The 144,179-nt window shown below is 52.7% G+C and overlaps 1 protein-coding gene across 1 annotated transcript; it reads left to right on the top strand.

Moving 5' to 3' along the window:
• Positions 1-58,104: 58,104 nt before the first annotated feature.
• On the top strand, positions 58,105-140,642 carry PKD1L1 (polycystin 1 like 1, transient receptor potential channel interacting). Its single transcript, XM_078597864.1, has 68 exons — positions 58,105-58,399; positions 61,606-61,753; positions 67,364-67,459; positions 68,006-68,190; positions 68,738-68,896; positions 69,336-69,688; positions 70,370-70,456; positions 70,815-72,001; positions 72,174-72,295; positions 72,551-72,891; positions 73,162-73,247; positions 73,412-73,561; positions 74,437-74,551; positions 75,045-75,637; positions 82,876-83,058; positions 83,781-83,977; positions 84,104-84,328; positions 92,673-92,792; positions 93,512-93,683; positions 93,923-94,177; positions 94,673-94,805; positions 95,241-95,450; positions 95,958-96,139; positions 96,886-97,116; positions 102,546-102,703; positions 102,899-103,411; positions 103,804-103,953; positions 104,170-104,349; positions 104,474-104,515; positions 104,719-104,844; positions 105,009-105,098; positions 105,460-105,605; positions 105,753-105,885; positions 105,974-106,088; positions 106,496-106,697; positions 106,820-106,876; positions 107,058-107,264; positions 108,497-108,739; positions 111,006-111,116; positions 111,611-111,759; positions 112,664-112,764; positions 113,405-113,600; positions 114,097-114,180; positions 115,589-115,796; positions 116,273-116,379; positions 116,953-117,169; positions 117,911-118,084; positions 120,145-120,264; positions 121,057-121,126; positions 122,064-122,170; positions 122,353-122,710; positions 122,848-122,986; positions 123,242-123,326; positions 123,441-123,611; positions 124,196-124,314; positions 125,213-125,323; positions 126,374-126,512; positions 127,899-127,979; positions 128,178-128,227; positions 128,406-128,643; positions 128,849-128,953; positions 129,473-129,613; positions 130,236-130,370; positions 130,854-131,078; positions 131,571-131,735; positions 132,882-133,049; positions 137,636-137,769; positions 138,291-140,642. Exons 1-68 carry the CDS (start codon positions 58,273-58,275, stop codon positions 139,261-139,263), a joined length of 13,200 nt encoding a protein of 4,399 aa, XP_078453990.1. The 5' UTR covers positions 58,105-58,272; the 3' UTR covers positions 139,264-140,642.
• The last annotated feature ends 3,537 nt before the right edge of the window (positions 140,643-144,179 follow it).

Here is a 144,179-nt window from a genome sequence, read left to right as displayed (position 1 = left end):
AGTGCAACGTGAATCAAATACACACAAATACAGTGCAATGTGAATCAAATACACACAATTACAGTGCGATGTGAATCAAATACACACAATTACATTGCAACGTGAATCAAATACACACAATTACAGTGCAATGTGAATCAAATACACACAATTACAGTGCAACGTGAATCAAATACACACAATTACAGTGCAATGTGAATCAAATACACACAATTACAGTGCAATGTGAATAAAATACACACAATTACAGTGCAATGTGAATCAATACACACAATTACAGCGCAATGTGAATACAATACACACAAATACAGTGCAACGTGAATCAAATACACACAATTACAGTGCAACGTGAATCAAATACACACAATTACAGTGCAACGTGAATCAAATACACAATTACAGTGCAATGTGAATCAATTACACACAATTACAGTGCAATGTGAATCAAATACACACAATTACAGTGCAATGTGAATCAAATGCACACAATTACAGTGCAACGTGAATCAAATACACACAATTACAGTGCAATGTAAATCAAATACACACAATTACAGTGCAATATGAATCAAATACACACAATTACAGTGCAATGTGAATCAATTACACACAATTACAGTGCAATGTGAATCAAATACACACAATTACAGTGCAATGTGAATCAAATACACACAATTACAGTGCAATGTGAATCGAATACACACAATTTCAGTGCAATTTGAATCAATTACACACAATTACAGTGCAACGTGAATCAAATACACACAATTACAGTGTGATGTGAATCAAATACACACAATTACAGTGCGATGTGAATCAAATACACACAATTACAGTGCAATGTGAATCAAATACACACAATTACAGTGCAACGTGAATCAAATACACGCAATTACAATGCAATGTGAATCAAATACACACAATAAGTGCGATGTGAATCAAATACACACAATTACAGTGCAAAGTGAATCAAATACACACAATTACAGTGCAATGTGAATCAAATACACAAAATTACAGTGCGATGTGAATCAAATACACACAATTACAGTGCAACGTGAATCAAATACACACAATTACAGTGCGATGTGAATCAAATACACTCAATTACAGTGCAATGTGAATCAATTACACACAATTACAGTGCAATGTGAATCAAATACACACAATTACAGTGCGATGTGAATCAAATACACACAATTACAGTGCGATGTGAATCAAATACACGTAATTACAGTGCAACGTGAATCAAATACATACAATTACAGTGCAATGTGAATCAATTACACACAATTACAGTGCAACGTGAATCAAATACACACAATTACAGTGCAATGTGAATCAATTACACACAATTACAGTGCAACGTGAATCAAATACACACAATTACAGTGCGATGTGAATCAAATACACACAATTACAGTGCAATGTGAATCTAATACACACAATTACAGTGCAATGTGAATAAAATACACACAATTACAGTGCGATGTGAATCAAATACACACAATTACAGTGCGATGTGAATCAAATACACACAATTACAGTGCAACGTGAATCAAATACATACAATTACAGTGCAATGTGAATCAAATACACACAATTACAGTGCAATTTGAATCAATTACACACAATTACAGTGCAACGTGAATCAAATACACATAATTACAGTGTGATGTGAATCAAATACACACAATTACAGTGCGATGTGAATCAAATACACACAATTACAGTGCAAAGTGAATCAAATACACACAATTACAGTGCAATGTGAATCAAATACACACAATTACAGTGCGATGTGAATCAAATACACGTAATTACAGTGCAACGTGAATCAAATACATACAATTACAGTGCAATGTGAATCAATTACACACAATTACAGTGCAACGTGAATCAAATACATACAATTACAGTGCAATGTGAATCAAATACACACAATTACAGTGCAATTTGAATCAATTACACACAATTACAGTGCAACGTGAATCAAATACACATAATTACAGTGTGATGTGAATCAAATACACACAATTACAGTGCGATGTGAATCAAATACACACAATTACAGTGCAATGTGAATCAAATACACACAATTACAGTGCAACGTGAATCAAATACACACAATAACAGTGCGATGTGAATCAAATACACACAATTACAGTGCAAAGTGAATCAAATACACACAATTACAGATAAATGTGAATCAAATACACAAAATTACAGTGCAACGTGAATCAAATACACACAATTACAGTGCGATGTGAATCAAATACACTCAATTACAGTGCAATGTGAATCAAATACACACAAATACAGTGCGATGTGAATCAAATACACACAGTGCAATGTGAATCAAATACACTCAATTACAGTGCGATGTGAATCAAATACACACAATTACAGTGCAATGTGAATCAAATACACACAATTACAGTGCAACGTGAATCAAATACACACAATTACAGTGCGATGTGAATCAAATACACTCAATTACAGTGCAATGTGAATCAATTACACACAATTACAGTGCAATGTGAATCAAATACTCACAATTACAGTGCGATGTGAATCAAATACACACAATTACAGTGCAATGTGAATCAAATACACACAATTACAGTGCAATGTGAATCAAATACACACAATTACAGTGCAATGTGAATCAAATACACACAATTAGAGTGTGATGTGAATCAAATACACACAATTACAGTGCGATGTGAATCAAATACACGTAATTACAGTGCAACGTGAATCAAATACATACAATTACAGTGCAATGTGAATCAATTACACACAATTACAGTGCAATGTGAATCAAATACACTCAATTACAGTGCGATGTGAATCAAATACACGTAATTACAGTGCAACGTGAATCAAATACATACAATTACAGTGCAACGTGAATCAAATACACTCAATTACAGTGCAATGTGAATCAAATACACTCAATTACAGTGCGATGTGAATCAAATACACACAATTACAGTGCAATGTGAATCAAATACACACAATTACAGTGCAACGTGAATCAAATACACACAATTACAGTGCGATGTGAATCAAATACACTCAATTACAGTGCAATGTGAATCAATTACACACAATTACAGTGCAATGTGAATCAAATACTCACAATTACCGTGCGATGTGAATCAAATACACACAATTACAGTGCAATGTGAATCAAATACACACAATTACAGTGCAATGTGAATCAAATATACACAATTACAGTGCAATGTGAATCAAATACACACAATTAGAGTGTGATGTGAATCAAATACACACAATTACAGTGCGATGTGAATCAAATACACGTAATTACAGTGCAACGTGAATCAAATACATACAATTACAGTGCAATGTGAATCAATTACACACAATTACAGTGCAACGTGAATCAAATACACACAATTACAGTGCAATGTGAATCAATTACACACAATTACAGTGCAACGTGAATCAAATACACACAATTACAGTGCGATGTGAATCAAATACACACAATTACAGTGCAATGTGAATCTAATACACACAATTACAGTGCAATGTGAATAAAATACACACAATTACAGTGCGATGTGAATCAAATACACACAATTACAGTGCGATGTGAATCAAATACACACAATTACAGTGCAACGTGAATCAAATACATACAATTACAGTGCAATGTGAATCAATTACACACAATTACAGTGCAACGTGAATCAAATACACACAATTACAGTGCAATGTGAATCAATTACACACAATTACAGTGCAACGTGAATCAAATACACACAATTACAGTGCGATGTGAATCAAATACACACAATTACAGTGCGATGTTAATCAATTACACACAATTACAGTGCAACGTGAATCAAATACACACAATTACAGTGCGATGTGAATCAAATACACACAATTACAGTGCGATGTGAATCAAATACACACAATTACAGTGCAATGTGAATCAAATACACACAATTACAGTGCAACGTGAATCAAATACACACAATTACAGTGCAATGTGAATCAAATACACACAATAACAGTGCGATGTGATTCAAATACACACAATTACAGTGCAAAGTGAATCAAATACACACAATTACAGTGCAATGTGAATCAAATACACACAATTACAGTGCGATGTGAATCAAATACACACAATTACAGTGCAATGTGAATCAAATACACACAATTAGAGTGCGATGTGAATCAAATACACACAATTACAGTGCAATGTGAATCAATTACACACAATTACAGTGCAACGTGAATCAAATACACACAATTACAGTGCAATGTGAATCAATTACACACAATTACAATGCAACGTGAATCAAATACACACAATTACAGTGCGATGTGAATCAAATACACACAATTACAGTGCAATGTGAATCTAATACACACAATTACAGTGCGATGTGAATCAAATACACACAATTACAGTGCGATGTGAATCAAATACACACAATTACAGTGCAACGTGAATCAAATACATACAATTACAGTGCAATGTGAATCAATTACACACAATTACAGTGCAACGTGAATCAAATACACACAATTACAGTGCAATGTGAATCAATTACACACAATTACAGTGCAACGTGAATCAAATACACACAATTACAGTGCGATGTGAATCAAATACACACAATTACAGTGCGATGTGAATCAAATACACACAATTACAGTGCAATGTGAATCAAATACACACAATTACAGTGCAACGTGAATCAAATACACACAATTACAGTGCAATGTGAATCAAAACTCCCTGAACCCCAACATTCAACCACGCAACTCGCTCAACCCCAACATCAACCACGCAACTCCCGCAACCCCAACACTCAACCACGCAACTCGCTCAACCCCAACATCAACCACGCAACTCCCTCAACCCCAACATCAACCACGCAACTCGCTCAACCCCAACATCAACCACGCAACTCCCTCAACCCCAACACTCTACCACGCAACTCCCTCAACCCCAACACTCAACCACGCAACTCGCTCAACCCCAAAACTCAACCACGCAACTCGCTCAACCCCAACATCAACCACGCAACTCGCTCAACCCCAACACTCAACCACGCAACTCCCTCAACCCCAACATCAACCACGCAACTCCCTCAACCCCAACACTCAACCACGCAACTCGCTCAACCCCAAAACTCAACCACGCAACTCGCTCAACCCCAACATCAACCACGCAACTCGCTCAACCCCAACATCAACCACGCAACTCGCTCAACCCCAACACTCAACCACGCAACTCCTTCAACCCCAACATCAACCACGCAACTCGCTCAACCCCAACATCAACCACGCAACTCCCTCAACCCCAACACTCTACCATGCAACTCCCTCAACCCCAACACTCAATCACGCAACTCGCTCAACCCCAACACTCAACCACGAAACTCGCTCAACCCCAACATCAACCACGCAACTCGCTCAACCCCAACACTCAACCACTCAACGTCCTCAACCCCAACATCAACCACGCAACTCACTCAACCCCAACACTCAACCACGCAACTCCCTCAACCCCAACACTCAACCACGCAACTCCCTCAACCCCAACATCAACCACGCAACTCACTCAACCCCAACATCTACCACACAACTCCCTCAACCCCAACACTCTACCATGCAACTCTCTCAACCGCAACATCAACCACGCAACTCGCTCAACCCCAACACTCAACTTCCTCAACCCCAACATCAACCACGCAACTCCCTCAACCCCAACACTCAACCACGCAACTCCCTCAACCCCAACACTCAACCACGCAACTCCCTCAACCCCAACATCAACCACGCAACTCACTCAACCCCAACATCTACCACACAACTCCCTCAACCCCAACACTCTACCATGCAACTCTCTCAACCGCAACATCAACCACGCAACTCGCTCAACCCCAACATCAACCACGCAACTCCCGCAACCCCAACATCAACCACGCAACTCGCTCAACCCCAACAATCAACCACGCAACTCGCTCAACCCCAACATCAACCACGCAACTCCCGCAACCCCAACATCAACCACGCAACTCGCTCAACCCCAACACTCAACCACGCAACTCCCTCAACCCCAACATCAACCACGCAACTCGCTCAACCCCAACACTCAACCACGCAACTCGCTCAACCCCAAAACTCAACCACGCAACTCGCTCAACCCCAACATCAACCACGCAACTCGCTCAACCCCAACACTCAACCTCGCAACTCCCTCAACCCCAACATCAACCACGCAACTCCCGCAACCCCAACATCAACCACGCAACTCGCTCAACCCCAACACTCAACCACGCAACTCCCTCAAACCCAAAATCAACCACGCAACTCGCTCAACCCCAACACTCAACCACGCAACTCGCTCAACCCCAAAACTCAACCACGCAACTCGCTCAACCCGAACATCAACCACGCAACTCGCTCAACCCCAACACTCAACCACGCAACTCCCTCAACCCCAACATCAACCACGCAACTCCTTCAACCCCAACATCAACCACGCAACTCGCTCAACCCCAACATCAACCACGCAACTCCCTCAACCCCAACACTCTACCATGCAACTCCCTCAACCCCAACACTCAATCACGCAATTCGCTCAACCCCAACACTCAACCACGCAACTCGCTCAACCCCAACATCAACCACGCAACTCGTTCAACCCCAACACTCAACCACGCAACTCCCTCAACCCCAACATCAACCACGCAATTCCCTCAACCCCAACACTCAACCACGCAACTCCCTCAACCCCAACATCAACCACGCAACTCCTTCAACCCCAACATCAACCACGCAACTCGCTCAACCCCAACATCAACCACGCAACTCCCTCAACCCCAACACTCTACCATGCAACTCCCTCAACCCCAACACTCAATCACGCAACTCGCTCAACCCCAACACTCAACCACGAAACTCGCTCAACCCCAACATCAACCACGCAACTCGCTCAACCCCAACACTCAACCACTCAACGTCCTCAACCCCAACATCAACCACGCAACTCACTCAACCCCAACACTCAACCACGCAACTCCCTCAACCCCAACACTCAACCACGCAACTCCCTCAACCCCAACATCAACCACGCAACTCACTCAACCCCAACATCTACCACACAACTCCCTCAACCCCAACACTCTACCATGCAACTCTCTCAACCGCAACATCAACCACGCAACTCGCTCAACCCCAACACTCAACTTCCTCAACCCCAACATCAACCACGCAACTCCCTCAACCCCAACACTCAACCACGCAACTCCCTCAACCCCAACACTCAACCACGCAACTCCCTCAACCCCAACATCAACCACGCAACTCACTCAACCCCAACATCTACCACACAACTCCCTCAACCCCAACACTCTACCATGCAACTCTCTCAACCGCAACATCAACCACGCAACTCGCTCAACCCCAACATCAACCACGCAACTCCCGCAACCCCAACATCAACCACGCAACTCGCTCAACCCCAACAATCAACCACGCAACTCGCTCAACCCCAACATCAACCACGCAACTCCCGCAACCCCAACATCAACCACGCAACTCGCTCAACCCCAACACTCAACCACGCAACTCCCTCAACCCCAACATCAACCACGCAACTCGCTCAACCCCAACACTCAACCACGCAACTCGCTCAACCCCAAAACTCAACCACGCAACTCGCTCAACCCCAACATCAACCACGCAACTCGCTCAACCCCAACACTCAACCTCGCAACTCCCTCAACCCCAACATCAACCACGCAACTCCCGCAACCCCAACATCAACCACGCAACTCGCTCAACCCCAACACTCAACCACGCAACTCCCTCAACCCCAAAATCAACCACGCAACTCGCTCAACCCCAACACTCAACCACGCAACTCGCTCAACCCCAAAACTCAACCACGCAACTCGCTCAACCCGAACATCAACCACGCAACTCGCTCAACCCCAACACTCAACCACGCAACTCCCTCAACCCCAACATCAACCACGCAACTCCTTCAACCCCAACATCAACCACGCAACTCGCTCAACCCCAACATCAACCACGCAACTCCCTCAACCCCAACACTCTACCATGCAACTCCCTCAACCCCAACACTCAATCACGCAATTCGCTCAACCCCAACACTCAACCACGCAACTCGCTCAACCCCAACATCAACCACGCAACTCGTTCAACCCCAACACTCAACCACGCAACTCCCTCAACCCCAACATCAACCACGCAATTCCCTCAACCCCAACACTCAACCACGCAACTCCCTCAACCCCAACATCAACCACGCAACTCCCTCAACCCCAACATCAACCACGCAACTCGCTCAACCCCAACACTCAACCATGCAACTCGCTCAACCCCAAAACTCAACCACGCAACTCGCTCAACCCCAACATCAACCACGCAACTCGCTCAACCCCAACACTCAACCTCGCAACTCCCTCAACCCCAACATCAACCACGCAACTCGCTCAACCCCAACAATCAACCACGCAACTCGCTCAACCCCAACATCAACCACGCAACTCCCGCAACCCCAACATCAACCACGCAACTCGCTCAACCCCAACACTCAACCACGCAACTCCCTCAACCCCAACATCAACCACGCAACTCGCTCAACCCCAACACTCAACCACGCAACTCGCTCAACCCCAAAACTCAACCACGCAACTCGCTCAACCCCAACATCAACCACGCAACTCGCTCAACCCCAACACTCAACCTCGCAACTCCCTCAACCCCAACATCAACCACGCAACTCCCGCAACCCCAACATCAACCACGCAACTCGCTCAACCCCAACACTCAACCACGCAACTCCCTCAACCCCAAAATCAACCACGCAACTCGCTCAACCCCAACACTCAACCACGCAACTCGCTCAACCCCAAAACTCAACCACGCAACTCGCTCAACCCGAACATCAACCACGCAACTCGCTCAACCCCAACACTCAACCACGCAACTCCCTCAACCCCAACATCAACCACGCAACTCCTTCAACCCCAACATCAACCACGCAACTCGCTCAACCCCAACATCAACCACGCAACTCCCTCAACCCCAACACTCTACCATGCAACTCCCTCAACCCCAACACTCAATCACGCAATTCGCTCAACCCCAACACTCAACCACGCAACTCGCTCAACCCCAACATCAACCACGCAACTCGTTCAACCCCAACACTCAACCACGCAACTCCCTCAACCCCAACATCAACCACGCAATTCCCTCAACCCCAACACTCAACCACGCAACTCCCTCAACCCCAACATCAACCACGCAACTCCCTCAACCCCAACATCAACCACGCAACTCGCTCAACCCCAACACTCAACCATGCAACTCGCTCAACCCCAAAACTCAACCACGCAACTCGCTCAACCCCAACATCAACCACGCAACTCGCTCAACCCCAACACTCAACCTCGCAACTCCCTCAACCCCAACATCAACCACGCAACTCCCGCAACCCCAACATCAACCACGCAACTCGCTCAACCCCAACACTCAACCACGCAACTCCCTCAACCCCAAAATCAACCACGCAACTCGCTCAACCCCAACACTCAACCACGCAACTCGCTCAACCCCAAAACTCAACCACGCAACTCGCTCAACCCCAACATCAACCACGCAACTCGCTCAACCCCAACACTCAACCACGCAACTCCCTCAACCCCAACATCAACCACGCAACTCCTTCAACCCCAACATCAACCACGCAACTCGCTCAACCCCAACATCAACCACGCAACTCCCTCAACCCCAACACTCTACCATGCAACTCCCTCAACCCCAACACTCAATCACGCAACTCGCTCAACCCCAACACTCAACCACGCAACTCGCTCAACCCCAACATCAACCACGCAACTCGTTCAACCCCAACACTCAACCACGCAACTCCCTCAACCCCAACATCAACCACGCAACTCCCTCAACCCCAACACTCAACCACGCAACTCCCTCAACCCCAACATCAACCACGCAACTCACTCAACCCCAACATCAACCACGCAACTCCCTCAACCCCAACATCAACCACGCAACTCCATCAACCCCAACATCAACCACGCAACTCCCTCAACCCCAACACTCTACCACGCAACTCCCTCAACCCCAACATCAACCACGCAACTCCCTCAACCCCAACATCAACCACGCAACTCCCTCAACCCCAACACTCTACCACGCAACTCGCTCAACCCCAAAACTCAACCACGCAACTCGCTCAACCCCAACACTCAACCACGAAACTCGCTCAACCCCAACATCAACCACGCAACTCGCTCAACCCCAACACTCAACCACTCAACTTCCTCAACCCCAACATCAACGACGCAACTCCCTCAACCCCAACACTCAACCACGCAACTCCCTCAACCCCAACACTCAACCACGCAACTCCCTCAACCCCAACATCAACCACGCAACTCACTCAACCCCAACATCTACCACGCAACTCCCTCAACCCCAACACTCTACCACGCAACTCTCTCAACCGCAACATCAACCACGCAACTCGCTCAACCCCAACATCAACCACGCAACTCCCGCAACCCCAACATCAACCACGCAACTCGCTCAACCCCAACAATCAACCACGCAACTCGCTCAACCCCAACATCAACCACGCATCTCCCGCAACCCCAACATCAACCACGCAACTCGCTCAACCCCAACACTCAACCACGCAACTCCCTCAACCCCAACATCAACCACGCAACTCGCTCAACCCCAACACTCAACCACGCAACTCGCTCAACCCCAAAACTCAACCACGCAACTCGCTCAACCCTAACATCAACCACGCAACTCGCTCAACCCCAACACTCAACCTCGCAACTCCCTCAACCCCAACATCAACCACGCAACTCCCGCAACCCCAACATCAACCACGCAACTCGCTCAACCCCAACACTCAACCACACAACTCCCTCAACCCCAACATCAACCACGCAACTCGCTCAACCCCAACACTCAACCACGCAACTCGCTCAACCCCAAAACTCAACCACGCAACTCGCTCAACCCCAACATCAACCACGCAACTCGCTCAACCCCAACACTCAACCACGCAACTCCCTCAACCCCAACATCAACCACGCAACTCCTTCAACCCCAACATCAACCACGCAACTCGCTCAACCCCAACATCAACCACGCAACTCCCTCAACCCCAACACTCTACCATGCAACTCCCTCAACCCCAACACTCAATCACGCAACTCGCTCAACCCCAACACTCAACCACGCAACTCGCTCAACCCCAACATCAACCACGCAACTCGTTCAACCCCAACACTCAACCACGCAACTCCCTCAACCCCAACATCAACCACGCAACTCCCTCAACCCCAACACTCAACCACGCAACTCCCTCAACCCCAACATCAACCACGCAACTCACTCAACCCCAACATCAACCACGCAACTCCCTCAACCCCAACATCAACCACGCAACTCGCTCAACCCCAACACTCTACCACGCAACTCGCTCAACCCCAACATCAACCACGCAACTCCCTCAACCCCAACATCAACCACGCAACTCCCTCAACCCCAACACTCTACCACGCAACTCCCTCAACCCCAACATCAACCACGCAACTCCCTCAACCCCAACATCAACCACGCAACTCCCTCAACCCCAACAATCTACCACGCAACTCCCTCAACCCCAACATCAACCACGCAACTCCCTCAACCCCAACATCAACCACGCAACTCCCTCAACCCCAACACTCTACCACGCAACTCGCTCAACCCCAACATCAACCACGCAACTCGCTCAACCCCAACATCAACCACGCAACTCCCGCAACCCCAACATCAACCACGCAACTCCCTCAATCCCAACATCAACCATGCAACTCGCTCAACCCCAACACTCAACCACGCAACTCGCTCAACCCCAACATCAACCACGCAACTCGCTCAACCCCAACATCAACCACGCAACTCCCGCAACCCCAACATCAACCACGCAACTCGATCAACCCCAACAATCAACCACGCTACTCGCTCAACCCCAACATCAACCACGCAACTCCCGCAACCCCAACATCAATCACACAACTCGCTCAACCCCAACACTCAACCACGCAACTCGCTCAACCCCAACATCAACCACGCAACTCGCTCAACCCCAACATCAACCACGCAACTACCGCAACCCCAACATCAACCACGCAACTCGCTCAACCCCAACATCAACCACGCAACTCGCTCAACCCCAACATCAACCACGCAACTCGCTCAACCCCAACACTCAACCACGCAACTCCCTCAACCCCAACATCAACCACGCAACTCCCTCAACCCCAACACTCAACCACGCAACTCGCTCAACCTCAACACTCAACCACGCAACTCGCTCAACCCCAACACTCAACCACGCAACTCGCTCAACCTCAACACTCAACCACGCAACTCGCTCAACCCCAAAACTCAACCACGCAACTCGCTCAACCCCAACATCAACCACGCAACTCGCTCAACCTCAACACACATCCACGCAACTCGCTCAAACCCAAAACTCAACCACGCAACTCGCTCAACCCCAACACTCAACCACGCAACTCGCTCAACCCCAACACTCAACCACGCAACTCGCTCAACCCCAACATCAACCACGCAACTCGCTCAACCCCAACACTCAACCACGCAACTCCCTCAACCCCAACACTCAACCACGCAACTCGCTCAATCCCCAACATCAACCACGCAACTCGCTCAACATCAACCACGCAACTCACTCAACCCCAACATCAACATCGCAACTCCCTCAACCTCAACACTCAACTACGAAACTCCCTCAACCCCAACACTCAACCACACAACTCGCTCAACCCCAACATCAACCACGCAACTCCCGCAACCCCAACATCAACCACGCAACTCGCTCAACCCCAACACTCAACCACGCAACTCGCTCAACCCCAACATCAACCACGCAACTCCCTCAACCCCAACATCAACCATGCAACTCCCTCAACCCCAAAACTCAACCACGCAACTCCCTCAACCCCAACACTCAACCACGCAACTCCCTCAACCCCAACATCAACCACGCAACTCCAGCAACCCCAACACTCAACCACGCAACTCGCTCATCCCCAACACTCAACCACGCAACTCGCTCAACGCCAACATCAACCACGCAACTCCCTCAACCCCAACACTCAACCACGCAACTCCCTAAACCCCCACACTCAACCACGCAACTCGCTCAACCCCAACATCAACCACGCAACTCCCGCAACCCCAACACTCAACCACGCAACTCCCTCAACCCCAACACTCAATCAGGCAACTCGCTCAACCCCAAAATCAACCACGCAACTCCCTCAACCCCAACACTCAACCACGCAACTCGCTCAACCCCAACACTCAACCACGCAACTCGCTCAACCCCAACATCAACCACGCAACTCCCTCAACCCGAACACTCAACCACGCAACTCCCTCAACCCCAACATTCAACCACGCAACTCCCTCAACCCCAACATCAACCACGCAACTCCCGCAACCCCAACACTCAACCACGCAACTCGCTCAACCCCAACATCAACCACGCAACTCCCTCAACCCCAACATCAACCACGCAACTCCCTCAACCCCAACACTCAACCACGCAACTCCCTCAACCCCAACATCAACCACACAACTCCCTCAACCCCAACACTCAACCACGCAACTCCCTCAACCCCAACACTCAACCACGCAACTACCTCAACCCCAACATCAACCACGCAACTCCCTCAACCCCAACATCAACCACGCAACTCGCTCAACCCCAACACTCAACCACGCAACTCGCTCAACCCCAACATCAACCACGCAACTCGCTCAACCCCAACATCAACCACGCAACTCCCGCAACCCCAACATCAACCACGCAACTCGATCAACCCCAACAATCAAGCACGCAACTCGCTCAACCCCAACATCAACCACGCAACTCCCTCAACCCCAACATCAACCACACAACTCGCTCAACCCCAATACTCAACCACGCAACTCGCTCAACCCCAACATCAACCACGCAACTCGCTCAACCCCAACATCAACCACGCAACTACCGCAACCCCAACATCAACCACGCAACTCGCTCAACCCCAACATCAACCACGCAACTCGCTCAACCCCAACATCAACCACGCAACTCGCTCAACCCCAACACTCAACCACGCAACTCCCTCAACCCCAACATCAACCACGCAACTCCCTCAACCCCAACACTCAACCACGCAACTCGCTCAACCTCAACACTCAACCACGCAACTCGCTCAACCCCAACACTCAACCACGAAACTCCCTCAACCCCAACACTCAACCACACAACTCGCTCAACCCCAACACTCAACCACGCAACTCGCTCAACCCCAACATCAACCACGCAACTCCCTCAACCCCAACATCAACCATGCAACTCCCTCAACCCCAACACTCAACCACGCAACTCCCTCAACCCCAACATCAACCACGCAACTCCCTCAACCTCAACACTCAACCACGAAACTCCCTCAACCCCAACACTCAACCACACAACTCGCTCAACCCCAACACTCAACCATGCAACTCCCTCAACCCCAACATCAACCACGCAACTCCAGCAACCCCAAGACTCAACCACGCAACTCGCTCAACCCCAACACTCAACCACGCAACTCGCTCAACCCCAACATCAACCACGCAACTCGCTCAACCCCAACATCAACCACGCAACTACCGCAACCCCAACATCAACCACGCAACTCGCTCAACCCCAACATCAACCACGCAACTCGCTCAACCCCAACATCAACCACGCAACTCGCTCAACCCCAACACTCAACCACGCAACTCCCTCAACCCCAACATCAACCACGCAACTCCCTCAACCCCAACACTCAACCACGCAACTCGCTCAACCTCAACACTCAACCACGCAACTCGCTCAACCCCAACATCAACCACGCAACTCCCTCAAACCCAACACTCAACCACGCAACTCCCTCAACCCCAACACTCAACCACGCAACTCCCTCAACCCCAACATCAACCACGCAACTCCCTCAACCCCAACACTCAACCACGCAACTCGCTCAACCTCAACACTCAACCACGCAACTCGCTCAACCCCAACACTCAACCACGAAACTCCCTCAACCCCAACACTCAACCACACAACTCGCTCAACCCCAACACTCAACCACGCAACTCGCTCAACCCCAACAACAACCACGCAACTCCCTCAACCCCAACATCAACCATGCAACTCCCTCAACCCCAACACTCAACCACGCAACTCCCTCAACCCCAACATCAACCACGCAACTCCCTCAACCTCAACACTCAACCACGAAACTCCCTCAACCCCAACACTCAACCACACAACTCGCTCAACCCCAACACTCAACCATGCAACTCCCTCAACCCCAACATCAACCACGCAACTCCAGCAACCCCAACACTCAACCACGCAACTCGCTCAACCCCAACACTCAACCACGCAACTCGCTCAACCCCAACATCAACCACGCAACTCCCTCAAACCCAACACTCAACCACGCAACTCCCTCAACCCCAACACTCAACCACGCAACTCCCTCAACCCCAACATCAACCACGCAACTCCCTCAACCCCAACACTCAACCACGCAACTCGCTCAACCTCAACACTCAACCACGCAACTCGCTCAACCCCAACACTCAACCACGAAACTCCCTCAACCCCAACACTCAACCACACAACTCGCTCAACCCCAACACTCAACCACGCAACTCGCTCAACCCCAACATCAACCACGCAACTCCCTCAATCCCAACATCAACCATGCAACTCCCTCAACCACAACACTCAACCACGCAACTCCCTCAACCCCAACATCAACCACGCAACTCCCTCAACCTCAACACTCAACCACAAAACTCCCTCAACCCCAACACTCAACCACACAACTCGCTCAACCCCAACACTCAACCATGCAACTCCCTCAACCCCAACATCAACCACGCAACTCCAGCAACCCCAACACTCAACCACGCAACTCGCTCAACCCCAACACTCAACCACGCAACTCGCTCAACCCCAACATCAACCACGCAACTCCCTCAAACCCAACACTCAACCACACAACTCCGTCAATCCCCAACACTCAACCACGCAACTCGCTCAACCCCAACATCAACCACGCAACTCCCGCAACCCCAACACTCAACCACGCAACTCCCTCAACCCCAACACTCAACCACGCAACTCGCTCAACCCCAACATCAACCACGCAACTCCCTCAACCCCAACACTCAACCACGCAACTCGCTCAACCCCAACACTCAACCACGCAACTCCCTCAACCCCAACATCAACCATGCAACTCCCTCAACCCCAACACTCAACCACGCAACTCCCTCAACCCCAACACTCAACCACGCAATTCCCTCAACCCCAACATCAACCACGCAACTCCCGCAACCCCAACACTCAACCACGCAACTCGCTCAACCCCAACATCAACCACGCAACTCCCTCAACCCCAACATCAACCACGCAACTCCCTCAACCCCTACACTCAACCACGCAACTCCCTCAACCCCAACATCAACCACACAACTCCCTCAACCCCAACACTCAACCACGCAACTCCCTCAACCCCAACACTCAACCACGCAACTCACTCAACCCCAACACTCAACCACGCAACTCCCTCAACCCCAACATCAACCACGCAACTCCCTCAACCCCAACACTCAACCACGCAACTCGCTCAACCTCAACACTCAACCACGCAACTCGCTCAACCCCAACACTCAACCACGCAACTCGCTCAACCTCAACACTCAACCACGCAACTCGCTCAACCCCAAAACTCAACCACGCAACTCGCTCAACCCCAACATCAACCACGCAACTCCCTCAACCCCAACACTCAACCACGCAACTCGCTCAACCTCAACACTCAACCACGCAACTCGCTCAACCCCAACACTCAACCACGCAACTCGCTCAACCCCAACATCACCCACGCAACTCGCTCAACCCCAACACTCAACCACGCAACTCCCTCAACCCCAACACTCAACCACGCAACTCGCTCAACCCCAACATCAACCACGCAACTCGCTCAACCCCAACATCAACCACGCAACTCGCTCAACCCCAACATCAACCACGCAACTCCCTCAACCTCAACACTCAACCACGAAACTCCCTCAACCCCAACACTCAACCACACAACTCGCTCAACCCCAACATCAACCACGCAACTCGCTCAACCCCAACATCAACCACGCAACTCGCTCAACCCCAACATCAACCACGCAACTCCCTCAACCCCAACATCAACCATGCAACTCCCTCAACCCCAACACTCAACCACGCAACTCCCTCAACCCCAACACTCAACCACGCAACTCCCTCAACCCCAACATCAAACACGCAACTCCAGCAACCCCAACACTCAACCACGCAACTCGCTCAACCCCAACACTCAACCACGCAACTCGCTCAACCCCAACATCAACCACGCAACTCCCTCAACCCCAACACTCAACCACGCAACTCCCTCAACCCCAACACTCAACCACGCAACTCGCTCAACCCCAACATCAACCACGCAACTCCCGCAACCCCAACACTCAACCACGCAACTCCCTCAACCCCAACACTCAACCACGCAACTCGCTCAACCCCAATATCAACCACGCAACTCCCTCAACCCCAACACTCAACCACACAACTCGCTCAACCCCAACACTCAACCACGCAACTCCCTCAACCCCAACATCAACCACGCAACTCCCTCAACCCCAACACTCAACCACGCAACTCCCTCAACCCCAACACTCAACCACACAACTCCCTCAACCCCAACATCAACCACGCAACTCCCGCAACCCCAATACTCAACGACGCAACTCGCTCAACCCCAACATCAACCACGCAACTCCCAAAACCCCAACATCAACCACGCAACTCCCTCAACCCCAACACTCAACCACGCAACTCCCTCAACCCCAACATCAACCACACAACTCCCTCAACCCCAACACTCAACCATGCAACTCCCTCAACCCCAACACTCAACCACGCAACTCCCTCAACCCCAACATCAACCACGCAACTCCCTCAACCCCAACATCACCCACGCAACTCGCTCAACCCCAACACTCAACCACGCAACTCGCTCAACCCCAACATCAACCACGCAACTCGCTCAACCCCAACATCAACCACGCAACTCCCGCAACCCCAACATCAACCACGCAACTCCCGCAACCCCAACATCAACCACACAACTCGCTCAACCCCAACACTCAACCACGCAACTCGCTCAACCCCAACATCAACCACGCTACTCGCTCAACCCCAACATCAACCACGCAACTACCGCAACCCCAACATCAACCATGCAACTCGCTCAACCCCAACATCAACCACGCAACTCGCTCAACCCCAACATCAACCACGCAACTCGCTCAACCCCAACACTCAACCACGCAACTCCCTCAACCCCAACATCAACCACGCAACTCCCTCAACCCCAACACTCAACCACGCAACTCGCTCAACCTCAACACTCAACCACGCAACTCGCTCAACCCCAACACTCAACCACGCAACTCGCTCAACCTCAACACTCAACCACGCAACTCGCTCAACCCCAAAACTCAACCACACAACTCGCTCAACCCCAACATCAACCACGCAACTCCCTCAACCCCAACACTCAACCACGCAACTCGTTCAACCTCAACACTCAACCACGCAACTCGCTCAACACCAACACTCAACCACGCAACTCGCTCAACCCCAACATCAACCACGCAACTCGCTCAACCCCAACACTCAACCACGCAACTCCCTCAACCCCAATACTCAACCACGCAACTCGCTCAACCCCAACATCAACCACGCAACTCGCTCAACCCCAACATCAACCACGCAACTCGCTCAACCCCAACATCAACCACGCAACTCCCTCAACCTCAACACTCAACCATGAAACTCCCTCAACCCCAACACTCAACCACACAACTCGCTCAACCCCAACACTCAACCACGCAACTCGCTCAACCCCAACATCAACCACGCAACTCCCTCAACCCCAACATCAACCATGCAACTCCCTCAACCCCAACACTCAACCACGCAACTCCCTCAACCCCAACATCAACCACGCAACTCCCTCAACCTCAACACTCAACCACGAAACTCCCTCAACCCCAACACTCAACCACACAACTCGCTCAACCCCAACACTCAACCATGCAACTCCCTCAACCCCAACATCAACCACGCAACCCCAACACTCAACCACGCAACTCGCTCAACCCCAACACTCAACCACGCAACTCGCTCAACCCCAACATCAACCACGCAACTCCCTCAAACTCAACACTCAACCACGCATCTCCCTCAACCCCAACACTCAACCACGCAACTCGCTCAACCCCAACATCAACCACGCAACTCCCGCAACCCCAACACTCAACCACGCAACTCCCTCAACCCCAACATCAACCACGCAACTCGCTCAACCCCAACACTCAACCACGCAACTCCCTCAACCCCAACATCAACCACGCAACTCCCTCAACCCCAACACTCAACCACGCAACTCGCTCAACCTCAACACTCAACCACGCAACTCGCTCAACCCCAACACTCAACCACGCAACTCGCTCAACCTCAACACTCAACCACGCAACTCGCTCAACCCCAAAACTCAACCACACAACTCGCTCAACCCAAACACTCAACCACGCAACTCGCTCAACCCCAACATCAACCACGCAACTCGCTCAACCCCAACACTCAACCACGCAACTCCCTCAACCCCAATACTCAACCACGCAACTCGCTCAACCCCAACATCAACCACGCAACTCGCTCAACCCCAACATCAACCACGCAACTCGCTCAACCCCAACATCAACCACGCAACTCCCTCAACCTCAACACTCAACCATGAAACTCCCTCAACCCCAACACTCAACCACACAACTCGCTCAACCCCAACACTCAACCACGCAACTCGCTCAACCCCAACATCAACCACGCAACTCCCTCAACCCCAACATCAACCATGCAACTCCCTCAACCCCAACACTCAACCAGGCAACTCCCTCAACCCCAACATCAACCACGCAACTCCCTCAACCTCAACACTCAACCACGAAACTCCCTCAACCCCAACACTCAACCACACAACTCGCTCAACCCCAACACTCAACCATGCAACTCCCTCAACCCCAACATCAACCACGCAACTCCAGCAACCCCAACACTCAACCACGCAACTCGCTCAACCCCAACACTCAACCACGCAACTCGCTCAACCCCAACATCAACCACGCAACTCCCTCAAACCCAACACTCAACCACGCAACTCCCTCAACCCCAACACTCAACCACGCAACTCGCTCAACCCCAACATCAACCACGCAACTCCCGCAACCCCAACACTCAACCACGCAACTCCCTCAACCCCAACACTCAACCACGCAACTCGCTCAACCCCAACATCAACCACGCAACTCCTGCAACCCCAACACTCAACCACGCAACTCCCTCAACCCCAACACTCAACCACGCAACTCGCTCAACCCCAACATCAACCACGCAACTCCCTCAACCCCAACACTCAACCACGCAACTCCCTCAACCCCAACATCAACCACGCAACTCCCTCAACCCCAACATCAACCACGCAACTCGCTCAACCCCAACACTCAACCACGCAACTCGCTCAACCCCAACATCAACCACGCAACTCGCTCAACCCCAACATCAACCACGCAACTCCCGCAACCCCAACATCAACCACGCAACTCCCGCAACCCCAACATCAACCACACAACTCGCTCAACCCCAACACTCAACCACGCAACTCGCTCAACCCCAACATCAACCACGCAACTCGCTCAACCCCAACATCAACCACGCAACTCGCTCAACCCCAACATCAACCACGCAACTCGCTCAACCCCAACACTCAACCACGCAACTCCCTCAACCCCAACATCAACCACGCAACTCCCTCAACCCCAACACTCAACCACGCAATTCCCTCAACCCCAACATCAACCACGCAACTCCCGCAACCCCAACACTCAACCACGCAATTCCCTCAACCCCAACATCAACCACGCAACTCCCTCAACCCCAACACTCAACCACGCAATTCCCTCAACCCCAACATCAACCACGCAACTCCCGCAACCCCAACACTCAACCACGCAACTCGCTCAACCCCAACATCAACCACGCAACTCCCTCAACCCCAACATCAACCACGCAACTCCCTCAACCCCAACACTCAACCACACAACTCCCGCAACCCCAACATCAACCACGCAACTCCCTCAACCCCAACATCAACCACGCAACTCCCTCAACCCCAATATCAACCATGCAACTCCCTCAACCCCAACATCTACCACACAACTCCCTCAACCCCAACACTCAACCACGCAACTCCCTCAACCCCAACACTCAACCACGCAACTCCCTCAACCCCAACACTCAACCACGCAACTCGCTCAACCCCAACATCAACCACGCAACTCGCTCAACCCCAACATCAACCACGCAACTCGCTCAACCCCAACATCAACCACGCAACTCCCTCAACCTCAATACTCAACCACGAAACTCCCTCAACCCCAACACTCTACCACACAACTCGCTCAACCCCAACACTCAACCACGCAACTCGCTCAACCCCAACATCAACCACGCAACTCCCTCAACCCCAACATCAACCATGCAACTCCCTCAACCCCAACACTCAACCACGCAACTCCCTCAACCCCAACATCAACCACGCAACTCCCTCAACCTCAACACTCAACCACGAAACTCCCTCAACCCCAACACTCAACCACACAACTTGCTCAACCCCTACACTCAACCATGCAACTCCCTCAACCCCAACATCAACCACGCAACTCCAGCAACCCCAACACTCAACCACGCAACTCGCTCAACCCCAACACTCAACCACGCAACTCGCTCAACCCCAACATCAACCACGCAACTCCCTCAACCTCAATACTCAACCACGAAACTCCCTCAACCCCAACACTCTACCACACAACTCGCTCAACCCCAACACTCAACCACGCAACTCGCTCAACCCCAACATCAACCACGCAACTCCCTCAACCCCAACATCAACCATGCAACTCCCTCAACCCCAACACTCAACCACGCAACTCCCTCAACCCCAACATCAACCACGCAACTCCCTCAACCTCAACACTCAACCACGAAACACCCTCAACCCCAAAACTCAACCACACAACTCGCTCAACCCCAACACTCAACCATGCAACTCCCTCAACCCCAACATCAACCACGCAACTCCAGCAACCCCAACACTCAACCACGCAACTCGCTCAACCCCAACACTCAACCACGCAACTCGCTCAACCCCAACATCAACCACGCAACTCCCTCAAACCCAACACTCAACCACGCAACTCCCTCAACCCCAACACTCAACCACGCAACTCGCTCAACCCCAACATCAACCACGCAACTCCCGCAACCCCAACACTCAACCAAGCAACTCCCTCAACCCCAACACTCAACCACGCAACTCGCTCAACCCCAACATCAACCACGCAACTCCCTCAACCCCAACACTCAACCACGCAACTCGCTCAACCCCAACACTCAACCACGCAACTCCCTCAACCCCAACATCAACCACGCAACTCCCTCAACCCCAACACTCAACCACGCAACTCCCTCAACCCCAACACTCAACCACGCAATTCCCTCAACCCCAACATCAACCACGCAACTCCCGCAACCCCAACACTCAACCACGCAACTCGCTCAACCCCAACATCAACCACGCAACTCCCTCAACCCCAACATCAACAACGCAACTCCCTCAACCCCAACACTCAACCACACAACTCCCGCAACCCCAACATCAACCACGCAACTCCCTCAACCCCAACATCAACCACGCAACTCCCTCAACCCCAACATCAACCACGCAACTCCCTCAACCCCAACATCAACCACACAACTCCCTCAACCCCAACACTCAACCACGCAACTCCCTCAACCCCAACACTCAACCACGCAACTCCCTCAACCCCAACATCAACCACGCAACTCCCGCAACCCCAACACTCAACCACGCAACTCGCTCAACCCCAACATCAACCACGCAACTCACTCAACCCCAACATCAACCACGCAACTCGCTCAACCCCAACATCAACCACGCAACTCTCTCAACCTCAACACTCAACCACGCAACTCCCTCAACCCCAACACTCAACCACGCAACTCCCGCAACCCCAACACTCAACCACGCAACTCGCTCAACCCCAACACTCAACCACGCAACTCGCTCAACCACAACATCAACCACGCAACTCCCTCAACCCCAACACTCAACCACGCAACTCCCTCAACCCCAACACTCAACTACGCAACTCGCTCAACCCCAACATCAACCATGCAACTCCCGCAACCCCAACACTCAACCACACAACTCCCTCAACCCCAACTCTCAACCACGAAACTCGCTCAACCTCAACATCAACCACGCAACTCCCTCAACCCCAACATCAACCACGCAACTCCCTCAACCCCAACACTCAACCACGCAACTCGCTCAACCCCAACACTCAACCATTCAACTCCCTCAACCCCAACATCAACCAAGCAACTCCCTCAACCCCAACACTCAACCACGCAACTCCCTCAACCCCAACACTCAACCACGCAACTCCCTCAACCCCAACATCAACCACGCAACTCCCGCAACCCCAACACTCAATCACGCAACTCGCTCAACCCCAACATCAACCACGCAACTCCCTCAACCCCAACATCAACCACGCAACTCCCTCAACCCCAACACTCAACCACGCAACTCCCTCAACCCCAACATCAACCACGCAACTCCCTCAACCCCAACACTCAACCACGCAACTCCCTCAACCCCAACACTCAACCACGCAACTCCCTCAACCCCAACATCAACCACGCAACTCGCTCAACCCCAACATCAACCACGCAACTCCCTCAACCCCAACATCAACCACGCAACTCCCTCAACCCCAACATTCAACCACGCAACTCGCTCAACCCCAACATCAACCACGCAACTCCCGCAACCCCAACACTCAACCACGCAACTCGCTCAACCCCAACATCAACCACGCAACTCCCTCAACCCCAACACTCAACCACGCAACTCCCTCAACCCCAACACTCAACCACACAACTCGCTCAACCCCAACACTCAACCATGCAACTCCCTCAACCCCAACATCAACCACGCAACTCCAGCAACCCCAACACTCAACCACGCAACTCGCTCAACCCCAACACTCAACCACGCAACTCGCTCAACCCCAACATCAACCACGCAACTCCCTCAAACCCAACACTCAACCACGCAACTCTCTCAACCCCAAAACTCAACCACGCAACTCGCTCAACCCCAACATCAACCACGCAACTCCCGCAACCCCAACACTCAACCACGCAACTCCCTCAACCCCAACACTCAACCACGAAACTCGCTCAACCCCAACATCAACCACGCAACTCCCTCAACCCCAACACTCAACCACGCAACTCGCTCAACCCCAACACTCAACCACGCAACTCCCTCAACCCCAACATCAACCACGCAACTCCCTCAACCCCAACACTCAACCACGCAACTCCCTCAACCCCAACACTCAACCACGCAATTCCCTCAACCCCAACATCAACCACGCAACTCCCTCAACCCTAACATCAACCACGCAACTCCCTCAACCCCAACACTCAACCACACAACTCCCGCAACCCCAACATCAACCACGCAACTCCCTCAACCCCAACATCAACCACGCAACTCCCTCAACCCCAACATCAACCACGCAACTCCCTCAACCCCAACATCAACAATACAACTCCCTCAACCCCAACACTCAACCACGCAACTCCCTCAACCCCAACACTCAACCACTCAACTCCCTCAACCCCAACATCAACCACGCAACTCCCGCAACCCCAACACTCAACCACGCAACTCGCTCAACCCCAACATCAACCACGCAACTCACTCAACCCCAACATCAACCACGCAACTCGCTCAACCCCAACATCAACCACGCAACTCCCTCAACCTCAACACTCAACCACGCAACTCCCTCAACCCCAACACTCAACCACGCAACTCGCTCAACCCCAACACTCAACCACGCAACTCCCGCAACCCCAACACTCAACCACGCAACTCGCTCCACCCCCACACTCAACCACGCAACTCGCACAACCACAACATCAACCACGCAACTCCCTCAACCCCAACACTCAACCACGCAACTCCCTCAACCCCAACACTCAACTACGCAACTCGCTCAACCCCAACATCAACCACGCAACTCCCGCAACCCCAACACTCAACCACACAACTCCCTCAACCCCAACACTCAACCACGAAACTCGCTCAACCTCAACATCAACCACGCAACTCCCTCAACCCCAACATCAACCACGCAACTCCCTCAACCCCAACACTCAACCACGCAACTCGCTCAACCCCAACACTCAACCATTCAACTCCCTCAACCCCAACATCAACCAAGCAACTCCCTCAACCCCAACACTCAACCACGCAACTCCCTCAACCCCAACACTCAACCACGCAACTCCCTCAACCCCAACATCAACCACGCAACTCCCGCAACCCCAACACTCAACCACGCAACTCGCTCAACCCCAACATCAACCACGCAACGCCCACAACCCCAACATCAACCACGCAACTCCCTCAACCCCAACACTCAACCACGCAACTCCCTCAACCCCAACATCAACCACGCAACTCCCTCAACCCCAACATCAACCACACAACTCCCTCAACCCCAACACTCAACCACGCAACTCGCTCAACCCCAACACTCAACCACGCAACTCCCTCAACCCCAACATCAACCACGCAACTCCCGCAACCCCAACACTCAACCACGCAACTCGCTCAACCCCAACATCAACCACGCAACTCACTCAACCCCAACATCAACCACGCAACTCGCTCAACCCCAACATCAACCACGCAACTCCCTCAACCTCAACACTCAACCACGCAACTCCCTCAACCCCAACACTCAACCACGCAACTCGCTCAACCCCAACACTCAACCACGCAACTCCCGCAACCCCAACACTCAACCACGCAACTCGCTCAACCCCAACACTCAACCACGCAACTCGCTCAACCACAACATCAACCACGCAACTCCCTCAACCCCAACACTCAACCACGCAACTCCCTCAACCCCAACTCTCAACCACGAAACTCGCTCAACCTCAACATCAACCACGCAACTCCCTCAACCCCAACATCAACCACGCAACTCCCTCAACCCCAACACTCAACCACGCAACTCGCTCAACCCCAACACTCAACCATTCAACTCCCTCAACCCCAACATCAACCAAGCAACTCCCTCAACCCCAACACTCAACCACGCAACTCCCTCAACCCCAACACTCAACCACGCAACTCCCTCAACCCCAACATCAACCACGCAACTCCCGCAACCCCAACACTCAACCACGCAACTCGCTCAACCCCAACATCAACCACGCAACTCCCTCAACCCCAACATCAACCACGCAACTCCCTCAACCCCGACACTCAACCACGCAACTCCCTCAACCCCAACATCAACCACGCAACTCCCTCAACCCCAACACTCAACCACGCAACTCCCTCAACCCCAACACTCAACCACGCAACTCCCTCAACCCCAACATCAACCACGCAACTCGCTCAACCCCAACATCAACCACGCAACTCCCTCAACCCCAACATCAACCACGCAACTCCCTCAACCCCAACATTCAACCACGCAACTCGCTCAACCCCAACACTCAACCACGCAACTCCCTCAACCCCAACACTCAACCACACAACTCGCTCAACCCCAACACTCAACCATGCAACTCCCTCAACCCCAACATCAACCACGCAACTCCAGCAACCCCAACACTCAACCACACAACTCGCTCAACCCCAACACTCAACCACGCAACTCGCTCAACCCCAACATCAACCACGCAACTCCCTCAAACCCAACACTCAACCACGCAACTCCCTCAACCCCAACACTCAACCACGCAACTCGCTCAACCCCAACATCAACCACGCAACTCCCGCAACCCCAACACTCAACCACGCAACTCCCTCAACCCCAACACTCAACCACGCAACTCGCTCAACCCCAACATCAACCACGCAACTCCCTCAACCCCAACACTCAACCACGCAACTCGCTCAACCCCAACACTCAACCATGCAACTCCCTCAACCCCAACATCAACCACGCAACTCCCTCAACCCCAACACTCAACCACGCAACTCCCTCAACCCCAACACTCAACCACGCAATTCCCTCAACCCCAACATCAACCACGCAACTCCCGCAACCCCAACACTCAACCACGCAACTCGCTCAACCCCAACATCAACCACGCAACTCCCTCAACCCCAACATCAACCACGCAACTCCCTCAACCCCAACACTCAACCACACAACTCCCGCAACCCCAACATCAACCACGCAACTCCCTCAACCCCAACATCAACCACGCAACTCCCTCAACCCCAACATCAACCACGCAACTCCCTCAACCCCAACATCAACAAAACAACTCCCTCAACCCCAACACTCAACCACGCAACTCCCTCAACCCCAACACTCAACCACGCAACTCCCTCAACCCCAACATCAACCACGCAACTCCCGCAACCCCAACACTCAACCACGCAACTCGCTCAACCCCAACATCAACCACGCAACTCACTCAACCCCAACATCAACCACGCAACTCCCTCAACCTCAACACTCAACCACGCAACTCCCTCAACCCCAACACTCAACCACGCAACTCGCTCAACCCCAACACTCAACCACGCAACTCCCGCAACCCCAACACTCAACCACGCAACTCGCTCAACCCCCACACTCAACCACGCAACTCGCTCAACCACAACATCAACCACGCAACTCCCTCAACCCCAACACTCAACCACGCAACTCCCTCAACCCCAACACTCAACTACGCAACTCGCTCAACCCCAACATCAACCACGCAACTCCCGCAACCCCAACACTCAACCACACAACTCCCTCAACCCCAACACTCAACCACGAAACTCGCTCAACCTCAACATCAACCACGCAACTCCCTCAACCCCAACATCAACCACGCAACTCCCTCAACCCCAACACTCAACCACGCAACTCGCTCAACCCCAACACTCAACCATTCAACTCCCTCAACCCCAACATCAACCAAGCAACTCCCTCAACCCCAACACTCAACCACGCAACTCCCTCAACCCCAACACTCAACCACGCAACTCGCTCAACCCCAACATCAACCACGCAACTCCCTCAACCCCAACATCAACCACGCAACTCCCTCAACCCCAACACTCAACCACGCAACTCCCTCAACCCCAACATCAACCACGCAACTCCCTCAACCCCAACACTCAACCACGCAACTCCCTCAACCCCAACACTCAACCACGCAACTCCCTCAACCCCAACATCAACCACGCAACTCCCGCAACCCCAACACTCAACCACGCAACTCGCTCAACCCTAACATCAACCACGCAACTCCCTCAACCCCAACATCAACCACGCAACTCCCTCAACCCCAACATCAACCACGCAACTCCCTCAACCCCAACATCAACAAAACAACTCCCTCAACCCCAACACTCAACCACGCAACTCCCTCAACCCCAACACTCAACCACGCAACTCCCTCAACCCCAACATCAACCACGCAACTCCCGCAACCCCAACACTCAACCACGCAACTCGCTCAACCCCAACATCAACCACGCAACTCACTCAACCCCAACATCAACCACGCAACTCGCTCAACCCCAACATCAACCACGCAACTCCCTCAACCTCAACACTCAACCACGCAACTCCCTCAACCCCAACACTCAACCACGCAACTCGCTCAACCCCAACACTCAACCACGCAACTCCCGCAACCCCAACACTCAACCACGCAACTCGCTCAACCCCCACACTCAACCACGCAACTCGCTCAACCACAACATCAACCACGCAACTCCCTCAACCCCAACACTCAACTACGCAACTCGCTCAACCCCAACATCAACCACGCAACTCCCGCAACCCCAACACTCAACCACACAACTCCCTCAACCCCAACACTCAACCACGAAACTCGCTCAACCTCAACATCAACCACGCAACTCCCTCAACCCCAACATCAACCACGCAACTCCCTCAACCCCAACACTCAACCACGCAACTCGCTCAACCCCAACACTCAACCATTCAACTCCCTCAACCCCAACATCAACCAAGCAACTCCCTCAACCCCAACACTCAACCACGCAACTCCCTCAACCCCAACACTCAACCACGCAACTCCCTCAACCCCAACATCAACCACGCAACTCCCGCAACCCCAACACCCAACCACGCAACTCGCTCAACCCCAACATCAACCACGCAACTCCCTCAACCCCAACATCAACCACGCAACTCCCTCAACCCCAACACTCAACCACGCAACTCCCTCAACCCCAACATCAACCACGCAACTCCCTCAACCCCAACACTCAACCACGCAACTCCCTCAACCCCAACATCAACCAAGCAACTCCCGCAACCCCAACACTCAACCACGCAACTCGCTCAACCTCAACATCAACCACGCAACTCCCTCAACCCCAACACTCAACCACGCAACTCCCTCAACCCCAACACTCAACCACGCAACTCCCTCAACCCCAACATCAACCACGCAACTCCCGCAACCCCAACACTCAACCACGCAACTCGCTCAATCCCAACATCAACCACGCAACTCCCTCAACCTCAACACTCAACCACGCAACTCCCTCAACCCCAACATCAACCACGCAACTCCCTCAACCTCAACACTCAACCACGAAACTCCCTCAACCCCAACACTCAACCACACAACTCGCTCAACCCCAACACTCAACCATGCAACTCCCTCAACCCCAACATCAACCACGCAACTCCAGCAACCCCAACACTCAACCACGCAACTCGCTCAACCCCAACACTCAACCACGCAACTAGCTCAACCCCAACATCAACCACGCAACTCCCTCAAACCCAACACTCAACCACGCAACTCCCTCAACCCCAACACTCAACCACGCAACTCCCTCAACCCCAACACTCAACCACGCAACTCGCACAACCCCAACATCAACCACGCAACTCCCTCAACCCCAACACTCAACCACGCAACTCGCTCAACCCCAACACTCAACCACGCAACTCCCTCAACCCCAACATCAACCACGCAACTCCCTCAACCCCAACACTCAACCACGCAACTCCCTCAACCCCAACACTCAATCACGCAATTCCCTCAACCCCAACATCAACCACGCAACTCCCGCAACCCCAACACTCAACCACGCAACTCGCTCAACCCCAACATCAACCACGCAACTCCCTCAACCCCAACATCAACCACGCAACTCCCTCAACCCCAACACTCAACCACACAACTCCCGCAACCCCAACATCAACCACGCAACTCCCTCAACCCCAACACTCAACCACGCAACTCCCTCAACCCCAACACTCAACCACGCAACTCCCTCAACCCCAACATCAACCACGCAACTCCCGCAACCCCAACACTCAACCACGCAACTCGCTCAACCCCAACATCAACCACGCATCTCACTCAACCCCAACATCAACCACGCAACTCCCTCAACCTCAACACTCAACCACGCAACTCCCTCAACCCCAACACTCAACCACGCAACTCGCTCAACCCCAACACTCAACCACGCAACTCCCATAACCCCAACACTCAACCACGCAACTCGCTCAACCCCAACACTCAACCACGCAACTCGCTCAACCACAACATCAACCACGCAACTCCCTCAACCCCAACACTCAACCACGCAACTCCCTCAACCCCAACACTCAACTACGCAACTCGCTCAACCCCAACATCAACCACGCAACTCCCGCAACCCCAACACTCAACCACACAACTCCCTCAACCCCAACACTCAACCACGCAACTCGCTCAACCTCAACATCAACCACGCAACTCCCTCAACCCCAACATCAACCACGCAACTCCCTCAACCCCAACACTCAACCACGCAACTCGCTCAACCCCAACAATCAACCATTCAACTCCCTCAACCCCAACATCAACCAAGCAACTCCCTCAACCCCAACACTCAACCACGCAACTCCCTCAACCCCAACACTCAACCACGCAACTCCCTCAACCCCAACATCAACCACGCAACTCCCGCAACCCCAACACTCAACCACGCAACTCGCTCAACCCCAACATCAACCACGCAACTCCCTCAACCCCAACATCAACCACGCAACTCCCTCAACCCCAACACTCAACCACGCAACTCCCTCAACCCCAACATCAACCACGCAACTCCCTCAACCCCAACACTCAACCACGCAACTCCCTCAACCCCAACACTCAACCACGCAACTCCCTCAACCCCAACATCAACCACGCAACTCCCGCAACCCCAACACTCAACCACGCAACTCGCTCAACCCCAACATCAACCACGCAACTCCCTCAACCCCAACATCAACCACGCAACTCCCTCAACCTGTTGTATTCTAGCCTTCTTCCATCATTGATATATAATGAATGAAAACACACCAAAGCGCAGCAAACTGCAAAACACCAGGTGTTGTAGTAATGAACGGGAGGAGGGCTAGGATGGCAGAATTACAACCTTGCTTCGAGGAGAGATAAGGGCAGTGTCGACTCGAAGCAGAGGCGCCTTTGTCTGGATCACGGCCACAGAAGGCCGGGGGGGTCATCACTGATTGTGTGTCAGGGATTTCGAGCTAATTGGAACACGTGCACACAGAGAGGAGAAACACGCCTTGTTCTCTGCAGCTGAAAGAGCCAAGATAAACTCAGCTCAAGGTTGTGTACACAGGAGAGGGGGCTGATTAACAACCACTGCACGTCTGAACGTGAGGGGGCCTTGTCCTGGAATTAATCACCCTCCCAGGACAGAAGGTTGGATGACCACAGTGAGACGAGAATAAGGGTGTTGCGTCACTCTCAAGGTTGCAGGCTCAGCTGAACAGCGAGGCTGCGGGGGCCGCCGGGAGTTCGTGTTCGCTTAGTTTAGTAAAAAAGCTCAATTATTTGGTATTGCTATTAAAGTCACGTTAAAGTCGGAATTTAACAACAGGGTAGGCTAAAGTTATTGATACAACTCGACCCGAAGCATAACGGGATGAATCACCACCAGGTCGAATATAAATACATAATAAAAGAGCGATGTTAAACCCAGGGTCGGAGAGAAGGGAGATCCCGGCCGTCTTTGTATCCCCGCAGCGCGGGATATGAGTGTGTATACGCTCGGGGAAACACCTCCACTTGAGTCAAGCACCACGATGGGAAATGACAGACGGTAGGTTAAATACAGAATCATAACTGGGAAATGGTAAGGGACAAATGTTAAAACTTTTAATCATTTCTTCGTGTGTCAGCGAGGGTCGGAGGGAGAGTGCCCCTCCCTCCAGGTGGTGCAACACGGACAAAAGACGCCTATGAGACGATTTGTAACGTCCGTGTTTTGGTTCATGAAGAAGGCCAAACAAGAGATAATATCGCACCCAGAGAGACGACCTCGAGGCAATTTGTAACACTTGACTGTTTGCTCGTGGATTTTATGGAGGGAATATGACAACGGAATATACCGTGGGTGATGCACACAAGGACACACGGACGTACGGACACACACATGAACACACCTACACACGGACAGATCCTGACACAGTAAATCAAAAGAAACCCCGCCTTGTGGCATAAAAGGAAGGACTCTGAGCATTGGAAACCAGTTCGACCAGGAGAGTCAACTCATCACGAGTTCGACCAACAGGGTCGGCTCAGGAGCGAGCTCGACCGGGAGGGTCGGCTCGACTCATCTTGAGTTCGACCGAGCGGGTCGACTCAAGGGCGAGCTGCGACCAACGGGTCGGCTCGACTCTTCAGCTTCTGGGACTCAGCCGAGTTCAGCCGGCTCTCGGGGCTCGACTCAAGCGGCTCCCCGTCTCCTCTGCAGGCGGGCAAGACCCGCTTGACAGCTCAACCTCTGCCGAGTCGGAGGTCCCTGCTGCAGCTGACAATCGCGGTTTGGCGACGAGGCGACGACCCAGCACTGCGCGCTGCGAGCGAGCTGTGGGCGCCACCTACCGACCGGGTTCCGAACTACGACAGCGTACCGACCGAGCATCCAAACCAAATTCCCCACGGCGACAGAGGAGCGACTAATACGTATGACGCGCACCGCCCCCTCACCACACGACCACCAGGCGTCTGTTTGACATAAAGAACCGACTCCGAACACTGACTATTGAAGACAACTCTTACCACTCAAACCCACTCGAACCCATAAGCCGTCCGTGGCTGTGAAGGCATCCCAACGACCGAGTGATGGCCATCCGTCGTTTATAAGAGTATTCGTAATTTTATCTTTAATATTTAGTGGGCTGTACTCTTAATCGCATAAATTCCCAACAGATCCATCAATACGAATTGATTCTTGGCACCTCCTTCCGCCGAGCAACGTTCACGTGGGGAGTGGTGGCCCACCAGATCCTTAACAGGTGATCTGGTCCCCAATTAGTAAACTTGATAAGATAACGATCTTCGGAAAAGGAGAACCGTCGCAGGCCCTTACTCCGAGCCATTCTGTTGTCAGATAACCTGCCGATGTATCTGTTGAGATTGGTGCCTTTAAGAATAATAACTGTCTTGATTGTGTTTTTATCGCCGTATAATCTTTCAAGTATAATCATTCATTAACGTTAAGGTTTTCTTAGCATAGTATTTGCATGTTTTAACGACTCTCTCTCTCACTAACAACCATCGCGTTATGCGGGATCCATGTGCCGTTGTCAAAGTGAAATCAGACAATCATTGATGATACTGTATTGATGCCGTGTTGACGTTCCGGGATTGAGAGTTCGCATACTATATCATAGTTGAGGTTGAATTAGTAATAAATTGATTAATACAGAAGTGGTTGTGTGATTCTTTCCTGAAGTCTATGCATAAGATCTGCTTCTGCGTTGAGATCTGAACTTGGTGACCTTAATAAACACACTAACACATACTCAGTAAATGTTAAAGCGATAACGGGGTGAACCGGGGACCTAAAGATAAGCGAGAATGAGACGAACCTAGACAACGATGCCGAGTTAATCTAAGTTAATCTTGCATACTTACACCACACCTGCATAACTGCATACGATTAATTGCCTTATTCCGATCGATAACCCACCCTCGTCACCGAGGCGGGGTCTGGTTATCATAACGACTTGCATCATCATAATTACACCCACTCGCATAATTACTACAATTACCTCTCGAATTGGCATAATTAAATGTGCATAATTACATAAAATTAACATATTTCCGGATAATTACACATTTGGCCAAATTTCATTTGATTACTATTATTTTCACTGAATATTCATAACCCACACATACAACATAATAATTTCACCCACGCACGCATACAACATATCAAAATTTTCATACCCAACATATACAACAAACCCCAACATTCAACCACGCAACTCGCTCAACCCCAACATCAACCACGCAACTCCCGCAACCCCAACACTCAACCACGCAACTCGCTCAACCCCAACATCAACCACGCAACTTCCTCAACCCCAACACTCAACCACTCAACTCCCTCAACCCCAACACTCAACCACGCAACTCCCTCAACCCCAACATCAACCACGCAACTCCCGCAACCCCAACACTCAACCACGCAACTCGCTCAATCCCAACATCAACCACGCAACTCCCTCAACCTCAACACTCAACCACAAAACTCCCTCAACCCAACACTCAACCACACAACTCGCTCAACCCCAACACTCAACCACGCAACTCCCTCAACCCCAACATCAACCACGCAACTCCAGCAACCCCAACACTCAACCACACAACTCGCTCAACCCCAACACTCAACCACGCAACTCGCTCAACCCCAACATCAACCACGCAACTCCCTCAACCCCAACACTCAACCACGCAACTCCCTCAACCCCAACACTCAACCACGCAACTTGCTCAACCCCAACATCAACCAAGCAACTCCCGCAACCCCAACACTCAACCACGCAACTCCCTCAACCCCAACACTCAACTACGCAACTCGCTCAACCCCAACATCAACCACGCAACTCCCTCAACCCCAACATCAACCACGCAACTCACTCAACCCCAACACTCAACCAAGCAACTCCCTCAACCCCAACACTCAACCACGCAACTCCCTCAACCCCAACACTCAACCACGCAACTCCCTCAACCCCAACATCAACCACGCAACTCCCGCAACCCCAACACTCAACCACGCAACTCGCTCAACCCCAACATCAACCACGCAACTCCCTCAACCCCAACATCAACCACGCAACTCCCTCAACCCCAACACTCAACCACGCAACTCCCTCAACCCCAACACTCAACTACGCAACTCCCTCAACCCCAACACTCAACCACGCAACTCCCTCAACCCCAACATCAACCACGCAACTCCCGCAACCCCAACACTCAACCACGCAACTCGCTCAACCCCAACATCAACCACACAACTCCCTCAACCCCAACATCAACCACGCAACTCCCTCAACCCCAACATTCAACCACGCAACTCGCTCAACCCCAACATCAACCACGCAACTCCCGCAACCCCAACACTCAACCACGCAACTCGCTCAACCCCAACATCAACCACGCAACTCCCTCAACCCCAACACTCAACCACGCAACTCCCTCAACCCCAACACTCAACCACGCAACTCCCTCAACCCCAACATCAACCATGCAACTCCCGCAACCCCAACACTCAACCACGCAACTCGCTCAATCCCAACATCAACCACGCAACTCCCTCAACCTCAACACTCAACCACAAAACTCCCTCAACCCAACACTCAACCACACAACTCGCTCAACCCCAACAATCAACCACGCAACTCCCTCAACCCCAACATCAACCACGCAACTCCAGCAACCCCAACACTCAACCACACAACTCGCTCAACCCCAACACTCAACCACGCAACTCGCTCAACCCCAACATCAACCACGCAACTCCCTCAACCCCAACACTCAACCACGCAACTCCCTCAACCCCAACACTCAACCACGCAACTTGCTCAACCCCAACATCAACCACGCAACTCCCGCAACCCCAACACTCAACCACGCAACTCCCTCAACCCCAACACTCAACTACGCAACTCGCTCAACCCCAACATCAACCACGCAACTCCCTCAACCCCAACACTCAACCACGCAACTCGCTCAACCCCAACACTCAACCACGCAACTCCCTCAACCCCAACACTCAACCACGCAATTCCCTCAACCCCAACATCAACCACGCAACTCCCGCAACCCCAACACTCAACCACGCAACTCGCTCAACCCCAACATCAACCAAGCAACTCCTTCAACCCCAACATCAACCACGCAACTCCCTCAACCCCAACACTCAACCACGCAACTCCCTCAACCCCAACATCAACCACACAACTCCCTCAACCCCAACACTCAACCACGCAACTCGCTCAACCCCAACAATCAACCATTCAACTCCCTCAACCCCAACATCAACCAAGCAACTCCCTCAACCCCAACACTCAACCATGCAACTCCCTCAACCCCAACACTCAACCACGCAACTCCCTCAACCCCAACATCAACCACGCAACTCCCGCAACCCCAACACTCAACCACGCAACTCGCTCAACCCCAACATCAACCACGCAACTCCCTCAACCCCAACATCAACCACGCAACTCCCTCAACCCCAACACTCAACCACGCAACTCCCTCAACCCCAACATCAACCACGCAACTGCCTCAACCCCAACACTCAACTACGCAACTCCCTCAACCCCAACACTCAACCACGCAACTCCCTCAACCCCAACATCAACCACGCAACTCCCGCAACCCCAACACTCAACCACGCAACTCGCTCAACCCCAACATCAACCAAGCAACTCCCTCAACCCCAACATCAACCACGCAACTCCCTCAACCCCAACATTCAACCACGCAACTCGCTCAACCCCAACATCAACCACGCAACTCCCGCAACCCCAACACAACCACGCAACTCGCTCAACCCCAACATCAACCACGCAACTCCCTCAACCCCAACACTCAACCACGCAACTCCCTCAACCCCAACACTCAACCACGCAACTCCCTCAACCCCAACATCAACCATGCAACTCCCGCAACCCCAACACTCAACCACGCAACTCGCTCAATCCCAACATCAACCACGCAACTCCCGCAACCCCAACACTCAACCACGCAACTCGCTCAACCCCAACATCAACCACGCAACTCGCTCAACCCCAACATCAACCACGCAACTCGCTCAACCCCAACATCAACCACGCAACTCCCTCAACCTCAACACTCAACCACGCAACTCCCTCAACCCCAACACTCAACCACGCAACTCGCTCAACCCCAACACTCAACCACGCAACTCCCGCAACCCCAACACTCAACCACGCAACTCGCTCAACCACAACACTCAACCACGCAACTCCCTCAACCCCAACACTTAACCACGCAATTCCCTCAACCCCAACATCAACCACGCAACTCCCGCAACCCCAACACTCAACCACGCAACTCGCTCAACCCCAACATCAACCACGCAACTCCCTCAACCCCAACATCAACCACGCAACTCCCTCAACCCCAACACTCAACCACGCAACTCCCTCAACCCCAACACTCAACCACGCAACTCCCTCAACCCCAACATCAACCACACAACTCCCTCAACCCCAACACTCAACCACGCAATTCCCTCAACCCCAACATCAACCACGCAACTCCCGCAACCCCAACACTCAACCACGCAACTCGCTCAACCCCAACATCAACCACGCAACTCCCTCAACCCCAACATCAACCACGCAACTCCCTCAACCCCAACACTCAACCACGCAACTCCCTCAACCCCAACATCAACCACGCAACTCCCTCAACCCCAACACTCAACCACGCAACTCCCTCAACCCCAACACTCAACCACGCAACTCCCTCAACCCCAACATCAACCACGCAACTCCCGCAACCCCAACACTCAACCACGCAACTCGCTCAACCCCAACATCAACCATGCAACTCGCTCAACCCCAACATCAACCACGCAACTCGCTCAACCCCAACATCAACCACGCAACTCCCTCAACCTCAACACTCAACCACGCAACTCCCTCAACCCCAACACTCAACCACGCAACTCGCTCAACCCGAACACTCAACCACGCAACTCCCGCAACCCCAACACTCAACCACACAACTCGCTCAACCCCAACACTCAACCACGCAACTCCCTCAACCCCAACATCAACCACGCAACTCCAGCAACCCCAACACTCAACCACACAACTCGCTCAACCCCAACACTCAACCACGCAACTCGCTCAACCCCAACATCAACCACGCAACTCCCTCAACCCCAACACTCAACCACGCAACTCCCTCAACCCCAACACTCAACCACGCAACTTGCTCAACCCCAACATCAACCACGCAACTCCCGCAACCCCAACACTCAACCACGCAACTCCCTCAACCCCAACACTCAACTACGCAACTCGCTCAACCCCAACATCAACCACGCAACTCCCTCAACCCCAACACTCAACCACGCAACTCGCTCAACCCCAACACTCAACCACGCAACTCCCTCAACCCCAACACTCAACCACGCAATTCCCTCAACCCCAACATCAACCACGCAACTCCCGCAACCCCAACACTCAACCACGCAACTCGCTCAACCCCAACATCAACCACGCAACTCCCTCAACCCCAACATCAACCACGCAACTCCCTCAACCCCAACACTCAACCACGCAACTCCCTCAACCCCAACATCAACCACGCAACTCCCTCAACCCCAACACTCAACCACGCAACTCCCTCAACCCCAACACTCAACCACGCAACTCCCTCAACCCCAACATCAACCACGCAACTCCCGCAACCCCAACACTCAACCACGTAACTCGCTCAACCCCAACATCAACCACGCAACTCCCTCAACCCCAACATCAACCACGCAACTCCCTCAACCCCAACATTCAACCACGCAACTCGCTCAACCCCAACATCAACCACGCAACTCCCGCAACCCCAACACTCAACCACGCAACTCCCTCAACCCCAAAACTCAACCACGCAACTCGCTCAACCCCAACATCAACCACGCAACTCGCTCAACCCCAACATCAACCACGCAACTCCCTCAACCCCAACACTCAACCACGCAACTCCCTCAACCCCAACACTCAACCACGCAACTCCCTCAACCCCAACATCAACCACGCAACTCCCGCAACCCCAACACTCAACCACGCAACACGCTCAACCCCAACATCAACCACGCAACTCGCTCAACCCCAATATCAACCACGCAACTCGCTCAACCCCAACATCAACCACGCAACTCCCTCAACCTCAACACTCAACCACGCAACTCCCTCAACCCCAACACTCAACCACACAACTCGCTCAACCCCAACACTCAACCACGCAACTCCCGCAACCCCAACACTCAACCACGCAACTCGCTCAACCACAACACTCAACCACGCAACTCCCTCAACCCCAACACTTAACCACGCAATTCCCTCAACCCCAACATCAACCACGCAACTCCCGCAACCCCAACACTCAACCACGCAACTCGCTCAACCCCAAGATCAACCACGCAACTCCCTCAACCCCAACATCAACCACGCAACTCCCTCAACCCCAACACTCAACCACGCAACTCCCTCAACCCCAACATCAACCACACAACTCCCTCAACCCCAACACTCAACCACGCAATTCCCTCAACCCCAACATCAACCACGCAACTCCCGCAACCCCAACACTCAACCACGCAACTCGCTCAACCCCAACATCAACCACGCAACTCCCTCAACCCCAACATCAACCACGCAACTCCCTCAACCCCAACACTCAACCACGCAACTCCCTCAACCCCAACATCAACCACACAACTCCCTCAACCCCAACACTCAACCACGCAACTCCCTCAACCCCAACACTCAACCACGCAACTCCCTCAACCCCAACATCAACCACGCAACTCCCGCAACCCCAACACTCAACCACGCAACTCGCTCAACCCCAACATCAACCACGCAACTCGCTCAACCCCAACATCAACCACGCAACTCGCTCAACCCCAACATCAACCACGCAACTCCCTCAACCTCAACACTCAACCACGCAACTCCCTCAACCCCAACACTCAACCACGCAACTCGCTCAACCCGAACACTCAACCACGCAACTCCCGCAACCCCAACACTCAACCACGCAACTCGCTCAACCCCAACACTCAACCACGCAACTCGCTCAACCACAACATCAACCACGCAACTCCCTCAACCCCAACACTCAACCACGCAACTCCCTCAACCCCAACACTCAACTACGCAACTCGCTCAACCCCAACATCAACCACGCTACTCCCGCAACCCCAACACTCAACCACACAACTCCCTCAACCCCAACACTCAACCACGCAACTCGCTCAACCTCAACATCAACCACGCAACTCCCTCAACCCCAACATCAACCACGCAACTCCCTCAACCCCAACACTCAACCACGCAACTCGCTCAACCCCAACACTCAACCATTCAACTCCCTCAACCCCAACATCAACCACGCAACTCCCTCAACCCCAACACTCAACCACGCAACTCCCTCAACCCCAACACTCAACCACGCAACTCCCTCAACCCCAACATCAACCACGCAACTCCCGCAACCCCAACACTCAACCACGCACCTCGCTCAACCCCAACATCAACCACGCAACTCCCTCAACCCCAACATCAACCACGCAACTCCCTCAACCCCAACACTCAACCACGCAACTCCCTCAACCCCAACATCAACCACGCAACTCCCTCAACCCCAACACTCAACCACGCAACTCCCTCAACCCCAACACTCAACCACGCAACTCCCTCAACCCCAACAGCAACCACGCAACTCCCGCAACCCCAACACTCAACCACGCAACTCGCTCAACCCCAACATCAACCACGCAACTCCCTCAACCCCAACATCAACCACGCAACTCCCTCAACCCCAACATTCAACCACGCAACTCGCTCAACCCCAACATCAACCACGCAACTGCCGCAACCCCAACACTCAACCACGCAACTCGCTCAACCCCAACATCAACCACGCAACTCCCTCAACCCCAACACTCAACCACGCAACTGCCTCAACCCCAACACTCAACCACGCAACTCCCTCAACCCCAACATCAACCACGCAACTCCCGCAACCCCAACACTCAACCACGCAACTCGCTCAACCCCAACATCAACCACGCAACTCCCTCAACCTCAACACTCAACCACAAAACTCCCTCAACCCCAACACTCAACCACACAACTCGCTCAACCCCAACACTCAACCACGCAACTCCCTCAACCCCAACATCAACCACGCAACTCCAGCAACCCCAACATCAACCACGCAACTCGCTCAACCCCAACATCAACCACGCAACTCCCTCAACCTCAACACTCAACCACGCAACTCCCTCAACCCCAACACTCAACCACGCAACTCGCTCAACCCGAACACTCAACCACGCAACTCCCGCAACCCCAACACTCAACCACGCAACTCGCTCAACCCCAACACTCAACCACGCAACTCGCTCAACCACAACATCAACCACGCAACTCCCTCAACCCCAACACTCAACCACGCAACTCCCTCAACCCCAACACTCAACTACGCAACTCGCTCAACCCCAACATCAACCACGCAACTCCCGCAACCCCAACACTCAACCACACAACTCCCTCAACCCCAACACTCAACCACGCAACTCGCTCAACCTCAACATCAACCACGCAACTCCCTCAACCGCAACATCAACCACGCAACTCCCTCAACCCCAACACTCAACCACGCAACTCGCTCAACCCCAACACTCAACCATTCAACTCCCTCAACCCCAACATCAACCACGCAACTCCCTCAACCCCAACACTCAACCACGCAACTCCCTCAACCCCAACACTCAACCACGCAACTCCCTCAACCCCAACATCAACCACGCAACTCCCGCAACCCCAACACTCAACCACGCACCTCGCTCAACCCCAACATCAACCACGCAACTCCCTCAACCCCAACATCAACCACGCAACTCCCTCAACCCCAACACTCAACCACGCAACTCCCTCAACCCCAACATCAACCACGCAACTCCCTCAACCCCAACACTCAACCACGCAACTCCCTCAACCCCAACACTCAACCACGCAACTCCGTCAACCCAAACAGCAACCACGCAACTCCCGCAACCCCAACACTCAACCACGCAACTCGCTCAACCCCAACATCAACCACGCAACTCCCTCAACCCCAACATCAACCACGCAACTCCCTCAACCCCAACATTCAACCACGCAACTCGCTCAACCACAACATCAACCACGCAACTGCCGCAACCCCAACACTCAACCACGCAACTCGCTCAACCCCAACATCAACCACGCAACTCCCTCAACCCCAACACTCAACCACGCAACTGCCTCAACCCCAACACTCAACCACGCAACTCCCTCATCCCCAACATCAACCACGCAACTCCCGCAACCCCAACACTCAACCACGCAACTCGCTCAACCCCAACATCAACCACGCAACTCCCTCAACCTCAACACTCAACCACAAAACTCCCTCAACCCCAACACTCAACCACACAACTCGCTCAACCCCAACACTCAACCACGCAACTCCCTCAACCCCAACATCAACCAGGCAACTCCAGCAACCCCAACACTCAACCACACAACTCGCTCAACCCCAACACTCAATCACGCAACTCGCTCAACCCCAACATCAACCACGCAACTCCCTCAACCCCAACACTCAACCAAGCAACTCCCTCAACCCCAACACTCAACCACGCAACTCGCTCAACCCCAACATCAACCACGCAACTCCCGCAACCCCAACACTCAACCACGCAACTCCCTCAACCCCAACACTCAACCACGCAACTCGCTCAACCCCAACATCAACCACGCAACTCCCTCAACCCCAACACTCAACCACGCAACTCGCTCAACCCCAACACTCAACCACGCAACTCCCTCAACCTCAACACTCAACCACGCAACTCGCTCAACCCCAACACTCAACTACGCAACTCGCTCAACCCGAACACTCAACCACGCAACTCCCGCAACCCCAACACTCAACCACGCAACTCGCTCAACCCCAACACTCAACCACGCAACTCGCTCAACCACAACATCAACCACGCAACTCCCTCAACCCCAACACTCAACCACCCAACTCCCTCAACCCCAACACTCAACTACGCAACTCGCTCAACCCCAACATCAACCACGCAACTCCCGCAACCCCAACACTCAACCACACAACTCCCTCAACCCCAACACTCAACCACGCAACTCGCTCAACCTCAACATCAACCACGCAACTCCCTCAACCCCAACACTCAACCACGCAATTCCCTCAACCCCAACATCAACCACGCAACTCCCGCAACCCCAACACTCAACCACGCAACTCGCTCAACCCCAACATCAACCACGCAACTCCCTCAACCCCAACATCAACCACGCAACTCCCTCAACCCCAACACTCAACCACGCAACTCCCTCAACCCCAACATCAACCACACAACTCCCTCAACCCCAACACTCAACCACGCAACTCCCTCAACCCCAACACTCAACCACGCAACTCCCTCAACCCCAACATCAACCACGCAACTCCCGCAACCCCAACACTCAACCACGCAACTCGCTCAACCCCAACATCAACCACGCAACTCGCTCAACCCCAACATCAACCACGCAACTCGCTCAACCCCAACATCAACCACGCAACTCCCTCAACCTCAACACTCAACCACGCAACTCCCTCAACCCCAACACTCAACCACGCAACTCGCTCAACCCGAACACTCAACCACGCAACTCCCGCAACCCCAACACTCAACCACGCAACTCGCTCAACCCCAACACTCAACCACGCAACTCGCTCAACCACAACATCAACCACGCAACTCCCTCAACCCCAACACTCAACCACGCAACTCCCTCAACCCCAACACTCAACTACGCAACTCGCTCAACCCCAACATCAACCACGCAACTCCCGCAACCCCAACACTCAACCACACAACTCCCTCAACCCCAACACTCAACCACGCAACTCCCTCAACCCCAACATCAACCACGCAACTCCCGCAACCCCAACACTCAACCACGCACCTCGCTCAACCCCAACATCAACCACGCAACTCCCTCAACCCCAACATCAACCACGCAACTCCCTCAACCCCAACACTCAACCACGCAACTCCCTCAACCCCAACACTCAACCACGCAACTCCCTCAACCCCAACAGCAACCACGCAACTCCCGCAACCCCAACACTCAACCACGCAACTCGCTCAACCCCAACATCAACCACGCAACTCCCTCAACCCCAACATCAACCACGCAACTCCCTCAACCCCAACATTCAACCACGCAACTCGCTCAACCCCAACATCAACCACGCAACTGCCGCAACCCCAACACTCAACCACGCAACTCGCTCAACCCCAACATCAACCACGCAACTCCCTCAACCCCAACACTCAACCACGCAACTGCCTCAACCCCAACACTCAACCACGCAACTCCCTCAACCCCAACATCAACCACGCAACTCCCGCAACCCCAACACTCAACCACGCAACTCGCTCAACCCCAACATCAACCACGCAACTCCCTCAACCTCAACACTCAACCACAAAACTCCCTCAACCCCAACACTCAACCACACAACTCGCTCAACCCCAACACTCAACCACGCAACTCCCTCAACCCCAACATCAACCACGCAACTCCAGCAACCCCAACATCAACCACGCAACTCGCTCAACCCCAACATCAACCACGCAACTCCCTCAACCTCAACACTCAACCACGCAACTCCCTCAACCCCAACACTCAACCACGCAACTCGCTCAACCCGAACACTCAACCACGCAACTCCCGCAACCCCAACACTCAACCACGCAACTCGCTCAACCCCAACACTCAACCACGCAACTCGCTCAACCACAACATCAACCACGCAACTCCCTCAACCCCAACACTCAACCACGCAACTCCCTCAACCCCAACACTCAACTACGCAACTCGCTCAACCCCAACATCAACCACGCAACTCCCGCAACCCCAACACTCAACCACACAACTCCCTCAACCCCAACACTCAACCACGCAACTCGCTCAACCTCAACATCAACCACGCAACTCCCTCAACCCCAACATCAACCACGCAACTCCCTCAACCCCAACACTCAACCACGCAACTCGCTCAACCCCAACACTCAACCATTCAACTCCCTCAACCCCAACATCAACCACGCAACTCCCTCAACCCCAACACTCAACCACGCAACTCCCTCAACCCCAACACTCAACCACGCAACTCCCTCAACCCCAACATCAACCACGCAACTCCCGCAACCCCAACACTCAACCACGCACCTCGCTCAACCCCAACATCAACCACGCAACTCCCTCAACCCCAACATCAACCACGCAACTCCCTCAACCCCAACACTCAACCACGCAACTCCCTCAACCCCAACATCAACCACGCAACTCCCTCAACCCCAACACTCAACCACGCAACTCCCGCAACCCCAACACTCAACCACACAACTCCCTCAACCCCAACACTCAACCACGCAACTCGCTCAAACTCAACATCAACCACGCAACTCCCTCAACCCCAACATCAACCACGCAACTCCCTCAACCCCAACACTCAACCACGCAACTCGCTCAACCCCAACACTCAACCATTCAACTCCCTCAACCCCAACATCAACCACGCAACTCCCTCAACCCCAACACTCAACCACGCAACTCCCTCAACCCCAACACTCAACCACGCAACTCCCTCAACCCCAACATCAACCACGCAACTCCCGCAACCCCAACACTCAACCACGCACCTCGCTCAACCCCAACATCAACCACGCAACTCCCTCAACCCCAACATCAACCACGCAACTCCCTCAACCCCAACACTCAACCACGCAACTCCCTCAACCCCAACATCAACCACGCAACTCCCTCAACCCCAACACTCAACCACGCAACTCCCTCAACCCCAACACTCAACCACGCAACTCCGTCAACCCCAACAGCAACCACGCAACTCCCGCAACCCCAACACTCAACCACGCAACTCGCTCAACCCCAACATCAACCACGCAACTCCCTCAACCCCAACATCAACCACGCAACTCCCTCAACCCCAACATTCAACCACGCAACTCGCTCAACCCCAACATCAACCACGCAACTGCCGCAACCCCAACACTCAACCACGCAACTCGCTCAACCCCAACATCAACCACGCAACTCCCTCAACCCCAACACTCAACCACGCAACTGCCTCAACCCCAACACTCAACCACGCAACTCCCTCAACCCCAACATCAACCACGCAACTCCCGCAACCCCAACACTCAACCACGCAACTCGCTCAACCCCAACATCAACCACGCAACTCCCTCAACCTCAACACTCAACCACAAAACTCCCTCAACCCCAACACTCAACCACACAACTCGCTCAACCCCAACACTCAACCACGCAACTCCCTCAACCCCAACATCAACCAGGCAACTCCAGCAACCCCAACACTCAACCACACAACTCGCTCAACCCCAACACTCAATCACGCAACTCGCTCAACCCCAACATCAACCACGCAACTCCCTCAACCCCAACACTCAACCACGCAACTCCCTCAACCCCAACACTCAACCACGCAACTCGCTCAACCCCAACATCAACCACGCAACTCCCGCAACCCCAACACTCAACCACGCAACTCCCTCAACCCCAACACTCAACCACGCAACTCGCTCAACCCCAACATCAACCACGCAACTCCCTCAACCCCAACACTCAACCACGCAACTCGCTCAACCCCAACACTCAACCACGCAACTCCCTCAACCTCAACACTCAACCACGCAACTCGCTCAACCCCAACACTCAACTACGCAACTCGCTCAACCCGAACACTCAACCACGCAACTCCCGCAACCCCAACACTCAACCACGCAACTCGCTCAACCCCAACACTCAACCACGCAACTCGCTCAACCACAACATCAACCACGCAACTCCCTCAACCCCAACACTCAACCACGCAACTCCCTCAACCCCAACACTCAACTACGCAACTCGCTCAACCCCAACATCAACCACGCAACTCCCGCAACCCCAACACTCAACCACACAACTCCCTCAACCCCAACACTCAACCACGCAACTCGCTCAACCTCAACATCAACCACGCAACTCCCTCAACCCCAACACTCAACCACGCAATTCCCTCAACCCCAACATCAACCACGCAACTCCCGCAACCCCAACACTCAACCACGCAACTCGCTCAACCCCAACATCAACCACGCAACTCCCTCAACCCCAACATCAACCACGCAACTCCCTCAACCCCAACACTCAACCACGCAACTCCCTCAACCCCAACATCAACCACACAACTCCCTCAACCCCAACACTCAACCACGCAACTCCCTCAACCCCAACACTCAACCACGCAACTCCCTCAACCCCAACATCAACCACGCAACTCCCGCAACCCCAACACTCAACCACGCAACTCGCTCAACCCCAACATCAACCACGCAACTCGCTCAACCCCAACATCAACCACGCAACTCGCTCAACCCCAACATCAACCACGCAACTCCCTCAACCTCAACACTCAACCACGCAACTCCCTCAACCCCAACACTCAACCACGCAACTCGCTCAACCCGAACACTCAACCACGCAACTCCCGCAACCCCAACACTCAACCACGCAACTCGCTCAACCCCAACACTCAACCACGCAACTCGCTCAACCACAACATCAACCAAGCAACTCCCTCAACCCCAACACTCAACCACGCAACTCCCTCAACCCCAACACTCAACTACGCAACTCGCTCAACCCCAACATCAACCACGCAACTCCCGCAACCCCAACACTCAACCACACAACTCCCTCAACCCCAACACTCAACCACGCAACTCCCTCAACCCCAACATCAACCACGCAACTCCCGCAACCCCAACACTCAACCACGCACCTCGCTCAACCCCAACATCAACCACGCAACTCCCTCAACCCCAACATCAACCACGCAACTCCCTCAACCCCAACACTCAACCACGCAACTCCCTCAACCCCAACATCAACCACGCAACTCCCTCAACCCCAACACTCAACCACGCAACTCCCTCAACCCCAACACTCAACCACGCAACTCCCTCAACCCCAACAGCAACCACGCAACTCCCGCAACCCCAACACTCAACCACGCAACTCGCTCAACCCCAACATCAACCACGCAACTCCCTCAACCCCAACATCAACCACGCAACTCCCTCAACCCCAACATTCAACCACGCAACTCGCTCAACCCCAACATCAACCACGCAACTGCCGCAACCCCAACACTCAACCACGCAACTCGCTCAACCCCAACATCAACCACGCAACTCCCTCAACCCCAACACTCAACCACGCAACTGCCTCAACCCCAACACTCAACCACGCAACTCCCTCAACCCCAACATCAACCACGCAACTCCCGCAACCCCAACACTCAACCACGCAACTCGCTCAACCCCAACATCAACCACGCAACTCCCTCAACCTCAACACTCAACCACAAAACTCCCTCAACCCCAACACTCAACCACACAACTCGCTCAACCCCAACACTCAACCACGCAACTCCCTCAACCCCAACATCAACCACGCAACTCCAGCAACCCCAACATCAACCACGCAACTCGCTCAACCCCAACATCAACCACGCAACTCCCTCAACCTCAACACTCAACCACGCAACTCCCTCAACCCCAACACTCAACCACGCAACTCGCTCAACCCGAACACTCAACCACGCAACTCCCGCAACCCCAACACTCAACCACGCAACTCGCTCAACCCCAACACTCAACCACGCAACTCGCTCAACCACAACATCAACCACGCAACTCCCTCAACCCCAACACTCAACCACGCAACTCCCTCAACCCCAACACTCAACTACGCAACTCGCTCAACCCCAACATCAACCACGCAACTCCCGCAACCCCAACACTCAACCACACAACTCCCTCAACCCCAACACTCAACCACGCAACTCGCTCAACCTCAACATCAACCACGCAACTCCCTCAACCCCAACATCAACCACGCAACTCCCTCAACCCCAACACTCAACCACGCAACTCGCTCAACCCCAACACTCAACCATTCAACTCCCTCAACCCCAACATCAACCACGCAACTCCCTCAACCCCAACACTCAACCACGCAACTCCCTCAACCCCAACACTCAACCACGCAACTCCCTCAACCCCAACATCAACCACGCAACTCCCGCAACCCCAACACTCAACCACGCACCTCGCTCAACCCCAACATCAACCACGCAACTCCCTCAACCCCAACATCAACCACGCAACTCCCTCAACCCCAACACTCAACCACGCAACTCCCTCAACCCCAACATCAACCACGCAACTCCCTCAACCCCAACACTCAACCACGCAACTCCCTCAACCCCAACACTCAACCACGCAACTCCGTCAACCCCAACAGCAACCACGCAACTCCCGCAACCCCAACACTCAACCACGCAACTCGCTCAACCCCAACATCAACCACGCAACTCCCTCAACCCCAACATCAACCACGCAACTCCCTCAACCCCAACATTCAACCACGCAACTCGCTCAACCCCAACATCAACCACGCAACTGCCGCAACCCCAACACTCAACCACGCAACTCGCTCAACCCCAACATCAACCACGCAACTCCCTCAACCCCAACACTCAACCACGCAACTGCCTCAACCCCAACACTCAACCACGCAACTCCCTCAACCCCAACATCAACCACGCAACTCCCGCAACCCCAACACTCAACCACGCAACTCGCTCAACCCCAACATCAACCACGCAACTCCCTCAACCTCAACACTCAACCACAAAACTCCCTCAACCCCAACACTCAACCACACAACTCGCTCAACCCCAACACTCAACCACGCAACTCCCTCAACCCCAACATCAACCAGGCAACTCCAGCAACCCCAACACTCAACCACACAACTCGCTCAACCCCAACACTCAATCACGCAACTCGCTCAACCCCAACATCAACCACGCAACTCCCTCAACCCCAACACTCAACCACGCAACTCCCTCAACCCCAACACTCAACCACGCAACTCGCTCAACCCCAACATCAACCACGCAACTCCCGCAACCCCAACACTCAACCACGCAACTCCCTCAACCCCAACACTCAACCACGCAACTCGCTCAACCCCAACATCAACCACGCAACTCCCTCAACCCCAACACTCAACCACGCAACTCGCTCAACCCCAACACTCAACCACGCAACTCCCTCAACCTCAACACTCAACCACGCAACTCGCTCAACCCCAACACTCAACTACGCAACTCGCTCAACCCGAACACTCAACCACGCAACTCCCGCAACCCCAACACTCAACCACGCAACTCGCTCAACCCCAACACTCAACCACGCAACTCGCTCAACCACAACATCAACCACGCAACTCCCTCAACCCCAACACTCAACCACGCAACTCCCTCAACCCCAACACTCAACTACGCAACTCGCTCAACCCCAACATCAACCACGCAACTCCCGCAACCCCAACACTCAACCACACAACTCCCTCAACCCCAACACTCAACCACGCAACTCGCTCAACCTCAACATCAACCACGCAACTCCCTCAACCCCAACATCAACCACGCAACTCCCTCAACCCCAACACTCAACCACGCAACTCGCTCAACCCCAACACTCAACCATTCAACTCCCTCAACCCCAACATCAACCACGCAACTCCCTCAACCCCAACACTCAACCACGCAACTCCCTCAACCCCAACACTCAACCACGCAACTCCCTCAACCCCAACATCAACCACGCAACTCCCGCAACCCCAACACTCAACCACGCACCTCGCTCAACCCCAACATCAACCACGCAACTCCCTCAACCCCAACATCAACCACGCAACTCCCTCAACCCCAACACTCAACCACGCAACTCCCTCAACCCCAACATCAACCACGCAACTCCCTCAACTCCAACACTCAACCACGCAACTCCCTCAACCCCAACACTCAACCACGCAACTCCCTCAACCCCAACAGCAACCACGCAACTCGCTCAACCCCAACATCAACCACGCAACTCCCTCAACCCCAACATCAACCACGCAACTCCCTCAACCCCAACATTAAACCACGCAACTCGCTCAACCCCAACATCAACCACGCAACTGCCGCAACCCCAACACTCAACCACGCAACTCGCTCAACCCCAACATCAACCACGCAACTCCCTCAACCCCAACACTCAACCACGCAACTGCCTCAACCCCAACACTCAACCACGCAACTCCCTCAACCCCAACATCAACCACGCAACTCCCGCAACCCCAACACTCAACCACGCAACTCGCTCAACCCCAACATCAACCACGCAACTCCCTCAACCTCAACACTCAACCACAAAACTCCCTCAACCCCAACACTCAACCACACAACTCGCTCAACCCCAACACTCAACCACGCAACTCCCTCAACCCCAACATCAACCACGCAACTCCAGCAACCCCAACACTCAACCACACAACTCGCTCAACCCCAACACTCAATCACGCAACTCGCTCAACCCCAACATCAACCACGCAACTCCCTCAACCCCAACACTCAACCACGCAACTCCCTCAACCCCAACACTCAACCACGCAACTCGCTCAACCCCAACATCAACCACGCAACTCCCGCAACCCCAACACTCAACCACGCAACTCCCTCAACCCCAACACTCAACCACGCAACTCGCTCAACCCCAACATCAACCACGCAACTCCCTCAACCCCAACACTCAACCACGCAACTCGCTCAACCCCAACACTCAACCACGCAACTCCCTCAACCCCAACATCAACCACGCAACTCCCTCAACCCCAACACTCAACCACGCAACTCCCTCAACCCCAACATCAACCACACAACTCCCTCAACCCCAACACTCAACCACGCAACTCCTCAACCCCAACACTCAACCACGCAACTCCCTCAACCCCAACATCAACCACGCAACTCCCGCAACCCCAACACTCAACCACGTAACTCGCTATACCCCAACATCAACCACGCAACTCCCTCAACCCCAACATCAACCACGCAACTCCCTCAACCCCAACATTCAACCACGCAACTCGCTCAACCCCAACATCAACCACGCAACTCCCGCAACCCCAACACTCAACCACGCAACTCCCTCAACCCCAAAACTCAACCACGCAACTCGCTCAACCCCAACATCAACCACGCAACTCCCTCAACCCCAACACTCAACCACGCAACTCGCTCAACCCCAACACTCAACCACGCAACTCCCTCAACCCCAACATCAACCACGCAACTCCCTCAACCCCAACACTCAACCACGCAACTCCCTCAACCCCAACACTCAACCACGCAATTCCCTCAACCCCAACATCAACCACGCAACTCCCGCAACCCCAACACTCAACCACGCAACTCGCTCAACCCCAACATCAACCACGCAACTCCCTCAACCCCAACATCAACCACGCAACTCCCTCAACCCCAACACTCAACCACGCAACTCCCTCAACCCCAACATCAACCACACAACTCCCTCAACCCCAATACTCAACCACGCAACTCCCTCAACCCCAACACTCAACCACGCAACTCCCTCAACCCCAACATCAACCACGCAACTCCCGCAACCCCAACACTCAACCACGCAACTCGCTCAACCCCAACATCAACCACGCAACTCCCTCAACCCCAACATCAACCACGCAACTCCCTCAACCCCAAAATTCAACCACGCAACTCGCTCAACCCCAACATCAACCACGCAACTCCCGCAACCCCAACACTCAACCACGCAACTCGCTCAACCCCAACATCAACCACGCAACTCGCTCAACCCCAACATCAACCATGCAACTCCCTCAACCTCAACACTCAACCACGCAACACCCTCAACCCCAACACTCAACCACGCAACTCGCTCAACCCCAACACTCAACCACGCAACTCCCGCAACCCCAACACTCAACCACGCAACTCGCTCAACCCCAACACTCAACCACGCAACTCGCTCAACCACAACATCAACCACGCAACTCCCTCAACCCCAACACTCAACCACGCAACTCCCTCAACCCCAACACTCAACTACGCAACTCGCTCAACCCCAACATCAACCACGCAACTCCCGCAACCCCAACACTCAACCACGCAACTCCCTCAACCCCAACACTCAACCACGCAACTCGCTCAACCCCAACATCAACCACGCAACTCCCTCAACCCCAACATCAACCACGCAACTCCCTCAACCCCAACACTCAACCACGCAACTCCCTCAACCCCAACATCAACCACGCAACTCCCTCAACCCCAACACTCATCCACGCAACTCCCTCAACCCCAACATCAACCACGCAACTCCCTCAACCCCAACATCAACCACGCAACTCCCACAACCCTAACACTCAACCACGCAACTCGCTCAACCCCAACATCAACCACGCAACTCCCTCAACCCCAACATCAACCACGCAACTCCCTCAACCCCAAAATTCAACCACGCAACTCGCTCAACCCCAACATCAACCACGCAACTCCCGCAACCCCAACACTCAACCACGCAACTCGCTCAACCCCAACATCAACCACGCAACTCGCTCAACCCCAACATCAACCATGCAACTCCCTCAACCTCAACACTCAACCACTCAACACCCTCAACCCCAACACTCAACCACGCAACTCGCTCAACCCCAACACTCAACCACGCAACTCCCGCAACCCCAACACTCAACCACGCAACTCGCTCAACCCCAACACTCAACCACTCAACTCGCTCAACCACAACATCAACCACGCAACTCCCTCAACCCCAACACTCAACCACGCAACTCCCTCAACCCCAACACTCAACTACGCAACTCGCTCAACCCCAACATCAACCACGCAACTCCCGCAACCCCAACACTCAACCACGCAACTCCCTCAACCCCAACACTCAACCACGCAACTCGCTCAACCCCAACATCAACCACGCAACTCCCTCAACCCCAACATCAACCACGCAACTCCCTCAACCCCAACACTCAACCACGCAACTCCCTCAACCCCAACATCAACCACGCAACTCCCTCAACCCCAACACTCATCCACGCAACTCCCTCAACCCCAACATCAACCACGCAACTCCCTCAACCCCAACATCAACCACGCAACTCCCACAACCCTAACACTCAACCACGCAACTCGCTCAACCCCAACATCAACCACGCAACTCCCTCAACCCCAACATCAACCACGCAACTCCCTCAACCCCAACATTCAACCACGCAACTCGCTCAACCCCAACATCAACCACGCAACTCCCGCAACCCCAACACTCAACCACGCAACTCGCTCAACCCCAACATCAACCACGCAACTCCCTCAACCCCAACACTCAACCACGCAACTCCCTCAACCCCAACACTCAACCTTGCAACTCCCTCAATCCCAACATCAACCACGCAACTCCCGCAACCCCAACACTCAACCACGCAACTCGCTCAACCCCAACATCAACCACGCAACTCGCTCAACCCCAACATCAACCACGCAACTCCCTCAACCCCAACACTCTACCACGCAACTCCCTCAACCCCAACACTCAACCACGCAACTCGCTCAACCCCAACACTCAACCACGCAACTCGCTCAACCCCAACATCAACCACGCAACTCGCTCAACCCCAACACTCAACCACGCAACTCCCTCAACCCCAACATCAACCACGCAACTCCTTCAACCCCAACATCAACCACGCAACTCGCTCAACCCCAACATCAACCACGCAACTCCCTCAACCCCAACACTCTACCACGCAACTCCCTCAACCCCAACACTCAACCACGCAACTCGCTCAACCCCAACACTCAACCACGCAACTCGCTCAACCCCAACATCAACCACGCAACTCGCTCAACCCCAACACTCAACCACGCAACTCCCTCAACCCCAACATCAACCACGCAACTCCCTCAACCCCAACACTCAACCACGCAACTCCCTCAACCCCAACATCAACCACGCAACTCCCTCAACCCCAACACTCTACCACGCAACTCGCGCAGATAGTTCTCCTCTAACGCGGTGGTTGCGTTCCTGAAGGACACCGCTTTTTGAAGAACCAAGTTGCGTTATAATCAATAATACTGGTAGGAACGAAGTGGACCAGCCTACAATAGTTCATATCGTCCGTCCGTCCGTCCGTGTAGCAACATCACCCCCTACTGCAAACACTTGGCATGACCCTACAAAAACCTTTAGACTCAGTGACGCTTTCCCGGCTAAACAAGTGTAACATTCCCTTTAATTCCCTCAGATAGCTTTAAATTAAAACATTTAAATTAATTAGGCTTTCCTGGCTAAACACGTGTAACATTCCCTTATAATTCCCTGAGATAGCTTTTGATTAAAACTTTGAAATTAAATAAAAAAACTCACAGCACCCTAAAGCCTACGGCTAGGCCTAAAGCCTAGAACTAGGCCTCAAAGTCTCCTTTCGTATCGTACCCCCGCGTGTGTGAAAGGGAGTTAATGTTTAAAATGTTACATTCCCTGATGTTTTAAAATAGAAACATTTACATTTAAAGCTTTTACATTAATACTTAAACATTTAAATTATACATTAATAATTAAAACATTTAAATAAAAAAATAACTCACAGCGCCCTAAAGCCTACAGCTAGGCCTAAAGCCTAGACCTAGGCCTCAAAATCTCCCTTCGGATCGTTAGGTGTAGCAACATCGCCCCCTACTGCAAACACTTGGCAGGACCCTACAAAAACCTTTAGACTCAGTGAGGCTTTCCTGGCTAAACAAGTGTAACATTCCCTTATAATTCCCTGAGATAGTTTTTAAGTAAAACATTTCAATTACAAATGTACTCGCAGCGGCCTAAAGCCTACAGCTAGGCCTACAGCCTAGAAATAGGCCTCAAACTCTCCCTTCGTATTGTACCCCCCCGCGTGTGTGAAAGGGAGTTAATGTTTTATCAATGTTACATTCCCTGATGTTTTTAAATAGAAACATTTAAATTTACAGCTTTTACATAAAAATAAACTCCCTACCCCCCCGTCGTCGGCGGGTCTCCAGCCTAGAGCCAGGCCTGGGAATCTCTCCCCCGCTCGGGGTGTATTGGGCGGGGCTACAGCGGTAGGGGACGGGGCTACGCGGGGCTGGGCGGGGCTACTGCGGCAGGGGGTGTGGCCACGCGGTGCTGGGCATGGCTACGTGGGGTTGGGGCGGGGTTACAGCGGTAAGGGGCGGGGCCACGAGCTGGGGGCGGAGACACCGAGATGGGGCGGGGCCACGGGTGGCCGGGGCGGGGTTACGCGGGTGGAGGGCGGGGCCACGGGGCATCCACTTATTGGCGGCCATTTTTTGCCATTTCATTTTATTATAGCCATTCAATTGTTCGTTCTTACCAGCCCACCCCGCAGGGTCCTGTTATATAATGTGGGGTCATGCAGAGTCGGCGATAACGAGATATAAGTACGCAGGCTGAACAGAGACTGAGGCGCGTGGGTAGCACCTCGCAGCATCCAGCAGCATCCCGCTGCCTTGTGCGATGTTACGCAGAGGCATCTGTACAACCGCTTATTCCTAGGGACCGTCCATAAATGACGTCACGCGATTTTGGACGATTTTTGACCCCCCCCTCACACGTCGTCACAAAAAGTCAGACCCCCCCCCTCAAATATGACGTCACAAAGCTCTGCCCCCCCCCCCCCCCAAAAAAAAATAAAACATGCTTCAAATCGCTTTAAACTATTGTCATTGTAGTGCGTATTTAATGTGGCACTGCACTCTGATGTAGGAGAAAACATTTATCAAAAAGTATATTTAACTAAGTAGAACGTGTTGTCAATATTTATCTAAAGTTGCGCATTTTGATGTGACGTCACATTTCTCACCCCCCCCTCGTCACAAATGTCTGACCCCCCCCTAGGTGCATGACGTCATTTATGGACGGTCCCCTACTCATGCGACGTAGATATGTTCACTCAATCGCGTTATATCCAATTCGCTTCCGCGTTATACAAAAAGTGTCCCACAATACATCCATCTGGTTGTATCCAATTCGCGTTACGAAAATTTCACCTTCACGAACACCTTGTATATTGTAGTCTGCGCCGTGTGATGTGGTCTTAGGTATCTGGCAGGGAACGCGAGGAGATTTTTAATGAGGCGATGTTTCTCCGTCGATGGCTTTGAGACCGTTATTGCTCTGCGCGTGGTGAAATATGGTGAAATAACCCCCGTGACCTACAAGGTTTGAAGGTAGCCGTAATGCAGCAGTGACTTGACAAACGGTTGTACATTATTTCTCTATTCATGTACAACTGCGTAGGTTTTCGCGATTGTCCTGGGTAGCTCCCCGATATATTCTCGGGCTGTGCCGTGTTTTGTTTAGTACGATGTCCGACGTTTCGCTCCCTGGGTACGATCCCGAAAGCACAGCAACGAAAGTCCCCAGTTAAAGCCACTTGGGCGAGGCATTGACGCAACTGGCCACTGGCGTCCGACAGCCTTCCCCTGACGTCAGCCCCTGCGGGAACTCCCCTCGTGGCCCCTCCCCGGCCCGCGCGCTCTGCCCCGGTGCTGGCATGGAGGGAGAGGCGCGGCGCACACGGAGGAGGCACGGCCCCAGGTGTGCCGGCCCGCCAGGTGAGGCAAACCTCCACGTGAGCCCGCCCGCCAGGTAAAGCCCCGGTACCAGGTGAGCCAGACCCTACCATCGGAGGCGCCTCGGCTCGAGCATGGGGAGACAGCCCCGGCAGGTTCTGCTCCCCGTGGGTCTCCGGCTCATTCTGGCCTCTTCCCTGCTCGCCGTGGTCACCCCTGCGACTCCTGCCACCGCTGCTGACACTGAGGCGAGCATAAACGGTGAGATGTCATAGCACACGGCTCATCTCCGTCCGCCGCCAAACCCTGCTCCTACTCGCTCGGGGATGCGAAACGGGAAGAGCGCCTTGTGCCCGGAGTGTGCGGTGGTGACGACGGCTGCGATTTCTTTTAAAGAATTTCAGCGAATGTCCTTGTGACATTGCTATAGGAGGATGGGAAGACGAGACGATAATGATGGTGGTGGTGATGATATGCTCGTGTAGTCATCGTATCGTGAACATGTACTTTTCGCTTGCTCGGCTGTCGACTGAATCCTCCAGTGTCAATAAATATTCTGATTCTGAATCTGTGCAGCACTGGGTTCGTGAACGCCCCCCCCTGATTAACCCATTAACTCAAATCCAAACTAATTAACTAAAATCTCTCTAAACAGTTAACCCATTTTCGCTGCGTGTCCAGGTCACGGCATGTGTCGTGACAACTCTTGTGCGACCACAAACTGGGTCACGAATCGAGAGTCTGTGCGCGCGATATATCTCGTCAGTCTCCTTCATCGTCTCTTTATTCACTTCATGTTCCAGTTTGCGTCTTCAACTCAACGCCTCGACTGATTCACATTCAAGCAATTACACTTGCAATGTCTTTGTTTACAACGTTCACAGCGGACGTTAAAGGTCCCGTGATGTCTTTGGCAAGAGTGGTCCCATTGTGTGCGGCGGTGTCATGCTCCAAAAATTGAAAAACGACACCGCAAATAACTCAAATGGAATATTTATAGCAAACATCGCCCCCCTACTGTGGCGACTTTGGCTTTCTTCTGGGTAAACAAGCGGATTCAGTGACCGTGAGATATATTTTTTTATAGCCTTTAAATGTAATCGAACATGAAAACACTGCGCGCGAACGGGGACGTGAGTCTTCAGTGGTGCAAGGGGATTGTTCGCGGTGGCCGAGACTGACGAGAGAGTGGCGACCGTAACCGGGATCATGTCCGAGAGGACGTCAACTGCGGAGATAGAGCAAGGAAATCAGCTGGTGTGCTGATGATAAATAATGTGGGTGCCACGGTGACTAGGAGATGTTAGCTACCTCGCTTGGCATAGAGGAGGTCGTGGTTTCGATCCCGACCCTAACGCCTGTTGTATATTTGGAGTTTGCATGTTCTCTCCGTGGTCACGTGGATTTGTTTCCCGGTCCTCTGGTTTTTCCCTCCACATTTAGAAACATGCGTTTAGAGTAATTGGCTGCTATAAAGTTCCACGTGATAAGCCACTTTGTTGAGCTATCATTTGTGGCCAGGTCACGTCTGAAAAAGTGCTACATAGCTTAGTGGTCCTTACCTGGTAAAATAAAAAGAAAAGTGTATTTTAGTGTGGTTAGTGTTGAAGGTTGAGCACGCATTGTGGCAGGTTGGTGATGTGCAAGTACCCACACTTTACCCCACTACTTGTGATGTACAATTCTAGTTTAAAAGTTATTTAATTGCTGAATAAAGGGGTGATTTTTTTCTTTAATCTTACGTTTCCAACCTGCTTCACTCGGAATTGAACCTAGCTCTCCTCCAGAGATGTGACAATGTACAACAGTGATGCAGTTCAGGATTCAAATTATAGCTCAAAGTACACTTTCATGTCATACTTGAGTAGAGTAAACCATCGCGATTAGCGATTTTTGGATTTGCGAGTTTCGCATATTGGCGAGTTACTTACTGAATGTATATTAATTCTCTATCGTGACCCACTAGACTCCAGAGTATTCGCGAGTGTGCGTAGTGCCAGGCCACCGACACTGGAGCAGTGTGCACAGAACGTGGTTACGTTTGAAACTGCGAAGATTAGGCACGCCACCTCGGTTGCCCGCTTAGTTCTCAACCTCACAGTAATCCCGCTCTGAATTCGCTGATGTGCATTGTTTACTCCATACGTACTTAAAGCCGACTCGTTTAAACATTTTGGTATAAACGAGTCGACTGTGAGGTCCATTAAAGAGAACGCGAATGCAATCAAGATTAGTGTTGCAGCGAGCGCTACCCCAGAGTGCTAAAACGATAACAGCTGTGTGGCGTTGTTATCAAATACCTGCCTCTCGCGAGGAGTCATCCTCCTGAATTACTCACCATCACCACCTCCATCGTCGGTAAATCATCATCATCATGAAAGGTAATTAAAACAAAAACCCACCTTGTTCCTTATAATGTATTACTCATTTATTGTTGTCGTTGTTATTAAACATTTACCATTTCCCTACCTATGTTCACCCGTACCAGGGACGTAATCCCATTTTTCCCATTGGAACAAAGTTTCTGCATTCGCGAATTCTGCATTCACGAGCGTGGAAAGAGAGAGTATTACTGGACGTGAATGTAATGAGTTTGTATCTTGACATAAATTAATTATTTGGTGCCGCTGCTACATTGGCAGTAGTGCACAAGCACAACAAATAAAATAAAGACCTCAAAACATTCTTCAATAACACCGACCCTTACAATTCAACATATATGATAGGCCACGTTATGCGCAGTGGCGCTTGTTTATATGCCATTAAGAAGGTCCTTAGCCTAAAACATCACCTGTTATATATATTTTTTAAGGCCACAGCGTTTGTTGACGAATGGTTTGAGTCTTTCCAGCAGACTCAAGTGAGAGCTACATCTCTGGGCTTGGGGGCTGACGAGCGCAACGTGGCACGGGCTCGCGTCACTCAACGCCAGCGACGATGGCGTCCTTCTTGAACGGACCGCTCTGTTCGCCGTGCCCACGGCAGTCATTCATTTCGGCCTGGGCTTCATTTTTCCGCCGATATGCATCGTGCCAGCGTCGCGATGACCTGCAACGGGAGATGGCATTCTCCGCCCGGGCCTCCGTGCTCGAGTTCCCCTCCGTTTTGGCCCTCTATCGCTCTCGGTTTTCTGCCCGTCGTGCCAAGCTGGCGCCCCCTCACAATGGGGCGCCTGTTGGACATGGGGGGGGTGGGGGGGGTGGGGGAGGGGTGCTGGAGGCCCCCGACCCAGGTGCACTCGCAACAGAGCTGCCCACATCTTTTAGGAATGGACACACAGCGGCTCTCTCGTTCAGAAGCACGTAATTGCTCATGACCAGATGATTACAGGCAAACTTTTTAGTGTGTGACAAGTCTTGTTGTTGGGCACTCTTTTATGCAAACGATGGCACAAATTGACAACCCGTGGTAATGTAACGAGTTACAATGACTCCCGTGTGCGTGCACGTGTCTCCTGCATGCCGCAGGCTCGTCTTGGTTCCAGGGGTGCCTGCTCGCCCCTAATTCGTCGTCGGCGGGTACTGGCGACCTGCAGTGGCTTGGGGCAGTTGACCTCGGTGGAGGAGGAGGCGTCGGTGGGGTGCCAGGTTGCTGTCAGCTCTGCCTGCAGCTCAGGTGAGTTCACGACCCAGGGCTATGGGACAAGTCGCTTGGTCAGTCCTCGGCTCTGGTACAGCCGAACCTAGCCAGCACGGGGTCCTCACGGTACGTGGGGCGGGGGGGGGATCCACTGGCTATTGGCTGTGCCAAGATAGGACTGAACTGTGATTTGCCGACCTCACAAGCCATATCAATCTGGCTTGAGGCCAAGCAAGGCCAGGGATGGGGCTAACGACTTCTTGCATTTTACATCAGTGGCACGCCTTGGCTTTTGCAGTGGAAAAACAACCTGACACCTCCTGAGCCGTGTTGGCTTGGCTCCGCACGGCTCCGGTCTGGCTCAGTTATGCCGTTGTGCGATTTCACCCTGAAGCAATGAGTGTGTGATTTCATCACGAAGCAATCTTGCAAAGCCCTTCACTTAGAGCTTCAGCCGGTGGTGGGAAAGAAGGGACCACATTTCCTGGAGGAAGGCTGCTCTCTGCCTGTGCCCGATGCCACAGGCATATGGCTCAGCACCGTGTGCTCGACAGATTACACAGCAAGGTTCCCCAATTAACACTCGCGAGGTGATAATTGCATTCGAGTGAGTTTCGCGGGGCGCTTTGCGGAGCCGATTAATTAAGAGCCAGTCGTGCCTTTTAAAGCTGCGGCTAATTCGATCCCCTGTCGATCCGGCAGGGAAGAGCGACGCGCGTTTTTAATTCACGGTGCAAGGCAACCTGTGCACAATCGCTGGCGGAAATCAAACATGTGCCACTGGGCTATATAGCTATTTTACAGCAGCGACCTGACCACAACTTAGTGGCGTATCATGTGGAAATCTATTGGAGCCATAAACCTTAAATGCATGTTTCTAAATGTGGAGGACCCGGAGAAAAATCCACGCGACCACATCCAGGCATCAGGGTCGGGATTAAATCCACGACCTCCTGCATAGCAGGCGAGGTAGTTAACATCTCGCCACTGTGGCGCCATTCTCACCCAGTGCGCATCTAAGTGACCGAATTCCCACGTTTCGTTGGCCTTGGTGTTGGATTCTATTTTCGTAAAGCTTTATTGGATGCACACCGTTCCTGTGTCTGGCGAACTGCGTACAAAGCTCGGCCATTTAACTGATCGCCCCACCACGGGAGGCTGATCTCAGCTCCGCAACTCCTTGACCGCATTCGATCTTGATGAATGACTTTGGGCAAGTCCTCTCTTGCTCTTGATATGCTTTGTGAGTCACGACCCCATGATAATCCCATCGAGCCATCGTCGTCATTAACTCTCACTTGCCCAGGTTATGGAGCAACCAGGGTAGTCCTGGCACAGGGACGAACACGTACGAATGTGTACGCGCATAGGAGCAAATGTACGCACACGTACGAACACGTACCCACATGTATGTACACGTACGAACACGTACCCACATGTACGCACACTGGAGCACACTGGAAGACACGGGAGCTTTTCATCTGCCCCATCCACAGAGGTTTGTGTGGCATAAAACAATTAATCGCGACTTTGGATGCTGGAGATTCTGCTGCTGCCGCCAGTGTTGTCATCATCTCCGGAGATGTGTTCTCTTCAATGAGCTGAGCGGCCGGACCGCTGTGCACAAGGGCTCCTTGCTGCGCGCTTCTGTTTGGGCGATGGGCATTCGGGATTGGCTTGTGGATGCGGCTGTCAGATTACCACACCCACATCGGCGCCTCTGTGGGGCTAATTGTTAGCAGCTTTTGTATAATTCATTAAAACATATGTTTTTTACCAACATACAGTACATCTTCCTCGAGTGTTTAAGAAGCGCAGATGCGAGTTAAACATTACGTGGGGTTCATTAAGTGCGGGGTAAATCATTAACGCGCGTAACGGTGTCGTCGTGACGCCAAACATTTCCAGAGAGCACCGTGTGATTCCCGGCGCGTGGCTGCGGTGCGCGCGGATTCACAGTCCCTCTCGTGAATTGAACTCGATGATTCTTTAGTCGTGCGCGGTCTCTTGCGCGTCGGAGCGTTTCCTGCAGCTCTGCCTCGGTGGCGTCTGCCGTGCGTGCATTCAGACGTAGTCCCGGGGGGGGGGGGGGGGGGTGAACCTGTTCTTCCTCATACCTGCCGGCCAGAGCTGGCTTTTTTCTGCAACAATCGGCGAAGGGCTTTGAATGGAATGATCAACATTTAAATAAAAAAAACTAAATCGGACAGTCACGCAGCTCAAGACTACTCTCCTGCACTTCCTTTCGTAGGTGTGTGTACAGGTGTGTGTATGTATGTACATTCCCTCTACGCTTGCGAAACGTGGACCCCCCTAATGGAGCATCTTTACCGGTTGGAAACATTTAGGCTGGCCTGCCTACGATCCATCCTGGGTTTAACCAGGCTGGATTGTGTGAGGAGCTCACAAATCCTTGAAAGATCTGGGCAAAGTCCCATCGGTGAGCCCCCTCGGCAGGCAAGGCTGCGTTGGCTGGGTCATGTAGCCCGCATGCCCAGTCACCACATGCCTAAACAGCTTTTGTTCGGCTGGATAGAGGGGGTTAAACGGGTGCGGCACGCGTTAGAGAAGAGATGGAGTGATGTGGTACAGGAGGATGTGGAGCTGAGTGAACTTGCCGATGACTGGTACCAGTGGTCTCAAGATCGGCCTCTGTGGAGCAGGCTCGTGAAGGACGCTACTGGGCAGTTGGAGGCAGTCGCCCTCCAACAACAACGGAGGGTGGAGGAGCGACGCTCACAACAACGAGCGGAGCGCCGGGTGGCTAAAGCACAGCAAGTTGGCACAGTAAGGGGCACAGGTGGTGCATCAGCCAGTCATCTCAGTCAGTCGACCCGTGGCACTTGGGTCTGCCCCGTGACCTCCTGCCAGCGGGCGTTCGACACTTCACGTGGCCTCAAGGTGCACATAGCCTGGCACAAGCGTCGTGGTGACGTCACCACCACTTAATTGCGAATGGCGGTTGTTGTTGTTGTGTGTGTGCGCGCAATGTGGGCTGTGGCATCGTCTGCAATGTTTCCCTTGGCCGGGTCCTCCTTCCTCGAGGGGTGGCCGCTGCCAGTGAACAAATTGCCAGGAATTGAGACAAATGGATCGTCACGATGACCCAGGGAGGCTCTCGCTCTCGCCAATTGTGGTGATTGTATACTCCTGGATGGGGGGGGGGGGTAACCTCTTCGCTCCTTCCCCCGCCGGGTTCACGGAAGGCTGTGGCACAGGCCGTGACTGGCTGCCTGCCAGCTCTTGATAAAGTACCCCTGTGTCTCGCGACGTGGTCGATTTGCCTTTTAATTAAGACGCCCGGCACCGCCAGCGACGATATGTGCGCTTCTCCCACACAGTCACGGATCTCCGTGCGCCTGCCGGGGGAGTGAGGGGCAGCGCTGGGGGAGGGAGTCCTCGCCAGCGAAGGTTCGAAGCCTGCATGCAGGAACATGTTGTGATGAACATTCTCAAATGAACAATCATCTGTATACTCGTAATGTTGTTAATCAATTGGAGCCCGTTGTCGATCCACTGCTGGATGAAGACCTCCCCCGTGTCTTGGGGTCGTTGGAACATGCTTCACCACTCCGGGTCAGTGCAGATTGGGGAAAGAGGTAGAGATGTCGCTCAGCCGCTGACATTAGCCATGGGCAGGAATCTAACTTGGGTGAAGCGGTTGGTGGCAGGGTTTATGGTTTACGCAATTGCTTTGTGGAGCAGGACGCGCCTGGAGTATTGAACGCAAAGGCGGCGTTAAAACGGGGCGCGCTAACACGGCCTCACAATTGCCCCGTGAGCACATTGAATCTGTGTGTGTTTTTTATTTGTTGTTGTTCAAAAGAGGCCATTTTCGTGGGAACGTATTGGCCGGCAGAGTCCACTTCCTTCAGCCCAGACAGGAATGACTGCTGCGCCCCGGACGCCGCTCTGGCTGGGCGAGGGGTCAGCCTCTCGCCGGAACCCGTCCGTCTTGTATCCTCGCCGATCGCGTGACTGCAGCAGACGCCGAGCCAAAGAAAGGGCTCTGGGGACTGCGTCACACGAGGGGTGGGGGGTCTCTTAGCCGTGGCAGTGACGTTCGGCGCCCGACGCCGCCTCACGCCGCACCCCACCAGCCCCAGGGTCCGCGCCTCCAGCCCGGCGAGCGATGCGCTTGTGACGACGACGACGTGGAAACACGTTCGTTGTGTCTGAGAGATGTGACAAAGACATTCCCCCCCCCCCCTATAGTCTCAACATGCTTTTGGGTTTCACACGTAGGGGCTTTCGCGACCAATATCATCCATAATACAAGGTTTTTTGTGGGTTAGGTCGTGTAAATATATAAATGTGTTGTTAAACCCACCACCACCCGACACAGCCAATTAGTATGGGTTGTCACGTGAACAGAAACGTCGTACTCAGATTGTAAATGTTGTGGCTTGGCTCTCCAACACACCGGCGTGCTGTGCTAGTAACGAATTGGCCACGTTCTGTTTACGTGACAAATCTTACTAGTTGGCTGTGTCGGGTGGTGGCGGGCTTTAACGACACATTTATATATTTACACGATCTAAACCAAAAACCTGCATTGTGGATGCTTTTGGGTGCAAGTGCTGTTAGCGAGCACCTATGAACGCCGGCACGGTACACGAACCGGGTGGGTGGCCAGCACCACGCCCGAACGCCTTTGTCTCCCCAGTGGCGAAGTTTACACATCACGCCAGGTACTCGTTTGAGGCTGAGTCACCCTAGGGGAGGCCCAGCACCGGTTCAGATAATCGTCACTGGTGGTGGCCGTAAGCGGGAATTAAACTCGGGTCGCTGGGTTCGTAGCGCAGCTAGCTAACCGCTACACTACCGCTCCTCACCAGAGACATTAAACTTACAAGAGGGATTCCTGTCAGCACTCGGATTAATCATCATGCACATTGCATGTCATTCCATTTTAATACCGTTGACACATTTGAGTTAGCTTAGGTTACATCGACCTCTGGCCAGTTGCCTTATATCATAACAAACGTTTGTATTTCATGGCTTTCCCAACTCAACACCGCCTGCTTTTGCTAATCCGTGTGTTATATCCCAAGCGTGTCGCACAGCTATGTAAAGATACGTGGTGTACGGTATTGAATAGGTGTGTGTGGATGTGCATGAACATGTGGTTGGATCGGCCGGTGCGACAATGCACCCCGCACTGTGGCACATCGCAATGTGGCACACCGCACGGTGGCACACCGCACGGTGGCACATCGCACTGTGGCACACCGAACGGTGGCACATCGCACTGTGGCACACCGCACGGTGGCACACCGCACGGTGGCACACTGCACGGTGGCACACCTCACTGTGGCACACCTCACTGTGGCACACCGCACGGTGGCACACCGCACGGTGGCACACCGCACGGTGGCACACCCTGAAGGCAGGGCAGGGAGCCACGCCAGCTCGAGAGTCGCGGGCTCGCGATGATGAAATGAGACTTCGTAACCGACACCGGAGGCCACGCTCGCCGGTGAACCAACATATTAATTCCAGCCAGAGTGCTGTGCTGCATTGCGTCTCGTGCCCGGGCCCACGATTAACTCGTTGCTGCTTGTTTGTCGCTTTGCTAAGAATGAGTTAATTGTTGCAATGCCATTCTCTTGTGTGCACTGCATTCCCGTTGGTTTGTGCACGCAGGTGCCGGTTTGCTGGGATCTTCTCGGGCTCGGAGTGCGCGTGCCTGAATGAGACGACGTCGCTCCCTCCTGCCAATGACACCGCCTGCTCACAAAGGCGAGTGCTGGAGCAGACTTTTGATAATGACCCTCAATTTTCCTATTTGAATATCCTGCTTGCATAATTATGGTGCATTATACCATTTATTCTTGCCATTAGTGGTATATTTTTTCTTCACTTTCTATCCCAAGGAAGGCTCGCACACAGAGCAGAGCCAGAGGAATTCTCTTCGTGGTAAAGTGAATAATGGTTTCCTCCCTGTGACAGAGACATTGGGTGGTGAAGGATGTTTTGGAGCTTGCACCTCGATGTATTGCGTCAGCAATGCCCCGTCTAGAGGGCCTTAGTGACGAATCATGGTTCAGTGTCAACAAGGCTACCCTGCATTTTTACAGAACTCTTTAAGCTACTTTTTTTCACAGTGACCGTAGCTTGATGTTGTTTTGCAAAACACGACTCGGCTTCCTCGTAAACACGTGTCTGCTGCAATCGAGCACCACTGCCGGAGGATCTCACTTGAGAAAATAAACCGACGGGCAGTAATGAACAGGCCATAAGTGAATGCATCCCTGTCCCCCCGTGACACCCCACGCTGCGGTGCAGCTGCGATGGAGCCACGTGCCTCCCAGTGGGAGGGGGGGACGACACGCTGGCCGTGTACGAGACGAGCGGACCCTACATCCTGGGCCTGCGCGTGTCTCTGCTCTACCGCTCCATCCCTGCAGGGCGCCACTTCCTGCTGGAGGCAATGGGCAGCTTGGCGGCACCCAGCACCAACCACAGCACGGGTCGGCATCGCATCACAAACCCACCGTCAGTCTCCTGAGCACGCTCCTAGAACACGCGGCAAATTGATGTACGAGCCGAGTTTTGTACCCTTGCCTCGTTTGGAGGTAGCAGCGCATGCCTCCAATCTCTTGCTCGTGCCACTGAAGGGAGCTCTAGAGAGCCCCCCTAGAAAATAATTGGCCTACTCTTCAATGCGTTAGCACCTCCGATTAGCACAGTTGGCTTTGTATGGTGCGAAATAATGTCAAGGTATATACATAGAATGCTTGCCTGACTTCTTGTAAGAGGTAGGACTACCCACACATTACACCACCAAACACGACCTGCCTAACAACTAACTCTGGTGTATCCATTAAAGCTGCTGGATGGGCGGAAGGAGGCAGGGCGATTTAAAAATCTCGTTTTTTATTCCAAATGTCGTTTTGTTGACACCAATATGGTGACATCTGTGTGCTTAAACCATGACCACCGCATCAGCGCCCCCTTTATCATCGCAATCATTATCGCCGTCGTGCCTGCTTTTACGCTTCACCGTGTTCTCTGCAGGCCTGGCTCTGCTGCCATGGCTGAACCTCACGCTGGTGGAGGTGGAAGTGGCGTGGGGGAACGGTCAGGTGGACGTCACCACACTCCACTGCCTCCAGTCCGGCGAGTTCAGCCGGGGCCCAGCCTACGTTTACGAGCAGCCTGGAAATTACACCATTGGTAGGCATTGCTCATTCGTTGCAGGCGGGGCAGGATGAGATGTTGAATACGTGCTTTGCTCTTCCCCCTCTCGTCTTGTGCCACTCTCCGCCAGTTGCTCTCCACTCCAAGTAACCAAGGCCTCCTCTCTATTGCTGCCCTAGCTGTCCGGAACACCCCCTGGCTGTCCCTACTGCTGAATATTTTTTCAAGTCTTGCCTACGATTCACCGTGCCCATCTCCCTCCGTGTCTGGAAATGTCATTCTCCAGCCCACTGCTCTCCCTCTCTCTTTCCCCTATTCGTTGTCTAATCGATTGTACGTCTTGTGTTTTTGTTTTTTGTACAGCATCTGGTCACGTGTACGCGCTTCGTAAATTCAAACTGTCTTGTGGTTGTTTTGCACCTGCCCATCGGTGGCGGTGGGGTGACTTTTCCCCCCGTCCGTTGGCCGCGTGCAGTCGTCTCGGCGCACAATTCCATCTCGAGCGCGGTGGCGAGCGTCTCGCTGGTCGTGGCGCTGCCCTCCCCCACCGGCCTGAACGTGGACGTCGCCTACGGCTCCTCGTCACGCCCCACCTGCGTGCCCCGCGCTCGCGCCGCCCCGGCCAATCCGGTGCCCACCTCCTCCCCGGCGGGAACCCTGTTGCCCGTCTTCCTCGGGGAGCCCTACCGCCTGGAAGCGTTCGTTGTGACCGGGCGCAACATCACCTTCCGGTGGAGGTTCGCGGGAGAGGGCGGCGCGGACGCGGTATCGCGAGCTCCGGACGACTGCGACGAGTACAACGGGACGCTGTGCTCCAGAGACTCGCAGGTGCATGGCTCTGACCGCGGCTGCGGTTTAGTCGATGGTTAACGATGAGGGCTGTGCGCCACATCACCTTGGTTGGTCGTTTTCAAATGAGCTGCTGCTTTGTGCCCGCTTTGCAGTTGCCAAAATGAAACAGAAGGTCTCTGTTTGTGATTTGAACACATTTTATTCTCTTTCATGCCCTGATTGGGCTGATCCGCGAGGATGTAAAGAGTTGACAGCAGTCCTTGATATGCATCTTTAACGTAATTAGCTTGAGCGTGTGTTGCATAAGCCCTGGTTTGTATATGTGGGTGTGTGCTTTTTGTATAGTAGGGAGCGGTAGCATAGCGGTTAGCATGCTGCGCTACAAACCTGGCGACCTGAGCTCTATTCCCGCTCACGGCCAACATCAGTGACGATTATCTGATCTGGTTCTGGGCCTCCTATAGGTCGACTCAGCCTCAAATGAGTACCTGGTACGGTGTGTAAAAACATCGCCACTGGGGAGACAAAGGCGGCCGGACATGGTGCTGACCACCCACCCCCTTGTGTGCCATGTCGGTCTTCATAGGTGATCGCTAAAAGCACTTGCCCCAACAGTCTGTTAAGGCTATACGGGGGATCTTTGTCTTTATATAGCACAGTTGACGTCAGCTTGCACAACGTCTAGCTTTGTTGTCTTTGTATCTGCGGTCTACACAGATCCACACATTCGCAGAAGAAGGTGCCTTCACTGTCGAAGTTATCGCGTCAAACATTCACGGCGCAGTTTCAAAGAGCATTGAGGTGGTAAGTAGAATTTTATTTTATTTCTAATCATGATCGCAAGCGTATTTCAGAGACACGAGGGATCGCACCGATCTTCCACTGCTGCCACTTCTCTCCACACGTCTGCACTTGCGGCAGTAACACCCCCGCCGCTCGTGTCGTCTTGCACATGCCCCACGCCCCCCCGCTGCCCAGCGCCAACCTCCCCTATGAAGGCCGGCATGGCAGACAAGGGGGTGGGTGGTCAGCACCATGGCCGGCCACCTTTGTCTCCCCAGTGGCGATGTTGACACATGGCACCAGGTACTCATTTGTGGCCGTGTCGATTTAGGAAAGGCCTAGGATCAGTCAGATAATCGCCCCCCGCCCCGTTACACAGGTCGTGGTGCCGAAGCTCCTCGCTAATTTCACGCTGCGGGTGGCCGGCGGGCCCACGTGGGACACGCACACACCGGTGGAGCTCTCCACATCCGTGGTGACCACGTGCCGGCACGAGCTGGAGCTGCTCGCCTTCCTGGAGCCCGGCGTCGTACACCGCCACGCTCTGCGTGACAGTTACAGCGCCTTTATCGGCGGCCTGGGCCATGTGAATTTGGCGCAGAGCTACGGGGAGGACGACTGCGAGCTGCGGCTGACGCTGCGGCACCGCTACACCGTCGCCGGCACCTACCGCGTGTTCGTCACGCTCGCCGCAGGGAACCTGTCGGTGGAGGCGGCCTTGCCCGAGCCCGTCAGGGTTTATGACCTCGTGAAGAAGTTCGACATCGACGGCCCCGCCGTCGTATCCACCTCGGACGGCGCTCGAATCTACGCCATGTGGAATTTCTCGGACGGATTCGAGCCAACGGCTCACCCTGAGAACTTCACTGAATGCGAGTATCTCTGGGAGGTCACCACTCCTCACGGCGAGCTGGTGCTGGAAAACACGACACAGCTGCTGTACGACTTTGAGGAGGTTGGGAAGTATTTGATCAACGCGAGTTTCACGAACCCCGTGAGCAGAGCCAGCGACTTTTTGGAAGTCACGGTGCAGGAGCCGGTGTCCGAACTCACGCTTCACTCGCCCAGCCCACACGTTATAGCCACGGGGACCACGGTAACGGCCAACGCCACGCTGGCCACGGGCACGAACGTCGACTTCCTGTGGACGTTCGACAGTGGCGAGGCGCCCATGTCCACGGGAGGGAACGCGTTCGCCGAGCACGTGTACACACGGAGCGGGGTGTACGGCCTGGGCGTCGCCGCACGCAACGCCGTTGGCTTCGAACTTGCCACCTTGCCGGCTCGCTTCACCGTGCAGCGGCCCGTGGAGGGCGTGGCGGTGTCCGTCCCCTCCACCGTGACTGCGGGCGTCCCCACGGACTTCGCCGTCATTCTGACCGAGGCCACCGACCTCACGCTCACCATGTCGGTGGACTCCGAGCTGATTCTCAGTGTGGTCGTGGACGAGCGGTGGCAGCAGCAGCAGCAGGAGGAGGATGGCGTTCCGGGCCTGGTGACCCTCGACCTCTCCTGGGTGTTCAATGGCACTGGGCAGCACCAGCTGCGTGCGGACGTCAGCAACAAGTACGTGGCTCGGCACCGCCTGCGCCCGCACCTTGCGCCCATTCCTCTTGGGAAACTTGACATCCCTACCGATCGACGGCTGGTTTATTTAGCTGTTCATTATCTTAATGGAACGCGCTATTCGTACGAGGTAATTCTAATCATCACTTCGAATGTTGTTGCTGTTTGACAGTGTGTCGCACGTGAGCCAATCGGCAAGCGTGACGGTGGTGCCCGAGCTGACCGTGGCAGCGATTAATGCCTCTCAGCCAGCAGTGGTGGGGCAACAGCTGCTGCTTTTGGCGACTGTTAATGGTGAGACACTTAAACAGCCACCATCATATCACCCTGTAACAGTGTACAGCTATGTAACAACATGCTTCCTAGAAACAGCATACCTCCAGTGCTGTCATAGGCTGCCATCATGAGAATATCATGCACAATTTTAACATGCACCGCACAATGTAAAATAGTTTCCCTCGATTATAATATAAATAAAGTCATGGGGAATCTAATTGTTGTATTACGGTAATCGTAGATTAATGCAATTTGAACCAATTGCGCACACAGGCCAGGTGTGGAGGGCCAGAGAGTACGTTTACTCCTGGACTCTGCCCACCTCCTTGGAGGCGCCGCTCGGCGAGACGGCCGCCCCCCCATCCCGCCCCTCTGGCTCGGTGGCCCCCGGCCGTGAGCTCGCGTCTGGCAGCCCCCTCTTGGGCGTGATGTGCCTGCGAGCGGGGCCTGCGCTGGTCTCGGTCTCCGTGTCCAATGGGGCGGCTGCCGTCACCGGGCAGCTCTTGCTGAACGTCAGCGAAGGAGGAGCAGGAGGAGGAGGGCCGATGCCAGGACCCAGGCTGCTCCACGCCACGTACTGGGAGGTCGGGCGGCAACTCGATTTCACGCTCGTGGTAAGCGCACTGAAAGCTGTGGCGGGGCGGGGGGGGTGCACTGTGCGAGCCACCGTCGCTGATTGAAAACTGCACTACACGTGGAAGTGTTCGCCAATCATGACCAGTGATGAGATTGACAAGGGCGTAGAAATGATTTCGTCTTTTAATTACCGCCCGCTTAGCACAAAGGCATCGACATTTGCATATTGGTTGACTTGTGTGTAAAGTCTGCAATGAGAAAAAAACTCAATCTGGGCTGATAAACTCGTCTTGTTTTTTTAATTTCAGAACATCCTTTCATCAGCAGTTTACAACATAAGCTTTGGAGACAAGCAATATCTACTCATAAATACCACGTCGTTCCTCAACCACAGGTGCGGTACACGATCCCTTCATTTTAAACGCGCAGCAATCAGAGTGTTGAAAAATGCACGAATTGCATCTCTTTTGCCATTTTTAAGAAAATTCGATACGAAGAGCCTCGTGTTTTACACCGACCGCTCCGTTTGTTTGTCGTGCTCCGCTGGAACGGCCGCAGCTTCGCGCACGAGTACACCCGGCCTGGCCTCTACGCCGTGGAGGCCTGGTCCCAGGGTGCCATGCGGGCGCGTTCGCTCGTGCAGCTGCTGCTGCCCCTGCAGGGGCTGCGCGTCACCGGCGCCGATCGCGTGGTGGCACTGCCCTCCAGGTACCCGCGCGTGCCGCACCTCGCACCGCCAGGCTACGCGAAAGTGCATACGCACGCTCCCGCAGCCCGGCGATGAAGCGACGCGATGTGTTGGGCCTCATCATCGTCATCATCAGCCACGGTCAATCCACTGCTGGATGAAGGCCTCCGCAAGCCGCCACCTCCACCTATCACGATCTTACTATGCAAAAATATATCCGGCACATGCACATGAACCGATTTCGTCGCTCCATCTCCACTTTGGACGTACACTAGGACACATTCCATTCCTTGGCTGTTATGCCTCATTACATAATCATGTTTTAAGAAAATCTTCGCTGAGTCTCAATATGATGTTTTAGGAGGGCCCTGCATTGTGATGCGCGACCCCTTCCTTTGGTAGCCTCTGAGGCGCGAAGCAGCAGAAGACAACGCTGACCGCACCATCGCGATGATTCCTGCCGGACGCATTCACTCGCGGCTTCGACTTTATTCACCTGTGAGCACACAGACAACGACCAAATTGTCCGTAACGAGCACCGATCTCATCAGATCACGAAAGCTAAGCAGGTTTTGAACCTCGATGGCGCTCGGATGGGCGAACACCGTGCACAAAAGACCGCCGTGGTCGGCGTTGTGGGCAGCAGTGGGCAGTGTAGAAACGTCCACTGTTGTTCTCCACTCACCTTCACCAACCCGCACTGACAGGCGCGGTTGAATTATGGTCAAATATTCCTGCACGGCTCTTAAGGCTTGGGGGGAGGCACTCATCCAGCAGTGAATGCGACGGGACAGGCGGCACAAGTGCAAGCAGGCCCTTGCGCGCACGGCCCCAGTCCGTTGTGCGCCTTTGAACGCGGCCGTGCGTGCGTTCGCGTTTGTTTTTTCCCGGGCAGCGGTCTGACCGTGCCGGTGAGCCTCAGCGCCGAGCTGGCCAATGGCTCCAATGCCGTCTACCGCTGGGAGGTCTACGGCCCCAACGCCAGCGAGGCGAGGACAGGCAGCAGCAAGGTGAGGCCCCCTCCCGCGACGCGTGTGGCGGCGGTAACGTCGCCACCTGTAGCCACTCATTTCGTGCAATTAAACCGCCGATATATTGTGAACGTTACATTTTAAATGTAAATTCCATTACTTCAAATACAAATGTAACCTCGAAGTGTAACAGTACATGTTTTGCCCATTGGCCAAGTCACTATTGGACGAGGGTGGGGGGAGTGCAACAATGAAATGTGTTGCACTGCCCTCCGCTGCCCACAACATAGCTGCGCAGGAGCAGCCCATAGCACCTGTTTCACAGGGTGGTCACCTTCCTAGCACTATACAGGCTCAAACCTGCTTAGCTTATGGTATCTGACAGGATCGGACGCTTTCCAGAATTTATCTATTTGGTCGTCGGCAATTGCGACTTGAACGCGTAAATAAATCACGTAGTGAACCTTGGTGGGCCTGTGGAGGTGGTGTGTGCCGCTCGTGTCGCCGGCTGACACGTGCTCCGCTGGTTCAGTTCCAGCTCGAAGTGAACGCCACGGGGACGTACGAGGTGCGGCTCACGGCCACGAACGAGCTCGGCTCCGCGGGCGCCGGTGCCTGGCTCAGGGCAGAGCGCCCCTTCACCGCCCTGGCGCTGTCGCTCCTGCACCTCGACGACTCCGCGTCCACCCACTTCTCTCTCGCCGTGGCGCCCGCGCAGGAGTTCACCCTGCTGCTCGATTTTGGCGACGGCGTCCGGGAGGAGCTGTTGTCCGGCCAGCTGGGGTCTGCGTTGGCGTGGGTGACCGAGTGTCCCGGCGACGACCTGTTCGCCGAGCGGTGGGGCTGCTACAATTTCACCGTCGCCCACCGGTACGACGCGGCTGGGCGCTTCGAAGTGAACGCGACGGTGAGGAACGACGTGAGCTCGCGGAGCGTGAGCCTGCTCGTGTCACTGCCCGACAGCGCCTGGCACCTGCGCCTGGTGCTCAACTCGGCTTACTCAGTGCCGCTGTGGGGCGTGATAAACGCCACCGCCTCAGTGGAATCCGCCGCCGGCGGAGTGGACTTCACGTGGCGCGTCGAGACGCTGTGGCAAGTGCCCCTCGACTGCTCCATCGAAGCCAGGTTGGGATTGGTTCGTTGTCGTTTTCCCGATATCTGAACATCGTGCCGCAAAAACCCCACCCCCCCTCCCTTGGCCCTCCTTGAGCCTGCGCTCATCAGCACAGTGAAATAGTTACAGCTTGGAGCACATTCTACAGGAATCAACGGTGTGCACCATTTAATTTGTATTTTTTATGCATATGTGATATTCATTGTGTAAATGCAAGCCATGTAAGTGTAATAAAGGACTCTTTCACTGTGTCTGTCTCCGTTGTCCTTTACTTGGGTTCTTACAACTTTGCCCACACGGCCCTCGCTCAGAGCCTTCTCCGCCTCCCGCTTGGCAGCTTGGCAGCTGCCGTCGCTCACGTAGCCTTTTCTCTTAGCCTCTCCGCCTTTGTGCTGCTCTCTCTGCAGCCCCACCGCTGCTCTCCGTATCCCCCGTGCCCGGACACCGCTGGCCAACGGTGCCGAGTCCCGTCCTGTGGCGATCACGCCACTCTCCACTCTCTGCCCTGTGTGGCCTCCCGTCTTTATTCTTCCACTCTCCTCCCGTCCCTTCCGGTTACCGCCCTTAAGAGCTTTCCCTTCTCCCCCACGTGACCTAACCCCTCCCCCCGTTACGTCATATCCGCGAGGCCGTTTACGCCCGCATTACACCACCCTCCCCCGTGGAGAAAATTCCAGCCGTCCTCGGCTGAACAACAACAAGTAATGCGAGCGACCACCAACCATCAGACATGCAAGGACAACGAGGCATACAATAAATATAACAATAACAACAAGAACAAGAACAGCATTAATCAATGAAAAGTAAGAGACTTCGACCGCGTGCGGGTCGCCGGCCCGTCCCGGACGGGCGGCGGCCCCCCTGCAGACCGAGAACGCGACGGGGTTTTAGGAGCGACAGGTTCAAAACTGCCTGTCACTATTGGAGGCCCGCCAACGCCATGGTCCCGTTTCCCCGAAGGACCAGAGTCCGGGGTGTCCCGCAATCGAGTCTGTGGCGGGGTCGGAAGGGCGGCAGGGCTCGGCGTCCCCGCAGCCGTGGTAGGCCCACCCCGAGCAGAGTCCCCTGTCTCCTGCGGTGTCACGGCCGGTTTGTCTGTAAAAGGCACGACAGGTGCTCTTGCAGGGTCAACAGGCACAGGCAAGGGTGCGTCGGCAGCAACAGACACCGGCAAGGCAACATCAGGAGATGACGCATCCGTTCGAGGGGCCACGTATGGTTTCAAGCGAGACGTATGGACGTACCAACGCCGAGATCCGAACCGAACGCGTGCAGACTGTGGGTTGGGAACCTCGATGAGCCGAACAGGCCCCTGCCATGGTTTATGTAATTTAGGGGAGGTCCCTAGCCGCACCTGTGGGCAATGCAGCCAGGCCATGTCCCCCACCTTCCAGGGGTACTTCCCCCAACAACTTGGAAGAAAAATTTTGGCCCTGATCCGGGAGGAGCCTCTTCAGCGCCCCCTTGTCCATAACGTACCCGAATAGAAAGGCGTCCGTAATGGACGCCGCCGACTGGTCGGGCAAGGGCCAGGCCATCGGCCAGCGGGAGAGGTACTCCACCCCAACTAGCAAGTATTTATTACCTTTAGCGGATGGCGGGAAGGGTCCCAAAATATCTAACGCCACCAGCTCATTAACTCGAGACACTTGAATAGACTGTATTGGTGGCACATATGGGTGTTTAGGCGGCTTCCGCCGGGCACATTCGGGACACGCGCGAACATGCGCGACGACATCCGTCGTCATGCCGTGCCAAAAGTAATCTCGCTGCAACGTCAATAGGGTCTTCTGCACCCATAGATGTAACAGCGTGTCGCAATGCAGAGTCCTAATCAATTCGTACCACAATGATGCCGGTACAACAAGACGCCAGCATTCCTGTAACCCTTCCCTCCACATCAGCAGTCCATCGAGGAGAGCGGTTCCCGGCGTTCCTCCGGAACCTGGTCCCCCACTCTCCTTCGCAGGCCGACTCCGCAGGGTCCCCAATGAATCGTCCAGCATTTGTTCACGAATCCATACAGCCCTTGGAAGGTTCAAAATCCCATCGGCCGGTCCCGGCCACACTGGAGCCTCAGGCACCTCGACCGCCAACACAACAGGCCGAGGGGGCTGCTGGATTGGCATACACCTATGCGTCCCCGACGCGCACGCGCAAGGGGATCGCTGCGGTAACCTAGAGAGCGCGTCCGCATTCGCGTGACGCACCCCCTTCCGATGTTGAATTTGGAAGGAAAACTCCTGCAGCGTGTCCAACCATTGCGCCAACTGGCCGGATGGTTGGTCCACCTTCAGGGCATACCGCAAAGCCGCATGATCCCTGCGCACAATAAACGAACGGCCATAGAGATACGGTCGAAATTGGCGGAGAAAGTAGACAATAGCCAAAAGTTCCCGGCGAGTGACGCAGTAGCGGGTTTCGGCGGGAGACAAAACCCGGCTACCGTACGCCACCACGCGCTCCACACCGCCTTTGGACTGTGACAACACGGCCCCAACGCCCGTGTCACTCGCGTCCATATCCAGAATGAAGGGGTGATCAAAATCTGAATAATCCAACGTCGGCGCCGTAGCCAACCGATCGCGCAAGCCTTTAAACGACGCCTCCTCCGGCGGTCCCCAATCAAATTTTCGTCCTTTACCCGTAAGGAGGTGCAGAGGCCTCGCAATCGTTGCAAAATTGGGAACAAACCTACGATAATATGAGGCAAACCCCAAAAACCGACGCACATCCCCCACCGTGGCCGGGGTTGGCCAGTCACGGACGCACGCCGTCTTGTCCGGATCCGTGGCAACCCCGACCGCACTAACGATATGTCCCAAATAGCGCACGGACCGTTGCAGTAGGTGACATTTCTTAGGTTTAAATTTCAGATTGGCGGAGCGCATCCTGGCGAACACCGCCTCCAACCTCAATAAATGTTCGTCAAATGTGCGGCTGAAGGCGATAATATCGTCTAAATATATCAGACATGTCTCCCACTGCAACCCCGTTAATACCAGTTCCATCAACCTCTGAAATGTGGCAGGGGCAGCATTTAACCCCATCGGAAGACAATTAAATTGAAATAACCCCTGCGGCGTACGGAAAGCAGTCTTTTCCCGTGAGGACTCATCGAGGGGAAGCTGCCAGAATCCCGAAGAGAGATCCAGCGTCGAAAAGAACTTTGCCCCCGACAAGGCATCGAGGGAATCGTCCATATACGGCAGGGGGTACGCATCTGCCACGGACACTTTATTTAATTTCCGAAAATCCACGCAAAATCGCAATTTCCCGTCTTTCTTTTTAAACAAGACAACAGGCGCGCCCCATGGGCTGTTAGATGGAGATATTATGTCCGCAGCCAACATGTCATCCACTGCCCCTCGAACATGATCTCGCTCCGCCGGACTCATCCGATGCGAGTTCAACCGAATAGGAGCAGCATCCCCTGTGTCAATATGATGGGAAAGCAGGGAGGTGCTTCCCAAGTCCAGATCGTCGGAGCTAAACACATCGGAATAACTCAACAATAGCGCGCGAAGCGCGGAACGTTGATCCCCGGAAAGGGAAGAATTTTCTCCGCACAATTCAGCGATCCAGCGATTATCTGGGGCCGCAGGGCCCGAAACACCGGCAACCATCTCCCGGCGGCCCAGATAGTCCTGGGCCGTAAACGCTGTAGTGGCATGTGCCACAACCATTCCAGCCGGCACACACACATTTTCCGTACTCCCATTAAGCACCTGCAAAAATGGCTGCTGGTCCGGCCGGATAATAGTCTGTGCCCCGACGAGCGCCGATCCGCCCGTTATAGTAGCGGACGGCGATAACAAAACTCCAGTTGCTCCCTCCCGACCAGGTACAGGTTTCCGATATCGCAAGGGGATAAGCATCTGTGAGCCAGGTGGAATGTCAACAGATACCTCGGACAGCGCCTGCACCTGGCAGACCGGAGCAGGTTGCCCCCAGGGCGACGGCAGAAATGTAATTTTTCGACCCCCCGGTAATTCGATACAGTTTTGATTAACTCTAATTCGAATGGGCATTTTGGCCAGAAAATCAGTTCCCAACAAACACGGAACCGCAAGGGACCTCGAGATTAACACAATTCTCGAGGCTGACACTCCCCCGATAGATATATTGGCGTCCACCTGGCCCACAATGCCCATACTACCCCCGTTCGCCGCAACGCAGGAATCGTAAACCGGACGCACGGCCTCTGGTGGGATGCCCAACAGATGGAAAATTACATCCGATATAATGGTCGCGGACGCACCGGAGTCCACTAAAATGCGCACGTCAACCCCCTGTATAGAACCCGGTACAGTGGACGAACCAGTAGCGGCCGCGACAACCCGCCGTGCCAATTTACGCCACTGTGTTACTGAGCGACATGGCCCAGTCGATGGCCTCCCGTTATTAACAACACCCAGATCGCGCAGCAATGGTGATGAATGAGGTGTCAAGCCTTGCCGGGTGTCTGGTGCGCACCGACTTGCCTGTCCAAGATGGTCCTTCCCCGGCACGTCTGCTGTCGAGACCTCCTGCTGGGGCAGTCCTGGGATACGGGCCCAGCAGTCCCTGGCGTAATGGCCCTTACGACCGCAGCGGAAGCACTCGATGTTGTTGCGCCGCGCCGCAGGCCCCCCATCCCGACGCTCCCGCGTCGGCGGCGCAGATCGCGGCCCCGGTCCACCGCAGGCCGACCACTGCGCAGAGGCGGCTGTCAGCTCCTGCGGGCCCCCCCCGTCAGAAAAGTACACCACCTTCTTGGGATCCCAACCCACGGCACCTCCCTCGACGATGGGCCCCCCCGTCCACGCCGTGACTTGCTTCCAACGGCGTAGATTAAACTGGGCATCCAGACACTTTGCGGCCGCCCGGGATGTCAGCTTTTCATTGCCACACACCGGCATAGGGATCCCCAAATCCCTGGACAGCTCGAGCATCTTGCCCAAAATGAGGGGTTCGAGTAGGTCAGGCTCCGGCTCCGGGTATGCGGCCATGGCTAACTCCAAGACAGCACCCCTGTTTTCCACCGGCGACTCTTCGGGTGCCCGCTGGCGTTGAACGAACCGGCGGTGAGCATCATCCGGCGGCTCGTACGCATCTGCCATCTCGTCAAAAATTCCTCTCAATGTTTTCTTTTTCTCGGCCTTTATGGAACGGAAGAATCGCACCGACTCGTCGTCGAGAAGAGTTGGCAGAACTTCCAGGGCCTCTGCGTCAGTCCACCTGGCGGAGCGCACCGCCGCCAAAATCTGCAGGTGAAAGCACTCCAGTCGCCACCGATGGAGAATTCTTTAACAGTTGTCAAGTGATGGCTACGACTCCTTGCTGCGCCGTCCTCCGCAGGTGACTCGTCGCGTGGCATATTCAAGATGACGTCGCACCACAACGTGTCCAAGATGGCGGCCCCCCGCCGCGGAGGGCGCAAGATGGCGGCTTCCCACTGTTCTTCCCCTGCCACGCCCAAGATGGCGTCTTCGTGCCGCGTGGCAGATGGCGCTTGCAGCGCAGGCAAGACCGCGGCCTGCGGATCACTCCCGGGCCTCCCCGACGCCGTCGCCGGCGTGACGAGGTCGCACAGTTGCGCCAGTACGGTTTTCAAGGTCTCCAGCTGCGCCGCCATCTGCCTCCATCGTAAGTCAGCATCCTCTGGCGCGGACGGGTCCACCGACGCGGCGACATCTTGAACTCTCGGATCTCCTCCTCCATCGCAGGCAGGTCCACTGCCTGAGGAAGGTCGTCGTCGTCGGATGATGCAGCAGACGATGGTGCAGGAATATTCTTTCTTCTGAGCTGTTTTGACATGCCGTTTCACTTCTGACACCAGTGTAATAAAGGACTCTTTCACTGTGTCTGTCTCCGTTGTCCTTTATTTGGGTTCTTACAACTTTGCCCACATGGCCCTCGCTCAGAGCCTTCTCCGCCTCCCGCTTGGCAGCTTGGCAGCTGCCGTCGCTCACGTAGCCTTTTCTCTTAGCCTCTCCGCCTTTGTGCAGTCTCTCAGCTGCTCTCTCTGCAGCCCCACCGCTGCTCTCCGTCTCCCCCGTGCCCGGACACCGCTGGCCAACGGTGCCGAGTCCCGTCCTGTGGCGATCACGCCACTCTCCACTCTCTGCCCTGCGTGGCCTCCTCTCGTCTTTATTCTTCCACTCTCCTCCCGTCCCTTCCGGTTACCGCCCTTAAGAGCTTTCCCTTCTCCCCCACGTGACCTAACCCCTCCCCCCGTTACGTCATATCCGCGAGGCCGTTTATGCCCGCATTACATAAGTAATACATTTTACTTCTTTGTATACGTGCTCACTTTGTGTTTGCTACTCTTTTTTCGGTAAAGTCACGTAGGGGAAAAAAATAATAAATAACAAATAATAGAAATAAAATAATAAATCACGACGTTTCGGAGGCAACACAAGTCTCCGTCATCAGGTGGGACCGTCACAGCTGAATTTACTGTATCAAGTGAGGAAAAATCCAAGAGACAAGCCCTTAAATACAAGTTAAGGGGGAAGGGGGGGCTTGTCTGAATGTGGTAGCCAGGGGATGGCCTGATGGGCGTTTGTGTTTGCTGTGTATGTGTCAATCGACACCCTGTGGAGGACACCTTTGCTCATGATACATTCCATCTCAAGATTTTCCAGGAGAAATATTTGAATAGAAAACTATGTGCTAACAACTCCCATGACCATGACACTGCATGGACGAGTTCTGCATCCAGCAGTGGATTTCTGAAGGGCTGTCAATGATTGTTATTATTGTTGTTGTTTTGCCGCAAAACATTGAAAGTATGTGGCATTTCATTTTGGCATGACAGGTTGAATTCTCAATGTCAAGGGGGTTTATTTGCGAGGTGGCTTGATTCGTTTGCAATCTGTGCTACTTTCAGGACACATAAAGCTGCGTGATTGTGTGTGTGCTCGTACCAATTGAAATCGGCCTTTACCCAATGGCATTGCTCACTGCCACCACAGCGTTACCGACCGGCACTGTTGTTACGAACCCGGCGACCCGACTTTGATTCCCACGGCCACCACCAGTGGCGATTATCTTTCTTCGGTCTCAAATGAGTGCCAGGTGCAGTATGTAAACATACAGACGGCCTATGTCTCCCACTAGGGAGACATAGGCCGTCGGGCTTGGTGCGGCCCACCCACCTCCTCGTGTGCCATGCCAGCCTTCATAGGTGCTCGCTAACAGCAGTTGCCCCAACAGTCTATTCAGGCTATACGGGGGGGGTCTTTGTATGTATGTGTGAATGCAGCGATGGCTTTCATAGCACCGTGGTCTGCCCAGCGGTTGAGATCAACGACTACGCCGTGAGTGTGACGGCTGAGAGCACCCTGCTCGACAAGTCGGCGAGCGCCAGCCTGGATCGTCCCGTGCGCGTGCTGTCACCAATCACGAATGTGGAGCTGTTATATCCGTTCAACAAGTCCCTGAATCGGTAAACCTGCCCCCGCAACTGCCGCAGGGCACTAGGTGACATGGTGTGCTTTTCCAAATTGGAAAATGTTTAGGGTGAAACATCATGAATATTGCCAATGTAAGATGATGCAATAGAGGACCTGGTAATTGTTTTACTGAACAAGATAAGTCATGCTGGGTGTTGGCCGGTGCCCTCCAGGTGACAGAACCCAGTGCTATCACGTTCACCAGTTGTGGTACGAATCAGCGAGGCCATCCTGATGACTACCCTGGGTGAAATATTATAAATATCATAAATACGTGCCCCTCTGATTCTCAGTGGACATTAAAGATCCTGAGATGTCATTCTGAAAGAGTCTGCCATTGCCATCATAGTATCAATTTCTCTGCAAATGAGTGATTACGCATGGCAATCATCGCACTGTACTGGCAGACTAAATGCCCACTTGCACCTTGTTCCCCACAGTGACAGCTGCCATCAGGGAGTCCCCGAGCCACAATATTAAATGCACTCTGGGATGTTTCGTTATATTATAGTCTGAATAAAAGTGTAAGTTATTATTATTATTATCATCCCACAAGGAGCCAACCGTATCCATGATCTTATTCATCAGCCATCCAATGCCCCTCCCTGCCTTAATTATTTAGGTTATCGTGCCAAGCTTCTTTATCGTTTGCGTTTGTATGTGCCCCAACATTCTGTTAAGGGCTATACGGGGGATACCTTTCTTTGTGTGGCAGATATGTGAATTTTGCGACGCTGAATGAACACCTGAATGGTTCGTGGCAAACGGAGTTGCAGGTGTTTGAGGCGCGGGCAAACCCCGTCTCTCTGCTGAGCTTTCTCTTCACCCTCGGAAACACCTCCCAGCTCGTGGAGGCCTTGATGGGCTTCGAACCTTATTATTCTGCCACGTGGCAGCACACATTCACCGAAGGTAATCGCTAGAATTGCAGTCACGGCTGCGTCGCATTCACGCCTGCACTCCTCATCGCGCGGAGCAATCCGGCCATCGCCGTGGCCATGACGCGTGTAATCGGACGAACGTGCACCCGTGTTTTAGAGGGAGCGTACAACGTGACGGTGACGGCGTTGAGCGAGCTGGAGAGCGTCACCAGCATGGTGGGTCCCTTCTACGTGCAGCGGGCGCCAGTGGGGCTCAGCATCGACACGCCGCCCAGTGCGGTGCCGCACGGAGAGCCCGTCAGCTGCTCGGCGCGGCTGCGCTTCGGTTCAGAGCCACTCTACAACTGGTCCATGGGAGACGAGACCAACTACCTGGCCGCCGGTACACACGTGATCACCCTGCATCGCACCCCTCCCCGCCCCGTGCCCCACCATGTGGTCTGACACGTGGTGGAGTCTGGGAGTCTGCATTCCTAATGGACAGGCACAGGATGCTGATGCGTCCTCTACGCTTTGGTATACTGTCTGTGCGTGTGCCCGTAACTGCCTGTGTGTGTGTCTGTAGCTGCCTGTGTGTGTGTCTGTAGCTGCCTGTGTGTGTCTGTAGCTGCCTGTGCGTGTGTCTGTAGCTGCCTGTGTGTGTGTTTGTAGCTGCCTGTGTTTGTGTGCGGCAAAAACAACCTCCTACCTCCTCGTGGTGCCGGACGGGCAACGTTGTCGTGGACAATGCTGTGGGAGGGAGGGCCAATTCCGATTGACCTTTCCCCTCAGGGCATTTGTAACCACCACAGCAGCTAAATGGGGACTCTGGATGGGTGTGAGGGGCTGGTAACCCCTCCACCTTCAATAAATTACCACAAAACCAAGTAAAAAATATATCATTAATAAGCTTGTGTCGGAGGCCCCAGGGGGATAGGCGTCTATGACGACTCCTGGCCAAACCCCATTTGGCGGAGCCAGGACATTGAATTTTTACCCCCGGGGCTCCTCCAGAAACAACAAAAAGTCACTACGGATGGCCACGTGGAATGTTCGAATGCTCATTGCAGAGGAGAGGCTGCCACTCCTCTGTCAGGAGCTGGAATGGTACCGCCTGGATCTCTGGTATTCAGGAGGTCCGGTGGACCGGCTCTGGCTCCTGCCATCATGAGGGGTGGACAGTTCTCTACTCGGGGCAGGAGACTGCCAAACAACAGGGAGTGGCTCTTCTTCTGAACATAAGAATGAAGGGGGCGTGGGAGCGTGGCGGTGAGGTGTGGGAAGCTGTAAGCCCCAGGCTACTTTGGGCTCGCCTTCCCATCAACCGGAGGTGAGGAGTGGTGGTCATGGTTACTTATGCTCCCACCGAAGACGAACATCCGTGGAGGGATGCAGGCAAGGCCGATAAGACAGATGCCTTCTATGACCTCCTGTCACAGGTGCTGGCTAAAGTGGCCCCTCGGGATAGTCATCTTGTTGGGTGACTTCAATGCCTGATGATGCTGGCACCTGGTATGGAGTGATTGGAAGGCATGGGCCAGATCAGCTCAATAACAACAGTAGGAGGCTGCTAGATTTTTGTGCAGCCCATGGGCTTGTAATTACCAAGACGCTGTTACGGCATCGGCGCATCCACACAACATCATGGATGCATGCCGGGTCCAAGGAAGAACATCTGCTGGACTACATAGTGACAGAACAGCAGATGCGGGCCCATGTCCTTGACACCAGAACCTGTGTCTGCAGCTGCCTGTGTGTGGTGTCTGTAGCTGCCTGTGCGTTTGTCTGTAGCTGCCTGTGTGTGTGTGTCTGTAGCTGCCTGTGTGTGTGTCTGTAGGTGCCTGTGTGTGGTGTCTGTAGCTGCCTGTGTGTGTGTCTGTAGCTGCCTGTGTGTGTCTGTAGCTGCCTGTGTGTGTGTGTCTGTAGCTGCCTGTGTGTGTGTCTGTAGCTGCCTGTGCGTGTGTCTGTAGCTGCCTGTGCGTGTGTCTGTAGCTGCCTGTGCGTGTGTCTGTAGCTGCCTGTGTGTGTGTCTGTAGCTGCCTGTGCACGTGTCTGTAGCTGCCTGTGTGTGTCTGTAGCTGCCTGTGCGTGTGTCTGTAGCTGCCTGTGTGTGTGTTTGTAGCTGCCTGTGTTTGTGTGCGGCAAAAACAACCTCCTACCTCCTCGTGGTGCCGGACGGGCAACGTTGTCGTTGACAATGCTGTGGGGAGGGAGGGCCAATTCCGATTGACCTTTCCCCTCAGGGCATTTGTAACCACCACATCAGCTAAATGGGGACTCTGGATGGGTGCGAGGGGCTGGTAACCCCTCCACCTTCAATAAATTACCACAAAACCAAGTAAAAAATATATCATTAATAAGCTTGTGTCGGAGGCCCCAGGGGGATAGGCGTCTATGACGACTCCTGGCCAAACCCCATTTGGCGGAGCCAGGACATTGAATTTTTACCCCCGCGGCTCCTCCAGAAACAACAAAAAGTCACTACGGATGGCCACTTGGAATGTTCGAATGCTCACTGCGGATGAGAGGCTGCCACTCCTCTGTCAGGAGCTGGAATGGTACCGCCTGGATCTCTGGTATTCAGGAGGTCCGGTGGACCGGCTCTGGCTCCTGCCATCATGAAGGGTGGACAGTTCTCTACTCGGGGCAGGAGACTACCAAACAACAGGGAGTGGCTCTTCTTCTGAACATAAGAATGAAGGGGGCGTGGGAGCGTGGCGGTGAGGTGTGGGAAGCTGTAAGCCCCAGGCTACTTTGGGCTCGCCTTCCCATCAACCGGAGGTGAGGAGTGGTGGTCATGGTTACTTATGCTCCCACCGAAGACGAACATCCATGGAGGGATGCAGGCAAGGCCGATAAGACAGATGCCTTCTATGACCTCCTGTCACAGGTGCTGGCTAAAGTGGCCCCTCGGGATAGTCATCTTGTTGGGTGACTTCAATGCCTGATGATGCTGGCACCTGGTATGGAGTGATTGGAAGGCATGGGCCAGATCAGCTCAATAACAACAGTAGGAGGCTGCTAGATTTTTGTGCAGCCCATGGGCTTGTAATTACCAAGACGCTGTTACGGCATCGGCGCATCCACACAACATCATGGATGCATGCCGGGTCCAAGGAAGAACATCTGCTGGACTACATAGTGACAGAACAGCAGATGCGGGCCCATGTCCTTGACACCAGAACCTGTGTCTGCAGCTGCCTGTGTGTGGTGTCTGTAGCTGCCTGTGTGTGGTGTCTGTAGCTGCCTGTGTGTGGTGTCTATAGCTGCCTGTGCGTGTGTCTGTAGGTGCCTGTGTGTGGTGTCTGTAGCTGCCTGTGCGCGTGTCTGTAGCTGCCTGTGTGTGTGTCTGTAGCTGCCTGTGCGTGGTGTCTGTAGCTGCCTGTGCGTGTGTCTGTAGCTGCCTGTGTGTGTGTCTGTAGCTGTCTGTGTGTGTGTCTGTAGCTGCCTGTGTGTGTGTCTGTAGCTGCCTGTGTGTGTCTGTAGCTACCTGTGTGTGTCTGTAGCTGCCTGTGCGTGGTGTCTGTAGCTGCCTGTGCGTGTGTCTGTAGCTGTCTGTGCGTGTGTCTGTAGCTACCTGTGTGTGTGTCTGTTGCTGCCCGTGCGAGTGTCTGTAGCTGCCTGTGCGTGTGTCTGTAGCTGCCTGTGTGTGTGTCTGTAGCTGCCTGTGTGTGTGTCTGTAGCTGCCTGTGTGTGTCTGTAGCTACCTGTGTGTGTGTCTGTTGCTGCCCGTGCGAGTGTCTGTAGCTGCCTGTGCGTGTGTCTGTAGCTGCCTGTGTGTGTGTCTGTAGCTGCCTGTGTGTGTGTCTGTAGCTGCCTGTGTGTGTGTTGTAGCTGCCTGTGTGTGTGTCTGTAGCTGCCTGTGTGTTTGTCTGTAGCTGCCTGTGTGTGTGTCTGTAGCTGCCTGTGCGTGTGTCTGTAGCTGCCTGTGCATGTGTCTGTAGCTGCCTGTGCGTGTGTCTGTAGCTGCCTGTGCGTGTGTCTGTAGCTGCCTGTGTGTGGTGTCTGTAGCTGCCTGTGTGTGTCTGTAGCTGCCTGTGTGTGTGTTTGTAGCTGCCTGTACGTGTGTCTGTAACTGCCTGTGTGTGTCTGTAGCTGCCTGTGTGTGTCTGTAGCTGCCTGTGTGTGTCTGTAGCTGCCTGTGCGTGTGTTTGTAGCTGCCTGTGCGTGTGTCTGTAGCTGCCTGTGTGTGTCTGTAGCTGCCTGTGTGTGTCTGTAGCTACCTGTGCGTGTGTCTGTAGCTGCCTGTGCGTGTGTCTGTAGCTGCCTGTGCACGTGTCTGTAGCTGCATGTGTGTGTGTCTGTAGCTGTCTGTGTGTGGTGTCTGTAACTGCCTGTGCGTGTGTCTGTAGCTGCCTGTGCGTGTGTCTGTAGCTGCCTGTGTGTGTGTCTGTAGCTGCCTGTGTGTGTGTGTCTGTAGATGCCTGTGTGTGTGTCTGTAGCTGCCTGTGTGTGTGTTTGTAGCTGCCTGTGTGTGGTTTCTGTAACTGCCTGTGCGTGTGTCTGTAGCTGCCTGTGCGTGTGTCTATAGCTGCCTGTGCGTGTGTCTGTAGCTGCCTGTGCGTGTGTCTGTAGCTGCCTGTGTATGTGTCTGTAGCTGCCTGTGTGTGGTGTCTGTAACTGCCTGTGTGTGTGTCTGTAGCTGCCTGTGTGTGTGTCTGTAGCTGCCTGTGTGTGTCTGTAGCTGCCTGTGCGTGTGTCTGTAGTTGCCTGTGCGCGTGTCTGTAGCTGCCTGTGTGTGTGTCTGTAGCTGCCTGTGCGTGTGTCTGTAGCTGCCTGTGTTTGTGTGTCTGTAGCTGCCTGTGTCTGTAGCTGCCTGTGTGTGTGTCTGTAGCTACCTGTGCGTGTGTCTGTAGCTGCCTGGGCGTGTGTCTGTAACTGCCTGTGCGTGTGTCTGTAGCTGCCTGTGCGTGTGTCTGTAGCTGCCTGTGTTTGTGTGCGGCAAAAACAACCTCCTACCTCCTCGTGGTGCCGGACGGGCAACGTTGTCGTTGACAATGCTGTGGGGAGGGAGGGCCAATTCCGATTGACCTTTCCCCTCAGGGCATTTGTAACCACCACATCAGCTAAATGGGGACTCTGGATGGGTGCGAGGGGCTGGTAACCCCTCCACCTTCAATAAATTACCACAAAACCAAGTAAAAAATATATCATTAATAAGCTTGTGTCGGAGGCCCCAGGGGGATAGGCGTCTATGACGACTCCTGGCCAAACCCCATTTGGCGGAGCCAGGACATTGAATTTTTACCCCCGCGGCTCCTCCAGAAACAACAAAAAGTCACTACGGATGGCCACTTGGAATGTTCGAATGCTCACTGCGGATGAGAGGCTGCCACTCCTCTGTCAGGAGCTGGAATGGTACCGCCTGGATCTCTGGTATTCAGGAGGTCCGGTGGACCGGCTCTGGCTCCTGCCATCATGAAGGGTGGACAGTTCTCTACTCGGGGCAGGAGACTACCAAACAACAGGGAGTGGCTCTTCTTCTGAACATAAGAATGAAGGGGGCGTGGGAGCGTGGCGGTGAGGTGTGGGAAGCTGTAAGCCCCAGGCTACTTTGGGCTCGCCTTCCCATCAACCGGAGGTGAGGAGTGGTGGTCATGGTTACTTATGCTCCCACCGAAGACGAACATCCATGGAGGGATGCAGGCAAGGCCGATAAGACAGATGCCTTCTATGACCTCCTGTCACAGGTGCTGGCTAAAGTGGCCCCTCGGGATAGTCATCTTGTTGGGTGACTTCAATGCCTGATGATGCTGGCACCTGGTATGGAGTGATTGGAAGGCATGGGCCAGATCAGCTCAATAACAACAGTAGGAGGCTGCTAGATTTTTGTGCAGCCCATGGGCTTGTAATTACCAAGACGCTGTTACGGCATCGGCGCATCCACACAACATCATGGATGCATGCCGGGTCCAAGGAAGAACATCTGCTGGACTACATAGTGACAGAACAGCAGATGCGGGCCCATGTCCTTGACACCAGAACCTGTGTCTGCAGCTGCCTGTGTGTGGTGTCTGTAGCTGCCTGTGTGTGGTGTCTGTAGCTGCCTGTGTGTGGTGTCTATAGCTGCCTGTGCGTGTGTCTGTAGGTGCCTGTGTGTGGTGTCTGTAGCTGCCTGTGCGCGTGTCTGTAGCTGCCTGTGTGTGTGTCTGTAGCTGCCTGTGCGTGGTGTCTGTAGCTGCCTGTGCGTGTGTCTGTAGCTGCCTGTGTGTGTGTCTGTAGCTGTCTGTGTGTGTGTCTGTAGCTGCCTGTGTGTGTGTCTGTAGCTGCCTGTGTGTGTCTGTAGCTACCTGTGTGTGTCTGTAGCTGCCTGTGCGTGGTGTCTGTAGCTGCCTGTGCGTGTGTCTGTAGCTGTCTGTGCGTGTGTCTGTAGCTACCTGTGTGTGTGTCTGTTGCTGCCCGTGCGAGTGTCTGTAGCTGCCTGTGCGTGTGTCTGTAGCTGCCTGTGTGTGTGTCTGTAGCTGCCTGTGTGTGTGTCTGTAGCTGCCTGTGTGTGTCTGTAGCTACCTGTGTGTGTGTCTGTTGCTGCCCGTGCGAGTGTCTGTAGCTGCCTGTGCGTGTGTCTGTAGCTGCCTGTGTGTGTGTCTGTAGCTGCCTGTGTGTGTGTCTGTAGCTGCCTGTGTGTGTGTTGTAGCTGCCTGTGTGTGTGTCTGTAGCTGCCTGTGTGTTTGTCTGTAGCTGCCTGTGTGTGTGTCTGTAGCTGCCTGTGCGTGTGTCTGTAGCTGCCTGTGCATGTGTCTGTAACTGCCTGTGCGTGTGTCTGTAGCTGCCTGTGCGTGTGTCTGTAGCTGCCTGTGTGTGGTGTCTGTAGCTGCCTGTGTGTGTCTGTAGCTGCCTGTGTGTGTGTTTGTAGCTGCCTGTACGTGTGTCTGTAACTGCCTGTGTGTGTCTGTAGCTGCCTGTGTGTGTCTGTAGCTGCCTGTGTGTGTCTGTAGCTGCCTGTGCGTGTGTTTGTAGCTGCCTGTGCGTGTGTCTGTAGCTGCCTGTGTGTGTCTGTAGCTGCCTGTGTGTGTCTGTAGCTACCTGTGCGTGTGTCTGTAGCTGCCTGTGCGTGTGTCTGTAGCTGCCTGTGCACGTGTCTGTAGCTGCATGTGTGTGTGTCTGTAGCTGTCTGTGTGTGGTGTCTGTAACTGCCTGTGCGTGTGTCTGTAGCTGCCTGTGCGTGTGTCTGTAGCTGCCTGTGTGTGTGTCTGTAGCTGCCTGTGTGTGTGTGTCTGTAGATGCCTGTGTGTGTGTCTGTAGCTGCCTGTGTGTGTGTTTGTAGCTGCCTGTGTGTGGTTTCTGTAACTGCCTGTGCGTGTGTCTGTAGCTGCCTGTGCGTGTGTCTATAGCTGCCTGTGCGTGTGTCTGTAGCTGCCTGTGCGTGTGTCTGTAGCTGCCTGTGTATGTGTCTGTAGCTGCCTGTGTGTGGTGTCTGTAACTGCCTGTGTGTGTGTCTGTAGCTGCCTGTGTGTGTGTCTGTAGCTGCCTGTGTGTGTCTGTAGCTGCCTGTGCGTGTGTCTGTAGTTGCCTGTGCGCGTGTCTGTAGCTGCCTGTGTGTGTGTCTGTAGCTGCCTGTGCGTGTGTCTGTAGCTGCCTGTGTTTGTGTGTCTGTAGCTGCCTGTGTGTGTGTCTGTAGCTGCCTGTGTGTGTGTCTGTAGCTACCTGTGCGTGTGTCTGTAGCTGCCTGGGCGTGTGTCTGTAACTGCCTGTGCGTGTGTCTGTAGCTGCCTGTGCGTGTGTCTGTAGCTGCCTGTGTGTGTGTCTGTAGCTGCCTGTGCGTGTGTTTGTAGCTGCCTGTGTGTGTGTCTGTAGCTGCCTGTGTGTGTCTGTAACTGCCTGTGTGTGTCTGTAGCTGCCTGTGTGTGTCTGTAGCTACCTTTGCGTGTGTCTGTAACTGCCTGTGTGTGTCTGTAGCTGCCTGTGCGTGTGTCTGTAGCTGCCTGTGAGTGTGTCTGTAGCTGCATGTGTGTGTGTCTGGAGCTGCCTGTGAGTGTGTCTGTAGCTGCATGTGTGTGGAGTCTATAGCTGCCTTTGTGTGTGTCTGTAGCTGCCTGTGTGTGTGTCTGTAGCTGCCTGTGTGTGTGTCTGTAGCTGCCTGTGTGTGTCTTTAGCTGCCTGTGTGTGTCTGTAGCTGCCTGTGCGTGTGTCTGTAACTGCCTGTGTGTGTGTGTAGCTGCCTGTGTGTGTCTGTAGCTGCATGTGTGTGTGTCTGTAGCTGCCTGTGTTTGTGTCTGTAGCTGCCTGTGCGTGTGTCTGTAGCTGCCTGTGCACGTGTCTGTAGCTGCCTGTGAGTGTGTCTGTAGCTGCCTGTTCGTGTGTCTGTAGCTGCCTGTGCATGTGTCTGTAGCTGCCTGTGCGTGTGTCTGTAGCTGCCTGTGCGTGTGTCTGTAGCTGCCTGTGCGTGTGTCTGTAGCTGCCTGTGAGTGTGTCTGTAGCTGGCTGTGTGTGGAGTCTATAGCTGCCTTTGTGTGTGTCTAGCTGCCTGTGCGTGTGTTTGGAGAGTGAAGTGGCAGCGGAGTAGTTGGCACCATGCTACAAACTCCACGAATCAAGAGCAAGTCCGTGGCGTATATCTGATCCAGACCACGTGGTTGGGCTTGGTACTTACTGCACAACCCCCTGGAGTGCTGCCCCCTACATTTGTAGTTGCTGGCGAGAGTAACGCTTGCCCCGACGGTCTCTTATGGCTAAACGGGGTATCCACGCATTTTTATTAGTGTGGAGAGGGGTTGCTAATTGTTGCGTGTGCTGCGGCTGTGTTGCAGGTCCACAGGTGCAGCACACGTACGCGTCCACCGGCCTCTACAACGTGACCGTGGTGGCCTATAACCTCGTGGGCTCACTCAACGCCACGGCGCAGCTCTCCGTGCAGAACGCCATGCACGGTGCGCCCCGCTGACCCACACCCCCGCGGCCCTGCCAGTCCACCGCACCGCAATACGCCGACCTGCAACCTCATTGCACCGTCAAACATTCGCAGTGATGTATAAAAGAGAAAACAAATATCGTTCTGGTGTGAGCCAATATGGTTTGCTGTGATAGATTATAAATGAATATAAAACAAACACCTGCCAGGTGGCTAGCAATTGGAAGGTTACGAGTTCTAATCAAGATTGGAGGTGCAATCGGGGCCCCTCATTCCTCCCAGGTGAATAAAATAGGTAGCACTTTGTGCAGAAGTCAGCAGCGATTGTCCTATGGAGAAGTCGCCCCTGCCATAGGATTTTGCAATTTCAGTCACTGGTTCAGGGCTGTAAACGGGAAATGAGCACTGCCTTGATGCTCATGTGAGCAGGAAATCACTTCGATTGTTATTGTTATAGATAATAGGAGATAACGTTTTTTTTATATATATATGGTTGCTTTTAGACTCTTCAAACATTCAAATTGTATTTCATTGTACTTATTGGTTATCAGTGAGTTTACTGGACTTGAGACTGTTGCCTGCATTTTCATTAAACGCTTCTACTTAGTTGCAACTAAGTAAGACTTTAGGATTCCGTTTTTGTCCCTAAACGACAATGAGAGGTGAGTGTAAAACAGTCGCGGTGTAGAAAGTCTCGTGTGTGCCATTAACCCGGCTCATGCCTTTTGGCTCGCACAGCTGTGATGATCGAGACGACTTCCAAGTATTTTGCCGTGAAAAGCACTGTGGGCTTCTCCGTCATTCCGGCCGACACTGTGTCCGTCACGTTCGAGTGGCACTTTGGGGACGGCACGGACCCTGTCACCGTACGGCTCCCTTACGCTACTTACAGCTATGAGTACGCCCGCACGTGAGTACCGAAGTTCTGCCACCATCCTGGCCTCTGCCGACGTGGCTAATTATTATTGTTGTTACTACGTTTTTTGAATGTTGAATTTAAGCGGCACGCTTGTCTACGCCACTGCTGGCTTGGCCCCGTCCGCTGGCCCGGCACCTGCCTCTGTGGAGTGTCTGTCACCGCGCCACCGTCGTGCTCCGTTCCTCACCACTCGTCTGGTTCCGCTCACGAGGGCGCACCGCTCGCGGCAGGTACAACGTGTCGGTGCGCGCCTGCAACGGCATCAGCTGCACGGTGTCCAACGTGCTGTCGCTGGAGGTGCAGCAGCCCGTGGCGATCAACAGCCTCATGGTGAACGGGACCAAGAGGGTGCCGGGGCTGCTGCTGGGTAGGCCCGTGACGTTCCAGATCTTCATGAACTCCAACTCTGCTCTGCGCTACAACTGGAGCTTTGGGGATGGCGACGTGCGGACAGGAAACGGCTCGGAAGTGCACACCTACCAGAGGTGGGCCGGGGAGGTAGCCCATCCTGCACTTTTGGTTCTACCCCACAGAGCACGGCGTCTCTTTGAGAATGAAAAACAAGAATAGGTCTTACCCTTTCTGGCAATTAAACAGGGTTAAGATGTCTGTTTCAATATCACTTCAGCAGCAGGACACTTTTCGATGTTGAGTGTTAGCCAGGCTTGTGTGTTGATTGGGATTGGGACGAATCTGTTTAATGTAATTGAATTGCCAAACTACTTGTGCACAGCATTGCCACCTGTCCTAGACTTACCAGGTTCGTCCTACCTGTTTTTGTCAGTTATGTACTAATCAAGTACCACCTACGACAATGACACATTTACATCCACTTCTCTGCCTCTACTGGTCTTGTGAACGATTCCTCTTCTTCCCATAGTGAATCGTGGTTTATTTTTGGTACCTGAAAGGTGGCAGCCCTACTTGTTGTGCAGTCTGTCTAATAATGGCGTCTCTGGTTTGGCGGTGCTGTCGTGCAGGCAGGGGGAGTTTGAGGTGGAGGTGACGGTGTGGAACGACGTCTCGTCGGGTCAGCTGCAGAAGACGGTGTTTGTGGTGCTGGAGCCGTGCTCCCCGCCGCTCGTCAAGCTGCACGTCTCGCTGCCCATCAAGGCCCGTGCTCCCAAAAGCACCACAGATTGAAACGCACGAACGCTTGAACCTTTTCACACGCAAAGCGCTTTCCAACCGCACAGCACCCTGCAGCCAGAAAATGTATTCTGTTAACATGGTCAGTTAAATTTTTGGTAAATAAAAAGCTAAATGAGTGAGACATGGGGGCCCAAGTCCTGAATTGCAATATTGTTATTTCCCCAGATGTTGTCACTAGATGGAAACAGACACGTCATGTAAGTGGCCTGCGAAAAAATAGCTTAATTTGGGCTTACGTGAAATATCCATGCACAGGAGGGTATTGCGGGGTCGTGAGAAGAGACAGGATTGGCTGTAATTTTTTATTAGATACTGAAAATGTATTTTTCTTCGTGAAAATACGCGCGGTGCCATGTATCAAGGGCTTTGTCCTCATGCTGCCTCTGCCCCTAGCAGATGGTCCGCCGGCGACCACTGGCGCTGGCTGTGAGTCTGGAGGATGAGAAAGTCGACTGCGTCACCTCCCGGCTGCTGCTTTTCAACTGGACCGTCGTTGACAAGGACGGCTCTGTGCTGGCGCTGCCGCCATCTGTGGCCACCAACAACCGGGGGCTTGTCATTCCGGCGAACACCCTGAGCTACGGGAACTATACCGTGGCCACCAAGGTGAGCGTGTGGCTGCACTCTTAGTGACGGCATCGTTCTCCGCACAACGGTACGCCGTGTACATTCATACGAGTGCCGCGTGAAAACTGTCTCTGTCGCCGCCGTACAACGGCAACACCTCCAGTCAGCTAATATTTCAGACAACAATGGCTCTTCAGCATAAAATTTGGCTCCGGTTCTTCCTGATGTTCCTGTTTTGTTTTCATGACGGTGAACTCAGAAGTACGCTGACCGTGGCCTGGTTTCAGCTCCTCAGCAGTTGGTGTGATGTAGATCTGAGCCGGCGAAGCCGCGTCAGTGGCAACGAGGATGCAGTTGTAGTGAGGCATGGGGGCCTCAATACCCAACGTGCTGGTGACGGTCAGCACGACGGCATAGGTCTGGTTGTCCGTCAGCATGTTGGGCCGCAGGGTCAGGGTGTCCCCACTCAAGCCTTTGTCAATGAGAGAGAGAGTGAGAAACTTGGCACCGAGCGGCATCTTTTGTGGCGTGGCGAACCGCGCCCAGGTGCAGATCGCGGGCACGATTGTGTACGCGGTGTACGCGGTGAGCGTCGTGGTGGAGCCCTCGCCGCTCGTGAGCATCATCTCCGGCGGCACGAGGGTGTTCCTCACTCGGCAGCAACACGTGCTGCTGGACGGGTCGCGTTCCCTCGACCCCGACGACCCGGAGGCCTCGACCGACCTCAGGCGAGTTGGGTCATCGCCTCCACCATGTCCTTTACATTTCGGGTTCATTCAGGATGGCCCGGTAAAATAATTTTGTGAACAAAGGATTGTTTCATTTATGAATACTTTTTACACATTTACAAGTTTTAATGTTATTGCAGTTGATTTTTTTTTTTTTACAAAATTCTGGAACTCACAATCCACTGCTAACTGGACCGAGAGCTGGCTGATGTGTGACGTTTCTGTGCAGCATGGAGACGCGGCTCACAACGAGAGTCGGCGTGCCTTGCACTCTGCGTTCAGTGGTTGATCTCTCGCAGAGTGCAGTTGACCGTTCTTAGTTCCAATGTTATGGGTGTGGCAAAAAAAAATCCCGGTAAATGCAGGGCACAGTTATATGTGCCCATCGTAGTTTGAGGGCGCACTATAGGTTTGATAAAAAACCTCGTTTGCTTAATGGTTTCAGCAATGTAAGACACTCGCCTTGTGCTGCGATGATGGATGATGGGTTATGACGAGAAGTAGTGCTAACAAAAGGTATAATTTAGAGCTGAGCTATGGGCCTCTTTTCTTATCATCAACCATCACCTATTCCTCCTCCATTATCGACGTTTCCGCAGAGGGGAAAGGGCAGTGAGTGTGGGCCTGCAGGTTTTCGCAGCGGCAACTTTCTCGCGTGTCCGTTGCCCGACCGCCGGGGCGCTTTTGACTCTCTTGTTGGCGTCAGGGGACCCCGGGGAGTAAACAATCACGTCCGGCTGCCGCAGGTTCAGCTGGGGCTGCTACCTGAAGGGGAAGCCGCGCACCTCGTGCTGGGACGTGACTTCCCTGGGCGGCGGCCTCAGCCCCCTCGAGTCGAGCGCCATGCGCCTCGAGTTCCCCGCCGCGCTGCTGGTGCAGACGGACGCCTTCGTCATCTCGCTCACCGTCGGCAAGCCCGGACGGGACGCCGTTACCGCCAAGCAGTTCGTCACCATCTACCAAGAAGCCCCCCTCCGGTGCGTGTCGTGTTGTTGTTGTTTTGTTGTGGTGTTGTTGTTGTGTTGTTATGTTGCTGTTGTGTTGTTGCTGCTGGTCGTACCCTTTGTTTAATGAAGAGATAAAATAAACCCGTTGAGGGCATGAAACAACGTGGCCTCTTTTGCAAGCGCAATCCTGGGTTGCGTCAAGCGCTGGCAGAGAATCGCATTTGCTCTGAAGCAAAACGAGTTTATGCATCTCTCTCTCTCCAATAAGAAGCCAACTGCAACATGGTTACCCAGGATTTGTCAGCAACTTTGAATAATTATGCCTTTAATACAAATGAGTGTATGTATTAATATGTTAGATTTTAAAACGGTTTGTCCCTTCCTCCATATCTACTCATGAGTAACTGGTCATGCACCAATTAAAAACTTAATTCGGAAACATTCTTAAGTAAAATTTCCATCAGGGCCATATCGTGTACAGGTGTATAGTGTAGTCTCCAACTATGACTCCCTCCATCTCTCTGGCACTGGCCTCTCTATCCTTGTGCTATGATGATGGGCCACTGCTCAAAACGTCATCGATTAGATATTTTTCTAGGGCAGTGTTTTTGATCAATGTGTTCAGTTTCTGAACATAAAAGTTAGTCTTAACAATACTGTCAATATTTGTAACAATGCCCTCCATTTATGAGAGAAAGCTTCAATGAATCTTCAGACGTATTATAAGGAGTGCCCCGCATTGCGATGTTTGGGTATTTCAATAACGAGCGTTCTTTCCTGAGACTCAAGCAGAACCGTTGCTTTGATTGGAAGGCTTCGCACACGAGTAGGTAGTTGCCATGCGGCGCACACGCTGTTAGTTTCCTTGAAACATCTGTGCAACAATCACCGTAAGTATATGTTGATGTTTCCGTAATTTTATTTCACTACCTACAATTTTTTTGTATTTTATTTGTTACTCTTAGTTCTTTCGGTAAAGTCACGTAGGTAAAAATTAATAAAAATAAAACAATAAAAATCACGACGTTTCGGAGGTAACACAAGCTTCCGTCATCAGGTGAAACCGTCACAGCAAAATATCTGTACCTTATATAGTGGTTAAGGGGGGAGGAGGAGTTGTGAAGTGATCAATTACTGTTTTTGTTATAATGCTGGGTGGGTAAATGAATTAGATACGATTAAGCCGCTCTTTGTTATGCTGTTTGTGCGCAAGTCACTGTGGGATGAATGGACTCGTGGTTAGGGAGGTGTTGCGCAAGTAACGGTGGATGTACATAATAGTAAAGGAGCGGAAATGCCCATGTTTATACCAGTGTTGGCTGACAATAAAGAGTACTGTTAAACGTTAGGGATGTTAACACTCAGTGAAGTAAAATAGTGCCTGTCAGATAAGATGGTCCAAAAGTGTGTAATTAACTCTTTTTTGCATGGTTGATAACATCTTTCCAATGAGGGGACCGTCACAGCCGAATTAGCTGCATCAAGTGAGGCAATGATTCAAGATGTAATCCCTTATAAGCAAGTTGAAGGGGGGAGGAGAGGGGGGGGCTCATCAGAATGTGGTAGCCAATGAATGGAACGTATCGGGAGGGAGGGGGGCGGGGCTCAAAGACAGCACGGAGTGCTAAGTACAACGCATCGGGAGGGGGAGGGGGGGGGGCGGGGCCAAAAGCATGGACGACGGCTTGGACGCGGTTGCTGCTGCACACGCCAACACAATGGACAGAGAGGGGGAGGGGAGGCCTGATACACATGATAGACAAAAGAACGAAAATGCCCATGTTTATACCAATGCTGGCTGAACAATGAAGAGAGTACTGTTAAAAAATAACTGGGGATGTTAACACTCGGTAAAGTAAAGTAAAATAGTGCCTGTCAGATAAGATGGTCCAAAAAAGTGTAATTAAGTCTTTTTTGCGTGGTTGATAACATCTTTCCAATGATTACTAAGTTTGTACCCATCATCACGGTTGAAATTATGTCTGTGTTTGTATATTTGTATGGCTTCGTGTACAAACCTTTGATGGTAGCCAGGAGGTTTGCAGAGAACCTTGGTCTCGGAAAAGACAATTTCATGAGAGCCCACCGAGTTGTAGCAATGATCGGCAACGGCAGAAGAATCAGTTCTGCCGTGTTTCAGATCTGACTTGTGCTCGCGGACACGATCAGAAACATGACGTTTCGTTTCTTCAATGTAGCAATCACCACAAATGCAACTCAATTTGTAGACTCCAGGATACTGTAAGTCAGGAACGACATCCTTCACAGATGGAATCAGATCACGGATTTTATGCACTGTACTGAATCGGACTTGGATCTTATGTTTGTTTAGAATTTTGGAGATCTTTTTGGTCACGCCTGCTATGTATGGTAATGTGATGGTTTTGGTCGGAGTTTCATGTGGCTGTTTCTGTGTGGTGGGAGAGACAGCTTGGCGGATAGTACGGTCAGAGTATCCGTTCATCCTGAGGGCCCGATGTACATGTCTTAATTCACCGGTCAGGTGGTGTTTGTCAGAAATGCCATGGGCTCTGTGGTATAGCGTTTTGATGAGAGAATTCTTTTGAGATGGGTGGTGGTGGGAATCCGGTTTCAAGTAGGAATCTCTGTGGGTGGCTTTCCTGTAGACAGAATGTCCCAAGGATCCGTCAGGCCTCCTCTCAAACAGAATATCCAAGAATGGTAGTTTACCGTCTTTCTCCACTTCCATGGTGAATCTGATGGATGGGTGTCTAGAATTGATGTGGTCCAAGAAGTGGTTCAATGCTGGGAGGCCATGTGGCCAGATGACGAAAGTGTCATCTACATACCTCTTCCACAGGGAAGGACGCAGGGTGGATGTCTGGATGGCGTCTGATTCAAACTTTTCCATGAACATGTTGGCTATAACTGGTGACAAAGGGGAGCCCATAGGGGTACCCTCATTCTGTTTGTAGAAGGTGCCATTCCAGGTAAAATAGGTGTTGGTGAGGCAATGCCTAACCAGCGCAGGTGCATCAGAATTCAATCCATGTTGGACTAAGTCCTCAATTATTGTTAGGGTGTCCGGTACTGGGACTTTGGTAAACAAAGATACTACATCAAAGCTGACGAGGATGTCATCAGGAGATAGTACCATGTCCTTAACCATAGAGACTAATTGGGTTGAGTTGAGTACTGCCGAAGAGGTCTTGCCTGTGAAAGGGAGCAGAGTATCTGATAGAAAACGGGCTAGTTTGTACGTAGGAGAGTTTATCGTCGACACAATGGGTCGTAGCGGGGTGCCTTCCTTATGGATTTTGGGAAGACCATAGAGTCTGGGAGGTCTTGCCGCCGATGGTTTTAGAGAGGGACGTTTGCTTGGTTCGATTAGGGAAGTCGAACTCGTGATGATACTGTTGGTTTTCGTCGTTAGGCTTTTAGTGGGATCCTTTTTAATTTTGGAGTAACTCCCATCATTAAGAAGGTCCAGGATTTTGTTGTTGTATGAATCTTTATCCATGATGACCGTGGCATTGCTCTTGTCTGCCGAGAGGATGACTATATCATCTCTCTTTTTTAGGTCAGCGAGTTCAGAGCGTTCGTTTTTGCTGATGTTACTAGTGGGTTTCTTAGCATTCTTAAGAATAGTAGCTATTTCAGCTCTTGCTACATCCGCATGGATGTGTCCTATGCCTCTGAGGGCTACATCAATCTGAGAAATCATATCCTCTACTGGTATATATTTAGGGGTGACGGCGAAATTTAGTCCTTTGGCCAGTACCGTTTTTAGAGTGTCAGAAATTGGGATGTTACTCTGATTAATCACGGTCTTGTTAACATCCAGCTTTGCGATGTGTGGCTCTGGTTTCTTCTTAGATAGGAGGTTGAATTTAGAAATCAGGTTAGCTTTGCATTTGGCTGACATTGAGTCAGCAGAAGCATAAGTCATGTTATCAACGTGGTTCCAATCAGAAGGTGACATTTTTTGTGTTAACATTAAATGTGTTTGTAAGAGAGTCTTGTCTAAATTATCGAGTTCAGATCGGAGTAACCTTATTCTCTCTGAGATTAGTGATAGGCTAGCTTAAAAAAAGATCTGTTTAGAGTTCGGTGAGGACACAGCAGCGGATGTGAGTGTGAAAGCGATGGGTATTACCTTGTTATCTCGGCATCTCTTGAGGAAGGCCAGCGTCTCGAGAAGCTGTGACTTCTTGTCTCGTTGTCTGTTAAAAACTCTAACAGATAGGTGGAATTCCTCCCCGTAGAGGGCATTAATTCTAGATTTGAAGCTTTCGTGACTACAAGGATTCATATTCTTAGGTTTTTTCGGTAAAGTCACGTAGGTAAAATATCAAAATTAATGAAAATAAAATAAAATAAAACAAAAATCACGACGTTTCGGAGGCAACACACGTCTCCGTCATCAGGTGGGACCGTCACAGCCGAATTAGCTGCATTAAGTGAGGCAATGATTGCCTCACTTGATGCAGCTAATTCGGCTGTGACGGCAAAATTGAGTCGTCCGCCGTTGCCGATCATTGCTACAACTCGGTGGGCTCTCATGAGATTGTTTTCTCCGAGACTAAGGTGCTCTGCAAGCCTTCTGGCTACCATCAAAGGTTTGTACACGACGCCATTCAGATATACAAACACAGACATAATTTCAACCGTGATGATGGGTACAAACTTAGTAATCATTGGAAAGATGTTATCAACCATGCAAAAAAGAGTTAATTACACACTTTTGGACCATCTTATCTGACAGGCACTATTTTACTTCACCGAGTGTTAACATCCCTAACGTTTAACAGTACTCTTTATTGTCAGCCAACACTGGTATAAACATGGGCATTTCCGCTCCTTTTCTATTATGTACATCCACAGTTACTTGCGCAACACGTCCCTGACCACGAGTCCATTCATCCCACAGTGACTTGCACACAAACAGCATAACAAAGAGCGGCTTAATCGTATCTAATTCATTTACCCACCCAGCAGTATAACAAAAGCAGTAATTGACCACTTCACAACTCCTCCTCCCCCGCTGCCCTTCCTGGCTCCTCCCCCCTTAACCACTATATAAGGTACAGATATTTTGCTTTGACGGTTTCACCTGAAGACGGAAGCTTGTGTTGCCTCCGAAACGTCGTGATTTTTATTGTTTTATTTTTATTAATTTTTATTTCATTTTTTACCTACGTGACTTTACTGAAATAACTAAGAGTATGAATCCTTGCAGTCACGAAAGCTTCAAATCTAGAAATTGTATTTGTTGTTGATTGAGTTTGTGCACTGTTCTCTATCTATCGCATAACATGGTTGTTTTTTTCTCTCTGTTTTAGATTTGTGTCTTTGTTACGCTTAGGTTTCATGTTTTTGCTGTTGGCATTTTGGGGACCCAGATCACTCTTGCAAATGGGCATCACCCTGGTCTCTTGCGCATTCACCTGGTTCAACGAAATCAACTTGTAACTCGAAAACCAACTTTCTCCTTGCAGGGTGGCGTTGTGGTGCCCGGTGTGTGAGAGCGGCGTGGTCCGGTGGGATCAGGAGCTCACCGTGCACGCCTCTTGCCCTGGTTGCAGCCTCTCGGCCAACATCTCCTACGCGTGGGCCCTCAAGCCCGTCCTCTCACAACTGCCGACAATCAATCACAGTACTGAGCCCACTTCTGCACTGTGTCCACAATGCCTCCTCACCCTTTGCCTGACAGACCGCGACAAGGCACAGACTCTCTGCTCGATTATTTCCGTACGTGCTGCCATACATAGAGTGCTGTTACTGTGTACCCGATAGGGGAGTTGATGCGGCCTTAAGAAAATGAGGTTTATGTCTGGTTTTCTCATTTCAGAAAATTTCTGTATCCTGAGGGACGGGCAATCCAGCAGCCTATTTGGGCCTACCACATCGGCACCTCCCACAGACACCATGTCACCAATTCCCACATCCTCATCCGTGGCCAATGACACCTACGCTGCATCCTCCATCACCGTGCTCTCCTCCAGAGCCACACCCTCCTCCATCGCATCCTCCACCGCCTCCTCCACAGCCTCCTCCATTCGTTCAACGTCCACCACTTCCTCCACCTCCTCGACCTCCTCACAGGCCACAGCTCCCGGCGCGACACAAGCAAACAAGACGGCACCCGCCGTGGCCATCCCCACGAGCTCTCGTGCCTCCACGCAGGCCGCCAACCCGCCGGCATGTGAAGCCTCTGTCTCCAGCACGGCCGCGCCCACTGAGACGTCGTCGCAGGACATGTTTCCCCCACTAGATCCGGGGAACGTGGAGGAGGGCGAGGCGTCAGAGGGCAGGCCGTCCTTGAATCGCAAGAGGAGAGCTGCCACCTCCGAGGATTCCGCAGGCGAGTGGCTCTGCTGTTTTTCCCAGTTAATGTCAAAAGTTGAACCAAAGAAACGTTGGTGTTTTCACTCTTTGCTGGAGCTATGGCCATAGAGACCGACGTTATCCAGCGAAAAATGTCTAAGCAAGCCCAATGAGACCCAGAGGGTCAAAACTGTCCCAGAGTTTGCTTTCTTAAGGAAATGAGGCTGGATAATGTTGGTCTGGAAAGAGAATAGTGCACTATAACACATGTTTATATCTATGCGGAGACACAGAACAGAGCTCTGCTTATATTTGCTATTGCACATAATGCTCTGCAACAACACACAATGAGTTTGTATACAATGGCCATACCTGATAGCTCCACACAGCCATCTGTGAGAGTTGTACGATTCCTCCGACTGCTCGCAGGTCACCCTGCCAACTGCTCGAACTCGACGGCGACAAACGCGACGGCCGCACCTCCCACGATGACTCCTCCTGTGACCAGCGAGTGGCTCCCAATGTTGCCTCCAGGTCTCGAAGAGGGAGCCAACGTTTTCCAAAGACCCCAGCGTATGGGTGAGTGCACGGCCGTCTCTACGCGCTCAGCCTGCTTGGCTCTGCAAGTAGACGCAGAGGCTGCTAAGCGTTGCCTAACGTGCCCACGGATGTCACTGTTGACACAAGGGTCGGGTTCGGATTATCGCGGAAAAACGGGATGTCACAGGCAAATACCGCTTCCCTATCGCGCGGGCTTCCGGCTTCAAGCGAACGCCGCTGTCGTCGTGTGCCCAGTGACGAGCAATGTGAGCAGCGAGGCTCCGAGCAACGTGAGCAACGAGGATCCAGGCCCATCCACCACCCGGAGCGCGCCGTCCATGGCGAGCAAATCCACTCCCCAGGCCGGCTCGTCGGGTAGCATTGTCGATTCGGGCGGGATCTCCAGTAACATCTCCGAGGGCACCGTGAACTCTGGTAGGAGCCCCGAGTGACGCACCGCGTCGTTGCACGCCGCCACGCCTTCCGTTTTTTGCACCCGGCTGCATCACAATCGCATGCTGGCCACATTAATGGAACGCGCGCTCTTTGAATATTTCAGGAAGAGGCTCCGGCTCTGGCTCCGTGACGGTGCCGCCCAACAGTGAGTCTTCCCAGTTCATCTACCTTTGATTTGCCCCGCACTGCTTTACTCTCGCTCCAACGGCGTGGTTATATTATTAACGTGGAGCATCGCTTTATTATCCCGTGGTAATACGCGTCCTCTGCTGACAATGCACCCGTGGGAAAATTACTGCGGTGAAGTGTGCGAGTGCCTTTTAATTATGGTTGCATTTAATCTCACAGTTGCCACAAATACCACAAAACCAGGAGACGAAGTGATCCAGGAAGAGCCAAAGGTCGAAGTTGTCAAAGAGTCGATAGACTACGTTCTGGAGATCAACCTTCTGAGAGAAGACATGACGTCTACCGGTGAGACTGGCGGGAGCTGCCGTGCATGGCCAGCCACCGCCATAGTTGTGCACACGAGCTCCGGCTACCCCATGCACGTTTTTTCTTTTCACAAAATCCCACCAGGGTCCTGCCGTGGCAGTGACGCGCGTTTCCGTTACTCTCTCTTTCTCTCATCGACAAAGGCTTGAGTGGGGACACCCTGACCCTGCGGCCCAACATGCTGACGGACAACCAGACCTACGCCGTCGTGCTGACCGTCACCAGCACGTTGGGTAATGAGGCCCCCATGCCTCACTACAACTGCATCCTCGTTGCCACTGATGCTGCTTCGCTGGCTCATGTCTACATCACACCACGTGGCCCCCTATTTAATGCTGCGTGGGTGCGTTCGTGTGTGCATGCACTGTGGTAGTCACATGACATGCGTGCAAGGCACGATGGGAGTCGTGCCTTGCTGCTGTTTGTCGGCACATCTTTGCGTGTTGTTAAATCTTCGTGTGCATGTGTATATTGTGCACGTGTGCGTGTGTGTTTGTGTGCACATGTATTTGTGTCCATGCACTTACGCCTGCGTGCATGTGGGTGCGTGTGTGTGTGCGTGTATACGCTCATCCGTACAACACTGGTCCGCAGGCACGGCGGTAGAGAAAGGGTACGTACATCTTCTGTTCACGGCTGCCCTCTCTCCGAACCCGGAGGTCTACTGTACCATCAGTCCCAACGATGGTGTGGAATTGCTCACCGTATTCAGCATCTTCTGCAGCAGCTCCAACGCCAAGGTGAGTGGCCACAGGAGGGGCGGAGTGCGGAGAGGAGCGCGATGCCCCACGTTCTCGTTCGGTGCTTCCCAGCTTGCTTCGATCGCCACGGGAAGTGGGCATCCACTTATTGCGTGACGCTCCCGACCATGTCTCCTCCTTGAGCAGCACCAGCCCCTGGAGTACGAGTACAGCTACAGCGCCAGCGGAAGCTCTATGCAGCCCACCCTGCTCTACCAGGGGCTTGACAACGAGCGTATCTTCGTCCTCCCAGCTGGCCGCGTGCAAGATGCCAACATGGGTATGACGCCTGACCTTGGCCACGACGCTTACCGTGCTTGCGCCGGACCTGTCGCGGCGACACTAACGACGCGTGCTGTGTTCCGCAGTGAACGTCTCCATCTTGGCGAGGAACAGCCTGGGCGTCCCGACGGAGCTCTGCTCGCAACGCGTCAAAGTCGATAACCTGTCGGCACCCAATGGCACGACCCTTGACCAGTACATGTGAGTCCGTGATGCAGGAGGGGCAGTGTTGGCACAGTTAGAGGCCAGCGAGAGCCCATTGGAACCCAAGTGTCTTTAAAATATATTTTATTTTGAGTAACGATGCAGAACTGTCAAAAACAGAAAGTTGAGTATTTACAATTGCATACGAAATATTGTGCTGTATTCCTCGGCCATCATGCGAACATAAGGGGAAAAGCTAAGCAGGTGTTTGGTGGCTAGGAGAGGAAAGGAATAGAGAGGAAAGGGGAAGGAAGGGGGTATCCAGGGAAGTACGCGCGATGAATGAGTGATCCACGTGATGGAACCCGCGTCGTTGTCTTTGGGAAGAAGAGCGAGAGTGTTACGTGGGCTCCTTAGCACGTGAACGTTTTGTTAACGGGCGGCGCCTCTCTTGACTCCCCAAGCCACACGGCGCTGGTGACGCCCGGCGCGAAGCTGACGGAGGTGCTCGGGCTGGGAGATGCCCGCCTGACGCGCATCTTCCTGGGCATCGTGGCCTCCGTCCTCAACCGACTCGTCAGCACCGACAATGCCAGCATGACGCGGCAGATGGAAATTCGGGAGAGGCTCATCCAGACCTTGTGCAACCTGCGTATAGCCACAGAGGTAACAGTGCCCCTCTGTGCACAAGCACGGACACCTAGCAGCACCATCAAGTAATCATATGGTGATCGCAAAATTTTCTGTGCAAAAGCGAATGACCCCAAATACACGATATCTGTTTGCAGGAAGAGTTGCGAGACACAGCAACGAGGCTAGCGGAGCTCACGAGCACGCTCCCGCAGGTACCCACTCTCCAACGCGCACTTGGCCTGGCACCCACCCACTCTTGCCGTACGCACTGTCCGCCGTGCACTCACCCTGTCTCCACCACGCGCGCACCCAGCTCCCCATCGCGGTCTCGCGTGCCCTGCGCGTCCTGCGGACGGTGTGCGAGTAACACGCCCGCCGCTGCATCCCGTGCAGCTGGGCAACAACACCTTGTCGATGCTGAGCGAGCTGGCGTGGCTGGTCGCCGCGGATGACGACGCCGCTCCGACCCCCGACTGGGTCTCGGTGACGCAGCTGCTGAGCGCCGTGGGCCGCAGCCTGTGGGTTGTGTCGGCGCGAGAGGATCCCTCCACCCGCCGGCTGCTCCCGCGCGCCGTCGCCTCCATCACCCGCCTCCTGCAGGTGCCCGGCCAGGGACCGGATGCTCGCTGACGGGGACCATCCCTGGGTCACGCGTGTTTAGGGGTGTGCGGTGTGACGGCACACGCGCACTGTTGAAGCGTTTGTTACGTGACTGTCGAGCGGGTTTTAAGTGGCGACCAACAAAAATTAGAAAGGCAAAACGAGTTGATTCGTCGGTCTTCACGGGTGTGCTGCGTAGCTCTCCGACGTGTTTCGGGTTGTGCCGGGTGCTGTACGGCACGCTGTCCGACGTTTTGCTCCACGTGCTGAATGTTCAGCACCCATCACTTATTTGCAAAGTACAAGCATGATCGGCAAGGTTCCTTTATTAAGACCATGGTACACGAGAGCGTATATTAAGAGCAGTCTTCGCCAGCAACCCATTGGCCACGGGCAACTGTGGTAACTTGTACAGAGATCGCGTAGAGTAATGGAGGTATGTCTAGGAGACACGAGAAGACCGTGTGGCAGCTGCCGCTCACAATCGCGAGCGACGATTGCTCTAAAATTGCAGAGCAAACCCTCGCTACTCGCGTGAGTTTCGCATATTCGCGAGTTACTATATGTATGCTCATTTCCTATCCGCGACTCGCCAGACCCCAGAGTATTCGCGAGTGTGCGTAGTGCCGCACCACCGACACTGGGAGGTACGCGCAGAACGTCGTGCCACCTCGGCTGCCCGCTTAGTCCTCAGCCTCACAGCAATCCCACTCTGAATTTGCTGATGTGCATACGTAATTACAGCTGACTCGTTTAACATGTTTGTATAAACGAGTCGACTGTGAGGTCCATTAAAGAGAACGCGAATGCAATCAAGATTAGTGTTGCAGCGAGCGCTACCCCAGAGTGCTAAAACGATAACAGCTGTGTGGCGTTGTTATCAAATACCTGCCTCTCGCGAGGAGTCATCCTCCTGAATTCCTCACCATCACCACCTCCATCGTCGGCAATTCATCATCATCATCCTCCTCATCAAAGGTAATTTTAAAAAAACATTGTTCTTAGTAATGTATTCATTTATTGTCGTCAATGGTCTTAAACATTTGCAATTTCCCCACGTATGTTCACTCGTACTAGGCGCGTACCTAATTTTTCCCATCGGAACAAGGTTTTTTCATTCGCGAATTCTGCGCTCGCGAGCATGTTTATTTACTCTGTCACAATCCTTCAAGGCTTTGTCGCTTGCCGAGCGTGCGACTGCCCCTGCCGTTTGTTTGTCGCCCGTGCCGCAGAGGTACGTGGCGCTCGCGAGCGAGGCGGAGGCGAGCGTGGAGCTGGAGGGTCTGACCGTGCGCGTGGAGCGCCTCGACTCCGTGGGGGGAGTGGTTGCCCGGGTCCCCGTGAGCGGGGGAGCCGTCTTTTACCTTCCGCGGGATCTCGACGGGCAGATCACGCGCCAGCCCAACGGCAGCGTCTACACCCGCACCGTGCACTTCAACGCAAACCCGTACTTCTGGGGCAGCCGCTATCACGAGGTGACTTTCAGAATCTCAATATGCATTTATGGCAAACGTCGTACTCAGATTGTAAATGTTGTGGCTTGGCTCTCCAACACACCGGTTAGTGCTGTACTAGTGACGAATTGGCCACATTCCGTTTATGTGACAACCCTTACCAATTTGCTGTGTCGGGTGGTGGCAGGTTTAACGACACATTTATATATTTACGAGATCTAACCCCAAAAAAACTGTATTATGGATATTTATATTCTTAGGTTTTATCGGTAAAGTCAACGTAGGTAAAACATCAAAATTAATAAAAATAAAATAAAATAAAAATCTCGACGTTTCGGAGGCAACACAAGTCTCCGTCATCAGGTGGGACCGTCACAGCCAGATTAGCTGCATAAAGTGAGGCAATGATTCAAGATGTAATCCCTTAAAAGCAAGTTGAGGGGGGAGGAGAGGGGGGGGAGCTCATCAGAATGTGGTAGCCAATGAATGGAACGTATCGGGAGGGAGGGGGGCGGGGCTCAAAGACGGCACGGAGTGCCACGTACAACGCATCGGGAGGGGGAGGGGGGTGGGGCCAAAAGGATGGACGACGGCGTGGACGCGGTTGTGCGCAAGCAACTACTACTGCACACGACAACGCATTGGACAGAGAGGGGGAGGGGAGGCCAGATACACATGATAGAAAATAACGAAAATGCCCATGTTTATACCAATGCTGGCTGAACAATGAAGAGAGTACTGTTAAACACTGGGGATGTTAACACTCGGTAAAGTAAAGTAAAATAGTGCCTGTCAGATAAGATGGTCCAAAAAAAGTGTCATTAAGTCTTTTTTGCGTGGTTGATAACATCTTTCCAATGATTACTAAGTTTGTACCCATCATCACGGTTGAAATTATGTCTGTGTTTGTATATTTGTATGGCTTCGTGTACAAACCTTTGATGGTAGCCAGGAGGTTTGCAGAGAACCTTGGTCTCGGAAAAGACAATTTCATGAGAGCCCACCGAGTTGTAGCAATGATCGGCAACGGCTGAAGAATCAGTTCTGCCGTGTTTCAGATCTGACTTGTGCTCGCGGACACGATTTTTATTAATTTTTATGTTTTACCTACGTGACTTTACCGAAAAAACCTAAGAATATGAATCCTTGCAGTCACGAAAGCTTCAAATCTAGAATTATGGATATTTATTTATACTGCAGGAGGAATCCAATGAACTATAAAGCTTTTTTGTCACAGAGGTCCAGCAAGGTGGGTCGGAAAGCTACAACAATAAAGAGTTGATTGAGTGTGCTGATTTTAAAGGTGCATTGAAAAATTATAATACTCCGATTGATGCTCCTGCTGTTGTGGAGTGACTCATGCAGCCAGATATGGCTGCAGGGTTTTGGTAATACATGTTGTTTATGTCATTTATTGTGAAAATTCCGTCACAGTTCCTATGATCACTGTTTCATTGCTTTCATGGCTTTATTTTGGTGATTTCGAAAAGTGTATTGGTTTAGCCATGTTTGTTTGTTGTTGTACAGAGTTAGACTGATGGCCTTAATCTAAGTTGTCTTGTGGTTGTTGTTGTTGTTGTTTGACTTGCATCCCACTGGGATTTTTGCACACAGCGTTGGTGTACGGTGTTTTTTCTGCAATATTTTGCTGTCTTTTCTTGGATTTTCTGTTTGCACTCAGTCACATATTCACTTTAAGATGTTTTTTTGTTCATGTTTTTTTGTTTGTTGCGGTTTGCACTCGATTCAAGAGCCGAATGGCTCACAGGGCTATACCTAATAAATGAACTTAAACTTGAACACAAACATGCTCGAGGTGCGAAGTACAAGAAAGGAAACAAATCACCCAAACACAAACAAATTAAACACTAAACCATCCCCATGCCACCAGGCAAAGCCCACTGAGTGCCATAATAAACATGTGTTTGCCGCGCAAGTACATTCAAAGGTGTAGTTGGCTAGATATTGTTTTAGTTAAGGGGTCAGCAACCAAAGTAATAAAAGAACCATTTTTTTATTCAGTAAAAAACTCAGCGATTCAAGAGCTGCAAAGCACGCAAACACAAGGCAGTGGTCTTAGTAAACAACACGAGGTGGTGGTGCTTAGTAAACAACTTCATGAAGTTGTCCTTAAAGAGCCGCATGCAGCTCTGGAGCCGCAGGTTGCTGACCTCTGTTCCAGCGAAGTTCAGAAAGAGTTTCATTTTAAACGTATATACCGTAAATGTTACACATGTGTGCGCGCACACATGTGTAACACATGTGTAACACGATTCTTGTGAATCAGGTCCTTGGGACAGTGGCCGACCTGACGCTGTACACTCACAAGGGACTAAGCATCAAGGTGTCAAAACTCTCCACGCCCATCACCATCGAGCTGCCCCTGCCGTCTCTGCAGGTCAGTCTCTGTCGCCTTAGCGATTCACTTGGAACGGTCACTCGGGGGTGGAGCGGTGGTCACAGTGATTACCGTTCCGTTCTTGGCCACGGCTAACATCAGTGACTAATGCTATCTGAACCGGTTGCGATGCACGTGAATGTGCATCACTGCCAGTTCATTTCCATAATTTCATGATGTTTTATGTTTCATTTGAAACATAACTGCCAATGCTACATCAAACCCATACTGACCAGCACGGCGAGGTATGGTTAAACATCCCACGTGATTGATATTGCATGGGGAGGCCTTCATCCAGCAGTGGATCGACGAAGGGCCGTATACACACAATGGTGTCTCAACTACAGCCGTGCGTGGCGCCGTGTCGCGGACGACTGAAGCTTGCGTCGTCGGGTAATCCCGAGACGTTTACATGAAGGCCCTCTCCGCGTGCCTGTGGCCTGTGAGGGCGTGCGGCCACTGGGCTGAGAGCGTCTGTGTGGGGTCGCCTGCAGAGCGAGGCGGCTTGGTTCTCGCTGGCGCGCCCGACGATGAACGTGCACGCGTTCAACGTAAGCGCCGGGGAGGTGCGCGGGACGCTGCAGATCTCCTTCACCTTCCAGCGGCCGAGCCAGCGGCCCTTCCCCATCACAGTGCTCATGAGGTGAGCTGCCTCCACTCACCCCCTCCTCAAGGTTTGTTCTCTGAACCGGTCCTAGGCCTCCCCTAGGTCGACTTAGCCTCAATTGAGTACCTGGTGTAATGTGTAAAAACATTTCCACATGGGAGATAAAAAACGGCCGGGCGTGCTGCTGGCTAACCACCCCCTCATGTGCCGTTCCGGCCTTTATAGGTTTTTGCTAACAGCACTTGCCCCAACAGTCTGTTAAGGCTATATTGGGGGATCTTTGGTTTGGCGGAGTGGTAACATCGTGGTTAGCGTGCTTTACTACAAACCCGGCGGCCCGAGTTCGATTCCCGCTCATGGCCAACATTGGTGGCATTATATCTGAACCGATCCTGGGCCTCCTCTAGGTCGACTCAGACTCAAATGAGTACCAGGTGCGAAGCGTAAACATCAGCATTGAGAAGACGAAGGTGGCCCAGTGTGGTGTTGGCCATCCACTTCCTCGTGTGCCGTACTGGCCTCCGTAAGTGCTCGCTAATTACGCGTGCCCCAACAAGACGTTCAAGGCTGCTTAAAACGACCGTCTAGATTTTCACCCTTGTGCTGTACAGCTCTCCACCAGTGTGTTGTTTGGGTTGTGCCGCATGTTGTCGTTTGGCAAGGTGCCTGACGTCCCGCTCCACGTGGTGGGAGCTTCTGCAGGAACTCAGTCGGGCATCGTGCCAAACGACAGCACGCGGCGCAACATAAAATTATCGCTGAAGCGCTAGAGGTGCTTCAAGGCGAACCTGCACTTTCTGTTCGTGATAACCGTAAACAAATGCCAGATCACTAGTGAAAGCGTGTGGAATGGCGGTGGGTAGCATCTGGCAACTTCTGTGCGAATTGACGTCCTCCCTCCATTGACGTTCTCCTTCCATGCTCCTCCCATGACTGCCAGGCCCCGGGCCGAACCGGCGCCGGACAACTTCACGTACAGACAGAGCTACGAGTGGCAGAGCGACAGCGTGCGCCTCCTCCTGTCTCCCGCCAAACTCAGCTGTGGGTTCCTTGCCTACCGCATAACTGCGGGACAATAGAACGTGAGACCGTACGTGACACTAGGCTCACATGTCAGGCAACGAGCACTCGCAGTTATTTGCTTCTATGTTATAACGATGGACTTGGTGAGGTGTATTTTATGCACATGCATCACTGCCGATGCAGTTCCTTAATTATTTTAATTTACAAAATAGTCAACAATGCCACATCCTCCTGGATGCTGTGACGTGGAAGCGTGTTTGCCGCTTGCTGCAGGACATCACGGTTCAATCTCAGTGGCTGCCCTGGTTAATAGTGGGGGTATTAATCACTTGATTATGCCCTGTCTGTTTCACAGTGGGTGTTAAAGATCCTGTAATATTATGCAAAAAAAGGGTAGGCTATGTCTGGCAGTATCACGGTCCAACTTTGCCCAATTAAAAACAAAATCCCAAAGTTACTTAATCGGGTAAGGCCACATGGCATCATCACGCTTTCCTGGCAGACTACATCCATCGATTAAAAATAGCGCCTTCGTGATAGCCTTGCTCTATAAGAATGACACGAATACCCGCTCGACTGAAGAGTTATCTGTGACGCAGGATGCATCCATTGTGTGCGTCGGAGTTAGGATCCTTCTCTGTCTGCTCGGCTCTCGCAGACAAAGGCGTCTACTACCTCGCTCTGCTCGACTCCACGTTCGACCGCGTGCCACCACGCCGCCACCTCGCACCGTCTGTCAACTACTCGCTGAGTGTGGATTGGCTCGAGTGTCTCTACTGGGATGGAGAAGGAAGCTGGAGGCCCGATGGATGTGAGACTGTTACCGCCTTGCAGTCCAACAGGATCAACTGCAGGTACCAGTCATGTGACGCGGTATCGTGTGACACGGGCACGTGAGCGAAAGCATCCTGCGGTACGTGCGCAAAATGATAAAGGTCTCGTGCCGTAGTTGGTCAAGAGAATTTTGCGTGCGTGTTGAACTTCTTTCGCACTGTACGTAGCCAACCTTGCTCATGGGAGTAGGCCAGTGTGGACTGGCGTGATAGTCCAAATTACTAATAATTTGTCAGATTACACCGCAAATCACTCATTTGGGATTATCACAGAGTAATCATCGCCCCTTACTTTGTGACCCTAGGGGGAATTTTAAATACAAGTATTAAAATAAAATGCAAGTTTTACGGTTGGCCTCGCATTCTGCGGGTGCCTTGGCTCAGTTTGCGCCGACTCTCTCCGGACGCCGTGCTCGGTGAGACCGACCGCGCAAGTTTTTTCTTGGGGTCCACGAGGCGGCGTGCGTGCCACGGGACTCCTCCGTGAGGGTTCTGCGCCGTCCCCGTGTCGTTGCAGCTGCGATCACCTGACCACGTTCACCGCCGTCGCGTCCCGGGTCGCCAGCTCCCCGTCACAAACGCCAGTGCTTAGCTTCATCAGGTAAACACAATGACCGATGCACACCCGTCCCCGTCCACAGCAGCCGCGCACTTCCCACCTGTACGTGTATTATTAATTCTAGAAACTTGATTAGTTTGATTGATGTAGAAGTTTTCACCATTCGTGAATGGGGCAAGGCCTCTTGGTGTGGTCCGTGTACTGATTTGTTTAATTTTCAAGATGTTGCTACTAGATGGCAGCAGATGTGTCACATGCGTGGGCCCACAAATTAAACGTTCATTCGCCCACGTGAAATATCGGGACTGCCCACAGGAGGCATTGCCGAGTCTCGGGAGGAGATGGGACCAGCTGAGAAAGGGTTAAAACGGATAGCCCTTGATTTACGAAAGGGATGCGTTCTTCAAAAAAACCCAAGTAAAACGAAATTTTGTAAATGGGAACAGCTTTTCCCATGAATTTAATTTAAAAATTCTGGATGTGTTTTGGACAGCTGTATTTCTAACCTTAAAAAACCCATCTACATCACTTTTCGCGATACAAAAATAATAATAAAAAAAATAATTTTTAACACGATTGAATATTAATTAATAAAAAAATGATTAACCTTTTCAGGGAACTCACCAACAGATCTACATGTTGGAATGCCTGGAAAGGTAATGTGGAGGCGTTACCGTTGCACTGCAGGGACACGGTGACGCTGTCGCGGATGGATGATGCAGCCTCCCGGTTGCTTCTCGTTTGATGGTCTCATGGCGCTTGCCGTGTGACATTTCGTTAACGTGGAAATTAGATTTCGTTAATCGAAAGTGTCCACAATTTGCCAATTGCGTACGCGCGGAATTCCTAAACCGAATGTTCGTAAATCGAGGGATACCTGCATTTCAAAAGGTTACCAGTAAACATGACATGAACTGCACCTGTGTTAATCCACTGCTGGATGAGGGCCTCTGCTGGAGGTTGTTCGATTGCGTTTCAGCACGCTGGTCAGTGTGAGCGAGTGAAGGTGGGGAGCGTAGACGTGAAAGCAAAGAAGTACAGTACAATAACGGATGTTGCTTTACTGCCCTCACATGCACACCTTGCTTAGGCCTGGAGTGACGATCATGCAGCGATGAGCATAGCTGCCTTCCAAACAGCACAGCTTGGATTTAAAGAGCATGTGAATGCAGCTACAGTTTTTCTGATGTAAAAAATGTGGAAGCGTTTAAATATCGAATGCACTCATTTTGTCCGATAACGTCTCAGTAAATAGAGAACTGCAGAGCTTGGGGGATTGGGGGGCTGCTTCTGCCTGTCCCTCTGGTCTGCGGTTCCTCCTCGCGTCTCCGAGTCGTCATTCATCGCGGGCAACCTACTTCAGTCTCCCAGGGACTCGGTGACAAGTCCACCTTGGGGTGGGCGATTTGATTTTACCTGAACGCGACCTCGGCCGTGGCCGCCCTGCCAGGCCGCTGGAGAACTTGTTCCCGTGCGCCGTGGTGCTGCTCGCGCTCGCCCTGGCGGTGCCGGGGTTCGTGCTGTGCCGCCGCTGGGACCGGCATGACGAGCGTAAGGCCGGGGCCATCCCGCTGCAGGACAACCTCCCGAGCGACCAGCAGCTCTACGAGGTCACGCTGGAGACCGGGTTCCGTGCCGGGGCCGGCACTACCGCCAAGGTGCCGCCACCCACCCCCTGCCCTCGTCGATAGAAAATCACCATGACCGCCGTCCCTCGTTGGTCGGTAGTCCGGGGCACACTCCTGCCTCCATCAACCCCCCTGGCACCACCTGCCGTGCCTGCGGTCGAGCGTGCGGATCTCGGATTGGCCTGCTTCAGCCACCGCCGGGTGCGGAAGGCTGTCATCCTCGTACCCGTGGGACCACTGCCGATGACATCCATTATTCAGCATAAAAATCACATCTCTCCTTCATCGCACACACACAGAAATACACAGGTGTTGTCTATAGTTCGGGGCACTATGCTCGTGGGAAAAGTGTGGACAAATCTGAATGGTTGCTCATTGGTTGCCTCTCGTTCACAAAGGCACTGCACGATCATTCGCAAGCAGCAGATTTTAGCTTCACTCTGGATTATCTTGCAACAACGTTCGAAAGCATCTCATAGCCACTTCTGCCTCTCTGTCCACATCAGGCGAACGTGATCCTTCACGGAGAGCACGGGACGTCGGAGACTCGCGAGCTCCACTGTGAAGACAAGCCGCTCTTCGAGAGGAACTCCACTCACACCTTCATCATGAGGTGACGATGAACGGACGTCGCTGTTGCTGGATGCTAAGCGCCTGACACACGAAGCTCCCCCGTCGCCCTCTCCCGCGCACGCTCCCATTAACACAAGTAGCTCGAGGCCGTCCCTGTTATGTTCACGTACAACATACAATGCTATTTGCAGATGAACATTTACGTTAATGAAATTCATGAATGTGAAATGTGCATTGGTGGGTGGCCAGGCGACTCGCAATCGGCAGGTTGCGAGTTCCAACACTGATTGGGGGTTGACTCGGCCCGCCATCCCGGTGGGTAAAAACGAGCACCACTTTGGTGGGAAGTCAACAGTGCAATGGATAAACTCGCCCTCACCATAGTAATGAGGAATTTCCACCACTGACTTTGGGCTGTAAACGGGGATATGAGCGCCGTCTCGGTGCTCATTTAAGCAATAAAAAATCACTTCGACTCATTTCATTGACTGGAATAACTGTTTTCAGCTGTGTGAGTGGTCGTGTCCAAAGTAGCAACGATCGCCAGGTAAAACGTGTTGGCTTCCCGTTGACACGCCCCCCCCCCGCCGATGTCTCCGCCTACCCCCCTCAGTGTCCCCGACAGTCTGGGCCCCATCTGGAAGCTGCACCTGTGGCACAACAACCGCGGCGCGTCCCCCAGCTGGTTCGTGAGCCGCGTGACGGTGCGCGACCTGTGGAGTGGCTCGGCCTGGCTCTTCCCAGCTGAGTGCTGGCTGGCGGCGGAGCGCGGCGACGGCAGGGTCGAACGGGAGCTGCTGGCGCTCAGTGGCGCTCTGCGCTTCACCGCGGTGAGCTGGGACGCCGCGGCCGAGGTGCCGCAAGTACAGCGGCTCGCAAAGGGCTCTATGGCAATGGTGTGGAGAGGCCCTCTTGCAGCGGTCCATAGACAATGGCTGACGATCATCAAGATGACTGAGCAAGGTTATGGTCAACATGTCGGCGTGGCTACTGATGCCGATGCCACCACCACTTTCCATTACCCGCTACGTCTCACGGTCGTCCCAATGTTAACGTCTGGCTAGGGGGTGACACCCGTTTCACGAGGTGCGTGATCTCTGCTATGAACGCTCTGTCGAGGTGCACGGACCCGGGTCACCGGCTGCTGGTATTTCACTTGACGTTTAAAAGGGTCAAACGTCCCCATTAGTTTAGCGAGCCACGTCGAACGAACTCGGACGAAACAAGTTGTTGAAGCCACAACAAAGAGTTTCTCATCGTGCAGATGGATTGTCCGTGTGTATCCACCTCGGCTCCTGAAATTGCTGCAACACTGGTTGTGAATATTGACCGTGCTAGGTGTGGACTTAACCAATGTTCGCACGGCTGTCGCCCGTCGCCTTGAGAGCGTGCGCCGTCCTTTCTCTGTTGTTGCTTTGCTGGCCGCTCTTGAGACGGCCGCTCTCACGTCCACTCAGCACGACGGCGAAATGCGCTCGTCAGCAAGACGGAGGCCATTTGACGCAGCTCACGTTTAACTCGTTTATGTCGTGCCCTCGTCCGTCTCTTGTGCCGGGCCGTCCCTCCCTCAGCTGCTGTACAGCAAGGTCACCGCCTACCTCGAGGACTTCCACTTGTGGGCGTCGGTGTACAGCCGCCCCTCCTGCAGCCGCTTCACGCACACGCAGCGCCTCTCCGTGTGCCTCTGCCTGCTGCTCGCGTACGCCGGGGCCAACGCGCTGGTGGTCGCCCTCAGGGAGGACAAAGTGCGGCGCTGCCAAACGCACACGCGTGCACGCACAGACACACACGCGTGCACGCACACACACGCGCGTGCACGCACACACATGCACGTATACACACACACGCATGCACGCACAGACACACGCGCGTGCACGCACAGACACACGCGCGTGCACGCACACACATGTTCATTGTGCACGCGTACATGCACACACGCGCGTACGCTCATACACGTGCGTACACTCACACACACATGCACGTATACACACACATGCGTGCGTACACTCACACACGCGCATACACGCACACACACACACGAATGTACACTCACACACACATGCCGTACACACACAAGCGTGCGTACACTCACACACGAGCGTACACACACAAACAGGCACGTACACGCACACAGAGACGCACACTTGAACACATACCTTCGCATTCACATGCGCACAACGCACTCGCACACAGGTGCACCCACGTGCGTGCATGCATAATCAGCACAAAATCACTATCCATCACTAAGTGGCATTGATGCCACCACAGTCCTTGTGCCAGGCTAGGTGCGCTTTGAAGCAACCGTTGTTGTGTTGTATGTTCGTGCACTGCCGCTCGTGTGCGCTGCTGCTTGTGCGTGCTGCTGTGCGTATATTGCTTTGTGTATGTTTGCTCTTGAGGGGAGCGGTAGTGCAGTGGTTAGCGCACTTCACTACGAACCTGGTGACCGGCCAATACCAGTGACGATTATCTGAACCGATCCTGGGCCACCCCTAGGTCGACTCAAATGAGTACCTTATGCGGTGTGCAAATGTTGCCACAAGGGAGACAAAGGCAGCCGGGCGTAGTGCTGGCCACCGAACCCCTCGTGTGCTGTGCCGGCCTTCATAGGTGTTCGCTTAGAGCATTTTCTCTAACAGTCTGTGTGTTGTGCAGTGTCTGCTCTGTCTGCTGCTATTTGTGTTTTGCTCACGTGTTGCTGTGTGTGCCCTGGTGTGTGTCTCACTGTGTATGTTACTGTTGTCTGGGGAGTGGTAGTGTAATGGTTAGCCCTCTGCACTACGAACTCGGCGACCCGAGTTCAATTCCCACTCAAGGCCACCAACACCATCAGTGACGGTTATCTGAATCAGTTGCTGGGCCTACCCTAGGTCAACTCGGCCTCAAATGAGCACCTGGTGTGGTGTGTAAAACATTACCACTGGTAAGACAAGGGCGGCGTGGTGCTGGCCACCCACCCCCTCGTGTGCCATTCCGGCCTTCATAGGTGCTTGCTAACAGCACTTGTCCCAACAGTCTTGCGAAGCGATTTGGGAGATCTTTGTCTTTGCTACTGTTGTGTGCTGCTAGCCTGCTACTGTGTGTTGCTGTAGATGTGCTGCTGGTGTTGCTATGCATTTGTGCTATTCTAATTTATGTTGTTTTCTGCTTTGCTGCTGTGTCTCTACCGCTGTGTGTGTACTGCTGTGTTGCTGTGTGTGTACTGCTGTGTGTACTGCTGTGTTACCACTGTTTACTGCTGTGTGTGTACTGCTGTGTGTTGCTGTGTGTTGCTGTGTGTACTGCTGTGTTACTACTGTGTACTGCTGTGTGTGTACTGCTGTGTTACCACTGTTTACTGCTGTGTGTGTACTGCTGTGTTGCTGTGTGTTGCTGTGTGTACTGCTGTGTTACTACTGTGTACTGCTGTGTGTGTACTGCTGTGTTACTACTGTGTACTACTGTGTGTGTACTGCTGTGTCTGCTGTGTGTGTACTGCTGTGTTACTGCTGTGTGTGTACTGCTGTGTCTGCTGTGTGTGTACTGCTGTGTTACTGCTGTGTGTGTACTGCTGTGTTACTACTGTGTGTGCTGTGTATGTACTGCTGTGTACTGCTGTGTGTACTGCTGTGTGTGTACTGCTGTGTTACGACTGTGTCTGCTGTGCGTGCTACTGCTGTGTGTGTACTGCTGTGTTACTACTGTGTACTGCTGTGTGTACTGCTGTGTGTACTGCTGTGTTACTACTGTGTACTGCTGTGTGTGTACTGCTGTGTCACTACTGTGTGTGCTGTTTGCTGTGTGCGCTGCTGCTATGCGTGAGCAGCACGCGGTGGAGCTGGGTCGCGTGGAGGTGTCGCTTGAGTCACTCGTGGTCGGCCTGCTCTGCTCCGCCGTGGTGCTCCCGCTCGCCGGGCTCGTTTCCCTTCTCTTCCGCTGGAGCCAGGTTCGTGTGGAGCGGGGTGGTGGGGAGCGTGGTGGGAAGCGTGGTGGTGGGAAGCGTGGTGGTGGGGAGCGTGGTGGGAAGCGTGGTGGTGGGAAGCGTGGTGGTGGGGAGCGTGGTGGTGGGAAGCGTGGTGGTGGGGAGCGTGGTGGGAAGCGTGGTGGTGGGAAGCGTGGTGGTGGGGAGCGTGGTGGTGGGGAGCGTGGTGGTGCAGAGCGTGGTGGGAAGCGTGGTGGTGGGAAGCGTGGTGGTGGGGAGCGTGGTGGTGGGAAGCGTGGTGGTGGGGAGCGGGGTGGTGGGGAGCGAGGTCGTGTGGCTCCGTCCGAATGCCATGAACAGTTCAATCCTCCAAAGGCATTGAGAGGATTCTCACAATTCAGGCTCATGATTAATTTTCAAAATCCTATTTTTTTTTATCCATTTCATTGTGGTCTCTTTAGTACAGTTTTGTTTTCTAAGTTAGCCCGAATGTCGCATTAGCATTTCATTTTTATATAACTTGCATAAATAATACATACCGTATATTTTCACACTCATTATTTGATGGATGCGTAATTAATTTCATTCATAGTGAAACCCTTACAGTGAAGGGTAAATACGAGATGAGCAATTCATGTTTAAACTTCATCGCATGTTGTCTGGGACTCTGTGAATGTAATTTTCTAATTAATTAATTTTGATTTGAGTTACAGTAGACTGAGTTGCTGCCTTGCTGAGTTACTGTAGACTGTTGCTGTAGACTGTGTTGCTGTAGAGTTGCGTTGTGTGTTGCTGTGTCGCGCGCCGTCGGTGCAGGTTGACAGGGGCTGCGCTCACTCCATCCTGGAGCAGTACAAGCTCAAGCAGCTGCAGGAGACGCACGCCGGTACTTGGGGGGGAGGGGAGGGGGGAGTCCCTCCACTGCCACGACCGCCGTTCCGGCTCGCACCACAGCAGCGGCAGCCTCACTCTGTGCACCCCTCGCCGAGTGCTCAGTCGCCTTGTTTGTTGCTAAGCTCTTCTACCTGGAAAAGCCTCACTGAGACTCACGACTATTTTTCAGGAGGGTCCTGCCACATATTTGCAGTAGGGCGCGCAGTGCCACGGTGGCAAGATGTTAGCTGTATATTTGGAGTTTGCGTGTTCCCTCTGTGGTCGCGTGGATTTTTCTCGTCCACATTTTCCCTCCACATTTAAAAAACATGCGTTTGGAGTATTTGGCTGCTATAAATTTACCCGTGATAAGCCACTTGGTTGAGCTATCATTTGTGGCCAGGTCGCTTCTGAAAAAGAACTACATAGTTCAGTGGGCCTTACCTGGTAAAATACAAATAATTTACTTTGAGTGAAACGATCGCTGTGTATATTCCAATTGTGAGCGAGCATTGCATTGATCCTTACACTCACGCTGCATGCATTGAATTATGTGGGGGAGGATGGTTTAATTGATCTGCATGCAAATGCTTTGCTAATGATACACTGATGTAACGTATAGGATAATTGGGCAAACAAAATCTTGGTAAAAAGCCGAATAACTGAGAATACGAATGACATGGTGAAAAGGAAACAAAGGAATACAGATGTTTACGTTTACATTTACTTCTGACTGCGGATTGTGACGATTCATGGGATCTCTGGGGGAGGTCGATCGTCACACATTTTACGCTCAGTGTGTTAATGTGATGACCGCGCGCGTGCGTGTGAGGACCTAGCATGCGTGTGTGTGATGACCACGTGCGTGCATGCGTGTGATGACCGTGCGTGTGATGACCGTGCGTGTGATGACCGTGCGTGTGATGACCGTGCGTGTGCGCATAATGCAGCCGGGGGCAGTCCGAGCCTAACGGCTGGAGACAGCGGCGCCGATTCCTACTTGTCGTGGCAGAGCCTGCAGCAGTGGGCCCAGGAGGCTTGGAGGAAGAAGCACGAGGTCTTCCTTGTGAAACACCTCCCTTGTCACGAGCACCAAAAAACACGCATCGCTTCTCCCTCACCCACAATCGCGTCGTCTCATCGATAAATAATTATTCGTGCCGGTCCTAGCTCGACCAAATTCTTGCTCATTTTACCATCTCCGGATGGTGTGACTGGGGGGCCTGTGTGTGGTTGTAGTCTTCCGTGGAGGACGGGCTCAGCGAGTTCGGGGACTCGGACCTCGCGAGCGTGACCGGCGCCAAGAGGCCGAGCCCCGTGCCCGCCGCCACGGATCGGGCGGCCAGGCGCCTCCAAGAAACGGTTGGGGCTCCCGAGCAGAGGCCCGCCGGGGTGCGGCAGAGCCGGGGTCTTCCCGGCAACGGGAGCCAAGGGCAGGGCGCGGAGCCGGTGCTGGGGAGCGCTGCCCCGCACTGCCCCTCGGAGGGAGACTCGAGCGGCTTTGAGGACGGCAGCTCCCAGGAGCAGGGGAAGCCCTCGGGGGGGAGGCGGCCGTGCCCCGGGGAGAGCTCCTCGGACTTGCACTCTGACTTCTCCGGTGCAGTTGCCTTTCTCTCTCCCCTGGTGTGCGATTGTCATTCGCCGCGTGCGGCCTCCATTTGGTCCACCGCCGAAGCAGCGGGCTGCGTAAATGACGATGATTCACCGGACCCCCGTGCCTCTCGCCACCCCCAGATGGCAGCAGCCTGTACGGGCGAGGTCGCGGCGTCGGGGCCCGGGTGCGGCTGCCGTCGCGCTGCTGTTACCTCGCCTGGATGCTCTGCATCTTGCTCGGCCTGGCCTCGGCCGCTGCCACCGCCGTCCTGGGGTTCAGGTGAAGCTCGGTCAGACGTCTCCGCCCCCCACCCCCCCAAATCCTATTCCCACTGATCTCTTGCTGGATTGTGCGTGGGTCACGTTATTTTATTTTGATGCCTGTCTATTCATATTTGTTAGTATCTGCTGATGATGTTTCAGTGTTAGTCTCTCTCTTTCTATGGATTGAATTTGTAGTTGTTGAGAAGTCCCCGCGCGCTTGCCAAGCATCGCGAACGGATAGCTCTGACAGCGTGCGTGATGTCCCCTGCAGGTTCAGCCGCTCCAAGTGCATGGCATGGACGCACTCGTTCTTCTTTTCGCTCGTCGTCTGCTTCTTCATCATTCAGCCGGCGGTTGTAAGTGACCACTGCACCCCATCACGCGGGCCTCGGTGTTCACGAGCGTCTACGTCTCTAGCGCGGCACGCAGCGGCTTTCTAGCAAACCACTCTATTCTCGCGGGTTCTGTAGTTGGTGTTGGCGGCGCTTACCGTGACGGTTTGGTGGCGGAGAGACGCCCAGTGCCTGCAGGCTCAGTGCCTGGACGCCGCCTGTCCCGTCGACACCTGGAGGACCAAGCTCATGGGCCGCGCTGCTTCTCACTCACACGGCAACCCGCAGGACTTCACGGACATCTCCAAGGTAAGCAACCAAACCAAGGCGGGTAGCTGTTGCAAAGTTGAGGCACCACGGTTTCTCCTAAAATTTCAGAGAAATCGTTCTTGATTTACCGGGAAATCTCGTGAGAAGGAAGGTGGCTTATGCAGATCATCTCCACAGCTGGAGAAGTGATGAAGATGATTCCTCAAGGGAAATTTGGATCGGGGGGGTTAGGAGAAGAGGAAGGAAACGGAGAAATTTGTGAGACAATGTGAGCATGAGAACAGACGCTGAAGATGACAAAATATGGAAATCATCTGTCGGGGCCATCAATCCTCGGTTATGAGGATGACTCTGGGTAGCCAGATGAACTCACGCTTGTGTGTGTAAAGACGTTGCCACGAGGGAGACAAAGGCGGCCGGGCGTGGTGCTGGCAACCCACCCCCTTGTTTGCCGTTCCAGCCTTCATAGCTGCTACTCGCTAACGGCACTTGCCACAACAGTCTGTTAAGGCTATACTGGGGGATCCACGTCCTTATCTATGTGTGCGTCACCCTGGGCTCCACTACCTCCCTGTTCCCACCCTTGCCCCCTCTCCCCCCGCGGCCCGCGGTGGGCACGCTAGAGCCTGGCGGCCCGACGGCGCGCACGCCACCTCCGCCTGGCGCGGCCCCCGAGCCGCGAGCAGCTCAAGCGGTGCCGCGAGCGCCTGCGCCTGCGCCGCCTCGTGGTGCGCTCGCTCCGGTGAGCGCCGGCCTCCTCCACACCCACCCCGGGAGTGTGCACGATAATCGGCATCCCCGATCAGCATCATCATCGTCAGCATCATCATCGTCAGCATCGTCAGCAGCAGTAGCAGGCATTATCAATCCACAGCTGAATGAAGCCCCCCCCCTCCCCCCCACCCCCAAGCTGCCGTTACTACCCACGGTCCCGCAATGTAGTAATAATCCACCTGGCACGCGCGCACGCACCAGCTGATTGGATTGCTCCCATCTCTGCAGTGGGCGTCCTCTCAGGCACGCTCCATCACCACTTGGCTAGCTGGGCACAACGACACCGAGGGAAGGAACTCCTCATGCCCTTCATTTGCCCAGGAAATCCTCACTCTAGCTCTTATAATATTGCTCCATTGAACGAACGTGTCACTTCCTTCCTATTACAACTTTGATAGTGCTCTTTGTTGCTGGCAACTTTACAATTCGACAAGTGCATTAGAAGAAAGAAAAACAAACAAGGCCCAAGCCTCTTTATTTTTTACAAATCTCCATTATTGGGATCTTTGCCTAATTGCATGAACCAAAGGGGTTTCACGTGTGAGGAAACTGGAGTGCTTGGAGTGAACTCACGCGTGTAAAGGAATAAGACTGAAAGGTCTGCATAAGACAGATTCAAGGATAAAATACTGTATCCAAATACCAACCAGGCCCCCAACCTACCTATCATCTGAGATAACGGGTGTGTTCCCGCTTAGTAACATACTCTGCAACCGGCCCGGGAGTGTTTTCCTGCTTCGCCGGCGTGCAGCTGCGGCAATGCCAGCAGTGATCGTATCCACTGCCGTCGGCGTGGGGAGGACGAACGGACACCATTGTGACGGAGCAAGCTTCCTCAATGTGGCCATGTTCGTGCTCGTTCCCAGGAGCTGCTGCCTCTATGTCCTCATGCTCTCGCTCCTGGCCTTCGCGACATTTGCCGAGTTCTCCACCGACGAGTTCTACCTGCAGCGAGCCATCCGCGGTCACTTCAACAGGTGCCCCCCTGCCGTGCCCGCCACTTTCTTCCCATTCACATTGATTCCAAGCGCTTCTTGGGAACCGCTAGAGCCATGAAGGAATTGTGATTGCGGGGATGTGACGGCTGGAAATAAAGCCCATGGGGGCTCAATCGCTTTTGCAAGTTTGGTTGTGAAATGTTACTCTGTTGATTGTCGGAGATTCGGCTACCTTAGCTTTGATGTAACCCAAAGGCAGTCTCCGGGGTTTTAACTATAAAGTACGAGAAGTAGCTCAGCATAAATTCAAAGAACAATGTATTTGTATTCGAGCAACGTTAATGTGTGTGGCTGCATTAGGGCCTGGAATCTGATGTTGTTTATGACGAGACCAGGTATGAATTAAAAATGCTCCATTATGTTGGGAACTCACCGTTGTCCAACACGGGGTTATTTCTCCGTGCATTAAAGTGTACATTTTTCCCCCTAAAAACGTAATATGTGAATTACAGAATGCATCATGATGTGTCGGTTAGGGTAAAATAGTTGTTGATATAAAATGTAACCTTGGGATGCAAAATACACTCCAATGGTAGAATTAATTACCCTTAGAACAAGCACACTTGTGCATAGATTGTAATTAATGTATTCCACTGCTGGATGAAGGCCTCCACACACGATGGGGGATTTTTGGCCATACTTGCCCATGCTGGGTATTGTGGGTTAAGGAAAACGAGACTCAGGACTTGTTCTGATATCACTCGCCACTGACGTTTGCCCCGGCCTGGAAATTGAATTCAGGTGACCGTGTTCATAGTGCGGTGGTCAACTCACTGCGCCACCACTACCCCCAAAGTATTTATAGAAGACCGTAAGTTACTCGTAGATGCAGCAGCATGAATGTGTATGGTTATGAATAGACTGGGTATGTATTTGGTATGTATATCGGCAGTATGCGCTGCCAAGTTGGTGTTTATCAGTAGCCTCTTATAAACCCCGCGGGGATTAAGTGTACCCCGGACGCAAAGGCATCCGGGGTGGAGGAGGTGCTTTCTCTGAGCCGGCCTCCTCCACTGCCTTTCCCTTCAGGAGTGCGGAGACTTCGTTCCTGGGCGTGCGCACGGCTGACGAGTGGTGGCGCTGGAGCGAGGCGGCCATGGTGGACTCGCTGTATGCGGCGGGGAGCACCAACGGTGGCGAGGCGCCACCACCCACGGGGAGCCGGGAGGTGTGCCCGGGCGCAAGGCCCCCCCCCCCGCACTCGAACACATCCCGGCCACGGCAACATCTCCCCCACGTGCCGTCGTGCTCCGCCATTAACGCTCCGCAGGCACGCAACGCCGCACGCGGTGGCAGGCAGCGCAGAGCGATGTGACGGAGTCCAAATCTAGCCACAGCTGCGGTTTAACGTGGTTGTTGGTCGGTGCCGTACTAACCGGTGACAGTCAACTCCTGATCATCTAGGGGTAACGGGAGGGCGTGAGGGATGACCCAGATAGAGCAAAAATGTGTCTGATAATTGTTTTTTTACCCTTCTATCTGGCAACAAAACTGACACCTTTTTTTACAAGGAGTCATGTTTGCATAGACCACAATACCTGCAGTCATAATGCAAACAAAAAACCTAACTCTGATAATGTATGCACTGTCCTTGAAGTTGATTGGTCCACACCCGAGACAGCTTTCCTTAGAGCCTAGTCTCACATGGTGTTGGACCAGATGAAGCCAAAAGGCGCACGTGGGTTGGACCAGATGACGCCAAAAGGCGCACGTGGGTTGGACCAGATGACGCCAAAAGGCGCACGTGCGCCTTTTGGCGTCATCTGGTCCAACCCATGTGAGACTAGGCTCTAAGGAAAGCTGTCTCGGGTGTGGACCAATCAACTTGAAGGACAGTGCATACATTATCAGAGTTATGTTTTTTGTTTGCATTATAACTGCAGGTATTGTGGTCTATGCAAACATGACTCCTTGTAAAACAACAAAAAGGTGTCAGTTTTGTTGCCAGATAAAAGGGTAAAAAACCAATTATCATATTTTTTACTGGCAAATGAGGTTTCAATAGTGTAAAAATGTGTCTGTTTCCCCTTCTAAACGAGGAGTTGAGGGGCTCCAGTTCGACGCCAACACATTTATTTTGAATATCTGTGAAACGCAACGACATGCAAATCTCACCGAGCAGGTCTGCACCAGGCCTCCATTTAGCCATCTACTGCCCCAAAACCCACAGCAACTGGTGACCTTATATAAACAGACCCATTTTGCATTTCCATCGTGCCACAAAGAGAATGTAAAAAAATATATTAATTAGGCTAGTAAACTTTTTATTGTTTCCATGCGTAGATTTGTTGTGAAAGCATATAATATATGAGCTTCATTGTTAAGCAAGCAGTTTACTTTCTGAAGCACATACGCTGTGATAAGTGAGGAGCAGATGATGATTAAACCAGCGTGCGAGTCAAACTTTGCAAACTAGCGCGGATTTTCAGCGACCTCGAAAATCCGCGCACGGATAACAGGCTGAGCTGCATGGTGTCAAGAGCGCAGGAGGGCGGTGGCCGGCACTTTCTCCAGCTCGTCGTGCGGCTCTCTAGTCTGCGTGTCCCCTGTGCAGGTGGGGCCGCTGCAGGGGAACTATCACCTCGTAGGCCAGCCGTCGGTGAGGCGCCGGGACATCGACGGCCCGAGCTGCACGGTGAGACTCGCGAACCTTGCGTCGGAATTTTTGGAAACTTATTGAGAACAAATTGAAAAAGCATTTTGCAGCATCTGTGACACAGCAGAACCGGGCTGTGCAGGCCGTGCGAGCTTTGCTGAGGCTGATAGACGACAGCGTCGGGTTTATTTTCAACGGGTCCAGTGAACGTCTTGTTCCATTTGTTTTTTTGTCCAGGGCTGTGCGGAGCTGTCGCCAACCGCAGCCATCAGCCTCGGCAGCACTCGGTAAGTCTGACGGGATGCCACCATACTGTACTTGTACTGTACAAACATGAGCTGCAGCAACGATCACTCAACTGTCCCAATTTCAAATGTCACATTATGTTTGCCTTCCTTGAGTTGAGATCCGCTCAACCGTCACGACACCCGCAGTCATATCCCGCGGTTTGTTTTTTGCTCGCAGGGCTGAGGCGTTGGGGGTGCTGAGCGGGCTGCGGGCGGCCGGCTGGCTGGACCAGGCCTCTCGGGCCTCTGTCCTGGTGGAGTTGGCACTCTACAGCCCGCCGTCCCAGCTGTTCGTCAGCGTGGCGCTGCTGGCGCGCGTGCCCTCTTTGCCGGGGGAACGGCCTAGCATCGGCGTACAGTCTGCTCGCCTCTACAAGCTCGGCACACCGCTCAACTATGCCACCATGATCTGCGAGGTACTCCTCACCCGGATAATTGCACATTTGTCCTCGTGAAGTTCGCGCGCAAACAGGCTGTGAACCACTACAATACTCGTGCCCAATAATTGTTATGTTTTTAAGAACGCGATGGCTCGTGTGGCAGAGAGTGCCCCTGTGCAACAGCGCTGCGAGATGGGCCAGGTGTGTGCGCGCGATGACGCCTGTGCCTCCTGCTTTGCAGTTGCTGTTCCTGGTACTCATCCTGTTCCAGCTGTACCTGCAGCTGTGCCGCCTGAGTGACCGTGGGCTCGTGACTCACTGCTCCGAGCCCTGGAACTGGCTGGAGGTCAGTGAAGCTACGTGATTTCGACTCTCAGTAGATTTGTTTGAATCTTTACAGCTAAATGTTTTGCCCTCCTTTTAACCTAAATGTATCCCTTGTTAATCCACTGCTGGATAGGGGGGGGGGCGTTTACACACCACGTGGGTTGTGGGGGTTATTCGACCGTAAATTACCACGCTGGTAAGTGCGGGTTGTTGAAGGTGGAGTGCAGAGATACGGGAGCATATAATTACAGTACAATAATGGTTGTTGCTGCACCGCTCTCTGCTGCCGACAGAGTATACCCACAGCAGCCTACAACAACGTGGCGTGAATGGTGACGACCCATCAAAGGACTATCCAGACTCAAGCCCTCCTTAACTTCTTAGCTTCGCATCGCCCGCTCGTTGCGGATGATGTGAATGCTGCGCGTGTCATTGTTGCTGCGGCTCATCCCCTAGCCTTCCCTCCTGTGAGCTGTGGGCCGTCTCATACCTGGAGCGGCGCCTAACCGCGCGCGCCACGCTCTGCTGTGGGTCACAGGCCGGCATGGTGGTGGTGGCGCTCGCCCACTTTGCGGTTTATGTGAACCGCTTCGTGGTGGCAATGACGCTGATCGAGTACCTGGAGGTGACCTTCCTGGAGGCAACGCTGGACGTGGGCCCTCTGGCCGCGTGGGATCAGGTTATGTGTTTTATTCATCGGGCGCTCATCTTTCCAGCGCATCATCATCGGGGATTAATTTGACAGCCGCGAATGTCTCCTGTGTATATGCAACCGTGGCAAGCCAAGCGTGTGTTGTCAGTGGAGTCATATTACAAACGGGGCTTGGGTAGATTTATGCTAACAGGAATGGCATAAGTTAGTAATATCTGCAACGCTATTGTCTTCGTATCAGTATGACTGTTGTCGCACGATGTTATTGCTAGTGTCTTGAAATGCAGTTGCATTGAGATGCTATTAAAATCCAAATTGTAGAGTTTAGAACAATGTTAATGGGCAAGACCTTCTGCACATAATGAGTGGACCAGCAGGCGACGTGAGAAGCGTGACCTGCGCCATTACTAGCGGAGCACACCTCCTGTGGTATTTATCACCCTGCCTTACCTGGCCGCTCTCCTTTATACCATAATGCACCAGGGCAGCCTTCAACGGCGGTCGTTGCCGCACCATTTGCTTTTGTTCCCTTGTCAGAGGTTGATGTTAATTGCGTGCAAGTCGCCATGTGTGCTCGCATGGTGAACGCATTACCAGTGGAGTCCATCGTGACCGTAACTCATCGTGGGGTCTCCCCGTGCTCCCGCAGACGTCTCGCTGGCTCTCGGCGGTGGTGCTCTTTCTGCTGCTGGTGCGGACGCTGCACGCGCTGCGCTGCTTGGGCCCCATGGCCGTGTGTCTGTCACCCCTGAACTTCGGGCGCACACACCTCCCCCCGCTCGTGGTGAGCGCCTCTTCTCACACGAGCACCGCACTGCAAGACTGCGCTCGCGACATTTAGGCTGAACCAATGTGCAGACGTGCATGTTCACCACAAGTATATGTGGTTAATGCAGACATGATTCTTTGCACAACTGTTTTGTTGCCAGAAAGGGTAAACCTATTCTTATATTTTTATATTGGCAAGATAGGTCCCATGATGTACAGAAGTTTATTGGGATCACGCGTGGGCAATCATCGCCCCCTGCTGGCAGACCAATGGCCCCTTGCAGGCCAAGTGCCGAGGCACCATGCGCCACACAGGGACGGCTGCCAACGGGTTTGCCCTTTGAAATGTGTCGGGATGACATGCGATGCAAGTTGCATATCGGGCGCAAAGCGCTCTGAGACGACCTGATATGAAGGAGGGCGGCTCTATAAAACACGAGCCTTCAAGATGTCTGGCTTAGCGTGCATCACAGAGACCACGTTGCTGTGCTCGTTCCAGCTGTGCCTGGCACTGCTGCTACTGGCCTTCTCCAGCCTGGGCTACGTGTGCTTCGGGAGGTTGACGCGTGCCTACGTGGATCTGCTGTCGGCCTGGGAAACACTTCTGCTGACCCTGCTGGGCGCCAGCGGCACGCGCCATGTCTCGGCCCTCTCCCGTTCCGAGGGAGCCGCTGCGTTCTACGTCACCTTCCTCCTCGCCGGAGGTCTCCTCTGGATCGCCGTTGTGAGAGACGCCCCACACTCACCGCGCTGCTGCTGTCATCCGCTCGGCTGATTTACTCAGGCGTTTAACCACCGCGTGAGTGGGGAATTAAGAAGTCGTCTTATTGTGACTGCGGTGAAATGAAAGCCATTACCCACATCCCGTTACATTGCATGGTATGGGTCTCTACGTGAGACTGCGGGTCTCCACGGGAGTCCATGTGCACCTAATAGCGATTGCAGTTAAGTTCAATGCATCACTCGCATCACATCGTAAAGTATAGGTTGGTGAAGACACTGACATGGAGAACTCAGAAATACAGAGATGAAAAAAGCTCATGTGCAGGTGCTGGGTAGATTGCTACGTCGCAGGACCGCGAGAGATAGCGACGGCTTTGGGAGGCCTTCACCCGGCAGTGGATTGATCATGGCCATTGATGACGGGTAGTTAAACTTCCAGAGCTGGAAGCTTTATCTCACCCTGTGATTCTCCCCGTGGCTGCGTCGCGTGCAGCTCTACAGCATCCTGCGAGCCGTCATGCGGCGGGCTCGCCGTGCAACCCTGCGGAGGAGGCACGTGGTGTGGCCACGCGAAGTTGCCGGGTTCTTGCTGCGCGAGCTCGCCGTGCTGCTGGGCCGAAGGGTTCCATCGCAGGATCTCGAGCCGCCCGTTCCGCCGGTGGGCCTCGCATCCTGCTGAGTGTCTCTGATGTCCCCTGTCACCCCAGTGTGCGTGTCAGTGTCGCGTTCTTGCGTGTGTGTGTTTTTTATAAATGGTTGGAGTGGTGGCGCATGCTCCGCTATGAATTGCGGTGGCCTGAGTTCGATTCCCGGCCATGGCCATCATCAGTGGCATAATCTGAATTGGTCCACAGCCATAAATAAGCATCTGGTGCAAGTGTGTAAGCATCAGCTCTGGGAAGACAAAGGTGGCCAGGTGTGATTCTAGCCACACCACCCCGTCGTGTGCTGTACCGGCCTCAATAGGTGCTCACAAAAAGTAGTTGCAGGATACAACTCTCGACAGGCTATGCGGGAAATCTTTGATGTGGTTGAAGCAGCAATGCTCACTTGGTACATGGGCAGAGCGCCAGGTGGCTTAAACGCAGCAAGTTGGCACAGCGAGCAGCACAGGTGGTGCACGTGCTCGTCATCTTGGTCCATTACACCATGACACCTGGGTTTGTCCCATGACCCTTCTGCTAATGAGCCTTTCACTTCACATTGCCTCACAGTGCACCTACCCTGGCACAAGCGCCATGATGGCATCACCACCACCTGGTGACAAATGGTAGCCATTGTTGTTCTTCGTTGTTTTTGACGTTATATTCAACCCCGTACGTAAGTGGAGTAACCGTGCGGTCTCATCCTGTGCGCGTGCTCGCGTGTGTGCTTGCATGTGTGTGTGCACGCGTGTGCTTGCATGTGTGCGTTTGTGCATGTGTGTGCGAGTGCGTGTGTGCGGGTGTATGCGTGTGGTGTAGGGAGCGGTAGTGTAGCGGCTAGCGCGCTGGGCTATGAACCCGGCGATCCGGGTTCGATTCCTGCTCACGGCCAACACCAGTGACGATTATCTTAACCGGTCCTGGGCCTCCCTAGGTCGACTCAGCCTCAAATGAGTACCTGGTGCGGTGTGTAAACATCGCCACTGGCGAGACAAAGGCGGCCGGGCGTGGTGTTGGCCACCCAACCCCTCATATGCCGTGCCAGCCTTCAAAGGTGCTCGCTAACAGCACTTGCCCCAACAGTCTGTGAAGGCTATATGTGGGATATTTGTCTTTGGTTTTTTTTGTGTGCGTGCATGTGTGCATGTGCGCCCGTGCAGGGTCTCATGCTGGAGGAGTTTGAGGGCCAGGTGGACGAGCTGCTGTTCCGCATGAACGCGCTCACAAACAGCCTCCACCACTCGCTGCAGCCGAAGCCTCCCAACTACCTGGACGAGGACAACGCCTACAACTCGGCCTCCGAGGGCTCCTGCGCTCACGGCTCTCAGGTTTACCCAGGGTGCACCGCGTCCCTGCGCCGGCATGGGGGGCAGCTCATGCACACGTCCCCTGTCTGCTTACACACTCGTGCAATATTCACCCTGAATCTGGGTTGATATTTCTGTTAGTTAATTTGACTCTGAATGGTTCGTAAACCTACTTTGTCCGATTCAACTTTCATTCCAGGAAATTTGATACAGGTTTACGAAATTTCACATTCACGCAATTGACAAACTATGGCCATTTTTCCATTATCAAAATCGAATTTGCATGTGAACGAAATGTAACATGGCACACACCATAAGACCATCAAACGAGAAGCACCTGGGAGCCTGCATCATCCATCCGCTCCAACGTCACGGTATCCCTACAGTGCAAATGTAATGCTTCCACATCGCCTTTCCGAGCTATTCCAACATGTAGATGTTTTGGTGACTTTTCCTGAAAAGGTTAATAATTTTTGTCTTCTTATGATTAAATCGTTTTGATATCTATATTCTTTATTATTATGTTTTGTATCGTGAAAAGTGATATCGGTGTATTATATTTTTAGGTTTGGAGTAAAGTTGGAATGTCCAAAACACATCCTTAATTTTTAGTATGAAATGAACGGGCAAAGCCATTCCGATTTAAGAAATTTCGCTTTACGCGCGTGTTTTTTGAAGAACGCATCCCTTTCGTAAATCGAGAGGTGCCTGTGCTTGGCCACGTCCTACACCGTTTCCATTTCGTCTGCACAGCGGTTGTTTGTGCACCACTTTCTCGTTGGTTGCCTCCGCTCTCATTGCTCTGTGCTTCGTCGTTGTTCTTGTGTTTACGTGAGCGATTTTAGTCGTCTCGGTGAATCAGAATCTTTATCAGGATCGGATTCAGATTCAAACGGGATTTCATCCTTGTCCTTCGAGTACTCACCTGGGAAAACAAAGTTAACTGACGCAGATGAATTAACTATGAAGTGCCCCTACCATTTCCTTTAGAGCGAGTTCCAGCTTTGTATTTTACACATGAGGTGTAGCTGTCTTTGGTAAGTTTATGAATGTAGAAACCTATAAACCCAATATACGTACACTGACGTAACGTTTGACCATACTTCACCAGGCTGGTCAGTGCGAGTTTGTGAAGCGGGGGCCACCCAAGACCGGTTAAGATATCACCGCCACTGATCTTAGCCGTTGGAGAATTTAACTCAAGTCGCCGGGCTGTAGTATGGTCAAAACAAATTGCGCTGACTAGCCTTATATGGGGAAACCTTCATCCAGCAGTGGATTGCCAAAGTGCTGTTTATAATTATAAAATTACTGTCAAGCAATGTTTGTTGTACGTTACCAACAAGCGTATGCATGTGTAAGCAAGTGAGTGGAGAGCGGGGCGATGCAACCAACACGTATCGAATTCAACAGAGTTACATGGCTGTCAGAAATAATCACAAGCCCAATAAATCAAATCCACTCCGGGGCACCTTGGATCACAAACGTTCCACACGCCACTGCGTTGGCAGTTCAACAAATGCGCACAGGTGCTGCGCTCAGCCACTTGACCGCACACGCGCCCTTCGCGTAAACCACCGGAATTGGGAAGCGTCGAGAGGGGCTTGGCGGGGGCGGCGGCGTTATGAGTCGTATCTCGTGTTCGGATATCAAGGCGTTGGGCGGTAACAAAGTTGGGTAGCCTCTGGTCTCAGCAGGCGAGTGGTGGTCAATGGAGAAGGCGTACCGATACTAATGTACACGTGATACGGCTGCTTCCCTTCCCTTTCTGGCTTCGTGAAAAATGAAAACACTCTGCGGGCCTGTGTGATGTCTCATGGTATGAGTTTCCCTTGAGAGCCATCCATCATATTCACGCCATTGTTGCAGCGCCAAAGCTCGCGGTTGTGTTCTTTGAAGCCGAAGTGGAGTGTCGCTCGCTGAAAATATCAGTTATCATGAGCCATGCTTCGGTTAGAGAGCCGTGAACATCTACCAAGGCCGGTTAAAATCGGAAGGCACGGCTAGAGCAGTTCTACCCCCTTAATTTTAGAACTTTCGTGACTGCAGGAATTATTATTTGGTTCTTTCGGTTAAGTCACGTCTAAAGATAAAATAATAAATTAAATTAAATAATAGAATACGACGTTTCGATTGCAACACAAGCAATCATCATCAGGTATAATGAAATAGCGACATAAAATCTAACCAGAAAACTATAGACAGACATATTAGCAGACAGATATCACCAAGATACATAGCGGGAGCAACACAGGTAACAGAGAGGGGTGATCGTCTCTGTGGGGTGGCCTTAAATAGACAGAGGGGGGGGACGGAGGCAGAGAGAAGGAAGGGGGGTTAGAGAAAAAATTTGCAAATCAATGAGTGGTCAACAGACGTGGTGCTGCACGGCAAGTAAGCCTGAAAATCAGGAGGACACACTAAAATTAAATAACCTAGTAAAATATCGAAATGTAATGTAATACAACACAGAGGGTCGGTCAACACACAATTAACGCATAGCCTGGTTGATTACGTATTTCAAAGATTGCTAAGTTAGAATTTAAGTGTGAACATTCTAAAGAGGACACAGGCAGAGAAAACAAGTCGCCAGAGAGAGAGAGAAAAAGATAAGCTTAAAACTTCCCCGTAGAAGTGGTTCATTCTTAATTTTAGAACTTTCGTGACTGCAGGAATTATTATTTGGTTCTTTCTTTTTATCTTTAGACGTGACTTAACCGAAAGAACCAAAAAATAATTCCTGCAGTCACGAAAGTTCTAAAATTAAGATTGAACCACTTCTACGGGGAAGTTTTAAGCTTATCTTTTTTCTCTCTCTCTCTGGCGACTTGTTTTCTCTGCCTGTGTCCTCTTTAGAATGTTCACACTTAAATTCTAACTTAGCAATCTTTGAAATACGTAATCAACCAGGCTATGCGTTAATTGTGTGTTGACCGACCCTCTGTGTTGTATTACATTACATTTCGATATTTTACTAGGTTATTTAATTTTAGTGTGTCCTCCTGATTTTCAGGCTTACTTGCCGTGCAGCACCACGTCTGTTGACCACTCATTGATTTGCAAATTTTTTCTCTAACCCCCCTTCCTTCTCTCTGCCTCCGCCCCCCCCTCTGTCTATTTAAGGCCACCCCACAGAGACGATCACCCCTCTCTGTTACCTGTGTTGCTCCCGCTATGTATCTTGGTGATATCTGTCTGCTAATATGTCTGTCTATAGTTTTCTGGTTAGATTTTATGTCGCTATTTCATTATACCTGATGATGATTGCTTGTGTTGCAATCGAAACGTCGTATTCTATTATTTAATTTAATTTATTATTTTATCTTTAGACGTGACTTAACCGAAAGAACCAAATAATAACAGTTCTACCCCCCTCAACTTTGATGATTTGTCGTAATGCAGGGTCGTGAGTCAAATCAATGTTTTTTAAAAATTTATATTGTGAGTGTAGCAGCCTCCAGTGGCTGCAGGCGTCGCGCGAACACCAATACATATAACATGTACGAAAGTAAAGTAATACATTAAAACGCACACCAAGCGGCAAGGATTGTTACACCCCCACATAATTATGGTACATTTTAAAACGTACACAACAAGTGGGCCCCATATAATTACTTGGAATAATAGTTATCTGTACTTGTAAGGCGCCTTTCACAAAAAAAGTCTCAAGGCGCCGTGCAATTGAAAGAACTGAGTGGCATCTAAAGATGTCATTTTTCTCCTATGTGCACCTATGAGTCTGATCTCCATCTGATGTCAAAAGCTAAGCTCAGCAGTGTAGAGCCTTTAACAGGCGGCCACTATGCACGTCAAATTGTTCTAGACAGCCGAGTTATTTGGAGGTGCAGTAGAAGTCAGGGCAGCATAATCCATTGTTGTAGTGTACTGTACTTATATTCTTGGGTCTTTCGGTAAAGTCACGTAGATAGGTTAAAATAAAAAAAATAAAAAATAACAAACACACTAAAAACTACGTCGTTTCGATCGCAACACAAGCAATCGTCATCAGGGGAAAAAATAGTGGGAAAGCTGCTGAGGCAGGATGTTTTAAAGGTTTGAAATGGGTGTAGCCCAAGGGTCATAAGCGACGTGGGCGGGGCTAGTGATGTCAAAGTGAGAAATGTGCATGTCAATGTAAGATCGGAAAGCTACCTCCACGACGACGAAGCTGCGGAGGTGGCCATTGTCTTGTGAGAGATTAGCATGTCAATGTAAGATCAGAGAGCCACCGCCACATCGAGGAAAACGAGCAACGGTGGCTGTGTTAGTGAGACATTTAACCTGTTAATGTAAAGACATTTAACCTGTTAATGTAAAACCAGAGACATTTAACCTGTACTTCTATGTCCCCGCGTCTACAAGTCCTGCCTTCAACCTGCATGCACGAACGTGGTGAAATATGGTCAAATAAACCACATGCCCTGCAAGGCATGGGGTGGCCCTCATCCAGCAGTGGATTGACAAACGTTCTAACTACGTGACTTTACCGAAAGAACCAAAGAGTACGTGCTGTGCACGTACACCGGGGCTGCCCCGTGCATTGCCGGGGCCGCTTGGCGCATTCACTCGGCAAGCGACGAACGCTCCATGCCATTCATGTTTACCAGCTGGCGGCGCTGGATCTGGAGCGGGAGCTGGAGCAGGGCCTGGAGCGCGACTGTCCGCAGCTGGGGGATCTGCTGCAGCAGTGGCGTCACGGCGAGAGGGACGCCAACTTCCTGCACAAGGAGCATGTTCTCAGGTACGGCGGCCGGCCCCAGCCCCACGGAAATGTCGTCCTTCATCGCGATGCTGAAACTTACCCTTCATACTTCACCACGCTGATCCCCGGGTAATGACGAGGAGCTGGCTGCTCGTCCGTGGTCTTTGTTAAGTATCGCCATCGGTTATTGTCGATCCACTGCTGGTTGAAAGCCACTCCACACCGCCACCGTCCATCACGGTCCATTGCTGCTCCTATCCACGTCGCTCTCCTGCACGTCAACTGATCTCATTGCTCCATGTCTGCAGTGTTTCTTCACCAGCCTTGTCCATCAGCCATAATCTCATCTGACGCTGTGTCCTGCCTAAGCCCTTTGGCCTATCGTAATTGTAAATATGGTGTCTAATTTGTGTTTGTTATATGACAATTGTGTTCCTCTTTCCCTCTCTCGGTGTGGTTGAACAAAATGACTTCACCTCTAATCTGACCCACGATGGTGTTAGCGTCTCAAGGTCAGCACGCTGCGTGGTAACGTGGCTGTGGTTTCTGTTTCCACCCAGGGCTCAGCTCGAGCTGGAGATCATCGAGAGGCTCCAGCTGTGCGTGGAGAGCGCGCCAGGCGAGGAGCCTATGGGCCACTTAGACAGCCCTTGCTCCAGCGATCACCTCGAGCTCACGCAGAGCATTTCCCGAGGCCTTCACGGTGGCAGCACCTCCAGTGTCGCACACTCTGACAACAGTCAGGCGCGGCACCCTCTCCATTCTCCGGAGGTCAGCCCAGCTGTGTCAAATCTCTCTGCGGAGGACTCACAGTGGAGTCGACTCGAAGGACAAAGTCATGCAGAGCCGGCAGCGGCAGGCTCAAAACAAAAACACGGGGTCTCTGCCCAAAATGGTGCCGTTGCAACGACGGGTGCTAAAGTGGCTGCTTCGCCTCTGCTCCCTGGTGGGAGACTTGGTGAGAAGACCGCATCGTCAAGATCTCCAGAAGCCCCGGCAAAGGAGCGTCAGCGGAGGCCCGTCGCGGCTCACCAGAACAAGCCGCGCAGGTTGAAGAGGTCTCACGCCACACTCATTCCTACCTTCGACGATCCCTCGTTCCTGGAGGATTGCGTGGACTTCCTTAGCGATCCCGCAGAGGAGCAGGCTCCCGGCGGTGGGTTGCTGTTGGTTGCCCCACAAAACGTCAGCTCCGTGGACGTGATGGTTCACTCGCACGCGTCCCAAGCGGAGTCCGTCAGCGACTGTTTCTCCGGGGAAGAGCCCAGAAACTTGGCACGCGACCAGGAGCACCAGCCTCCCCCGCCGGCGGCGTATGTTGGCAAAGCTCCTCATCAACCCGGTGGCGACCACCCTGCAGCAAGCTCTCCAGCCCAGAAACTGAGCAAAGTGAAGAAGAAAAAGAAGAAAGCGAGAAAGGAACTGGAAGCGATGATCAGGGACTTGGCGTGCGAGCCGCCGGCGACCGTCGGGGAGAGCGACGTGACCCCCGCTGAGAGCGAGGCACCCGGCGTGCTCAAGCGATGCTGGTGACTTGCGGCCACAGCTGGACAAAGAGTGGCGCCTTCTGGGTTCCCTATTTATATATATTTATTTCAGACTCATTCTCTTATATAAGGCTACATCTGCATTTTTACCGATGGTTATGTTTGAAGTAAATAGGATCGTTTAAACCTGTGCTTTTTACGCGGGGGGCGATCAAAACATTGTGAGAGTGAGATGGTGGCAAAACGACGATTCGCGTCGTGCCGTAGCACGGCGAGCCACTCTGAGGACACCAGATCCACCGCAGGGCTTTAGCAAAGTGGCTGGACCCCTCCCTTACTCCGCCTGCCCAGTGTCTGTATCTTATATCCCATTGCCAACGAATATGTTAATGAGCAAAGCTTATTTGAAAAGCTTAAATACATTTGAAAATTACCTTGATTTGAATATCCTTGTCAAGAATATTTTTTTTCTATTTACATTTCTCGCGCATATGTGTGTGGTTTGAACGTGTGTTGTTTGGGCACCACGGTGGTGAGATGTTAACTCCCGCGCCTGGTATACAGAAGGTCATGGATTCGATCCCGATCCCGACCCTGACGCCTGTATATTTGAAGTTTGCATGTTCTCCCCGTGGTCGCGTGGTCCACTGCTTTTTCCCTCCACTATTAGAAACATGCGTTTAGAGTATTTGGCTGCTGTAAATTTTCATGTAATAAGCCTCTATGTTGAGCTTCCAATTGTGGCCAGGTCGCTTCTGAAAAATAACTATTTAGTGACTGCAGGAATCCGTACTTTTTGGTTCTTTCGGTAAAGTCACGTAGGTATAAAAAAATATTTTTTATTTTATACCTACGTGACTTTACCGAAATAACCAAAGAGTATAGTTAGTATATTTAGTTAGTTCGAATGACCACGGACAAAATGACAATTGCTGCTGCGTGTCGTGTTGCACCAGGCTGGAGTGCGGTGGAGTTGAACACACACACTCACCGACGATGCCTTCTTGGTAATCTAGGATTGAAGCTTTCGTGACTGCAGATGAGTATGATGCCTCCTTGGCTTTAGTAGTTACGCACTCAGTAAGATGCACACTTAATGTTTCATGGACAATGCATTCCACGCGCGGTAAGACGAACGTCGCAGCGTGCAGCGCGCGTCGCTTCGGCAAGTTGTGTCATGATCGCGCAGACAACTGTGTCGTCTTGCGGATGCGAGTAGCAAAGGTGGGAATATCTCCAGCAACTTAAAATCGCTCGGCCCCAGTGAGAAACTCCAGCGTGAGCAATGACTGGCAGTACCTGTAATTGTTCGCAATTACCGACCGCAAGCGTTCGTCGACCCTGTGAGCGTGATTTTCAGACACGGTAGTTGGTTTTTACGAAAATGTTTTCGCAGTAAAAATAAAGATTTTCTTTACATTCTCACTCTGTGATCTATTCTTACTTTGTGCATGCATAATTCCCTTCCCTGTTTGCACTGTGCTGTCTTGTTCACGAATACATTTATTCAGCAAATATTTCAGAAACGTCCATTATCGTTCCGATGACATGACTTGCTTAGCCACTTGGCAAAGTGCACATTTGCAGCTAAGCCTTTGTCAAAAAGTAAACGGGGGCTTGATGCAACCATTTGAGGTTCATTTAAAATAGGTGTACGCAGTGAAGCGATCATCATCATTGATCGTCATGATTCATCCACTGCCGATTGAAGACCCCAAGTTGTCACCACCCCGCCACCGGTCTTGCGACGCAACAATTCGCGTGGCTCCTGCGTACGAGCTGTCCTCGTCGTCGCTTCTTCTCGACCGTGGGCACCTCGGCCATGTTTGTCCTCCTTTGGCCGCCACTCCATCATCAATCTCGACCCGTCGGCTGTCGTCCCCTTCCAGCAACGTGTCCTGCCCAAGCGCACTTACTTGTCATAATTTAACATAAAAAAAATGCAGCCCTTTTTCGATGAAGTTATTGAATGATTTCCTGTAATTATGTTCCATTGGTTATTATATAAACAATTCCATCTGAAAAATATCGAGATTGTACATTTTCTGCAATCCAATTTTTCAGAAACAATCTTCCATTGTCAGTGTAAATAACTTTGGCAGGTGGGCATCCCCTTACCTGACTTCCCCTCATGACGGGTTTATTCCCACTAAATGTGGAGCGTTGGGCAACGGTCAAAACCACACACCAATCAAGGTTGGCTCAACGTTGCATGTTTACTGGCTTGTTACTTTCTTCACATTCTTGGTGTCCCCGTTGCAACCTCATAAATAATGAAGCCAGCTATGGGTTCGGCTAAAGCGCGGCCTGGGTGGTACTTCTGATAAAGACTTTGAGTCAAAGATTTGGTTCTGACAAACATCTGCCAGGCCTGCACACCCCCACCCACATGAGCCTGCACAGCTCCTGGCACAGCCCCGCCTCATCAACACCACCCTCAGACACTCAAGAAGTTATTTAAAAATTTCGTAATGAATTAAAGAGCAATGAATAACCCAGGGGGAATAGGCTCGCAGCATGCGAGCTCGCAAGCGTTGCGGCAGCGCTTGGCGGCTCTGACGAGCGGCGCTGTTTGTTTTGAGTCCTCGGCCCGGCCCTGTGAGGACGGTGTGGCCGTGAGTCGCGTGTGGTGCTGTAACTTCACGCTGTGGGAAAACCCAGCCAAGCACGCCCATATTTGAGGCTTTCTTTAATTGAGCCTCACATAATGGTAAAGCGACTAAGCCCCCATGCCATCCACTTCACAGCTCCGTGCCCATTATATTTTGAATGCGGTGCAAAACTCCGAGGATCGCTTTTTAATGTGTGAGATTCATACAGTCATTTGCCTCTTTTATTTGGTGCCAGAAATTCATTTGTGGAGGTGTTTTTGAAACCCGATGTGCACCCTGGTATCAAATTACATCGCAGCAATGCCTTTCAACCTCATTAATGCCAGGCTTCACACCTGTGGGGCCCAGTCAAGATAACACTTCAAACGAGCAATTCATTTTTTTCATGTTTTGCTTTTACATTAAACGTTCTCTTTTTAAGAGTTAAGGGGGTGCGCTTTGCAGACGCCTTGGCCTCTGAGATACGAGACTGCGCCGTCCGTGTAGCGCTGCCGAATGGCAAATGCGAAATGCGAAGTCACGCTCACCCGAGGGCCTTTATAAATTGTAAAAAAAGGAAGACGGCCGACCATTGTGAATAAGCATTGCGGCATTAACGATGGGCGTTTATAAGCGAGCATTCTTCATGCGTTTGACGAGAGTGACACGTGTCTTGGCTTTGTCGCCGCAGGAAGTCGCGTGGAAGAGACCACCTGTCGATGGTCTTGTGCCCGTGTTTGTGCAAGTGTGTCGTCGCCTATCCAAAATATTGTTGCAGGGATGCCACCCACGCTTCGCAAAGTCTCCGCAGAATGTGTGCAAGTTGGTTCTGCAGTTTACCCATTAGACCGCACTGTCTTTATAGAATTCCAAAAGATTGAATGCAGTGTGTTAAAAATTGTAACCGTGTTTCTTAAGTAAAATACATATATATTTTGTACACGTGATGTATTCAGCGGGGAGGAAGCTGCACGCTTTTGACAAGGAATTCAATGCCTTCACTTAGCCAACAGCGTGGGAGCAATGAGGCATGCTGGGGAGGATTCCAGATTTCCACAAGCGTCCAATCTCAGTGGGATGCTTCCGAGTGGAGGTAGACTGGAGGGCAGCAGCAGCCGCCCAATAACTTCAGGTCTCCACTCAGGAGGCTCATGCGGCATATGGGGGGGGGGGGGTGGGGGGGGGTTGGAGGAGGAGGTGGGTGGTGGCCGAGTGACCACCGAAGGGAAACATCACGCGGGCGGCACGCCTGCTGAGACTCGCGAGCCGAGGAGCTGCTGCAAGAGTGAGAGGGAGATGCTCTAAGCACCGTGAGTGGCCAGGGCTATAAGCAGAGTACAACCGTACGCGTGTGTGGTTATTCGTGATTTGTTTTTGCTGTATGAGTTTGAAGTCAAGACTTTGTTTCAATGTTGTCTTCAGGGATACTTTTTTCATCTCCAGGTACTATAGTTCACAACCGATCCTATGAAAAGGCAACGTCTCCGTGGATTGAAGTCAGTCAGCTTCATTTAACCAGCAGATGAAACGAACCCATTGAGACTCGACGGGATGACCTGGGTTACGTGTGTGCTGACCGTCTTCGCTGTGCACATCACATATATGCGCGCGTGTGTGTTCGCGCATTGCATTGCAATGTGTAAGGAGTAACCTCTGGAAGCAAGTTCTGAGTGAGTCTGCGACCGCCCGTATGTCCCCGCAGGACGTTCCTCCGAGGAGGTCGGGGGGGTGTGGACTCCGCCACGGTCATGATGAGCGCGTGCTGCTGTGCAGGGAGGTCCCTTCATCAGGAGTGGTGCGCCAAGGTGGGTCACATTTCCAATTTCTCGGCGCGCGCGTAACAACGCAGCCCCTTGGCCGCTGCTCGTGGAAAATAAATACGCGGACGGATGGGTTGATGGGATGGGGAGGACGAATGGGGAGGGAAGTGTGTTTGGTAACTCTGGAACCGATTGCGTAGCTAGTGACTTTTACAATGTGGATTGAGATCACACGCTGAATAAACGTACTTGTACGTAATCCTTGGCTGTGTACACACGCGACAATCCGTCGCAATTCGCACACTCGTGGGCTTTCACATGCACAGCATTAGCACAGCGGAGTGTCAATGCATGTCCTCGTTGGCCCCCGTCCAGTCACCAGGGGCCCCCTATGACCCCGTACCAAGGTCATGCCAATGCCGGGCAAAGTACCTGTTCGGGCCTAGGACTAACGAGATTGACTTTTTTATTTCCACCTATTGATCCCGGCGGAACGTTTGGCGAATGGGATGGGATTCTGTCGACGATGAGGGCCGGTGGATTCAGTGAGCGAGAGAAGCGTTCGCGGTGGGGGGGGGGGTACAATGAAGAACCCTAAGAGGCCACGGTGC

This window comes from Lampetra planeri, chromosome 10, assembly GCF_965212315.1.
Source record: "Lampetra planeri chromosome 10, kcLamPlan1.2.h2, whole genome shotgun sequence".
Classification (NCBI taxonomy): Eukaryota; Metazoa; Chordata; class Hyperoartia; order Petromyzontiformes; family Petromyzontidae; genus Lampetra; species Lampetra planeri.
Note: the sequence above shows the minus strand (reverse complement) of the source record. Positions and strands in the feature narration are given on the sequence as shown.

What these genes read in the sequence shown, in the direction of transcription:
- PKD1L1 (XM_078597864.1), top strand. Translation starts at nt 58,273, where the DNA reads ATGGGGAGACAGCCCCGGCAGGTTCTGCTCCCCGTGGGTCTCCGGCTC. An exon ending in CGAGGGCACCGTGAACTCTG is followed by an intron (nt 104,350 to 104,473) that starts GTAGGAGCCCCG and finishes TGAATATTTCAG; the next exon opens with GAAGAGGCTCCGGCTCTGGC. An exon ending in GCTGCAGGAGACGCACGCCG is followed by an intron (nt 121,127 to 122,063) that starts GTACTTGGGGGG and finishes CGCATAATGCAG; the next exon opens with CCGGGGGCAGTCCGAGCCTA.